The 144,179-nt window shown below is 35.7% G+C and overlaps 4 protein-coding genes and 2 long non-coding RNA genes across 6 annotated transcripts; 5 read left to right on the forward strand and 1 right to left on the reverse strand.

Annotated features, from left to right (window-relative positions):
- Positions 1-2,474: 2,474 nt before the first annotated feature.
- On the forward strand, positions 2,475-47,738 carry LOC137040803 (uncharacterized). Its single transcript, XM_067416573.1, has 12 exons — positions 2,475-2,540; positions 2,592-2,788; positions 3,602-3,716; positions 3,843-3,906; positions 8,457-8,597; positions 12,319-12,564; positions 13,758-14,072; positions 27,891-27,894; positions 46,661-46,910; positions 47,057-47,093; positions 47,204-47,501; positions 47,588-47,738. The coding sequence occupies exons 1-12, from the start codon at positions 2,475-2,477 to the stop codon at positions 47,736-47,738; spliced, it is 1,884 nt and encodes a 627-aa protein (XP_067272674.1).
- LOC137039919 (uncharacterized) lies at positions 28,795-30,056 on the forward strand. The gene is made up of 3 exons (XR_010897782.1): positions 28,795-29,068; positions 29,162-29,269; positions 29,977-30,056. It is a non-coding gene; the product is annotated as an uncharacterized lncRNA (long non-coding RNA).
- Positions 47,739-60,175: 12,437 nt separating the features above from the next.
- On the forward strand, positions 60,176-73,722 carry LOC137040804 (SLAM family member 5-like). Its single transcript, XM_067416574.1, has 5 exons — positions 60,176-61,076; positions 61,240-61,530; positions 73,068-73,382; positions 73,475-73,612; positions 73,712-73,722. The coding sequence occupies exons 1-5, from the start codon at positions 60,839-60,841 to the stop codon at positions 73,720-73,722; spliced, it is 993 nt and encodes a 330-aa protein (XP_067272675.1). The 5' UTR covers positions 60,176-60,838.
- A 2,187-nt stretch (positions 73,723-75,909) lies between these two features.
- On the forward strand, positions 75,910-80,186 carry calr3a (calreticulin 3a). The gene is made up of 9 exons (XM_067415224.1): positions 75,910-76,094; positions 76,665-76,766; positions 76,883-77,086; positions 77,196-77,290; positions 77,852-78,061; positions 78,188-78,301; positions 78,653-78,796; positions 79,464-79,556; positions 79,687-80,186. Exons 1-9 carry the CDS (start codon positions 76,004-76,006, stop codon positions 79,891-79,893), a joined length of 1,260 nt encoding a protein of 419 aa, XP_067271325.1. The 5' UTR covers positions 75,910-76,003; the 3' UTR covers positions 79,894-80,186.
- A 3,530-nt stretch (positions 80,187-83,716) lies between these two features.
- On the forward strand, positions 83,717-96,118 carry rad23ab (RAD23 homolog A, nucleotide excision repair protein b). Its single transcript, XM_067415225.1, has 10 exons — positions 83,717-84,012; positions 85,531-85,612; positions 85,757-85,836; positions 87,110-87,399; positions 87,481-87,527; positions 87,596-87,723; positions 89,358-89,475; positions 91,990-92,147; positions 93,372-93,521; positions 94,682-96,118. The coding sequence occupies exons 1-10, from the start codon at positions 83,944-83,946 to the stop codon at positions 94,793-94,795; spliced, it is 1,236 nt and encodes a 411-aa protein (XP_067271326.1). The 5' UTR covers positions 83,717-83,943; the 3' UTR covers positions 94,796-96,118.
- Positions 96,119-99,793: 3,675 nt separating this feature from the next.
- LOC137039374 (uncharacterized) lies at positions 99,794-100,981 on the reverse strand. The gene is made up of 4 exons (XR_010897626.1): positions 100,879-100,981; positions 100,677-100,764; positions 100,448-100,565; positions 99,794-100,153 (listed from the first exon to the last, which is right to left on the reverse strand). It is a non-coding gene; the product is annotated as an uncharacterized lncRNA (long non-coding RNA).
- Between the last annotated feature and the right edge of the window lie 43,198 nt (positions 100,982-144,179).

The raw sequence follows: 144,179 nt of genomic DNA on the forward strand, positions 1-144,179 counted from the left end.
GCGGTGCTTCTTCCGGAGGTCAGCGAAGGTATCGCTGAAGGAGATAAAATCTGACACCTATGGCGAATTAGGGTCTTATATAGCCTCCTGTATGCAAATATAAGCACCTTTTTCGGCGGGCTTCTGGAACGCCCCCCATTGGTTCGTTCCTCTCAGCCGCCTCACCATAGGTTCCTGCAGTTGCCGCGGCCCGGCCAATCAGAGCGCTCCTCGCGCTGGGCTATGGCCGTGCAGCTCACTGCGCTTTACATAGATACCTTTATTAAAAGTTTTGCTTCACATTCTCGAGAAAAGGAGTTTTTCCCATACGTAATACGAGGAACCTCTCTCGAAAGGGAAACACAACGATGAGTAGTGTTTCACTGCGTTTTTATCACCTACACAGATCAAAGACGAAAGAGTCCATTGGTTAAAATCAACGTGCTCTATCGACACACACACATATACTCACATCGCTGCACTTCACAATAAAACTATTAAATCCCACCCATCCATTCATAAAACACTCTCCAGGACATAGACAACATTCATAGCAACAATATTACTGGATATTATATACTACATTGAACTTCTAAGAACTTTAATACTCTGTATATAACGAGCAAACACTAGCTGCTTACCTCTCCTCAGCACACTCAATGCGGTCTGAGGACGCAGCAGCGCAAGCGAAACATGACGTCATGACGCTTGTACTATAAAACTCTTTCCCAAACAATAATGACAAAGCTCAAAACAAAATTATAACATTTTCTTGAATGAAAATAATATGAAATAAATTAACAAAAACTGACAGGAAGGATTATTAGTGAAAACCAATATTAACATATTGAATACTCATGAATATTAACATCCGTCACATTGGAGAAATCTAGAAATGCACTACAGCTAAAGCCACAAGTCTGACCATGTTATATTTCAGATCTGAAGATGATCAGTCTAAAACTCTGAATTTTATTAAACGTTTTACAAGATCGTTTCATGTGATTTTATTTTGAGATATCTCTAAAATATCAACTGATGTTTATTGCCACGTCTTCTCAGCTTTCATTCACTATTTTGCCTCTATTGTTTAGAGGTGCAAACTGCCCCATTCAGTTTGTCTCCCCGGCACACATTCACACTTCTGCGGACTGGTTATGGCTCTAATTATTTTTCTTTTGTCTGCATTATAATTACCAACGATTCTCTATTCAAACTGTTCTATTCAAACCTCATTTCTAAATCAAACTTCTCACTTTACCCCCACTGAGACTCTATTGAATGCATTTCGTCCAAATAAGCATTTCAGTAGTTTTACATTTAGAAAATGTTCATAAAAATTAAGTATTTACTCAGTGGCAGGTGTATCTAGGGCAAGCTAGCATGTTAGCTTAGCACACCAGCAAAACACCAATTTATACGATTAAAATCATGTTTTATTCAAAACTTGCTTCATATCGCTTTATAATTTATAATTCGAGTGTTTTATATAACAATATGTGATCTCATGTAGCTTGGGGTCAAAAAATCTGACAGAAAATATACAATGCTAAAAGCTATGTGGAATAGCATTGCATTATAAATATCATCTATTATGAAACCACCCAACATGGCATAAAGAACACAGACCAACCATATATTGCCGCGATTGTGTGTTTATTGTCTTAAAACGTGTCTATCTGCATAAAATAGCGATCTGGCGATCTCTGGAAGCTGTTTTGGAAATGTCTGATACTTCCTGAATGTCACATGGTGTGTCTGTTCTTCATCTATGCATATGGGAGTGAATTTTCAGTAGTACAGCTTTCCAGCGCCCTCCGGCTGCCAGAATGAATTGAAAACACAGCATATCACAGTATACTGCGCTCATAATCACACATCCGCGGATTTTGGATAAAGATTGAATAAATAATACTTCTCTGTATAGAAATTTGACTCAAACATGTGAGAATCTGTCAATATTTCTCCATATCATATTCATAACTCCTGGCACATATTAACACATTACGGTCACTATAAGACTTTGAGAATAAAACAGAGGTAAAAAAAATTAAACTTTAGTCTTAGATCTTTTTAATGATGTATAGTTTGTCAAGGTAATTACTTACATCTGATAGTAATTTTGAGCTAATTTAAGCAAAGAGAGCTTCAGCACGTCCTCGTCCTCGTGACGGTTAACAGGTTAAAGGAAATGTTGGATGCCGCTCTGATTGGTTTATTCACGTTACGCCCAAACCACACCTATGAATAATAAAGCTACTTCAGACCAACCCATTTTAGATTTGCGCCGGGCGCAAGAGCCATTAATTTTCTTGTTGTTTTATCAATCCACAATAATAAACAACCAACAGGCCGAGCTATGGGAATAGCGAACAGCGCTGAAAACTTTCCAGGCAGGTTTTTTTGTCTGCACAGACCTCAGGCTCTCCCACTCCACCGCCCCGGTCTTTGAGATCTCCATCCAGAACCGCTTCTTCCCTTCTTTGTGAGTCAGAATGCGATGCTGTGATTATCGGCAGTTCCATCGTTCGGCACGTCCATGCTGCCTCAGGACAGGTAAGGTGTGCAGTCACTGTTTTCCTGGTGCTCGTGTTCTTGTTGTCTCTGCACAGATTCCCGCGATCCTGAATGGTGACGAGAGCGTCGGAGCGATTTGTGCTGAATGCGAAGGTGAACGGCATCAGGATATGGCAGACGGAGGTTCTGAAGACGGACTTCATGAGCCTGATGGAGACGGTAAGCAGAACATCACACGCGACGAGGGTCATCATGTCCGGAGCGCATCCCACATATCGATGAGGACTGAAAGGTTCAGTAGATTATTTGCTCTAAATGAATGGTTAATGTCATGGTGTAACTCAATCTCTTCTGGGAGTGGCCTAGGCTTTTCCGTGCTGATGGCCTACACCCCAGCAGGATCCGAGCGGATCTTCTGTTGGAAAATATCTCCTCTTAGGCTCCGTCCACACGGAGACGTGTTTAGCTACGTATACATTTTGTAGCGTATCAGTGTTTCGTCCACACGGATCCGGCGTTTTGGAAGAATGAATCCGATATTTTCTGAAACCGGGTCCCAGAGTGGATAAATCTGAAAACGACAATCTTGTGTTTTCGTGTGTACAGCCAATCCGAATATTTTGTGAAAAGGTGATATCATCACGCTACGTCCGGCACGGTGAAAGACTAAAGGGATACAGCTATGGGCACTGGGCATGCGCACATTAATAATGCGTCATTTAATTACCATATCTGCATTATTGTAAGGGTAGGTTTAGGGTTGGGTAAGTCTAGGCGTTAATAAAACACATCTGTTAAGTAGCAAATGTATTTATTGTTATTTTATCGTGAGATTTTGCCTCACCTCCTTCCACCGCTATGCCCCTTCTAGCCACAACTCTTCTCCTCCGTTATTAGTGTATTTCTGTGGCAGAATTACAGCGCCACACACTGGCCTGGCATGTTTACTACATCGTTTTGAGTCGGTTTCAGTGATCTCGTTGTTACGAGTACAGAGTCTACGGAGACAAGATGGTGAGTATCAGGTTTATTTGAACAACCAGTTGAGTTTGAAACTTGACGGAGTGAAGATGGGCTGATGATAGTTCGGGTTTGTGTTGCTCAGGGTGCACTGGGAGATCGTAGGAGGTATCGCAGGAGAGGAACGCTGGAGAACACAGAACACACACACGCTGGACACTGGAGATCGCTGGAGACTGGGTAGAAGACACTGGAGATGGGTAAGTAAGATCGAGGGAGTCCTTAAGGTCAGCCGCAGAGGTTAGTACCTTTCTCTAACGAGACCGGACAGTGACTGCGTGGGTGTGTGTGCCTTTTGTGCTCCTGGTGATTGTGGTGGGTTGCAGGTGTGCGTGGTTAATACTCAGGTGAAAGTGTGCGCTGTGTATCTGTGCCGTGGGAGCCTGGCGAGTCTGTGACACTCGTGTGGACGCAAGATCGGATTGGGAAAGCTCTGGCTTCATGTGGACGGGGCCTAAGACGCTACACACTGTATGACTAGTGAGTCAAAGCACAAATGTCTTTGTTCCACCCACATAGTTAGTTGATAGTAATGCGAGTGTAGTGCATTCTAGAGAGACTGTTTCTATTCCCCGATCAGTGAGGTCAAACAATAAATCTCTCATAGGAATAGAAAAGATTACTGTGATTAAAGCTGGGCATGCACTGTGCGATTTCACCAAGGTTACCTACTCACACTGTACGAGTAGATCGCATGCGATGTAAAGCCAAAGCTCACGATTGATGTGCTCTCACTGTGCGGTCCGACCCTCGAGCGCGTCTTGTCTGCTCACACTGTACGGGTGAAAAATGCGCAATAAAACCCCCGTGGCGACGATAGACCATGGTGTATTATAGAGAGGTAAATGCATCAGCTATTGATATCAAGAGGATTTAGAATTTATGTATAAAATTATTATTATTAGAGTAGGCCTACTTTTATTATTAAATTGATATTACATTAATTTGCCCCCTCCCCCAAAAAATTTCATAATGCACAATCGTCACACTACATAAATTAATAGATAGATTACTCCTCACTATTTAAAAACATTTAGCCCGATTAAACAAGGAATTATAGGTCTATAATTATATGTTTATAATGTCAGAACACTGCAATAATGTCCGTCTCAATGAAAAGTAAGAGCAGATTTATTTAAAAATTACTTGTTTAACACCAAATGGGCCTACTTCTATTTTTTTCTCACAATATGGACCAAAATACAAAATATTAAGAAAATAAATTAAGGCAGTAGGCTACGTTATCAGCATGTTGAATTACATTCATCTCTCGTCGTCTGAGAATATGCGCCGAAAGCATGCCAGATTTTACTTTCACTTTCTGTAGTGGGTAATTCACTGGGTTTGAGACTGCGTTTGCGCATTGCGTGATATCCACTGACTCGCGTTCATGAATAAAAATGGGAAAAGGAAGAAAAAAGAAAGAAAAAAAGACAACATGACGTGTCAAGATGGACAACGGTTCCCACTTTCCGTCATAATAAGATTAAGTAGGCCTAGGCTAAATATTAATTAATATTTAAAAAATAAATAAAGATAAAAATAAAATGTGAAAGTAAAACAAGTAAATTAACGATCAACTAGCTAAATGAATAAGATGCACTGATCTATACAACACAAACTGGAGCCACAACAGTTCACTTAATTTCTGCTATTTGATAGCTGCCTACATAATTAAAGATCTCCCTCTTTTCGTTCTTCCTTAATGCTTTTAAAAATTAAATGGTTAAACTTCTGCTTTGGCGCAGGCGCAGTGAGGGGAAATAGGGCAATCAGTTCGTGGCTTAATGTTACTCAGAGAACAGGACACAGAGTTCATTTATTTGAAGTGCTTGTGCTAAATGTTTCACTCTCAGATAGAAGAAAAAATCTCCTATCTCTTGCTTTGGCCAGCGTGTATAGACCTCCAGGGCCCTGTGTTGATTTCCTAAAAGAGTTTGCTGATTTTTTTTCTCAGACCTTTTGGTCACTGTTGATAAAGTATTGATTGTCTGTGATTTTAACATTCCCGTCGATAATACAAACGATGCGTTAGGGGTCGCATTCACAGATTTATTAAACTCCTCAAGCAAAATGCCACTAGACCACTCATTGTTTGAATCATACACTAGATTTAATTATATCGCATGGAACTAATCCTACCGATATAGATATCATACCGCAAAGTGATGTCACTGATCAGTGCCTTGTTACTTGCTCACTGTGTACTGATGATATTTGCCATATCACGCCGTTCAAGCTGGCGGTTATTAAACCTCTCACTGAGAAACCACAACTAGATCCAAATCAATTAGCAAATTACAGACCCATTTCAAATCTTCCATTTCTGTCTAAAATACTAGATAAAGTTGTGTCTGCTCAATTCTACCTGTGAAAAACTTCAGACCTCATCACCGCACAGAAACTGCGCTCGTTAAAACTATAAATGACTTGCTCTCAGCTGCTGACCAAGGCTGTGTCTCTAGTACTAGATTTACTTGATCTTAGTGCTGCGTTCGACATTATAGATCATAAAATACTCTTAGATCAACTACATTTCCTGTGACGCTGCTTTGAAACGATATGCACTGTGAAAAGCGCCATACAAATAAATGTGAATTGAACTGGAGGCCGCTGCCAGTCCGGTAGATGTGTGTGAACGAAAGCACAACGCAACCCGGCCGGGTCTCCTTCTGTTCTTTTTTGCTCGATATGTAATTCAGCCGTTTTTAGACGAACTGTAGAACACACCCCTGCTACCAGCAGGAGCCACTACGGTACGCACAGAAGGTCAATATTCATCATTAACCAAACGCTTTTCACCTGCACAAGATCTCAGACCGATGCACGAAAGCAACCAGACAGTGCAACCGTGCCCTTATTCTAGCTTTAGTCATCGAGTCACAGCTAATACTGTCTTAGCATGTGGTTAACACTTCATCTTTTATAACACGAGATCACACAGTTGATGAAAACGTCATGCGATCCACTCACTGTCTCGGTTAAAACACACGCATGTCTCAGATTTGTTCATCCATTTGAGCTTGATTTTGGTATATTAATAATAAAACGGCTTATGCAAATATATGACTACATATATAAAGCCACAATATCCACTTGGACAACACAGTGTTAAATTATTTATAAAATGCAGTGTTTTTTTCTATTTCCTGAAAAGTAGCGGTTTTGGACAAGCATAGTTTAGTAAGTAAGCTTCTGGGTGTCTTGGGGCCAAAATGTATTTTAGCCATGTCACAATATGGGGTAAATCCAGCGCTGTATGTGTCCGTTATACTGTTGAAAATTACACCAGTGACAGGAAGTCGAGGCGTACTGGAGCTCAAAGTGAGAAACTGACCATGTTCAGAGTGTGAATTAAGAGCTTAAATGAGCTAGAAGGTCACATGCACTAACACTGAATCAATAGGCAGTTATTTTAACTTATTCTAGCGTTTCACTTCACTTTACTACAGAGCAGCTTCACATCAGCACGTCTGTCATTTTATTACTGAACCAGTTTTGAAGAGTTACTCTCTTCATATTTGTGGACTGAAACCGTTGAAGATGTTTCTGCCTGTTTTGCTCTGCTTGTGTTTGTGGCGTCTGGTTGGTGAGTTTGAAAAGTGTTTTTATGGCTTCAGTTGTTTCTGTTCTGGTAACACGTGATAAATGACTGGTTCATTTAGTCAGAGAGGATCAACATTCACTGTTTCAGGCTCCGCACATTCATTAACAGCGTATTCGAGATCAGCGAGCTGTCAGTTTAACAGCGGTGAACATTTCCACATTTACATTAAATATGCCATTCTCATGAATGGAGTTCAGCACTGAAATTACATCAAAGAATTTGCCATTGAGGATAATGAAATTACAGAATTGTCAATATTTTAATCTTCGTGTTCCTATTAATTCCTTTCACATTCACTGTTATCATTAATCCAGTTTCAGCAGAGAAAGTGCTTTCCAAAAGGTCTGGACACTTTGACAATCAAAAAGACAAATGGCGTGAGACTCTTCAGGACTATTATAAAAAGAGATTTCATCCCAATATCCATAAACTTAGAGAGTAAGATAGTAGTTGGATATATTTTATGTAAGATCTTTAAGTGAATTTCTCTTTCCTCATCTGAAATAACAGCCGTGCCTTTCTCCAATGAACTTCCTTCAGAAAGGAATTCCAATAAAACTTTCTCTTTTAATTTAATTTTAATGAAAGACCTGTCTAATATCCTTGTTAGTGCATTTTTTTTATCAAATATATTTTTACCATTTATAAGGAAATTAGTCTTTATTATCTACTTTATAATAAGACCGATGGCTGCTCATCAAATGAACAAGTCCAGAAGGGATAGCTTACTGTAAAAAAATCTTTATATTTTACAGGAAAATTTTACTTAGCCGTAAAAGAATCAGAATAAATGTTTTGTGTTGAATCAAACAGATTATGACAAACGTTATGGTCACACACACCAGTACTGTTATTGTAGCTGACGCTAGTTTCACTTTACTTTACTAAAAACCTGCTCTCACATCAGCACGTCTGTCATTTTATCACTGAACCAGTTTTGAGTTCGTCTTTTCATATTAATAATAATGAATCACAGAGATTTAACATTCATGGTTATTCTCATAAAGAAATAATGAATCTGTGATATTACTGTCAGATCAAGTTTGAGTTCAGGTCTATATTCAGTTATTATGGATAGAATCAATAAAATAAAGTTCATATGAAGCTCAGATACTCAACAGCTTTAGTTTTAGTGTGACATTAAACATTACAGTTCCTTGTTATTTAGTTATTGTTCAATATATAAATCTATTTCTCTTTTCATTCATCATCTTTTGTCTTTGTACCGCAGAATATTTTTCACTTCACATTTAAATGAATAAAAGTATTTTAGTGAAGCTTCATCAAACCAACATCGAGATTTTAAAGCTTTAATCTGTGAAAAACTCTTCAGGTTCTTCAGGAGGGACTCGTGATGAAGAGAAGAGAGTGTCAGTGATGGAGGGAGATTCAGTCACTCTTAACACTCGTCTCACTGAAATAAAGGATGATGAGATTCAGTGGAGGTTCGGATTCACTGTAATCGCTGAAATCAGTAAACTAGGTGTTGAACAACCTCTGATTTTTTAAAGTCGACATTTATGTGATGAAAGTCGACGTCGACTACTTGCTGATGACGTCTTTAATAATCAAATAAGCCTGAACCTCGAGCTGAGACACGAACATGAGTTTTCTTGTGCTCAGTTATGACATACATTATGACATACATATATTTCATTGCATACATTTTAAAAATCTTGCTTATTACTTACAAAGCACTAAATGGTTTAGCTCCCCAATACTTAAGCGAGCTCTTAACACATTATAACACATTATACTCCATCACGTCTACTGCGGTCTCAAAACTCTGGCCAGTTGATAATACCTAGAATATCTAAATCAACTGCAGGCGGTCGATCATTTTCCTATTGAGCTCCTGAACATTTTTAACTTTCATTATTCAAATCAATTGACTGATTGTTAGGCTGCATTAACTAGGTCAGCCGGAACCGGGAACACTTCACATAACACCTGATGTACTCGACACATCATAAAAAGAGTGACATCTACACTAATGTTAGTCTCTCTGTTTATCCCGAGGCTTATCCCGGATCTGGGCCGTGTCCGGATCGGATGGTGGACCTGCGCCTGGACATGACCAACGCGTCCTGGAGTGTCTGCTGAGCCGTGTCAAATGGTGTCTCCTCTGAATTTGCCTCACCGGCACGAAATGCTCAAAAAACCTGACTCCGACGCAATAACTCCGATCTTTCAAGTATTCATACTCTTGTGTGCTCCATCCTAAATAAACCTGTCTCTTCCGTGATACCCTGAAATTTTAAATATTCCGATCTAATATGATTTCTGACCTGTAAGGTTGCCATAATAATAATCATACACGGTGTGTTAATAGGCCAGAGGAGAACTGGCACCCCGACTGAGTGTGGTTTCTCTCAGGTTTATTTTTCTCCATCATGCCCCGGTGGAGTTTCCGTTCCTTTAGTCGCCTTTGGCTTGGCTTGCTCATTTGGGGACACTTAAAATATGATCAACTAAATTAAGTTATTCAACTAAATATACAAATAACATTTATGAATTAGGTTTTATTTAATTCTATAAACTAAAATACTGATCTGCCAAAATTGTCGCTATATGATAAATTAAAATAAGCTGATAACATCACAGTTTTCTCCAGAACGACTGTACAGCCAAATCTAATTTTGTTGCAATATTGTCCTGTTTGACACTGTGAAGCTGATTTGACACAATCGCGATTGTAAAAGCGCTATAAAAAATAAAGTTGATTGATTGATTGATTGATTTACATATGACACAGCGATGCCCATATGGATATTGCTCCGAGTCCTACATGACAGCTTTTGTATTCTTTCTTTTGTCTTTGGTTCGTTATATTTCTCACAGATTTCTGCTTGTTCTGGATCAGCTATAGATAAAGTAGCAAAATAAAGGTGACATGTAAATGAATGCATTAGTGAGAGAGAGATTGAGTGTGAATTAATTCGACCTGCCAGCGTCTCTCTACTAATACTGAAGCTGTGAGTTTTAGTTACTAAGAAATATATGCTATAACTTTTCAGTTTCTAAGCTGTTTTATTGTTAAATCACAGAACAGTGTTGACAATATATTTCTGCGCTACTGAATGTTTCTGTGTAAGGCGCACGCGATCTCTGCATGATATGCGAACTATATGTGTGTTACAATGCAGCATCACATTCGTTTAGAACGGTGATTTACTTACGTGTACAATAAGCGTGCATTCTCCTGATCAATTTTGAGCCCCCAGATGGTATAATCAAACATGTCTTGTGGAGAGCTCTCTGAGTATGTATTTATTTGTAATTTTTAACTGTTGGAAACAAAGCCTGCGTGTCCGGAAATTGCGCCCTCTATAGGCCAGCGACTAGTCGATGTCAAGCTTAAAGCGCTATGGCAGAGCATTAGTCGACTAGTCGGTGCAACCCCTAATCGACACACCATTTTGTTTCTTTTTGTCATTTCATGATATTGTTTAATTCAAATGTTAAACTATTAAATTTAATCAACCATTATAATCTGTTGATCTGTGTCAAACCCTGTTCCTTTTCAGTCGGTCACGTTTGACATTCGTTGGAACTGACGACAAATTGGGGATCGTTTTCAGAGACCAATCTATTTCGAGTGTTTATAAACAGGCTAATGAATACTGGCATGCTGTTCACGCATTTCACACTTCGCCCCACAGCGCGGGTATAAGTAAGGAAGTGGAAGCACTGCGTCTTTGCTTTTCTGCTTCAGAGCTGAAAAATTGCTGTAGTTTCCGGTGTTGTTTCCTACGAAGAGTGTTACTACGAGTCTGCCTTTGGATAAGGGGTTGAATGGCTTTTTTTAAAGTCGACATTTATGTACTGTACTGTACTGTACCTGTACTGTCTGCAAATTTCAGCCCGTGGCTGAACCCTTTATTTCTACGGACGGGAAAAGATGCCCCTAGAAATAGGGTGTCCAGGCATGCTGTGGTCTTCACGGATGCCTTGTTCTGCAAGACCCACTTACGCCGCATTCACACGGGGCGTAGGCGTTAACGCTTGACGGAGTGCGTGGCTGAAGCTTGGTGCTGACGCGATCGTCATAGTGACAACAGCCAATCACATTAACTTGCCGCTTGGACCAAAACACAACACAAAAAAGCGCCTTTTTTGGTTGTATGTGCGAGTGCGATTCCCCGTGTAGTTGTTGTCAGCGCACTGCACAGGTGCACGAAGCTGTTAAGTACATTAAATCCTGAAAAAGCGCCGACAGCGGGAAGAATATCACGTAGTGGTCCAGGAGCTGCGTCTGGATTTTTAACGGTCTATGGTCTGGATGGTTCACGGAGCAGTAATGGACGCAATTGGCTAGTGTCTGCTGTAGGATATTTGCATACGGCGATCTGATTGGATGACGCCTGCGCTGGCACTTGAAAAGTCGAGAATTCTTCAACTTCTGCCGCTTGCAACGCGAGTGAAGCGCCGCGACGGAACCCACAATTCAGTTTGGCAACGGATGATGTCACCCATTCAAAGTAAATGGGAAGCGTTAACGCCTACGCCCCGTGTGAATGCGGCGTTAGTGTGACTATTGGATAATGCTGCGAAAGCGTGCCTGTATCGAGAGATGGAACGCAGCGGAGCCACATCCTTCTGAGGAAGGAGAGTTGGCAGTTGCACATAGGGACTAACTGATAAACAGGAAAGTGTAACATATGGCAGTCTCTAAAGGGGGTTCCAACTTAGTTCTAGGGGAGAAAGAACACCGTCAGAGACGACAGAGCGAGCTGGGGGGCCACGTACAACGGGCATGCAGTTTTGGGTCTGTAGACGGGGCCCCGACTGCATTGGCAAATCAACTGCCTCGAGTTGCTAGGAGTGTGTCTTGCGCTGGGCCACCTCAAAATGCCGCTACATGGCAAGCACGTTCTGGTCCGTACGGACAGTACTGCGACCATTGCGTATATCAACCTTCAGGGTGGTCTACGCTCCGCCACTTGCTGCAACTTACCCACCATCTTCTTCTTTGGAGTCAGATGCATCTGAGGTCACTATACACCCTATTGGCCCAACTGGACCTGGTTCCCCAAACCAACTCTCCTTGTGACAGCCCCTTCCTGGCCTATTCCTCTGAGGAAGGATCTACTTTCTCAGAGACGGGGCACTCTGAGGCACCCGTGTCTAGACCTCTTCAAACTCTGTGGCACCCGTGTCTAGACCTTTTCAAACTCTGTGGCACCCGTGTCCAGACCACTTCAAAGTCCATGAAGACAGTACTCTTGACTGCATTGACTTCCATCAAGAGGGTAGGGGACCTGCAGGCACTTTCAGCGGATCCTGCCTAGAATTCGGGCCGGCCAACTCTCACCTCATCCTGAGACCCCAGCCAGGATATGTGCCCATGATTCCCACCACTCCCTTCAGAGACCAATTGCTGAATCTGCAACTTCCTTTGGAGGAGGCAGACCCAGCCCTGTCTTTGCTCTGTCCTGTTTGTACCTACATGGATAGAACGCAAAGTTTCAGGACCTAAGAACAGCTCTTTTACAGAACAGGTCTGTTACGGAGGCCAGCAGAAGGGAAAGGCTGTCTCCAAGTAGAGGTTGGCCCACTGGATAGTGGATGCTATTGTCTTGGCGTACCAATCCCAAGACGTGCCTTGCCCATTCAGACTGCGAGCACGCTCAACTAGAGGTGTGTTCCTCCAGCCGCTGGCTCAAGGCGACACGCCGACAGACATTTGTAGAGCTGCAGGCTGAGCGACACCTAACATGTTTACTAGATTTTATAGCCTCTGTGTAGCGCGAAGGACCCATTTAAGTTTTGGCTTGCAATGCCACTCCTGCCTCCTGGGCCGGATACGTGCGTTATTTTCTCCAGTTGTGTTCCCCATAAATGGCTTAACCTGTCAAGCTTCTCCTTCACCCCTCGGCAACAGAGGCTGCTTGATGGCAGACCTACACCTGTATGCATGTGGAACGCGTGTGTAAGCTGGGTATCCATATGTAGCAGTTCCTACAGCAACCCCATATGTGTATTCCTCCACTGTATCAGCTACCGTAAATGGCTAGCCCCATGTCTTTCCCTCTCTGACGGTGTTCTTTCCCCCCCTAGAACTAGGTTGAAACCACCTTTAGAGACTGCCATATGTTACACGATCCTGTTTGGTTAGTCCTTATGTGTAACTGCCAACTCTCCTCCCTCAGACGGATGTGGCTCCGCAGCTTTCCATCTCTCGAGACAGGCACGCTGAAAGGGCCAGTGCCTGTGGCGTGTTGTTAGGATCACATCCGTGTTGTTAGGATGTGACTGACTGAAAGGGAACGTCTCGGTTACGTATGTAACCCTTGTTCCCTGAAGGAGGGAATGGAGATGTACATCCCGTCACCAGGTGCTGTGCCTCTGCTGAATGCCCGACTCACTAGTTTGGCTCCTCAGTGGAAAAGCATAGATGCAGTGCTTCCACTTCCTTATTTATACCCGACCTGCGGGTCGGAGCGTGGAATGCATGAACTGCATGCCAAAATTCATTGGCTCGTTTTTAAACACTTAGAGTACATTGTTCTCTGAAAACGATCCTCAATTCGTCTGTCAGTTCTGACATACATCTCCATTCCCTCCTTTAGGGAACGAGGGTTACATACGTAACTGAGACATTTATGTTTGTTCTGTGTGTTTGATGATTCAGTGTCAGTGACGGAGGGAGATTTAGTCACTCTAGGCTCTGATTTCACTGAAATGAAGGATGGTGATCAGATTTGGTGGAGATTTGGAGATAAAGACACTGTAATCGCTCTAATCAACAAACGGCCTGAAAGCTTCACTGTATATGATGATGTTCCTGATGGGAGATTCAGAGACAGACTGAAGCTGGACAATCAAACTGGATCTCTGACCATCACAAACATCACAATCAAACATGCTGGACTTTACCAACTACAGATAAAAAAATACTGGGCGTCTTCTTATATCAGTCTCTCTGTCTACGGTGAGTTAAATATCAGTTTCACATGTTTTATTTATTACAGTGAGATATAAAGATGTATCTTATAATGAATAATAATTTTAAATGATTAATTCCCTTTTTTAAATTAAAAGCAGGTTGCATTAACTCGTACATTAAATAACATCCTCATTTCTCTTTATTCTCTGATGTTTTCCAGCTCGTCTGCCTGTTCCTGTCATCAGCAGTAACTCTTCTCAGTGTTCTTCATCATCATCATCATCATCATATTGTTCATTGGTGTGTTCATCAGCGGTGAATGTGAGTCATGTGACTCTCTCCTGGTACAAAGGAAACAGTTTATTGTCCAACATCAGTGTGTCTGATCTCAGCATCAGTCTCTCTCTACCTCTGGAGGTGGAATATCAGGATAAAAACACCTACAGCTGTGTGCTGAACAATCCCATCAGCCACCAGACTCAACATCTGGACATCACTCAACTCTGTCACACATGTTCAGGTACGGCAGCAACGCTGATATTAGTTGATGTCAGCGCTGATATTAGCGTTTATTGACTGAGCTGATCTCAGTTTGATGTTTTTATTCCTCAGTCCACTGTTGTGGTCCCACTGAAGCTGTGATCCGATTGGTCCTCGCTGCTCTGGTGGGCGTGGCTACTGTCATGATTGTGGTTTATGACATCAGATCCAGAAGAGCTGAACGAGATCAAGCTCATATTCACACATCAGGTACATGATTGATGATGTCATCTCTCACAAACTGATTTTGCATATATTAATATTTGTGAGATTTTTTAATTAATGGCTTCATATTTCCATCTTTTTCAGGAAGTGCTTGAATCTAAAGCAGAACGCTGAACTTTAAAGATTCTTCAAGTGTGTTTTTTTTTCATCATAAATACTGATGATTATTTGAGCTTCTGCTCTCTTTCAGTGTCAGATTTTTTAAATCGTAATTGTAAATCTTTACATTATTATTCGGTCATTCATTTTCTTCTTGTTTTTCTATCCACAATAAAAAAACAAAAACATTTTTAACCTGAGAAAATACTGATTTGGGACTCATTATAATATACTTTGAGATCACAGTGAAATGCATAAACACAACATATCGGTGCTCCATTTCCTCCATCAGGCGATTGATAAAGTCTTTAAATCTCTAGTGTGATTTGTCTCTGTGTCTCATCTGCGGAGCAACAGCTCCTCCTAGTGGCTCTCCCTGAATTGGCATGTTATCAGGAGTTATTTGCTCAGTATCTTCTGTCTCGTTTGCTTTCTCACTTAAAGTCCTCATGAAATCAAATCAATCTTATTTACTTTGTTAGCGCATACTACAGTTCTTAGGGTGAACAATTAATCCGTGCAAGTTAATACACAGAAAAAAATTGTTTGCCGTAGTAATCTTTAATTAAAATCTGAAGTTACTTCCGGTCTGGAAACGGCGTTCCTTCTCAGCTGATGTCAGTTTGACGGCTTGCGTTGTAAAATGCGTAACCACTTCCCTCTACAGTTCGTCTGCTATGAGTGAGAGATGGAGAGGAGGAGCGCTGAGATAAAAACCCTGCTCTCTATTCAGTATTCTGATTCACTTGGAAATACATCACAGCACTGAAGAAAACTCACTCGCTACTTCCGGTTCACTGGGACTTTAAGAATTTCTTCTGTCTAAAATACTAGATAAAGTTGTGTCTGCTCAATTCTACCTGTGAAAAACTTCAGACCTCATCACCGCACAGAAACTGCGCTCGTTAAAACTATAAATGACTTGCTCTCAGCTGCTGACCAAGGCTGTGTCTCTAGTACTAGATTTACTTGATCTTAGTGCTGCGTTCGACATTATAGATCATAAAATACTCTTAGATCAACTACATTTCCTGCGACGCTGCTTTGAAACGATATGCACTGTGAAAAGCGCCATACAAATAAATGTGAATTGAACTGGAGGCCGCTGCCAGTCCGGTAGATGTGTGTGAACGAAAACACAACGCAACCCGGCCGGGTCTCCTTCTGTTCTTTTTTGCTCAATATGTAATTCAGCCGTTTTTAGACGAACTGTAGAACACACCCCTGCTACCAGCAGGAGCCACTACGGTACGCACAGAAGGTCAATATTCATCATTAACCAAACGCTTTTCACCTGCACAAGATCTCAGACCGATGCACGAAAGCAACCAGACAGTGCAACCGTGCCCTTATTCTAGCTTTAGTCATCGAGTCACAGCTAATACTGTCTTAGCATGTGGTTAACACTTCATCTTTTATAACACGAGATCACACAGTTGATGAAAACGTCATGCGATCCACTCACTGTCTCGGTTAAAACACACGCATGTCTCAGATTTGTTCATCCATTTGAGCTTGATTTTGGTACAATAATAATAAAACGGCTTATGCAAATATATGACTACATATATAAAGCCACAATATCCACTTGGACAACACAGTGTTAAATTATTTATAAAATGCAGTGTTTTTTTCTATTTCCTGAAAAGTAGCGGTTTTGGACAAGCATAGTTTAGTAAGTAAGCTTCTGGGTGTCTTGGGGCCAAAATGTATTTTAGCCATGTCACAATATGGGGTAAATCCAGCGCTGTATGTGTCCGTTATACTGTTGAAAATTACACCAGTGACAGGAAGTCGAGGCGTACTGGAGCTCAAAGTGAGAAACTGACCATGTTCAGAGTGTGAATTAAGAGCTTAAATGAGCTCGAAGGTCACATGCACTAACACTGAATCAATAGGCAGTTATTTTAACTTATTCTAGCGTTTCACTTCACTTTACTACAGAGCAGCTTCACATCAGCACGTCTGTCATTTTATTACTGAACCAGTTTTGAAGAGTTACTCTCTTCATATTTGTGGACTGAAACCGTTGAAGATGTTTCTGCCTGTTTTGCTCTGCTTGTGTTTGTGGCGTCTGGTTGGTGAGTTTGAAAAGTGTTTTTATGGCTTCATTTGTTTCTGTTCTGGTAACACGTGATAAATGACTGGTTCATTTAGTCAGAGAGGATCAACATTCACTGTTTCAGGCTCCGCACATTCATTAACAGCGTATTCGAGATCAGCGAGCTGTCAGTTTAACAGTGGTGAACATTTCCACATTTACATTAAATATGCCATTCTCATGAATGGAGTTCAGCACTGAAATTACATCAAAGAATTTGCCATTGAGGATAATGAAATTACAGAATTGTCAATATTTTAATCTTCGTGTTCCTATTAATTCCTTTCACATTCACTGTTATCATTAATCCAGTTTCAGCAGAGAAAGTGCTTTCCAAAAGGTCTGGACACTTTGACAATCAAAAAGACAAATGGCGTGAGACTCTTCAGGACTATTATAAAAAGAGATTTCATCCCAATATCCATAAACTTAGAGAGTAAGATAGTAGTTGGATATATTTTATGTAAGATCTTTAAGTGAATTTCTCTTTCCTCATCTGAAATAACAGCCGTGCCTTTCTCCAATGAACTTCCTTCAGAAAGCAATTCCAATAAAACTTTCTCTTTTTAAATGAAAGACCTGTCAAATATCAATTAGAGCGTTTTTTATCAGATGTTTTTACCATTTTTAAGGAAATTAGTCTTTAGCATCTACTTTAGAATAAGACCGATGGCTGCTCATCAAATGAACAAGTCCAGAAGGGATAGCTTACTGTAAAAAAATCTTTATATTTTACAGGAAAATTTTACTTAGCCGTAAAAGAATCAGAAGAATAAATGTTGTGTGTTGAATCAAGCAGATCACTCAAGTCATTTAAACCATAATCCAACCCTTTCTACTAAAAGATACTCTTGCCTCTAATTGTAATCAATTAGTTATTCCACACTTTCATTCTATGAGGAGAGAAATTATGAACAAATCACAGTTTCCAAGCCAAGAGTGCTTGAAATCCAGATGAAGACACTGAGAAAATTAAGACCATCCACTTTCTTTGATTGTTTCTTCTATTGATTCTTTTAAAGACATTATGCGGAATAAAAAAACAAATCAAATCAGGGTCAGAGTCTTTGTTCTTGGAGAAGTTTCCCTCACAGCAAATTATGCCACTTCCAGGAAATCATGTGATTTAGGACAAAATTGCTCATTTAGAAAAAAGCTTTAAGTGAATTTGAGAAAACATAATTGTGCTATTATTATTATTATTTTATATTATTCTTTAGTTATAATCATTATACATTTTGGATAATGTAGTAAATCTATGCATGAAAGCATGAAATTTGAGGAAGGTTTCATGTAAAATATGCGGTATTGTTACTGTATACTGTAGGAATGACCCAGTAGGCGAAACTGGTTTGTAGTTCTGAATCTGATGCGCTTGGAGAAGCTGTGATCTGATTGGTCGTCTCTGCTCTGGTGGGCGGGGCTGTTGTTGTTCTGGTTTATGACATCAGATCCAGAAGAGCTGGACAGGATTTTTGATGACTGATTTTTAATGTCTTTCTATATTCCTCTTCATCAGAGCTGTATGGAGTCAGCTTGAAAATATAAAATATAAAAATAAAAACAGGTTCAAAACATTGATAAAAATATAATAGTATCGCAATGCTAGTGAAATATGATACACTGGTTTGAGTTTCACAGGATTTCCAGCTTTAAATATTCGTTTAAGACTCACTAACGTAACATTTTTAACTTCTCAACTTCACAGGATACTTTTAAGAAGAACACCATCGAACAGGATCTACAGGAAGTTGAGCTGGAGCTTAAAGGACAACTCCGGTGGATTTTTAAGTTTATCTTGATCGTTATATCTTTGTGAGTTCTGTGTGTAGAAAGAAAAACGAACCGGATTGGTGCTTGCGGCACGGAGTTATTACAGTTAACGCCCAGAGCCCCCTCAGCTAAACGGCAGCTTTAGGGGCATAAACGTAACGGGTGTCTTTGTGCCTCTTAACAGACACAAAATGCAATTAAAACGTCTGTCTAACATGAACAGCTCCCTTACACGACAACGAGATGCGTATAACCACTTAAACTCACCTAAATAGTGTTTTAGACGGCTAGCACTTTTAAGAAATATGCTAAACACAAGCACACTTTTAGTGAAGTTTTAGTGTATTTATACAATATACAGCTCTGGAAAAAATGAAGAGACCACTTAACATGGATTTCTCTTAATGTTTTCTTCATAATACTTATATAATACAATATATTAAATATGTAGCGTATGCATTTATCATTTGAATGTTTTCAAAGTTGACTCTATATATATAAACAAGCATTTGTCAACTATTATTAAGCATTGCAATATGCATACTTATTAATATGTTGTTCACTTTTACTTCTTTAAAGGCTGTTGTCCATTACATGAAACGTTTAACAGGCTACTACTGAAATTCCCACAAGGATTTTAACATCATATTATTAGAAATGCATCATAAGCACCGATCTCTACAGAGAACAGTGATCAGGGCCGGACTGGGACACAATTTCAGGCCGGGAAATCCTACACCCATCCAGGCCAATATGCCCCCAAAATAAAATGTAGAAACACAGACGACCCTATTTTTAGACCTAAATAATTAAAGGCTTGATCTCAAACGGTACCCTCACTTCCCCTTTCCTTTTCTTCATTTTCTTAAATATCTCTGTCTCCATCTGGTTTAGTATAAATCAAAGTATTATATTTAAGACTGTAGCGGCAAAACAAGCTTCAAATTTCCAGTTTTGTCTCTTGTTTCTTGGCCACTGTGAGAGGTGATGATGCAATATTTCGGACGCGTGCAAAGTAGTATGAATTGAACCCAAGAGGCGTGTTGATGTTTCTTAACGATAACTGAGGTTTATTAAGTCAAAATAAAGATGCATTGTAGCATAAAACAAACAAACAACTGCAAGGCCGCTTTCAGGCTTTCTCCATGTGCACGGTCAAAAGACTGTGTGCTCTTGCACCAGCGCCCCCCTCCTGTCAGGGGTGGCCTATCCTCTTAAACATTTACTTCACCTATAGAGGGCACACACTCAAAGAAATAAACAATTAATAATACAACAACAAAATTATATTTAAATAAACAAATTGATAAAAAATTAAATAAACTAGTAACTATGGCTCCTACACCCGGCCCCTAATTGAGGGTTAAAGCATCAATTACAATAAATTAAATGTAAAAGGAGCCAAATGTGTCTATACAAGAAAAATGAATACTCATCTTTATTCAGTTGTCACTTCTATTTTTCAGACCTTATCTTCTGCATCCTCTACTAGCAGGCAAAGTTTGGTAATAGGTCTTTCCAAGAAACCAGTCTTTGTCTTAAGTTTAACAGTTCTTATGAGTCCTTTGGAATCAGGTAGAACTTCGGTTACTCTTCCAATAGGCCACGATCCACGAGGTGCTGAACTGTCCACAACTAGCACAATATCTCCTTTCTGCAGTCCTCTTTTAGCAGTAAACCATCTTTGACGTTCCTGCAGCAATGGTAAGTATTCCTGTGACCACCTCTTCCAAAACAGGTCTGCTAAATATTGTACTTGCCTCCAACGACGTCTGATGTATACATCTGATTTTTGAAACAATCCAGGTGGCAATGTAGGGCTAGACTTTAACAGGAGAATGTGATTTGGTGTAAGAGGTTCCAGATCATGATGGTCATCAGACAATGTGGTAATGGGACGACTATTCAGGATAGCTTCTATCTCACAAAAGAGTGTTTGTAGTTCTTCATCATCCAGGGTGTGTTGTTGTAGAATAGAGCATAATATCTGCCTCACCATTCGAATGAGTCTCTCCCAAACTCCTCCATGATGTGAAGCTGATGGAGGATTGAATGTCCACTGAATTCCCCTTTGGAGCATTGCCTTCTGGATTCTGCTTTGGTTCCATTCTGAAAGTGACTTCCGTAATTCTCTGTTTGCACCCACCAGGTTAGTTCCGTTGTCAGATCGGATATGCAGCACTTGACCTCTTCTGGCTATGAATCGTCTTAGAGCGTCAATGCAGGAATCAGTGTTCAGTGAGTGAGCCATTTCTAGGTGAACCGCTCTGCTTGTCATGCAAGTAAAAATGACTCCATACCTTTTTACTTGACTTCTACCTCTTTTTGTCTCGAAAGGTCCAAAGTAGTCAACGCCAACATTGCTGAAAGGTGGAAGATCAGCTCGTAGTCTTTCCTTTGGTAAATCTGCCATCTTTTGCTCTCCAATCTTTCCTCTTACACGCTTGCACACCACACATTTAGAAAGAACTTTGCGGGCTGCAGAATTGGCATTTATAATCCAATATTTCTTTCTTAAGTGTGAGAGAACATGGTTTCTGCCAGCATGTCCAAGCTGTTCGTGAATATGTTGAAGGATAAGTGTGGAGATGTGAAGATCTTTGGGAAGTATTATTGGTCGCTTTGACTCATCAGGCATTGCAGACTTGTCCAATCTTCCTCCAACTCTCAAAACTCCATCATCCATCACAGGGTCTAGCTTGTACAGGCTGCTGAATCTATTCAAGCGCTTTCCTACAAATGATGCCTTTCCAATTCTTGATATTTCCTCTGAGTACCTTTGTCTCTGGCAAAACTCCACAATGGCCTTTTCTGCTTCCAAAATATCATCCAGGGTAATGGATTGCCCTCCAAGTGATGTCTTGAATGCTTTAATTTCACCACATACCTTGTTTTGGCTCTGAGTGTCCATATTCACACAGGTTGCCTGTATTTCTTTTCTTTTTGCACTGAGCAAGCAAAGGATCTTCTTGAATTTCAAGAACCATGCTACCGCCATCTTCAGCTTTGTCCAACTTGAGAAGTAGTTAAGCAGTTGGCAGGTAGGATTTTCCTTGTCTTTAATGACAGTACTGTACACAATGGTGTTCCTTTTAACTTCAAGATCATCTAGAGAGAGAGACATGGGTCCCATGGACTCTTTAGGCCATTCCTCTTCTTTCTTCCATAGAAAGTCTGGTCCGTGGATCCATTCTTTGCACTTCACCAATGTGCTGGCACTCACCCCTCTTGATGCTAAGTCAGCTGGGTTCTGCTTTGTTCTGATGAATTTCCACTGTGTTACCTCTGTGTTTTCTCTAATAACAGAGATCCTATTAGCTACAAAGGTGTGGAATCTTGCATTCTCATTTGCAACATTTCAGCACTGACTGACTATCAGTCCAAAAGGTTGAGGTTTTCAGATCTATCTCCAATGCCTTCCTTACCATGATGTCCACTCTGACTGCTAGCACTGCTGCTGTAAGTTCTAGACGTGGAATTGTGACTTGCTTAAGTGGGGCCACTCTGGCTTTCCCCAACATGAAAGACACATGTACAGCACACATATCATCGGTTAATCTCAAATAACTCACTATGCCGTAACCTTGTTCACTGGCATCGGAGAAATGATGCAGCTCTGCTCGCTTCAACTTTCCAAACCCAGTTGGTTTTACACAACGTGCCACTCTGAAATCTTGTATATCATCAAGATCCTTTATCCACTTTGTCCACTTATCTACTGCAGCCTGTGGTATTTCCTCATCCCAACCACATTTAATCCTACATAGGTCTTGGAGAAGTAATTTGGCAGGTAGAGTAAAGGGACACAAAAATCCAAGTGGGTCATATATCGAACTCACAAATGATAGTAAGTTTCTTCGGGTGTGGGATCTGCACTTGACAGTGATGTTGAAATTAAACTCATCATTCTCCACGCACCACAACAACCCAAGAGCTCTTTCAGTAGGAAGCTTTTCCCTGTCGAGATCCAGTGTCTTCACATTCAAAGCTCTGTCTTCCTTTGCAATGTGTGCAAGAACAGTACGACTGTTACTCACCCACTTTGTGAGGTGGAATCCTCCTTTTCGACAGAGAGATGTGAGGTCTTTTACCAGCTCTACTGCTTCATGCTCTGTTGGCAGTGACTTCAAGCAATCATCTACATAGAAGTTGTTCTCAACAGTGCTTATTACCTCAGTTCGAAAACAGTCTTTGTTATCTTTGGCTGTTTGCCTTAGAGCAAAGTTAGCACAACTGGGGGATGAGACCGCTCCAAATAGATGTACCAGCATTCGATGTTCCACAGCAGGCATACTGACATCACCACCTGGCCACCAGAGGAATCGCAGGAAGTCAACATCCGATCTTGACACTCTGACCTGGTGGAACATGGCCTTGATATCTGTCATAACTGCTACAGGCTCTTGGCGAAATCTGGTGAGGACATTGAAAAGTGTGCTGGTCAAATCAGGACCCTGAAGAAGTTCTGAGTTGAGGGATTTACCTTGAAAGGTAGCACCACAGTCAAAGACTACTCTTATGGTCTGCTTTTGCGGATGGTATACACCATGATGTGGGATGTACCACAATTTACCATCTGATATTTTCAGCTCTTGTTGCGGCACCACTTCAGCATAGCCCTTATTTATGACTTCTGTTAGAAAATCAGTATAGTCTGCTCTGAATTGTTCATTCCTTTTGAATTTTCTTTCTAAACTTTTAAGTCTCTGTTCTGCCACTTGATAATTGTTAGGCAACGCTGTGTCATGTTTCCTGAAAGGTAGATCAAGAGTGTAATGTCCATCTTTCAACTTGATTGACTCTTCTGCAATCTTGATGAATCTTTTGTCTTCAACAGACATTTCAGCCTTGTCTTCTCTTGATCGCTCATTAAAATCATGGTTGTATTGTTGCATCAATATTTCTTCCAAGTTTGAGACAGAAATTCTGTTAACAACAACATTATCACAGCTACCCCTGTTTGCTGTGCCTTTGCCTTGTAGAGGACCATTAATAACCCATCCTAACAGGGTCTTAACTGCATATGGTCCATCCCCTTGGCTATTAAGGACCTTCCAAGGTTCAATGGCTTTGGGAGAATTGCTTCCAATCAACAACTCCACCTTGGATGGAATCCTAGGAAACTGTACCTGACTCAGGTACGGCCATTTAGACAGCTCTTCCCTTGTGGGAATGTTACAGGTGTCAACGGGCATGCTCTGCTGTGTGTAGACTTCTGGTAATAGAATAAAGTTATTTTCCTCCAATGAAGAGACTTCCAACCCACTGATGACGTACGAGGGCACAGACTTATCCTGGCTCATTGTTCGAAGAAGAATATTGGTCTTTCTTCCAGTAATGTTGAGTTTCCTCATAAGATCCTCTGTGCAGAAGCTTGCAGAGCTGCCAGGATCAAGAAAGGCATACGTGTGCAGTATCTTACTTCCTTTAGAACTTTTAACCTGTACTGGTACAATTGACAATAAACACTCTGTGTAACTCTGAGAGTTTCTGACTCCAGTATGCTTACCATCTTGAAGCGACACCTGTGTACTACTCACAGGTGTTTTCTTCACTTGTTTAGATGATATCAATGGTGTGATGTGTAACACACTTGGATGCTGTTTGTTGCATACGGTGCAGGTTAGCTGTTTTGTGCAGTCTTTACTCACATGTCCTGCTTTGGTTAGGCACCCGAAACAGATTCCATTCTGTCTTATGAAGTTTATCTTTTCCCTGTGTGGCTGCTTTTCAAACTGCAAGCATGACATCAACTCATGTCCATTGTTACAGTAGAGACAACATGATGATGGCTGTGAATCTTTAGAAGCGGTCTGTGGTGAGTTCACATGCACGTTGGTCGCAAAACTGCCTTTGGATTTGGGCTTCACTAAGATTTTAGGCTTTCCTTTACTTGGGCTTGAGTCTTGGATATCCCCAAAAATTGGGTCTGAGACAATGTTAGCTTGTTTTTCAATGAAACTGACAAGATCTACCATCTTTATCTTGTTTCTCCTCTGCTCTTGTAACTCAAATGCCTTCGTGCGCCACCGCTCTCTGAGCTTGTATGGGAGCTTGAGGGCAATATTCCTCATATTGGAGACTGTGTCTAATTCTTCCATGAACTCCAAGTCTTCCATACCATTACAGCAGCTTCTAAGAAACAGTGCAAATGCCTGTAAAGCCTTTGGATCTTCTGATTTTATTGAAGGCCAGGAAAGTGCTTTCTCAATATAAGCACATGAAATCCTAAATGCATTACCAAAGTGTTCTTTCAATAGCTGTTTTGCCTTTTGGTAACCTCTGCTCGGTGACATGTGTTGGCAACTTCTTACGAGCTCCTGTGGTAGCCCCCTTGTGTACTGAATGAGAAAGTGCAGCCTGTCTGCGTTATCATCAGTTTTACTCTCAATGATATGTTCAAAAGAGTGAAGGAATGACCTGTATTGCAGGACATCTCCATTAAAGATTGGCATTTCTCCTCTTGGTAAGGTGGAAAGAAGTTGTTGTTTCACAAGCATGTCAGTCAAGTTGTTTTGTCTTTGAAGAACTGTAGCGAGATCAGGCACTTGTGTGATATTAGATGACATTGAATGAATACCTTGTAGTGGTCTTGCTTGAGTTGTATGAGAGATTTGTGCAGATGATTTCGAATCAGCAATCATAGAGGTGGATTGATGAATTGCATTGCTAATCTGAGGATAGGAATGTCTTGGTGCAGTAGAGAGTTGTGCATGAACAGCAGACTCCTTTGGACGCACCTCTTGTGTGTTTGTTGCACTGGATGGAGTTTTATTCATCACCTCATCACAATACACATTCATAGCATCTTTTGTGACTGCATCTCCATTGGTTTCAGGGTTTTCAGCATTCTTGAGATACTCAATTTTTGCTGTGTTGGCTGCAATTTCAGCTTGAACTTCCCACATCTCCTTCATCTTTCTAAGTTCTTCTTCTTTTGTCTCTATAGCATGTTTTTGCTGCAATGCATCGGCTTTGGCACGTAAAGCTGCCCTCTCTGCCTCTGCACAGATGCGCGCTGAAACTGATGTTGACACACTTGATCTGCTAGATCTGCTAGATCTACTGCTACGCACAGATGCAACAACTGAAGTGTTATCTTCATCAATTAGCTGGTCAGTCACTTTTAGAGCAGAATAAACTTGAGTACTAGTTTGAGAGTCAGGTTCTTGAATAGTAGACATCCACTTCTCAACAGTAGAAACAAACATATCAACTTGGATCATTCTTGGTTCATACCAGGTTTTCAGGTCTTCAACTTTGTCCTCTTCACTTAACACTTGTACATATGATTCTTGAAGAGATTTGAATTCAACAAACATCTCATTGAACTTCATCATGTTTCCCTTTACTTCTTCAAGATATTCAGCAGCAGTCATCAAAGAGTTAATAATATTCATTCGTCTTGTAAGGTGTGCCATCTTGCCTGCTCTGGAGGCTTTCAAACGAGCAGCAACCTCATTCAAGTCCTTTTGAGCTGAGCTTGGTGATTGCTCTAGATCAGACTCATCCATTTTGTCTCAAACATGCAAATCTCCTCTTTCCGAAGACAAACTTTTCAAATTTCCTTTGATTTCACTTTAAAAATCACATTAATTAAAACCTTTGAACTCTTCCATCAAATTAATCATTTCATCCACAGTTTTCAGCAAACTTGAAAGTCTTTCCAATAACATTCAAATTTAACTCAGCATGTTTTTTCCACAAGCACATACCTCTTTGAGAAGTTTCCTTTGTTTGCTGCTTCCAATGCCATGTGGTCTCAAACAGTTCAAACCTCCATTAATGTTCAGTTTTAAGAATCCTCTTCTTCTCAAACCTATTCCATTTTCAAAGCAAGTCTTTTGACATTTTGTAGCGGCAAAACAAGCTTCAAATTTCCAGTTTTGTCTCTTGTTTCTTGGCCACTGTGAGAGGTGATGATGCAATATTTCGGACGCGTGCAAAGTAGTATGAATTGAACCCAAGAGGCGTGTTGATGTTTCTTAACGATAACTGAGGTTTATTAAGTCAAAATAAAGATGCATTGTAGCATAAAACAAACAAACAACTGCAAGGCCGCTTTCAGGCTTTCTCCATGTGCACGGTCAAAAGACTGTGTGCTCTTGCACCAGCGCCCCCCTCCTGTCAGGGGTGGCCTATCCTCTTAAACATTTACTTCACCTATAGAGGGCACACACTCAAAGAAATAAACAATTAATAATACAACAACAAAATTATATTTAAATAAACAAATTGATAAAAAATTAAATAAACTAGTAACTATGGCTCCTACAAAGACCAAATGTTGTTTTTATGTTTTTAAGTTAAAAATTGTTTTATTAAATATCCCAAATTTAGCAACACTATATTTCCTACAATATGTAAAAGCTTTTTCTCTGCCTGGCTGAATCTGATGAGTGATCACTGCACCACAGCGAGTGCTAGGATGATTATCTCCACCTTCTTTTGATTAAAAAAAGGGGGGAAAGTTTTAAGACTCAGACTAATTCCCTGATCAGTGCCTTTCCTACCAAACTAGTTAGCTGATTGAGACGCACCCATAATTGTATAAATAAATGTCCAAATGTATTCAGTAATAAACTATATTTTGACAGTATCTACAGGGGCATAGCACAAGATCCAGGCCAATGCACCATCTCCTGGCCCTCTGCACTGCAGTCCTGATGAGCCCCCATGTTCCCAAAACAAAAAAGCTGTAGATACTATTTACAAAGTGAAATAGCTTCAGTGAAAATAGATTAGATTTACACCATATAAAAGGAGCAGTTCTTTGCAATATGTGTAAATAGTGATAACATGCAATTTATACTTTTTGACAGAAACATAATATTTGCACCTCAGTATTGTTATACATTAACATGATTCACTAATAATACGTGTAAATGATTATATTAATTCAAATTATTAAATGAATGCAGCCTTAATGGGACACCTATCCCTAATTATTTTCACTGACAAATATTGCACATTATGTGGTGCATTTCAGTCTTTAAGTGTTTGTGTTTAGGTTGTACACTTTATTTATTTGTGTGTACTTTTTAGATAATTATTCTCTAATTTTACATTAAAATATGTTGCATGTTAAAATTGTAGACTGGCCCTTTAAGAATTGCGACTGTAAATCATGCGGAAGAGAGTGGAGTCGCAGCTTTTCTTTACTGCATCCGTAATATTTAGGATTTAAGATAATATTTATTATATTTGCTTAATTTATTAACAAATCAAGAATAAAGGAAGATTACTCATGAAGAAGACGGATTATGTGGGTTGTTTTTATTGGACAAGGAGCGAGTTGACTGGAAACTTATGCAATATGCGAACACATTGCTTTTGGAACATTTCTTCATTTTTATTCAAAGTAAATGCCTTTCCGAAGTGATGGGAAAAGCATTGTCCTTTTGTTGTCTGGACTATTGCTCCTCCCTGTTCACAGTACCTATCAATATTACATAATGTGAATATGTGTCTGCTAAATTACTAATGTAACTTTACACTAAATAATATTCATCTCTTTTAGCGATAGTAGGTAGGGGTGCTACCGCTAACGTTCGCTAGCAGTTCAATACTAATTTAACACAGAAAAAAAGAACTGTATTTACAGATAAAACTGACCTTCACTTGAAGCCCTGAACAGGTCAGTAAGTTTGCAACGTTTTGCTGCTTCTTCTTTGAGTGCCTTCTTTTTCTTTTTCTTTGCCCTTTCCCTCTCTGCTTGACCTGCCGCTTTCTCCATCATCGGGTGCTGCCCGCGCGTCTGGCTGAGGCAAGCCGGTCAAGACCAGACTAACAGATTCGGGATTTATTTGTTTTTATTATTAATAATAATTTTATTGAATGCCGAATTCGAAAATTATTACTTTAGTAAAAGCAATAATATAAAATAAGAATTATTAAAAAAATAAAAAAATAAACGCTCACATGTCCGGGCCTGACAGTGATCATAAATTATAAATCTTTAATAAAAACCCGTTTTTTTCTTGTGTTTAAATTCAAACCACACATGATTAAACCTGATTGGTTCCAGAGCCGTTGAACGACTCTGATTGGTTCTCATAATAATGAGCTCTCCTCAGAGATGATCAGATATGCTGTGCGTTTGTGCGTGTTGCTTGAATGCGATAAAACAAATCTAAATTTAAACACGATCGTGTCTCTTCAGAGGACTTGGAGGAAACCATGTGATTCATATGGATTACTGTGGCGATGTTTTTTAGTTGTTGTTGTTTTTTTCAACAAGCTTTTTGAAAGTTTTCTTCAGGCAAGTTGTCTTTCATCGGAGAGTAACGTACAGCTCTCATTATTTTTTTGACTCCAGGTAAGATTTGTATTTACTTAACGTTACTTTTTGTGCCAGTTGTATTTTCTAACACAAAATGTAATTGTAACAGCACTTCTCTTTTGTTTTCAGCTTACGTTAACACTACATTCAATCTGACCATCAGAACCAAGCTTTTCAAATCTACATTTAATCGAAGCAGACACGAAGAGATGAAGATACTGCCCACAGAAGTTACTGGTAAGTTTTAGTTGCTTTTTGCATAAATAGCTCACTGTTCAGTGTTTTCCTAGGCTGCTATGCATTTGCTAGCTAACAGTGATAACAGTTATCATGATACCGACACCAGCTAATGTTAGATATCTGCAACTTCAGCACTGGGTGATCATAATATATAAGGTCCCTTTGTAAAGACTTTGATGAATCTGTTTAAAAGTGATGTGGTGACATTTTTCTGTCTTAAAACAACTATAAAATGCATCGGCAGAAAGCATAATTAAGTCATTTTAACATGTAAGTTACAAGATTACATTAACATTCTTTTTATTTGCAAAATGTAGTTGTTTATTTCTGATTTCCGGAGAAATGTGACTTCATTGTATTGAGGTAAATGATCTTTGAAAAGTTTGAAATAACTGTTATGAACATAAATGTACTTTGTCTTGAGCTGAGAGCTAACTATGGCAACATTAGATTGGCATTGATATTTTTGTGCCTTTTTTATTTTCTAAAATATATTTAATTACAGATAAGTACAAAGATTAAATTGTAAAACGGGATGCTTATGAGTGTTCATCTGAAACTGCTGAGGATGTGAATGGTTTTTATTATATTACCCACCAGGTTCATTGTACTCCGCAGTCTATAATTCTTAAAAATAAAACAAATCATTCATCACCATCTGCTTGTTTTTTGTGAAATATTAATTCATTTGTTTTTCCCTTCAGATCAGCTGCTATAGAAGACAGAGAGCAGAGACAAGCGAAGAAGAGAGTAGTAAGTAAGATTTAATCTCATGATCACCTCTGTTGTAGAGATTTTGAATCAGGCCTAATAGAGACAGAGCGACACGCGTCATAATGTGAAAGCCACGCCCACCGGGGGGGAAACAAACCAACCGTCTCCATTGACTTTCTATTGCGGGAAGCGGCCTCCTTATCGTTTCTGAATTATTACAAAAAACGAACAATGTCTAAAAGCTGATATGTGACAAGGTGTACAGAAAACAAGCTAAAAAACCCAGGAACAAAAAGCCAGAAGATTTTATAAGCTGTTGAGCCAAAAAATGAACGTTTAAAGGGGCGGTGAAATGCTGTTTCATTCATACTGAGCTTTTTACACTGTTAAAGACTTGGATTCCCATCCTAAACATAGACAATGTTTAAAAAACTAAGTTGGACGTTTGATGGAGTATTTCTGTGTCAAAAATACTCCTTCCGGTTTCTCACAAGTTTCGGAGAGTTTTTTTTGAGTATGGGTCGGCTTGACGTCGATAGAGCGGAAGGTCCTTGTATGGGCCGTACGGGCTCTTCTCCCGGTAGGGTGCGCGCGTGACTAGAGCGAGAGAGGAAATGCACGCCCATAAACACTCTCTCAGCTGCAGATCCACTCGTCCGTGAACACTTCTGACGGGTCGCGCTCCACTTTATTTCTATGGGTGACGTCAAGCGACTTCAACGCTTCAGCACAGCATTCTGGGAAGGCAGCGCTGCATTTGACCCGATTTGAACGCAGAAATGACGGGAAGCTTCACAACATCGCTTCAGTTGTGTCGCAAAAGTGGATCTCCACGGTCACTGCTGTCAGGACTTCACCAAATCAACAATGTCACCAAAGAAGTGTGTTTTTGACGGAGCGGTCCCAGCGATAAAGGTTCGGTCCTGCTTTGGAGACAGGCGGTGAGTAAAACTGCTTCAAATGTCTGTGTTGTTGGCTATCGTCGCGTGAGTAAACATCAGTAAACAACACGATCGTGTATAACGTTAGTTCATTTATCAATGGAGCATGCGATCTATGGTGTGTGTTTAAATACATTTGTTTAGCTGACCACTATAGGTGTCAGTTTGTTTATTGTAAAACCACCCAAACATAAACCTAGCGTTCTCACAAAGCGTGCTTCGTCATTCAAATGCGCTAACGGACTCCGTTGTTGTTCTCTGTATAACGTTACACTAGTCTGACGTGCAAAACCGTTTTGCTTGCTACTGCTAAGGTTTAGTCGCATACAATAGTCCATAAACCGAATCATGTCCTCATAAACTGCGAGTAAACACACACAAATGTTGACAGGTCACTAAATACAGTCCACACCACAGAGACGGACGTCCTGCTGCTGCTGCTTCTCCTGTTCAGTTTATTTCAGCCTCCGGATCTGATTCTGGATCATATCTGTATTAGTTGAATCTGATTGATAGCCGTGGTTTATTAGAGGAACGTTTTCTTCTCCACGCTTGAGGACGTCACCGCTTTGTGCGCGCTCGTCATTCTTTAGCTCCGCCCACACGATACGCCTCCAGCTCGTTTTTTTCCGGAAAGACTTGGTACAGCCTATATTTATTTTATAAATATAATAAAACTAAAGACTTTTCGGAGATATGAAGGATGCAATACTACTCTATAGGTGCTCAAGATTGACATGAGATTGACTGAAACTGAGTGTTTCACCGCCCCTTTAAGGACACAAAAGTGGATACAGGCACTTGAGTCAGAGCGCGACTTGTTATATTACACTGAGAACTGCGCCCACTGGAGGGGAAAGTAATCAGCGACAGGAAATATAATATATAAAACTGACATTTGGATATTTGACAACATGTTTACTGCACACGTAGGCATACTGAGACATACTGAGTGTCAGGATCCCAAAATTGACCCATTCTTCCCGCTGAAGCTTCACGTCTTATTGCCTTTATGCACTTTTGTCTCCTTAAACGCTCGTTTTTTGGGATCGACCGCTTATAAAAACTTAGTTCTGTGTTTTTTAGCTTGTTTGCTGCACACCTTGTCACATATCAGCTTTTAGACATTGTTCTGTTTCTTGTTATAAGTAAGAAAAGACTTCACGCAATACAAAGTCAATGGAGAGTGTTGGATTGTTTTCCCCCAGGTGTGGGCGTGGCCTAAATATGCTCTGTCTTTATGGAGTGTGATTCGTTAAAGGGTTATTTCACCCAAACAGGAAAATTTGCTCACTAATTTCTCACCCTTATGTATTTCGACACCCGTAAGAACTTTCTTCATCTTTGTTAAAATGTTCATTTAAATACTAAAACTGTGTTGTTGTTTTTGTGTCCTCAGGGCAACACTGTGCAGTTAGGCCACTTTTGTTCCGGCAATATGAATGAATGAATGCACCAATATTGTGTGTATGTGTATGTGTGTGTGTGTGTGTGTGTGTGTGTGTGTGTGTGTGTGTGTGTGTGTGTGTGTGTGTGTGTGTTTTATATGTTTAAATGAATAGTATACACTGTCCAGGCATAACATTATGGCCACCTTTCTAATATTGTGTTCGTCCACCTTTTGCTAACCCGTCAAGGCATGGACTCCACTAGACCCCTGAAGGTGTGCTGTGGTATCTGGCACCAAGATGTTAGCAGCAGATCCTTTAAGTCATGTAAGTTGCGAGGTGGGGCCTCCATTGATCGGACTTGTTTGTTCAGCACATCCCACAGATGCTTGATTGGTTTCACAGCAGAACATTACCCAAAGCATCACACTGCCTCCACCGGCTTGCCTTCTTCCTATAGTGCATCCTGGGGCCATGTGTTCCCCAGGTAAGCGACGCATACGTACCCTGCCATAAACGTGATGTAAAAGAAAACGTGATTCATCAGACCAGGCCACCTTCTTCCATTGCTCCGTGGTCCAGTTCTGATGCTCACGTGCCACTGTTGGTGCTTTTGGCGGGGTCAGGGGTCAGCATGGGCACCCTGACTGGTCAGCAGCTATGCTGCCCCATATGCAACAAACTGAGTACACATTTTATGATGGCTATATTATAAGGACCCCCAAGCTCCTCATCCTCCCCCCCCCCCCATTATACATGTGATTAACTGGCTTTGAGTCAAATTAGTCATGTGATGTTTTTTCCATTTAATTTAATCGGTTCAAACATCAGTGTGTCTGGTCTGATCTGGCGGGTGGATAAACCGTCTGCTGGATGTTTGTCGTCTCTGTGCGTGTCAGTAGTTTGTGGCTGAAGCGTCTCTTCATTTTATCTTTCTGATAAGAAGCTCATATCTTCCTCTCCACACAACCCTTAGGAAAAAGAAGTATACTTCTTTAATTTTATTAAGTGCATTTAAGTAATGTTCCAGTATATTTTAAGTGTACTTCATGTACTAAGTGTATTAATATTAATGTACTAGTAGTATACTTGTAAGTGCACTATTTCAGTACTGCTTGGGACTAAATTGGCCCACTTTTAGTATATAAAAGTATATGTTTAAGTGTACTATAAGTGTAACAGTAGCAAACTTTAAGTGCACAACCATGTTTCTCATTTGTCCTGAATCTTTACTACAAGTGAACTTATACGTATACTAGTAGTTTATAGGGGTGGGAATCCCCAGAGGCTCCACGATACACTGAGTTTTGAAATGATATTAAAGGGTTAGTTCACCCAAAAAAGAAAACGATCTTATTAATTACTCACCCTCATGTCATTAGACACCCGTAAGACCTTCGTTCATCTTCGGAACACAAAAGAAGATATTTTAGTTGAAAGCTGATGGCTGAGAAAGGCTTCAGATAGGCCTTCATTGACATTCAGTACATTTTTTACTCACTCGACCCATAGAGGCACTAAAAACGTCGTTACAAACTCCATCTCACTGCAGTGACTGTACAGTTATGTTACTAAGCGACGAGAATAGTTTTTGTGCGCAAAAAAAATCTAAATAACTTCTTTATCCACTAAGTATATTATGCCACTCAGTCTTGTGTCAGATCGTTACAGTGTGTCCTGGTGTTCCTGTCTGTCGTGTTCTTCGTGGGGATTGCTTCGCTCCGGTTCCGGTTCCAGCCGGCCGCGTCTGCCCGATTGCCTCCCTGCTTCACAAGCTTCTCAGTGTCCAGCGACGCTTCTATGGACTCTGCTGTTATCAGCCTTGTGACTTTCTGATCTATAATTCTGGTGTCTTGAGAGAATAAACTTTTATCTTATTCGCAACTGGATCCTCTGTTCTTTCTCCTAGCGCATACGACAGTCTTGGTGTATTACCAACAGTAACCTTAGAAACGGTGGTCCCAGCTCTTTTCAGGTCATTGACCAGCTCCTCCCGTGTAGTTCTGGGCTGATTTCTCACCTTTCTTATGATCATTGAGACCCCACGAGGTGAGATCTTACATGGAGCCCCAGTCCGAGGGAGATTGACAGTCATGTTTAGCTTCTTCCATTTTCTAATGATTGCTCCAACAGTGGACCTTTTTTCACCAAGCTGCTTGGCAATTTCCCCGTAGCCCTTTCCAGCCTTGTGGAGGGGTACAATTTTGTCTTCTAGTGTCTTTGGACAGCTCTTTGGTCTGGTCATGTTAGGTGGATTCTTACTGATTGTTTGGGGTGGACAGGTGTCTTTATGCAGCCAACAACCTCAAACAGGTGCATCTAATTTAGGATAATAAATGGAGTGGAGGTGGACATTTTAAAGGCAGGCTAACAGGTCTTTGAGGGTCAGAATTCTAGCTGATAGACAGGTGTTCAAATACTTATTTGCAGCTGTATCATATGAATAAATAGTTTCAAAATCATATATTATGATTTCTGGATTTTTTTATTTAGAGTTTGTCTCACACAGTGGACGTGCACCTACGATGACAATTTCAGACTCTCTGTAGATATCCAAACTTTTACCACCTAATGATCATCGTTGCTGCTCTTCGTTCCAGGCGCTCTCAGCGGATCTCAGACTTGTGTTCGACCGTGCTGCCACGGGTCGCGAGGCGGCCCGCAACATCAAGGCAAGCATTCTGTATCTGAGTACATCATTCAATTCCTGACCTTGGCCGCTGAGAGCAAATGGAACGAGGAGGCGCAGTGGGACCGATTCCTGCATGGGCTGGCTGACCGTGTCCATAAAGAGATCTATGCCTTAGACCTTCCCAAGAGTCTCAATGATCTGATAGACCTGGCACTTCGGGTGGATTCCAGACTGGAGATGTGGGACCGGTGAAGAATCTCTCGAGTCCGTCGACTACTCTCAAGGGGGTCGCACACCGGACGCGGAGCTCGGCGGCGCGCCACGCAGCGTCTCAGGTATCGCACACCAGACGCGCACATTTTAAAAGGCTACGTTTATTATACATTTCCCCAAAATATGTTTAGACTTTATTCAAGCTGTTGAACTCAGAATGTAAAACAAATGTGTCTTGTAGCAAAGGTTGAAATCAGTATACCTTAACGATAATATACTTTTAATATAAAGCCTTGAAATGGCGCTCTGTGGCGCGGCAGGATTTAGAACAACTTCCTGAGTCGCCGCGGACAGGCGCCGAATGCCGCCACCGGTGTGCGTACACTCATTGAAAACAATGTGTTCGAATTTTAAAGACGTGGCGCGCCGCCGAGCTCCGCGTCCGGTGTGCGACCCCCTTCAGAGGGACACGGTCAGCCCATTCAACGATCCCGAGCCCATGCAGGTGAGTCGAGCTCGGCTCGATTGAGGAAATCCTCGTCCGCCACTCTCCTGCCGGAAAGAGTGCAATGGGCAGACCGGTCACACAGTTGTCAAGTCTTCGTGGACTCTGGAGCGGAGGGTAATTTTATGGACCGTTCACTGGCCACTCAATGGCTCAGGACAGATTCTTGGATCTTTCCCTACTGCACATAAAGAACGATTTGACTGCAAATTTATCAAAAAAGAGGCTAGTGGACATCTACACAACTCAGAAATAGCCAGACTACTTCTGCATTAGGTAAGATATACCAGTCCTTGTTTATTGTAAATGTATTTTAACCCTCTGACATGGTGTTGCCTTCAGGAAAATTACCTTTTTGGACCTCACACCGACTCAGGTAAGCGACGCATACGTACCCTGCCATAAACGAGATGTAAAAGAAAACGTGATTCATCAGACCAGGCCACATTCTTCCATTGCTCCGTGGTCCAGTTCTGATGCTCACGTGCCACTGTTGGTGCTTTTGGCGGGGTCAGGGGTCAGCATGCCCCAAATGCAACAAACTGAGTACACATTTTATGATGGCTATATTATAAGGACCCCCAAGCTCCTCATCCTCCCCCCCACGCACACACTATTATACATGTGATTTACTGGATTTTGAGTCAAATTAGTCATGTGATGTTTTTTCCATTTAATTTAATCGGTTCAAACATCAGTGTGTCTGGTCTGATCTGTCGGGTGGATAAACCGTCTGCTGGATGTTTGTCGTCTCTGTGCGTGTCAGTAGTTTGTGGCTGAAGCGTCTCTTCATTTTATCTTTCTGATAAGAAGCTCATATCTTCCTCTCCACACAACCCTTAGGAAAAAAAAGTATACTTCTTTAATTTTATTAAGTGTATTTATGTAATGTTCCAGTATATTTTAAGTGCACTTCATGTAGTAAGTATATTAATATTAATGTACTAGTAGTATACTTGTAAGTGCACTATTTCAGGACTGCTTGGGACTAAATTGGCCCACTTTTAGTATATAAAAGTATATGTTTAAGTGTACTATAAGTGTAACAGTAGCAAACTTTAAGTGCACAACCATGTTTCTCATTTGTCCTGAATCTTTACTACAAGTGAACTTATACGTATACTAGTAGTTTATAGGGGTGGGGATCCCCAGAGGCTCCACAATACACTGAGTTTTGAAATGATATTAAAGGGGACGTATTATGCCACTTTTCACAAGATGCTTGCAGTTCCAGCCTGAAGATGAAGGCAGGAGCGGAGCCCCTAGTTTTCATTCAGGGCCAGAATTCATTTGAAAACGTAAGATCAGCAAAAGCGTGTTGATTTCCGTGATGTTAAAGGAGACGGATGTGTGAGTGGAAACTTACTGAGGTTAGGGGAGGATTCACACACAACCAGATAAATATCACAGTTCAGTGTTTCAGATCAATCTGAGGGTTTGCAGCCATTTTAAGAGGCGCTATCGTGGGCTTTTCAGTGCACCGATGAAGAAAATGTTCCTCAAATTACTTTTGCTCTGTTTGTGGCGTCTGGTTGGTGAGTTTTAAATGTGTTTTTATGGCTTCAGTTGCTTCTGTTCTGTATCATGTGATAAATTACTGGTTAAATGAGTTGGAGAAGATTAACATTCACTGTTAGTGTCAGCAACGGTGGCTGTAGTGAAGCGCACGACTCAGGAAATAACTCAAAGAACCGTCTTTAATCTAATAATCCACACAACACACAGGAGAATCATGAGGAGAAACACAACCACGTAACGTAGACGATACCGGACGATGAACTGAACAGAACTCAGGTTTAAATAACAGGGAGATCATGGGAAGAACAGAAACAGGTCTGGGATTAATGAACTAATGATAGACAGGGTTCGTACAGGTGCTGGAAATCCTGGAAAACGCTTGATTTTTAATGTGGTGTTTTCAAGGTTTGGAAAGTGCTTGTATTTTGGATAAAGTCCATAAACCTTCCTGAAATGATAATAGCTTGTGTAGGGAAGATGTAATGTTCTCTCCCTGCCATTGGGGGGAGCTGACTGTTGTGTTTCTTTGAGGGAGTTGCCCCTTCCTTACCCCCACAGTCTTATTTCCTTTATGAGAAGGTAAGGAAGGCTATCACGGTTGTTCCATAATAACTGATCATTTCTCTAATTATATTAGCCATCCATATTATTATAAAAATATACTGATGTTAACAAATTTACTAAAGCATATGTTAGATTATTTTTGATAAACTGTTTTGCATTTCTGATATTATTGCACATTTACTATGTTCCATGTGGCTGACTATACTTTTGGTACTTTATGTTGTGTTTAAGGTTTATTTGTGTGTTTTCTGGTTTTATTGTTCCTGTTTTGAATACATCTAGCTTTTTTTTTTTTGTCTGTCACATGTTATAGTTTATCTTTTCTGAGCAAGGAGTTTACTATCGAGTTAGCTGTGGTTTTCCATCATGGATTATTGTGTGTTGTCATTTTGAAGTTGATTTGAAATGACAATAATGATATAATTAATCATTATTTTTGCGCGAGCGGTTTGATTATTTATCTATCCAGCAAAACTCTCCTGTGCATTCAATGATGTCCCCAAAGCTCGACTGCGCATGCGTATATGACGTCATCGAATTGTGAATGAAAGCACCGCGCATGCGCGTCCAGAACGCGTTAGATCTGATCCAGTACGTCATCGTGATACAGGCTGCAGCGAGGGGAGGAGTGAAGAGTGCAGACAAGCCGGACAGTTCAGGTGTGTGTGTGTGTGTGTGTGTGTGTGTGTGTGTGTGTGTGTGTGTGTGTGTGTGTGTGTGTGTGTGTGTGTGTGTGTGTGTGTGTGTGTGTGTGTGTGTGTGTGTGATTACAGTTCTCTCTTCTCGTAGTGGATCAGACACCTGCGAGATCAGGTGTGTGTGTGTGTGTGTGTGTGTGTGAGATTACAGTTCTCTCTTCTCGTAGTGGATCAGACACCTGCGAGATCAGGTGTGTGTGTGTGTGTGTGAGATTACAGTTCTCTCTTCTCGTAGTGGGTCAGACACCTGCAAGATCAGGTGTGTGTGTGTGTGTGTGTGTGTGTGTGTGTGTGTGTGTGTGTGTGTGTGTGTGTGTGTGTGTGTGTGTGTGAGATTACAGTTCTCTCTTCTCGTAGTGGATCAGACACCTGCGAGATCACGTGTGTGTGTGTGAGATCAGGTGTGTGTGTGTGCGAGATCGGGTGCGGATATGTGTGTGTGTGAGATTACAGTTCTCTCTTCTCGTAGTGGATCAGACACCTGCGAGATCAGGTGTGTGTGTGTGTGTGTGAGATTACAGTTCTCTCTTCTCGTAGTGGATCAGACACCTGCGAGATCAGGTGTGTGTGTGTGTGTGTGTGAGATTACAGTTCTCTCTTCTCGTAGTGGATCAGACACCTGCGAGATCAGGTGTGTGTGTGTGTGAGTGTGTGTGTGTGTGTGAGATTACAGTTCTCTCTTCTCGTAGTGGATCAGACACCTGTGAGATCAGGTGTGTGTGTGTGTGTGTGTGTGTGTGTGTGTGTGTGTGTGTGTGTGTGTGTGTGTGTGTGTGTGTGCGAGATTACAGTTCTCTCTTCTCGTAGTGGATCAGACACCTGCGAGATCACGTGTGTGTGTGTGTGTGTGAGAGAGATTACAGTTCTCTCTTCTCGTAGTGGATCAGACACCTGCGAGATCACGTGTGTGTGTGTGTGTGTGTGTGTGTGTGTGTGTGAGATTACAGTTCTCTCTTCTCGTAGTGGATTAGACACCTGCGAGATCAGGTGTGTGTGTGTGTGTGTGTGTGTGTGTGTGCGAGATTACAGTTCTCTCTTCTCGTAGTGGATCAGACACCTGCAAGATCACGTGTGTGTGTGTGTGTGAGAGAGATTACAGTTCTCTCTTCTCGTAGTGGATCAGACACCTGCAAGATCAGGTGTGTGTGTGTGTGTGTGTGTGAGTGAGATTACAGTTCTCTCTTCTCGTAGTGGATCAGACACCTGCAAGATCAGGTGTGTGTGTGTGTGTGTGTGTGAGTGAGATTACAGTTCTCACTCTCGTAGTGGATCAGACACCTGCAAGATCAGGTGTGTGTGTGTGTGTGTGTGTGTACTTGTCTAGCTATCTAACAGGTGACCTTGGCGTCGTTACACACTCACCAACAGGGGACCTCTGAGCCAAGAGGGGACACTTTTCAAGTCCCCTGTTGGTCATGCTTTAAATCATGTGAAAATGAAGTAAAACACTAAAGAAATGCTCTGGTGATTTTTTTTTTAAATGTTTGACCAAGTGACGACCTACAGGTGTGTGTGTTTAAATCATGTTAAAATCAAGAAAAAACACTCTGGTGAATTTTTAAAAATTTTGACCAAGAGGGGACCTAAGAGTGTGTGAGTGTTTAAGGCCATGCTCAGCAGCTCCCCTGTAGGCTGGAGCAGGAACTGTAATAGCCCTTAAACACACGTCGTTCACACACACACACACACACACACACACACACACACACACTCCTCTATTGTTTGAATGGCCTGCTGTCCTCTGACTCTAGAGCTGCTGTTTAACAGGCTGCTTACTAAAGGAACAAACATTATATAGATTATATCTCTTTACTAAATACCCTGACTAGTTTCAAACTTTGCATTACTTTAAAATTAAATACTACAGGATCCAAGAAAAAACGATTAAAAAATCTAAACAACCAGGATGTAATTAGAAATACATCTGCCATCAAAATGTGTGTGTCTTCAGTTTCTACAAATAAATATAGTAAATACCATCCATCAGGGCCGTGGACAGACCGTAAAACTTTATTCAATTATTAAGGGATCTCATTCAATGCTTTTGTAAATATTTTTTGTTTCTGTATTTATATATATAACATTTTAATGACAGTAGCCTATATTTATTGAAAAATAATGCATTATTTTATTTATCAAACAGAAAAGGTACGGTAAATGGGACAAACTTTGCATCTAAAGTTCTTTTAAACAAGTGTTAACATACACATTATTAAAAACATTTTATTTTAGCCAAGTATTTGTAAAAATAATGTGTGACTTTTGGCCCATATAAAAGGCCCATCTTACCACCTTATACATTTATGAGCTTTTTAAACTAACCACTTTTGATTTATTTATGATTTACAAAATGACTCAGGTCCCCTGTTAGATAGTAAATCACGACGCCTGTGTGTTTACTGTGACATTTCTTATCATCACAAACACACTGCAAAGATTTAGAGTTTTTACAGAAATAACTGAGTTTAAAGGGTTAAATCAAGCAGAAATAGCTCTCTAATGTATTAATTGCAGGTCATTATTGAATAGTGATTACGTTACACACACACTGACTCAGGTCCCCTGTTAGATAGTAAATCACGACGCCTGTGTGTTTGCTGTGACATTTCTTGCTGTAATAAACACACTGCAAAGATTTAGGGCTCTATTTTAACGATCTGAAACGCAAGTGTCAAAGCGTGAAGCGCAGGTAACTTTGTGGACGGGTCTCGGCGCTGTTGCTCTTTTCCCGGCGGGATAAATGACTCTTGCGCCCGGCGCAAATCTAAAATGGGTAGGTCTGAAGTAGCTTCATTATTCATAGGTGTGGTTTGGGCGTAACGTGAATAAACCAATCAGAGCGGCATCCAACATTCCCTTTAAAAGCAGCTGCGCAAGCTCCATTATGGGTCGCTATTATTATGGCGTATTTACCAGACGCACGCCAGGAGCGGTTCACAGCCGAGGAGACGGATGTTCTTGTAAGAGCAGTGAAAGACAGAGGAGTTGTGTTGTATGGGGATGGGGAGAAACCCTCCCAAAATAGCGTCGGTTAAACAGTTTTTCAGTCGAATTTGTTTTTTTTTTTCTCCTGGTTCTTGACGGACAAACCAGTTTGTCAGATGTCCTTATATGCAGATATGTCTTGCCACTATTGGGCAAACAGGTCTGATCCTTAATTACTACAATTAGCCTGAATATTTTTTTCACATCTTCGTGGCACATCACAATGATTTCCGTCATCTCATGTGTTAATATTTTTTTAGTGTAATAATTTATGATTTGCAAAAAATAACTGTTGCATCTGTAGATTACATGAGCAAAGTGTATGCGCGTTGTGCACGCTATACATTATGGTCAAGTATGCGCCTTTAAAATAGCATAATGAACAACGCGCAACGCCCCGCTGACTTTAGACTGGTTTTTTCTGGTCAGTGGCGCAATTGTTTAATGGAAGAGCAGAATAGCTCCAGGGATTGTTTGCGCCGGAACACGCCTCCTTTTTTGCGCTGAACCGCCCAGGGAGCGCTAGTTCATTCACTAGTTTAGCGACGTGCTTCTGTGGAGGGAAAAGCGCGCTTTGCGCGGGTGTAAAATAGGAATGACACATGCGGCGGTGTACAAAGTCAATTGCGCTGGGTGCAAGATAGGGCCCTTAGAGTTTTTACAGAAATACCTGAGTTTAAAGGGTTAAATCAAGCAGAAATAGCTCTCTAATGTATTAAATGCAGGTCATTATTGAATAGTGATTACGTTACACACACACACTGACTCAGGTCCCCTGTTAGATAGTAAATCACGACGCCTGTGTGTTTCTCTCCTCAACCCCCCACTCACAATTTACATTTCAATAAGGGAAGACTTGAAAAACCAGTTTGTGAACCACAGGCCAATAGAGCTCAAACTACCAATGTGGCAGAACCCTTCTCAGATAAACTAGAGAAGATGCTGGGATTTGCCCTGCCAAATTAAACTAAATTACAGTTTTTACAATCGCTAGGCCACATTTCTCAATACTTTGGTCATTTTCAAAACTTATTCTCCAAACCAACTTTCTGCCTCACAGCAGTTATTTCACATTCAAAATCCACAAAAACCAACAAAACACTTCATTCATGTCTCAAATCAAGTGCCAATGATCCACAGTTTAGCTTGCACAGACTGAAGTTGTGATCACTCTGTGAAGAGTTTTGAATAAGTGACCAACATTTGTTTGACAAATTTGAGAGTGCCAGAGACTTTAACTAAGGAGAATATTCTGAGCACAGTGTGTGATGTTATTGAGATCTTTTATGAAACTTTTTAGAGTTGACAAAAGTAAGAGCTCCAGAGTATCGAGCTGAAGAGAAAAGTCTGAGCACAGCATGCGATACTGTTGAGATCCCTTCTGAAACTTTAGCGGAGACACATTTGAGCAATCCAGTCTCTCTAGCCAAGGAGACAAATCAGAGCACAGTGTGTGATGTTGTTGAGATCTCTTATGAAACTTTAGTGGAGATAAACATGAGAGAATGTCATTTTTTGTCTCAGGATAAACATGTGAGAAGCAGGAGACTTAGCCTTATGTCTCAATTTGATGTTCACTTGATCTCATTTCTGTCTAGAAGAAAGATGTGAGTTGAGAAGGAGATCTCAGGTTTGATTTTCCTTTCCTCTAGGTTGGCCTTTGGTTCACAAACTGGGTTTTCAAGTCTTCCCTTATTTATTATTATTAAAATGTAAATTGTGTGTGTGTGTGTGTGTGTGTGGAGGGGGGGGGGGATCTGTGTTTGTGGGCCCAGTTTACAGCAGTTAGTTCACCTACAAATGAAAATTAGCCCATTATTTACTCACCCTCAAGTCATCCCAAGTGTATATGATATTCTTTGTTCAAATGAATAAAATCTGAATTATTTAAAGTTATATTTAAAAAGTCCTGGCTCTTCCCAGCTTTATAATGCCAGTGCCTTGTCGGTCGATAAAAGTGCATCTAACCATCATATAACTGATCCACACAGCTCCAGGGGGTTAATAAAGGCCTTCTGAAGCGGTGCATTTGTGTAATAAAAATATCTATATTTAAAAATGTATAGACTAAAATACTAGCTTTCGGTTTTCAGTGTCACACGAATCACATTGCGCTTAAAGGACAACTCCGGTGAGAAATGACCCTAGGGGTAATTAACAGATGGTCAGCGAGTCGATCGTTCTCTGGGATGCGGTTTCATGAAAATCAAATGTAAAGAGTTTAATCTCTAAACACAGATTAGCTTATAATGTTTGTCTATGGGGCATGGAATAAGTGAAATTAAATCGCTATACCGCTAACAAGGCTCAAAATAGCCTCACACTAACACGGCAGCATAATGAGGGTCCCTACATGCAAACCGCAGCACTGAGAACTTTGTATGTGTAATAATGTAAACAGTTTAATAAGAAGATACTTTATAAAGACAGTCCATTACGCGTTTACAGACGGCGGCCATCTTGGAAAACAGTCTCGATGTCTCGAGCCACGAACGCTGTGCTAAGTGAGCTGGTCGATAGGAATTAAGTTTGTGAAATCTAATTACGTGGTCATTTTTATTTATTTATTTATTTATTTTTTCAGTTTTCTTCCTGAAACAACAGACCATATGAGATTCCAAAGTCACAGTTCATCACTTAGCACAGCGTTCGTCGGTCAAATCTGTTTTTAGAGATAAAACTCTTTACACTTGATTTCCATGAAAACGCCTCCCACAGAACGATCTACTCAGTAACCATCTTCACCCATGAATCCTTGACGTATGTGCACTGACAAACACAGAAGAGAGAAGATAGAGCTAAACAAAACTTAGTGTCAGGGGTTACTCTTTTCATAATAACACCAAAACACAATTTATTTCAATAAACATAGTTAATTTAGTCTATAAAGTTTAAAATATGCACATTGTTCTTACACAAACGTGCCACTTTGCTTCAGAAGGCTCTTCATTACTCACGTGCTACAAACATCTGAAGCAAGCGCCCCAAAAGCTGTATCTCTGACAGTCCACGAATGCTAAACTGAGCTCTCTTTCAGGACTTTTTGCTCTTAAGTGGACAAATTAATACAAAATTATTTTAACATACACTTTAAGAAAAAGTAACTTTAAAAATGATTAACTAATAAAAAATAATAATAATATATATATATATATATATATATATTAGGGCCGGGATTTTTTTATTTTTTTACAGTGAGGACAATACAGTGATATATTACAACTACTGAGAGACCGTCCTGAAAAGCACTGTTTATTTCATGTGGATCATATCTTTTGTATTTATTTGTGCTTTCACCTGTAATGTGTTTGGGCTGGTGGTTTAGATGTGCTCTTGATATTGGAATAGAGAATAGTGTGTGTGTTGAGTTTGCCGCTCAACCCCCCAGCAGTAATTTACATTTCAATGCATGAAGACTCTCACAGGTGAGAAACAGAACCTCACTACTGTTACCTGTGTCCTAGACCAAATTAAATTAAATTACATGATGAAATGAAATTACAATCGCTAGGACACATTTCCCAATCTTTAGGAGAACTGAGTGAGGAGTTTATAAATTTGCTAACCAGCTTTCAGCTTCACAGCAGTTAATTTAAGTTAACTCATTCTTCCAGAGCACTGGCAGCACAGGTTTACATCCAACACTAACATCAGGAACATTATACAATTAAAATGTCTTTACAAAACTAGAATGACACTCTCTGCTGCTCATAATTCACTGCATGCTTACATTCCAGTACAACATTATTCCTCAGTTTCCTCTTTTGAATGGATGGTAATGGTCTGACACTGGTGTTGGTGTTCAGTTTCATCAAAGTTGCTTTGATAGTGTTTGATTTTTTTAGCAGGATAAATTGCATTACAGTATTACTGTATACATGTTGTAAATTGCTGTCTCATTCAGTTTTGTATTATGTTATTGTTTTGTCCATAAGTTTAACACTTTTGAAAACAGCATGTAAGGATGTGCGGATTGGCCTGTAGAACAAAGTTTTGATTGTGTTTGTGTCAAAGTGAGAAAAGATTTCAGGTAAATTGAAAGATGTTGCCATTGAATGCATTTGTGCTAAAGCAATGTTAATCCACAGTTTCACGAGTTTGTGTGCCCAGAGAACAATTTCTGCTTGTCCAGTCCTTGATTTATTTTATTTTTGTAATTGGTGCAAGAAATCAAATCTCACTCTTAAAATCTCAAGAACAAAGGATTTCGGGGGGGATTTTAGAGAGCAGAAACTATATTTGATTCTGTTGGATAGGTAGACATTGCTCAGGTCCCCTCTTGGTAATATAGACGTGTATGTGTGTGTGTGTGTGTGTGTGTGTGTGAGAGATCAGGTGTGTGTGTGTGTGTGTGTCAAAGGTTTTGTTATTTATTTCCTTTCGAAAGGCCTGTTTATCAAGCATTTTTACTTTAATTACACACGTTTTTATATATTTTTATTAATATGACAACAATCACATAACCCTCAGAAAGATCGCACTGTCCGAGAGTTTGGGAATATTCACACATAATTTATACACATTAAAACATCAGATCAGAGTTTTAAAATCAAATATTTAAAAAAACAACCTTACATCACGGTTGTTTAAACCAATGAGCATTAAGCTGTGTCGTCAGCGAGTCGTTTCCCATCATGCTTTTTGTCAGCGCAGTCGGTGGAGAGCAACTGAACAAGCATCACTGAACCGCAGCGTGTGATTGGCTGTTCACTGCTGATGACAGAGCGTGTGATTGGCTGTTCACTGCTGATGTCAGAGCGTGTGATTGGCTGTACACTGCTGATGTCAGAGCGTGTGATTGGCTGTTCTCTGCTGATGTCAGAGCGTGTGATTGGCTGTTCACTGCTGATGTCAGAGCGTGTGATTGGCTGTTCACTGCTGATGTCAGAGCGTGTGATTGGCTGTTCTCTGCTGATGTCAGAGCGTGTGATTGGCTGTTCACTGCTGATGTCAGAGCGTGTGATTGGCTGTACACTGCTGATGTCAGAGCGTGTGATTGGCTGTTCACTGCTGATGTCAGAGCGTGTGATTGGCTGTTCTCTGCTGATGACAGAGCGTGTGATTGGCTGTTCTCTGCTGATGTCAGAGCGTGTGATTGGCTGTTCACTGCTTTTCATATTAATAATAACAATAATTAATGTGTTTTATGGCTTCAGTCGCTTCTGTAATAAATGACTGGTTAAAATTAAAACATTTCTTCAGGAGGGTATCGTGTGATGAGAGTGAACAGAGGAGATTCAGTCACTCTAGAGTCTGGTCTCACTGAAGTGAAGGATGGTGATCGGATTCGGTGGAGGTTTGGATATAAAGGAAAAAAATTCACTGTAATCGCTGCAATCAATGTAACGGCCGACAGCTTCACTGTATATGATGATGTTCTTGATGGGAGATTCAGAGACAGACTGAAGCTGGACAATCAAACTGGATCTCTGACCATCACAAACATCACAATCAAACATACTGGACTTTATCAACTACAGATCAACTACTGGCCTTCTTATATCATTCTCTCTGTCTACGGTGAGTTAAATATCAGTTTCACGTGTTTTATTTATTACAGTGAGATCTACAGAAGTGTCTTATCATGAATAATTAGTTTAAATGACTAATTCTCTTACTGTTTTACATTAACAGCAGGTTTATATTGAACTTTCTGTTAAATAGTTTTAAATGTTCTACTTTTGATCATCTTGGTTCCTCTCGATGTTTCTTCCTCGTCTTCTTGAATATCTTCATTCATCCTCATTTCTCTTTATTCTCTGATGTTTTCCAGCTCGTCTGCCTGTTCCTGTCATCAGCAGTAACTCTTCTCAGTGTTCTTCATCATCATCATCATCATATTGTTCATTGGTGTGTTCATCAGCGGTGAATGTGAGTCATGTGACTCTCTCCTGGTACAAAGGAAACAGTTTATTGTCCAACATCAGTGTGTCTGATCTCAGCATCAGTCTCTCTCTACCTCTGGAGGTGGAATATCAGGATAAAAACACCTACAGCTGTGTGCTGAACAATCCCATCAGCCACCAGACTCAACATCTGGACATCACTCAACTCTGTCACACATGTTCAGGTACGGCAGCAACGCTGATATTAGTTGATGTCAGCGCTGATATTAGCGTTTATTGACTGAGCTGATCTCAGTTTGATGTTTTTATTCCTCAGTCCACTGTTGTGGTCCCACTGAAGCTGTGATCCGATTGGTCCTCGCTGCTCTGGTGGGCGTGGCTACTGTCATGATTGTGGTTTATGACATCAGATCCAGAAGAGCTGAACGAGATCAAGCTCATATTCACACATCAGGTACATGATTGATGATGTCATCTCTCACAAACTGATTTTGCATATATTAATATTGGTTTAGATTTATTAATTTATGGCTTCATATGTTCATCTTTTTCAGGAAGTGCTTGAATCTAAAGCAGAACGCTGAACTTTAAAGATTCTTCAAGTGTGTTTTTGTCATCATAAATACTGATGATTATTTGAGCTCCTGTAAAATATTATCACCATTTTATTTCTATTTTTTAAAATTCTCTTTACAACTGTCTTAACTATCCTTTTATTTTTAATTCTTACACATGGTATTCTTTTTTCTTATGTAAAGCACTTTGAATTGGCATTGTGTATGAAATGTGCTATATAAATAATCTTCTGCTCTCTTTCAGTGTCAGATTTTTAAAATATTATTTGTAAATGTTTAACATTATTACTAGCTCATTCATTTTCTAGTTGTTTTTCTATCTACAATAATAGACAAACAACATTTTTAACCTGAGAAAATACTGATTTGGGACTCATTATAATATACTTTGAGATCACAGTGAAATACATAAACTCAACATATCGGTGCTCCATTTCCTCCATCAGGCGATTGATAAAGTCTTTAAATCTCTAGTGTGATTTGTCTCTGTGTCTCATCTGCGGAGCAACAGCTCCTCCTAGTGGCTCTCCCTGAACTGGCATGAAGTTGATTTATTTCACTAATTCCATTCAAAAAATGAAACTTGTATATTATATTCATTCGTTACACACAGACTGATATATTTCAAATGTTTAATTTTGATTATTATAACTGACAACTAAGGAAAATTAGAATATTACTTAAGACCAATACAAAGAAAGATTTTTTAGAAATTTGCCCAACTGAAAAGTATGAACATGAAAAGTATGAGCACTCAATACTCAGTTGTGTCTCCTTTATCCTGAATTACTGCAGCGATGCGGCGTGGCGTGGAGTCGGTCAGTCTGTGGCTCGGCTCAGGTGTTATGAGAGCCCAGGCTGCTCTGACAGTGGCCTTCAGCTCTTCTGCATTGTTGGGTCTGGCATATCTCATCTTCCTCTTCACAATACCCCAGAGATTTATTAAGGTCAGGCGAGTTTGCTGGCCAATTAAGAACAGGGATACAATGTTCCTCAAACCAGGTACTGGTTGCTTTGGCACTGATCGCAGGTGCCAAGTCCTGTTGGAAAATGAAATCTGCATCAGAACACACAATGGACCAACACCAGCAGATGCCATGGCACCCCAAACCATCACTGACTGTGGAAACTTTACACTGGACCTCAAGCAAAGTGGATTGTGTGCCTCTCCTCTCTTCCTCCAGACTCTGGGATGATGATTTTACTATTTACTATTACTATTTAATCAGAGAACATAACTTTGGACCACTCAGCAGTTATTTTTGTCTTTAGCCCAGATGATACGCTTCTGACGCTTATTCCTTTACGCTTCAGCTTTGCATTAACCCCATGGAACCATCAGCTTGAGTGATATACAGATTTAAGACACTTAGTAGTGTCTTCTGGACAGTGGTAACATGTAAACGTGCGTTGAATCCTGGACATCTACTGTTGCTTGGCTATGAGGATGAATGTCTCTCGGCAGTGAGGTCCATAACAACTAGAACTTAAATCCTTGGTAATCTGAAAGAAAAAAGAGAAGAAACAGCAGCCAGAAGTTGAACAGTAATTTTTTGATACTTACAATGGGGGAGTTTTAGGCTGGATGCCAGCCGAACCTAGCCCCGCCCACAACATTTTTAGGTCGAGCATTTCGGTTTGGCCTTGCTCCATAGAGGAGTAATTATCCCCGAACAGAAACTGTTCAGACCAATGAAATCATCAGGGCGGGCTTTAGACGATGATGTACAGATGATCAACAGTAACGTAATCATGCACGTCATCAAAGGGGCTTGGATTATATTTTATTGAATCCAAAAACGGAGAGCTTTTTTGTATATGCATTCACCTTCACAATGGCCCTCATTTATCAAAAGTGCGTACACCAAATTTCCAGCGTACACCCAAACCCACGGTGACTTTGAGATTTATCAATATGGACGTTGGCGTACGGCACGCTCAAATCCTCCGCCAGCTCAGGAGGTGGTGTACGCACGTTTGAGTTAGTGGGGAAATGCGCAGAAAAACAATTCCTAACACCACAAAAAACCACAAAACCACAAGACAAGATATGCTATATGACCCACTGTTAAAAACCACAACAACAACATTCAGTGTTTATTTTTGTGCAACATGAACGTCAATGTTTAATTTGTGTGACTTTACCAAAGCGTTATGATTTGTAGGCATATGTATTCCTCCAGTCGCGAGCCTGTGAGCTTTACCTGACGCTTCAGGCCCGCCTGGCCCGGCAGCTGCGCACGGACTGGGACTAAAATAATTCAGACTGACAAAATAATAAAAACGACATTCTTCTTCTAAATAACAAACGTCATTAAGAATAATAATCATAATAATAATAATAAGAATCTTACAAATTGTCATGTAATTATTAATGTGAATGAATGGTACTCCACATCACATCATCATCACTATTGTACACCCCAATACATGTGCCGTGATACGAAATTAAATGCTAATTGTTTCAAAACGTGCTGTAAAATAATGCATTGTGATGGTTATTTATCATCCAAAGAGCTATTTAAACTGCTGGAGTGCGCTTCTCAACCTCCACATTATTAAGAGTAGCCTACTCGTAATTCGGGTCCATATTTTGTTTTTGTAGGTGCCTTTAATTCCACTCTTTAAACTCCCAAATAAAACAATTTCGGGTTTTTTTCCCACTTACCTGGTGATGGTCTCGATGGGCGCGTCTCAATCACCTCACTAGTTCAGTAGTCAGGGCACTGAGTCAGCCCATTGACTTATGTCCTAATCAGTGCCCTGACTAGTGGACTAGTGAGATGATTGAGCGCGCCCGATCTCCACGTCGGAGAAGTTTCGCTTCTTTGCCGTCTTCTGTTTGTCCATGGCGTAAAATGAGGGCGTGGAGGAGGCGGAGACTTGAATATATAGGGGCGTGTTATTCTAATGACGATCGTTTTCAGCCGCGGCATTTATCAAGGGCAGGTATTGCGTACACCTGGATTGTAGAGGTGCGCACAGCTTCATAAATCAGGCGGTGAGAGGACTGTAAGCATAATCTTACGCCAACATATACACCAGTTTCTACGCAAGATTGATAAATGATGGCCTTTTTCTCTCAGAAATGATGATCATGTTGAGTAAGTACTCTGTGTATCATTAAATTATTTTATTTTTTTACAACACCGGCAAAGATCGTGTATTCCAGCCTGATTTCAGCGTGCGTGCAGACAGGGTTGCCAAGTTTTTACAACAAAACCCGCCAACTACTAGCCCTAAACAATAGCTTCTCGGGGGGGGGTTCTCCGGGGGAAAAATGGCATTTGGGGGTAAAATGTGTGTTCTTTTGGCAAGGTTGCTGCTAAAATTCGCACTAATGGGTCTATATCACATAATAGTCTCTCCAACCCGCGGACATAGAAAACAACCCACGGGGGAAAAACGCGGACTTGGCAACACAGTTCAGTTGAGCCCTGTCTGTTGACATTTGACAACGCTTCGTTGCTCTGATTGGTTGTAGGTCTGTCCAATTGATGTCTTTTCTGGTTCGGTTGAAACACGCCTCATAATCATAGCCCAATGGAGCAGTTTCAGACTCATATTCTAACTAGACTTGAGTATGACCACGTCAGGCTAGGGAAGGGTGGGTTGCGAGCAGTTTAAGCGTCCTTTCCGAGCAGAAATGCCACATATATATGTCCGCGGTCATATAGGAGAAGGGTAGTGATTGGACGATTTGACAGATGACCGAGTCAGCTTGCCTACATGGCCTGACTGAACTTCACTGCGCTTGATTGTAGAGTTAAACTATGAGGATTGTTGTGTAAGCTCATCATACTTGTACATTCAGGATACATTGATCCAGGCCTCGACATTTCTCAGTTTCTTCAGAAGAAAACACCAAGTTAACTTTCAAAAAGAGCTGTTTTACTCAGATTTGCCAAAACACCAAAGTCTGCGATCAATAAACAGAGATCTTGTTATAAACGTGAGTATTTCTCATCAAATTTTCCAAACACCTCATCTCTCTGGTAAGCAAAGGCAGATTTCTCTAATTTTGTTTATAATGCAGGCAAACATTATAAATGTTCTTGACTGGTTTCGGGGTCATGGATGTTGCAATGGTTTCTTCTTTGTGTTATCTGCACAGAAATGTGGTTTGATCTGTTGGGTGGATAAACAGCTTCTGCTGGAGGTTTGTGGAGCGTTTAGGTAAACTCCTGCACATGCGCTTTAAGAGTGCACGCTTTCACTGCGTGATTATGATGCAGTTTGAATTCCCCCAATGAAAGATATGACGATAACATCTGGATGACTTTTCATATCTTTTATACTTATGTCGTAAGAGTGCTGTTTTTCTGAACATCAGCAAGATTGCAAATGTGATATCGATTTTATGCAACAGTTCAACATAACATTTTTTACATTAGGTTACATTTTAAACACAATATTGCCTGTTTTTAGTCAATCAGACTGTTACCAATCAAATGAAATCAGCATCAAGAGATCCATGTTTGTGTGGCACAGAAGCTCTGTCTAAAGTGATATTTAGACACATTAGACTGTTTAATGCAGCTCATAATGCTGTATTAATTTTGTTAATTAATACAGCATTTTGTTAATTGTTTGTTAAATTAGACACGTAATCAGTAGAATTGGTTGCTTGGTCCCGTTTAGCTCCACATAGGCCAATGTTATTTATATTACATCATGCGCAAATCGTTGGGCGGGGCTACATAATTAGGCGTTCTTCGTCTTCCGTTTTGCTTTTCTCTGGCAACACAGGGAGGCAAATTCGCAGATCCCTCATTAATGAGCCAGCTGTAAATAAATGCTTTTATTTTACTATCAAGAACGTTTTCAGATCCTTTCCTCTTTTCAGAAACTTACAGGATATCCTTATGTTACCATGACTCACGGGAAAGTTGATTTCTCAATTCATGACCCCTTTAACAAAATAAAAAAAAACTCGAAACAATATTTGCCAATATTGCACAGCTTTAGTCAGAGGTCAGTAATGAATGACTAGCCTGACAAGCCAGACCCACATCAAGATGTTTGGTCTGGAAACTCACCATTGACAGCTCAATCTGAGGGGCGGATTAATGGTTGTCTTTCAAACTCCCTCTGCACGCGATAGGATAGCGCTACAACCAACCAGAAAAATGAAGGTGAAACAGATCTTATTGATAGATTAAACATTCGCCGTATCCGGTCGGCTAAACTCTGAACACATCTTCTCTTTTTAAGAATGACTTCAGTGCCGTTCTTTGATCTTTTCTCAGAGAAAAGCTTAACTCCAAGTCTTCCAGAGTCGCGGTCAAAGCTGAAAGACCGCCGTTCGCCAGCCTCTGTGTTTACTAGAAGCACGCAAACCCAACTCGGCTGTCATCATTATGGCCCTGCCCACCGACTCTATACACGATGTGATTGGCCCGGCAAGAGTTTGGCGTTTACAGCTCAGAAGTGTATTGAGAGTTGCTAGACGACACTCGCGGCAGATTAGATTTGCTTGATTGACAGCTCTCAGCACTAAATAACACTCCAGTAGATCCAGATATCTAATCCAGTATTTCACTCTTCTGATATTAGTTTTCATTCTGGGGCAGAATTCATTTGAAAACGTAAGATCAGCAAAAGCGTGTTGATTTCCGTGATGTTAAAGGAGACGGATGTGTGAGTGGAAACTTACTGAGGTTAGGGGAGGATTCACACACAACCAGATAAATATCACAGTTCAGTGTTTCAGATCAATCTGAGGGTTAGCAGCCATTTTAAGAGTCGCTATCGTGGGCTTTTCAGTGCACCGATGAAGAAAATGTTCCTCAAATTACTTTTGCTCTGTTTGTGGCGTCTGGTTGGTGAGTTTTAAATGTGTTTTTATGGCTTCAGTTGCTTCTGTTCTGTATCATGTGATAAATTACTGATAATATGAGTTGAAGATTAACATTCACTGTTAGTGTCAGCAACGGTGGCTGTAGTGAAGCGCACGACTCAGGAAATAACTCAAAGAACCGTCTTTAATCTAATAATCCACACAACACACAGGAGAATCATGAGGAGAAACACAACCACGTAACGTAGACGATACCGGACGATGAACTGAACAGAACTCAGGTTTAAATAACAGGGAGATCATGGGAAGAACAGAAACAGGTCTGGGATTAATGAACTAATGATAGACAGGGTTCGTACAGGTGCTGGAAATCCTGGAAAACGCTTGATTTTTAATGTGGTGTTTTCAAGGTTTGGAAAGTGCTTCTATTTTGGATAAAGTCCATAAACCTTCCTGAAATTATAATAGCTTGCTTTCATAATTTGTATATGACAATAGTTAACTTTTTAAATAAAATAAGTCAGAAAGGCCTAATTGCTTTTGGCCTTTCTCATAAAAAGCTCATTCTGCTCGAGCCTCTCTTGCCGCTCTAATTCTGTGCGAGTGACGCAAATGATGAACAGACGACCTACCGGAAGGTCATCGCTTTAATGATTGTTGGCTTGGAAAAAGATAAGAACACAAAAATGATGGTTGAAACGAGGACCAAAGTCTGCAAAAAGGACATTCGTCTTTTCACCATGAGGGAGTCGGCGCTTTCGAGCCACGTAAAAGGTAAGCTGTGGGGAATTTTCATCACACTTTAAGTTTGTTTAAGCTAGCTTACAAATGATAGTCAGCTTTTGGGAGGGATGTAAAATAAGTTTATTTAGCCGACAGCCAATGAAGAGAGTAAATGTCACTGAATGTTGATGAACTGAACCTGGAGTTATTCAGCCGCTCATGAACAGATAAAGCTCATGCCTGAACACTAGGAATCACACATGAACTGTGCAGTTGCTGTTCTGTCTCCGTGAGCTCCACCGCACACGATAGCTTTATTGGTTTTGTTCTGCGCTCGTACACAGAGAGTTTGTGTCTGTTTCTTCCTGCCTCTGTCTGTTACTGCAGTCCATGATTCGTTCATTTCCATATCAAACCCTAAACCTTTAACTGTTATAGAGTATAGTAATAGATGTAGAGACAGTGAACGCAGTGTGACCTTCAGCACTACATTACCCAGAATCCTCCCTGCTCCACCACCTGCAGGCATTCTTCTATCACCCCAGCACCAGATATATGTTCTTCTGTTTCATTCTCTGTTTGTTTGTCTATGTAGGCTATGGTTGAGCTTCTTCATTTGCCTGTATATGGATTTACTAAAGACAGTTTATCGTCATCTTCCTCGTTGTGCGTGATTGACAGCCAGCTGTGACATGATGATGGATTATTATATCCGTTTAAAAGAGCATCTTAAGTAGGAAGAGACTCGTGAAGGACACCAGCTGGACAGACACAGAATTACACCTAAACTTCACAGTTAGGATCCTTGATGTAGATTGGCTGCTTCTACGCTTATGTTTAATATATTATTTCATTAGTATTTAACTTCATATAAAGCATATTTAAAAAATAAAAATTAGGAACGTAACATAATTTAAAGAAAACTACCTCATATGTAGCTGACACAGGCAAAGGTTATAAAATAAAGAAAGAAATACCCAGAGGTAACATTGTCCTCTTCATAACCCTCCTCTTATTCATCAGTCTCAACTGTCTGAACCCCAGATGTCGTTCTTTATACATAAAAATTAGTTACATTTATATAGCTTTTGATAACATATTCCTTCTGTTTTGGGTGTTAATATTTAGGGAAGAAGCATGAAGATCTGATGAGAAGACTTCTGCATTGGGGGATTATTTTCAGCACAAGTGATGCATCAAGAAGCACAGCTACATGCTGCAGCCAATGGAGGAGCCATCAAATCATTAGTTAGCTCTAATCCAACACTTAAAGCTGAAATATGCTGGGTGACAAAAAGCTGTAACCAGCCTCTATTCCTATAAATCATGTTATCAGAGTCTGTGTCAGTGATGTTATGTAGTTTTTGATTTAGCTTTCCTGTTGTGTTCTAGCTTTTGCTGTTAGGTTGTTTTTGGTTCAGTTCTCCTCCATGTCCTGCCTGTTTGTTTCTAAGGTTACTAATAGTTTGATTGAATCGTCACAGGTGTTTCACATCAGTTCGATGTTGCGTTAAGTTAGGTTATTAAGTTTGTGTGGTTCCTAAGTTGCATGTAAATAAATACTAAAATGCTTGCGTTCAGATCCTTCATTCTTCCTTCATTGGGACTGCATTTTATAATGAGGGGCGGCAGTGGCTCAGTGGTTCATGTAGATTGTCTACAAACCAGAAGGTTGGTGGTTCGATCCCCGGTTCCATCTGACCAAGTGTCGAGGTGTCCTTGAGCAAGACACCTAACCCCAGCTGCTCCCGACGAGCTGGATGGCGCCTTACATGGCTGACATCGCCGTCGGTGTATGAATGGGTGAATGTGAGGCGATATGTAAAGCGCTTTGGATGGCCATAGGGTCTGTTGAAAGCGCTATATAAATGCAGTCCAGTCCTTCATTGCAACCAACCGTAGCAGAAGAACGGATCATAGCATGGATCTATCAGCAGTGAAGATTCTCCTCCTCTCTGAGGGGAAAATGTTTCTCGAGGCTCACACACAAAGATCCTGAATCTGTTCCAGTGAGAGAAGTTCCAGAGTCTGTTCCAGTGAGAGAAGAGCCAGAGTCTGTTCCAGTGAGAGAAGAGCCAGAGTCTGTTCCAGTGAGAGAAGAGCCAGAGTCTGTTCCAGTGAGAGAAGAGCCAGAGTCTGTTCCAGTGAGAGAAGTTCCAGAGTCTGTTCCAGTGAGAGAAGAGCCAGAGTCTGTTACAGTGAGTGAAGTTCCAGAGTCTGTTCCAGTGAGAGAAGAGCCAGAGTCTGTTCCAGTGAGATAAGAGCCAGAGTCTGTTCCAGTGAGAGAAGATCCAAAATCTGTTCCAGTGAGAAAAGTTCCCCAATCTGTTCCAGTGAGAGAAGTTCCAGAGTCTATTAGAAGTTCCAGAGTCTGTTCCAGTGAAAGAAGATCCTGAGTCTGTTCCAGTGAGAGAAGTTCCCCAGTCTGTTACAGTGAGAGAAGATCCAGAGTCTGTTCCAGTGAGAGAAGATCTTGATTATGTTATTGTAAAAGAAGATCCAGAGTCTGTTCCAGTGAGAGAAGAGCCAGAGTCTGTTCCAGTGAGAGAAGAGCCAGAGTCTGTTCCAGTGAGAGAAGATCCAAAATCTGTTCCAGTGAGAGAAGTTCCAGAGTCTATTAGAAGTTCCAGAGTCTGTTTCAGTGAAAGAGGATCCTGAGTCTGTTCCAGTGAGAGAAGATCCAGAGTCTGTTCCAGTGAGAGAAGATCCTGATTATGTTCCTGTAAAAGAAGATCCAGAGTTTGTTCCACTGAGAGAAGTTCCAGAGTCTGTTCCAGTGAGAGAAGAGCCAGAGTCTGTTCCAGTGAGAGAAGAGCCAGAGTCTGTTCCAGTGAGAGAAGATCCAAAATCTGTTCCAGTGAGAAAAGTTCCCCAGTCTGTTCCAGTGAGAGAAGTTCCAGAGTCTATTAGAAGTTCCAGAGTCTGTTTCAGTAAAAGAAGATCCTGAGTCTGTTCCAGTGAGAGAAGATCCAGAGTCTGTTCCAGTGAGAGAAGATCCTGATTATGTTCCTGTAAAAGAAGATCCAGAGTTTGTTCCACTGAGAGAAGTTCCAGAGTCTGTTCCAGTGAGAGAAGATCCAAAATCTGTTCCAGTGAGAAAAGTTCCCCAGTCTGTTCCAGTGAGAGAAGTTCCAGAGTCTATTAGAAGTTCCAGAGTCTGTTCCTGTGAAAGAAGATCCAGAGTCTGTTCCAGTGAGAGAAGTTCCAGAGTCTGTTCCAGTGAAAGAAGATCAAAAGTCTGTTACAGTGAGAGAAGATCCTGAGTCTGTTCCTGTGAAAGAAGATCCAGAGTCTGTTCCAGTGAGAGAAGTTCCAGAGTCTGTTCCAGTGAAAGAAGATCAAAAGTCTGTTACAGTGAGAGAAGATCCTGAGTCTGTTCCAGTGAGAGAAGATCCTGAGTCTGTTCCAGTGAGAGAAGAGCCAGAGTCTGTTCCAGTGAGAGAAGAGCCAGAGTCTGTTCCAGTGAGAGAAGATCCTGATTATGTTCCTGTAAAAGAAGATCCAGAGTTTGTTCCACTGAGAGAAGTTCCAGAGTCTGTTCCAGTGAGAGAAGAGCCAGAGTCTGTTCCAGTGAGAGAAGAGCCAGAGTCTGTTCCAGTGAGAGAAGATCCAAAATCTGTTCCAGTGAGAAAAGTTCCCCAGTCTGTTCCAGTGAGAGAAGTTCCAGAGTCTATTAGAAGTTCCAGAGTCTGTTTCAGTAAAAGAAGATCCTGAGTCTGTTCCAGTGAGAGAAGATCCAGAGTCTGTTCCAGTGAGAGAAGATCCTGATTATGTTCCTGTAAAAGAAGATCCAGAGTTTGTTCCACTGAGAGAAGAGCCAGAGTCTGTTCCAGTGAGAGAAGATCCAAAATCTGTTCCAGTGAGAAAAGTTCCCCAGTCTGTTCCAGTGAGAGAAGTTCCAGAGTCTATTAGAAGTTCCAGAGTCTGTTCCTGTGAAAGAAGATCCAGAGTCTGTTCCAGTGAGAGAAGTTCCAGAGTCTGTTCCAGTGAAAGAAGATCAAAAGTCTGTTACAGTGAGAGAAGATCCTGAGTCTGTTCCAGTGAAAGAAGATCCTGAGTCTGTTCCAGTGAGAGATGATCCTGAGTCTATTCCAGTGAGAGAAGAACCAGAGTCTGTTCCAGTGAGTGAAGTTCCAGAGTCTGTTCCAGTGAGAGAAGAGCCAGAGTCTGTTCCAGTGTGAGATCCTGAGTCTGTTCCAGCGAGAGAAGATCCTGAGTCTGTTCCAGTGAAAGAAGATCCTGAGTCTGTTCCAGTGAGAGATGATCCTGAGTCTATTCCAGTGAGAGAAGAGCCAGAGTCTGTTCCAGTGAGTGAAGTTCCAGAGTCTGTTCCAGTGAGAGAAGAGCCAGAGTCTGTTCCAGTGTGAGATCCTGAGTCTGTTCCAGTGAGAGAAGATCCTGAGTCTGTTCCAGTGAGACAAGTTCCCGAGTCTGTTCCACTGAGAGAAGAGCCAGAGTCTGTTCCAGTGTGAGATCCTGAGTCTGTTCCAGTGAGAGAAGATCCAGAGTCTGTTCCAGTGAGAGAAGAGCCAGAGTCTGTTCCTGTGAAAGAAGATCCAGAGTCTGTTCCAGTGAGAGAAGTTCCACAGTCTGTTCCAGTGAGAGAAGATCCTGAGTCTGTTACAGTGAGAGAAGATCCTGAGTCTGTTACAGTGAGAGAAGATCCCGAGTCTGTTACAGTGAGAGAAGATCCTGAGTCTGTTCCTGTGAGAGAAGATCCTGAGTCTGTTCCTGTGAGAGAAGAGCCAGAGTCTGTTCCAGTGAGAGAAGAGCCAGAGTCTGTTCCAGTGTGAGATCCTGAGTCTGTTCCAGTGAGAGAAGATCCAGAGTCTGTTCCAGTGAGAGAAGAGCCAGAGTCTGTGCCTGTGAAAGAAGATCCAGAGTCTGTTCCAGTGAGAGAAGATCCTGAGTCTGTTCCAGTGAGACAATTTCCCGAGTCTGTTCCAGTGAGAGAAGTTCCTAAATCTGTTCCAGTGTGAGAAGTTCCCGAGTCCGTTCAAGTAAAAGAGAAGGTCCCAGGTCCATTCCAGTGAGTCCATTCCATAGTTCCAGAGTTCTGTGTAAATGAATATTAATACTGCTTACTGCACGATATATCCCTTTAGCATGAATATCATGATGTGCGCATTCGCAATAGTCACAATATTCACTTGCTTTATGTTGTTATTTTTTGTTTATTTTGTTGCTTGTTTGCTTTTTTTATTTGATTTTGCAGGGTTTTTTCATGGTATATCTAGTGTTAGTCAGATTAGTTGTTTGCATCTTGAAATAAATATTTGTTCTGTATCACTCTGTGGTGTGTTTCCTTTTCCTGTTTAGAAATTAACTGAGCCTTTAAATCACATTTGTAAAGCTTTATGATGCATAAATAGTCCTTACTTTAGATAAGCACACAAACAAAGTGAATACTAATAAACTAACAACTACTTTTATAACTTCCTGAACTAATCATGAATTATAGTCGGAATACATAATAATAAAGCATTTGTTTACACACTGAGTAACTATCACTACATGTCTAAATAATATGTATTAAATAATTTATTAATCATTTATTTACAATCACAACTCCTAAATAACTGGTTTGTAAATAATGTAATACTTGATTTAGAAATTATAAATTGGTCATTAATAAAGTACGAAAATACAATTATCAAAAGCACATTATAGATATGCTTATAAATCAAGAACAAAGCCTTTACAGCTGTATTTATAAACTGCTTGTGTCTATTAATGCTTTATAAATGAAGAATCGACTATTTATTAATGTTAAACTAATGATTCATAGCGTGAGTTATTACAAAGTGTTACTACAAAATCCTCTAGCCACAGAAAAGCACCGGTATATCCATATATAATTAAATATAGTCAACAGTCATTTCATTGAATAAGGTTTCCTCAACAGAGTAATGGTCAAAGTTTTGACTCATCGTGCATTGTGCTTTGTGAGCTCTCTGATCATCGTTTGGGTTCTGGTTGTAGCCTCTCCGTGAGCTTCGGTGGAGACAGATACAAGATGTTATAAGATATTACAAGACATATCCTTAAAGTTGTCCTCTTCATATCGAATAACAGTGCTGATATTCTCTGTCCCTATTGGGTCTCTGGTTTCTTCAACTTTGACTGCATAAAATGCATCTCCTACTTCTCTGGTTATTTCTTCTGTATCTAAAGTGCTCATTATTTCAGTTACCTGATTCTGAATTTTCTGGTTAGTGTGAGATGCATTACAGGGAATTATTATTATTTTTTTTAGTTCTCTTTTCATACATCATCTTTTGTACTGCAGAATATTATTCACTTCACATTAAAATGTATACAAGTATTTTAGTGAAGCTTCATCAAACCAACATCAAGAGATTTTAAAGCTTTAATCTGTGAAAAACTCTTCAGGTTCTTCGGATTATGAAGTGAAGAGCGTGAAAAGAGGAGATTCAGTCACTCTAGACTCTGATTTCACTAAAATGAAGGATGATGATGAGATTCAGTGGAGGTTTAGAAACACTGTAATCGCTGCAATCAATAAACGGGCCGACAGCTTCACTGTATATGATGATGTTCTTGAAGGGAGATTCAGAGACAGACTGAAGCTGGACAATCAAACTGGATCTCTGACCATCACAAACATCACAATCAAACATGCTGGAGAATATGAATTTGAGACCAACACTAAGAGGGTCATTTTTTTTCTTACTGTCAATGGTGGGTTAAAAACATTTACACCTGTTTTTTAATGACAAAATTAGAATTAATTCATACACAATTTTGTTTCTTTTTGTTGTTTTATGATAATGTTTATTTCAAATGTTGAACTATTTAATTTAATAAACCATTATAATCTGTTGATCTGTTTTGAATGATTCAGTGTCAGTGATGGAGGGAGATTCAGTCACTGTAGACCCTGGTCTCACTGAAGTGAAGGATGATGATCAGACTGAGTGGAGGTTTGAAGGCACTTTAATCGCTGAAATCAATGTAACGGCCGACAGCTTCACTGTATATGATGATGTTCTTGATGGGAGATTCAGAGACAGACTGAAGCTGGAAAAACAAACTGGATCTCTGACCATCACAAACATCACAATCAAACATACTGGACTTTATCAACTACAGATCAACAATTACTGGCCTTTTTATGTCCATCTCTCTGTCTACGGTGAGCTAAATATCAGTTTCACATGTTTTATTTATTACAGTGAGATCTACAAAAGTATCTTATCATGAATAATTAGATAAAATGACTAATTCCCTTACTGTTTTACATTAAAGAGTTAGTTCACCCAAAAATGAAAATGTGATGTTTATCTGCTTACCCCCAGTGTATCCAACATGTAGGTGTCTTTGTTTCTTCAGTAGACCAGAAATGAATATTTTAACTCCAACAGTTGCTGTGTGCCAGTCATAATGCATGTGAATGGGAAACAACTATATATATATATATATATATATATATATATATATATATATATATATATATATATATATATATATATATATATATATATATATATATACAAAAGTCTTCTAGTTCTTTAAGATTTCTGGGCCAACACAGTCTCACCCCTACTCGTCAAATGTTGCCGAACGGTCAAGGGACCCTGACGTCAGCTGTTGACGCACAGGGTACCCCTAAATCGCCATTTTTCGACGTACTGGGTAATCCACTGATTTCAATGAGAAACCTAGGACGTCATAAACAGACGTGTTGGGCATGTGAATGTTATCGTTATGATGGAATATATTGGGTTATAATTTTTACATTATGACATGTTGGAGTGTGATTCTCAATTTAATCAGCCAGCACAATTGTATTTACATTTATTTACGCTATGATACACGTTTGAAACAGCAGTCAAACCCCACCCCACCCTAAACCTACCCATTTGCGTATTATATGATATAAAACACAGACTGTAACAGACAACAGGCACACTTTATTGAAAAAGTCCAACTATTCCGAGGCCAAACGATTGAATTGTGTGAAGAAAAGACCCAAAAGCAATCACCGTCTCTATCCGCGCCGCGCGCCGCGCGCCGCGCGCGCCCCGGCGTCACACTGAAGACGCCACAGGTAGACCCCTCGGCGTCACGCGATGGACGAACTGGGAACCCAATTGCTTTCAGTGGGAAACCTTTGGCGTCAACATTAGACGGCAATTCTATCGGTATGAAATCGCGCTGAAGAAGTCTCATTCAGAACACATCGCGATGTTTGGCATCAGATCACGTGTGCCACATGTTGGTGAGTAGTCATACATATTATGTCCTAATATTTGATATAAAATATTTTCTGTTTGTCGTTCTCGATCATGTTCAGTCACTGCATTGTATCTGTCATCATCTCCACTGAGGCTTTGCATTTCTTTGCTTTCTAAATAAACACACCTTGCTAATAGGGTGATTAAACACTGTCACGTGACGTGCTATAGACCTTTAAACATTTGTTAATATTTAATAATAATTACTAGTGTAGTTCCAACGTGGCATTTGTAGTAGAAGCACAATAAAAAAAAAAAATAAATAAATTAAAAAAAACACTTGTCATGCATTTACCACAGTATTGGTAGTTTTAATGTGATATTTGTTGTAAATAAACAGTAACCACAACAATTGCCATGCTTTAAATGCATTTTAATGTAAAAACCAAATATTGTTATTTAAATAGTATAGTATATCCAGAGCTGTATTTGTATATGAAGAGTTCAGATGCAAAAGCCTCAAAAAGCCACTTCGGTCACATGACATCAGATATTCAATTATTTTTTCTTAATCAGATCAGTTGCACTGTTTATAACGTCCCGTTTGCATGTAAATAATTTATGTGATCACAAAATCAAGTGAGTTATCTACATTTTCAAACAAATTCTTATGATATAGCTTGCTATTACATACTTTTAACTGTCTTAATTTATATGTTTTAAAAACAATAGTATTTGCACAGAGTAAATGATACTTTCTTGTTTTACAGAAGAGAAGAAAGACCAGACCTTATATCGAAGCAAGCTAAGAAAATAAGTCCTTTGTTTAGGGTGAGGAAGCAAGATGGACATCTTGTGCCCGAAGAAGACAGAAAAGTGCGCAAGTCCATTGGTATGTCTTGTATTGAAGCAATGCTGTAATATGTAGTACAAAATTTGATGTTGATCTCTCAAAGGACTATTCATTTCAACAGTGATCATTCTTTCTACTCTGATAAAATACGTACCATTATTCATGTCTAAATATTTTAATAACTCCTAAATAAGCAAATGAGGTTCTGTATCTTGGATTTATTTAAAATGGTAAATATTTGTTTTCCCTTTTTGATACAATTATTATTACATTTTTGGCCTTCAGTTCTTAAAAACTGCACCGTCTTTTTGTCTTAGATAAAAGTAGACAAGTGTGGGAAAAAGCATTTAGTTGTTATAAACTCCATGTATTTCTCCATTGTTTTGTAGACCATGGATGGTTCTGGGTAGCTTTAGAAGATAATGAGTTGGGACATATTAGGAATCAAATAGTAAATGTTCTTTGAAATATCTTCTTCTTCTTAGTTCTTTCTAAAAGATCTACTGTTTAAAAGGTTGCTGTTGATATGGGTAAATTAGTTTTTGTTCAGTACTTGGCTAATATTATGGGCTGAAATATTATACATAATGCTTCAATGTGTATATTATTTTATGTACTGACTGCTGCTTTGTAAATTTAAATCAGGAATTGGCATTTCTGCCCATTTTGAGGTGGAGAGTTTACTGAAGAACATAGGTTAACCTGACTGTACATTAAACTTAATCTGAATTGTGTTTGTTGTTTTACTTTTAGACCAGGACTGGAGAACGCCGGATTATACGACTTCTTCCTCTGGTTGAGAAAAGGCGACACAACATCAGTGATCACATCATCTGTACATTGATTATACTGTAGGGTACAAGTGGGCGAACTGTTTAGAAGAAGAAGAACATGAACATGATAGAGGGAAGAGACAGAAACCAGTCTAGTTGTAATAATGAATCATTATTTTCCAACACTATATCAAATCTGTTTTCTGTATCATAGTTGACTGGATGGGATTATGTGGCACTCATTTGTGTGGCTTCAGCAGCTGTGAATGGATTAATATGATGTTAATGTGTTTTTTAAAACCCATTTTTATTTATCTTGAATCTAATTTGACTTTATTCTACTTTATCAACTGTATACTGTATCCTCCAATAAAGTGTTGAGTGATAAAGTATGGTGAGTATTGTGTATGGTGTTTGGTACAGTAAATACACATTCAACAAGTTTATTTAGGTTATCTAATTAATTACCAAGAATATTTTTACTTGAGAAGTAAACATTTTTTATCTGGTTATATTATATTTGGTACAATGGTCCAAAAAGTTGTATATACCTGCATGCTGTGACAAGTATGTCAGTTTTCAGTGAAATAAAGGGAAGGATTACAAACACTTCAAGCTTAACTGAAGATGATCCATGTTGATCATTCTGGTACATCTACTTCTGCAATAAAAATTAAAGCATGCACATTTTCGATGCCAGGTACGTGAAGAGGGTGTAGATGAAATTGTGACAATGTCTCTTGTTATTTTACTTAATGGTGCATGGTCCTATATTTAATAGTAATAATGAAGTGTAAATAATATAAATAGTTTTTGTTTACTCTGGAAAGTGGATAATGGCAAGTTGTTGCAGGTTCATCCATTATATTTATTAGTGTTTATCCATAAAATAAAATAAAACTTAATAATTATTATTTTACAACATTTCTTTTAAATATTTCTGTATTTCATCAGATGGTCTTACAATATCAAAACCTATACACAAGCATGACGTTAGAATAGAAAAGACAAAATACTCTGATATTTAAATGTGACTCAAAGTTTGTTGTCCGTGATGAGGAGAATAGATCTGTGTATGTTGTACTGCCCTTACACCTCCAGGGACCCAGAAGTGGCCCCTTGAAGAGCAAAAAAAAAGCATATTTCAAATGGCTTTAACTCAAAGTCTGGTTAGCGTATCACAGAGAAAATTGGCAGGACAACTGCATATGCAATGTTTACTAAATAATGTTGGCCACAGTTTTCAGACATATATGGAAAGCTGCCATAAAGGTTTTTTTAAAAGTGCTCACAGTAAAATATACAATTTCAGCTTGGCCCTCATATATGTCATATAGGTTTACACAATGAACATATTTTAATATCCAGTTGTCCATTAAATATGTTATTTACTTAACATTTATTGTTTCATTATGAAACCTTTTAAACTACATTACCCATATATCTGTCATTGTATCAATGCAATGGGAAACATGGCGCTGTAGTTCATAGAAGTGTGCAGAAATGCTTAGGGTTAGGGTTGGGTTCTCAGTAAAGGAGTCATTTCTCAGAACATAGCGACACTTTATAGTTAGCTTAACGTATTACTGACGTAATAACACCAAAACATACTTTGTAACATGAAACGCCGTTTTATATGAGTTAAAACAGATAGTCCAATCACAGCGCGTTCTGCGATAAAGTCACAGCCAATGACAACCCAGCTGAACAGAGGCGTCACACTTACTTGTCCATTTATGGTAAATTATATCACATCTCATCCGGTTCAACTGAAGGGGTAGATTCCTTAATGAATTAATATTTAGGCTAAATATTATATTTATTATAATAAATATTAAATATTATTTATTCTAAATATAGGCTAAATATTTATTTATTCTAATTAAATAATAAAACTCACATTTTAAAATGAAAGTCTTCTTTGTGTGGTTAAACTGATGCATAATAAATATATTTGAAAGAGAAACCTTTTTCTATGCAATGGTCTACAAGCATAAACTTCTTTAAGCCATCCTTTACAATCTGAACTCGTGAAATACTCGCAAATATAACAAAAGCACAATGAATGCACACAATTTTGTAAGCATATTCCAATATTTAATGTCAAACAGTTTAAATACAAATGTAGTGCCCATATATATATATATATATATATATATATATATATATATATATATATATATATATATATATATATATATATATATATATGCAAAAAAATAACATTTTACATTCTAAACTTTAATACTATATATTTGCGATTATTGTTCACTTTTATTGTAACTAAATTAAATGCCAATTAAAATAGTTGATGATTATTGTAAATGTTAACCATTTTCAGTAAGAAAATACTTCTATAAAGTACATTCATGTTACAGTTACATTAACAAGGTAGTGATATAATGATAGGTAGTGAAATAATGATAGAGGTAGTTATGGTGGACATGTACTTTAGTGACCATTGTAATAAAAGTTTTAATGAATAATTATTGATTTCAAAAGGTATTAACTCTCACTATCTTCATTTGTTCAAACAAACAACAAATGCAGAAATATACATTGGACTATAGCATCATGAAGTCAATGCATGACTAGAACTAGTGGATGGCAATAGATATGTCCTTCACTAAATCTCCTGATGATAAAGGCATAGGCAGACATCAAGAACAGTTTATGAATATTGGTTCTGCATATATCAAAGAGATCATAAGACTCTACAGACTCCACGTGAAGACTTTGAGACAGTGTGACAGAGCAAAGGGTGCACTTCACTGGAGATGTCCTATGCATGCCCAAACAACAACACCCAAAAACACTTATGAAGTGGACACCACCAGGAGGACGCACGAGACAGGGAAAACCAAGGAAGATATGAGACAGATGTTTCACGAAGACCTCAATGCCGGTGTTCCATGAGAAGATGTGAAAACGTGGCCACAGATCGAATATGTTGGAGGACACATGTTGCCCAATGTGCCCAGGACAGGACATGATGATGATGTTGTCAGTTTATACATAACTGTAGGATTTATTTCTGTAAAAAACGATGCATAATTAAATGTTAAATACATTCATGTAATAAGTTCACAGATATGTGTGCATTCCCATTATTAAAAGTATATAATAGCAAGCTATATCATATGAATTTGTTTGAAAATGTAGATAACGCACTTGATTTTGTGATCACATACATTATTTACATGCAAACGGGACGTTAATAATAATAAAAAATAATTGAATATCTGATGTCATGTGACCGAAGTGGCTTTTTGAGGCTTTTGCATCTGAACTCTTCATATACAAATACAGCTCTGGATATACTATACTATTTAAATAACAATATTTGGTTTTTACATTAAAATGCATTTAAAGCATGGCAATTGTTGTGGTTACTGTTTATTTACAACAAATATCACATTAAAACTACCAATACTGTGGTAAATGCATGACAAGTGTTTTTTTTTATTTTTTTATTTTTTTTTATTTTTTATTGTGCTTCTACTACAAATGCCACGTTGGAACTACACTAGTAATTATTATTAAATATTAACAAATGTTTAAAGGTCTATAGCACGTCACGTGACAGTGTTTAATCACCCTATTAGCAAGGTGTGTTTATTTAGAAAGCAAAGAAATGCAAAGCCTCAGTGGAGATGATGACAGATACAATGCAGTGACTGAACATGATCGAGAACGACAAACAGAAAATATTTTATATCAAATATTAGGACATAATATGTATGACTACTCACCAACATGTGGCACACGTGATCTGATGCCAAACATCGCGATGTGTTCTGAATGAGACTTCTTCAGCGCGATTTCATACCGATAGAATTGCCGTCTAATGTTGACGCCAAAGGTTTCCCACTGAAAGCAATTGGGTTCCCAGTTCGTCCATCGCGTGACGCCGAGGGGTCTACCTGTGGCGTCTTCAGTGTGACGCCGGGGCGCGGCGGATAGAGACGGTGATTGCTTTTGGGTCTTTTCTTCACACAATTCAATCGTTTGGCCTCGGAATAGTTGGACTTTTTCAATAAAGTGTGCCTGTTGTCTGTTACAGTCTGTGTTTTATATCATATAATACGCAAATGGGTAGGTTTAGGGTGGGGTGGGGTTTGACTGCTGTTTCAAACGTGTATCATAGCGTAAATAAATGTAAATACAATTGTGCTGGCTGATTAAATTGAGAATCACACTCCAACATGTCATAATGTAAAAATTATAACCCAATATATTCCATCATAACGATAACATTCACATGCCCAACACGTCTGTTTATGACGTCCTAGGTTTCTCATTGAAATCAGTGGATTACCCAGTACGTCGAAAAATGGCGATTTAGGGGTACCCTGTGCGTCAACAGCTGACGTCAGGGTCCCTTGACCGTTCGGCAAGATTTGACGAGTAGGGGTGAGACTGTGTTGTCTGGGCTGTCATGTCACGCACTGCTCTTTTAAGGTCTATCCATAGATTTTCAATTATGTTGAGGTCAGGAGATTGTGAAGGCCATGGCAAAACCTTTAGTTTATGCCTCTTGATGTAATCCACAGTGGATTTAGAGGTGTGTTTATGATTATAATCCATTTGTAGAAGCCATCCTCTCTTTAACTTCAGCTTTTTCACTGATGGCACCAAGTTAGCATCAAAAATGTGCTGACATTTTATTGAATCCATTTTTCCTTCTACTCTTGAAATGTTCCCTGTGCCACTGGCTGCGATACAACCCTAAAACATGATCGATCCACCCCCTTGCTTAACAGTTGGACAGAAGTTCTTATCATTAAATTCTGTGCCTTTTCTTCTCCAAACATACCTTTGCTCATTCCGGCCAAAATGTTCTATTTTAACCTCATCGGTCCACAGAACTTGTTTTTTCAAAATGCATCAGGCTTGTGTATATGTTCATTTGCAAACTTCAAACGCTGATTTTTGTCTCGAGGACGTAGAAGAGGCTTTCTTCTGATGACTCTTCCATGAAGACCATATTTGTACAAGTATCTCTTTAGTGTACCACAACTCCAGTGTCTGCCAGATCTTTCTGGAGGGATTGTGCAGTCAAACGTGGGTTTTGACTTGCTTTTCTCACAATCCTGTGAGCCGTTCTGTCTGATATTTTTCTTGGTCTTCCAGATCTTGCTTTAACTTCCACTGTTCCTGATGACTGCCATTTCTTAATTACATTCTGAACAGAGGATATTGGCATCTGAAAACGCTTTGCTATCTTTTTATAGCCCTCTCCTGCTTTGTAAGCGTCAACTATTTTCAGCTTGAGTTTTCTAGACAACTGCTTAGAAGAACCCATGGTGCTGATTGTTGGGGCAAGGTCAGAAGAGTCTGGGCATTTAAAACCTTTGAGATTGACATCACCTGGTCTATCCAGACGATGATTGAGAACAATCCATGGCACTGTCAGGTCTTAGCTTGCCAAAGGGGGCAGTACAAGGTATTAACTCTGCAGGGTGCCCAAACTTTTGCAGACACCATTTTTTTTGTTTTCTGTTATTTTGAAAGTGTAAATGATGGAAATAAAATCTAACTTTTTTTCATATATATTATAAGAATGTCTAATCTGTCATTTGATGCCTTTTGGAGATTTTTCCATCTTTTCTTGGCTTCTTTATGCACACTATTACACATTTTTTACTTGGGGTGCCCAAACTTTCAACTGTGTTTCTCACAGAAACCGATCGGTTTGTGTCTTAAGACATCAATGTGTCGTCAGGAGCAGTAGGATTTTGTGCATGTTGTCCAAGCATGTTTGTTTGTTTGTTTTGCTCATAGAATTGTTAACCATTTGCATTATTGTATGACTGGCACACAGCAACGGTTGAGTTAAAAATCTTCATTTGTGTTCTCCTGAAGAAACAAACACACCTACATGTTGGATGCCCTGGGGGTCAGCAGATAAACATCTCATTTTCATTGTTGGGTGAACTAACCCTTTAACAGCAGGCTGGCCCCACTTTATATTAGGTGGCCTTAAGTACAATGTACTTACACCAAAAGATAAGTACAATGTACTTACTGTGTTCAAATTGTATTTGCAACGCACTTTTGCTGATATTGAGGTGGGAAATGGGTAGAGTTAGGGACAGGTGTGGTGATATGGGTCAGTTTAAGGGTAGAGTTAGGGACAGGTGTGGTGATATGGGTCAGTTTAAGGGTAGAGTTAGGGACAGGTGTGGTGGTGTGGGTCAGTTTAAGGGTAAAGTTAGGGACATGTGTGGTGATATGAGTCAGTTTAAGGGTAGAGTTAGGGACAGGTGTGGTGACATGGGTCAGTTTAAGGGTAGAGTTAGGGTCAGGTGTGGTGGTGTGGGTCAGTTTAAGGGTAGAGTTAGGGACAGGTGTGGTGGTGTGGGTCAGTTTAAGGGTAGAGTTAGGGACAGGTGTGGTGGTGTGGGTCAGTTTAAGGGTAGAGTTAGGGACAGGTGTGGTGGTGTGGGTCAGTTTAAGGGTAAAGGTAGGGACAGGTGTGATGGTGTGGGTCAGTTTAAGGGTAGAGTTAGGGACAGGTGTGGTGGTGTGGGTCAGTTTAAGGGTAGAGTTAGGGACAGGTGTGGTGGTGTGGGTCAGTTTAAGGGTAGAGTTAGGGTCAGGTGTGGTGGTGTGGGTCAGTTTAAGGGTAGAGTTAGGGACAGGTGTGGTGGTGTGGGTCAGTTTAAGAGTAAAGTTAGGGACAGGTGTGGTGGTGTGGGTCAGTTTAAGGGTAGAGTTAGGGACAGGTGTGGTGGTGTGGGTCAGTTTAAGGGTAAAGTTAGGGACAGGTGTGGTGGTGTGGGTCAGTTTAAGGGTAGAGTTAGGGACAGGTGTGGTGGTGTGGGTCAGTTTAAAGGTAGAGTTAGGGACAGGTGTGGTGGTGTGGGTCATTTTAAGAGTAGAGTTAGGGACAGGTGTGGTGGTGTGGGTCGTTTTAAGAGTAGAGTTAGGGACAGGTGTGGTGGTGTGGGTCAGTTTAAGGGTTGAGTTAGGGTCAGGTGTGGTGGTGTGGGTCAGTTTAAGGGTAGAGTTAGGGACAGGTGTGGTGGTGTGGGTCAGTTTAAGGGTAGAGTTAGGGACAGGTGTGGTGGTGGGGGTCAGTTTAAGGGTAGAGTTAGGGACAGATGTGGTGGTGTGGGTCAGTTTAAGGGTAGAGTTAGGGACAGGTGTGGTGGAGTGGGTCAGTTTAAGGGTAGAGTTAGGGACGTGTGGTGGAGTGGGTCAGTTTAAGGGTAGAGTTAGGGTCAGGTGTGGTGGTGTGGTTCAGTTTAAGGGTAGAGTTAGGGACAGGTGTGGTGGTGTGGGTCAGTTTAAGGGTAGAGTTAGGGACAGGTGTGGTGATATGGGTCAGTTTAAAGGCAGAGTTAGGGCAGGTGTGGTGGTGTGGGTCAGTTTAAGGGTAGAGTTAGGGTCAGGTGTGGTGATATGGGTCAGTTTAAGGGTAGAGTCAGGGACAGGTGTGGTGGTGTGGGTCAGTTTAAGGGTAGAGTTAGGGACAGGTGTGGTGGTGTGGGTCAGTTTAAGGGTAGAGTTAGGGACAGGTGTGGTGGTGTGGGTCAGTTTGAGGGTAGAGTCAGGGACAGGTGTGGTGGTGTGGGTCAGTTTAAGGGTAGAGTTAGGGACAGGTGTGGTGGTGAGGGTCAGTTTGAGGGTAGAGTTAGGGACAGGTGTGGTGGTGTGGGTCAGTTTGAGGGTAGAGTCAGGGACAGGTGTGGTGGTGTGGGTCAGTTTAAGGGTAGAGTTAGGGACAGGTGTGGTGGTGTGGGTCAGTTTGAGGGTAGAGTTAGGGACAGGTGTGGTGGTGTGGGTCAGTTTAAGGGTAGAGTTAGGGTCAGGTGTGGGTCAGTTTAAGGGTAGAGTTTGGGACAGGTGTGGTGGTGTGGGTCAGTTTAAGGGTAGAGTTAGGGTCAGGTGTGGGTCAGTTTAAGGGTAAAGTTAGGGACAGGTGTGGTGGTGTGGGTCAGTTTAAGGGTAGAGTTAGGGACAGGTGTGGTGGTGTGGGTCAGTTTAAGGGTAGAGTTAGGGACAGGTGTGGTGGTGTGGGTCAGTTTAAGGGTAGAGTTAGGGTCAGGTGTGGTGGTGTGGGTCAGTTTAAGGGTAAAGTTAGGGACAGGTGTGGTGGTGTGGGTCAGTTTAAGGGTAGAGTTAGGGACAGGTGTGGTGGTGTGGGTCAGTTTAAGGGTAAAGTTAGGGTCAGGTGTGGTGGTGTGGGTCAGCTTAAGGGTAGAGTTAGGGTCAGGTGTGGTGGTGTGGGTCAGTTTAAGGGTAGAGTTAGGGACAGGTGTGGTGGTGTGGGTCAGTTTAAGGGTAGAGTTAGGGACAGGTGTGGTTGTGTGGGTCAGTTTAAGGGTAGAGTTAGGGACAGGTGTGGTGGTGTGGGTCAGTTTGAGGGTAGAGTTAGGGACAAGTGTGGTGGTGTGGGTCAGTTTGAGGGTAGAGTTAGGGACAAGTGTGGTGGTGTGGGTCAGTTTAAGGGTAGAGTTAGGGACAAGTGTGGTGGTGTGGGTCAGTTTTAGGGTAGAGTTAGGGACAGGTGTGGTGGTGTGGGTCAGTTTAAGGGTAGGGTTAGGGACAGGTGTGGTGGTGTGGGTCAGTTTAAGGGTAGAGTTAGGGACAGGTGTGGTGGTGTGGGTCAGTTTAAGGGTAGAGTTAGGGTCAGGTGTGGTGGTGTGGGTCAGTTTAAGGGTAGCGTTAGGGTCAGGTGTGGTGGTGTGGGTCAGTTTAAGGGTAGAGTTAGGGACAGGTGTGGTGATATGGGTCAGTTTAAGGGTAGAGTTAGGGACACGTGTGGTGGTGTGGGTCAGTTTAAGGGTAGAGTTAGGGACAGGTGAATATCTTGAATATCTTCATTCATCCTCATTTCTCTTTATTCTCTGATGTTTTCCAGCTCGTCTGCCTGTTCCTGTCATCAGCCGTAACTCTTCTCAGTGTTCTTCATCATCATCATCATCATCATCATCATCATCATCATATTGTTCATTGGTGTGTTCATCAGCGGTGAATGTGAGTCATGTGACTCTCTCCTGGTACAAAGGAAACAGTTTATTGTCCAGCATCAGTGTGTCTGATCTCAGCATCAGTCTCTCTCTACCTCTGGAGGTGGAATATCAGGATAAAAACACCTACAGCTGTGTGCTGAACAATCCCATCAGCCACCAGACTCAACATCTGGACATCACTCAACTCTGTCACACATGTTCAGGTACGGCAGCAACGCTGATATTAGTTGATGTCAGCGCTGATATTAGCGTTTATTGACTGAGCTGATCTCAGTTTGATGTTTTTATTCCTCAGTCCACTGTTGTGGTCCCACTGAAGCTGTGATCCGATTGGTCCTTGCTGCTCTGGTGGGCGTGGCTACTGTCATGATTGTGGTTTATGACATCAGATCCAGAAGAGCTGAACGAGATCAAGCTCATATTCACACATCAGGTACATGATTGATGATGTCATCTCTCACAAACTGATTTTGCATATATTAATATTTGTGAGATTTATTAATTTATGGCGTCATATTTTCATCTTTTTCAGGAAGTGCTTGACTCTAAAGCAGAACGCTGAACGTTAAAGATTCTTCAAGTGTGTTTTTGTCATAATAAATACTGATGATTGGTCACTTTATTGGTTATATTTTACTGCTCCGGCTGCCTAATGTATTTTATTTGTCAATTAAGTTTTCTCACTCTGAGGCAAAAAGAGTCTCTGCATGTTTTATTCCTGGAGGAATACAAACGTTATGTACATTTTAACACAGCTTTATTTGTAGATTTTACAGTCACTTCTTATATTCGAAAACATTAAAAAAACAATAATAATAATATTACCAATTTATGTAAACAGCAAACGTGAATGAAACATTTTTTTCTGTTTTTAAATTGTAGCCTGTAACTTCCTGACGCCTCGGAGCTTAATAGATCAGTGTATCGATTCATGATTCGTATCGTGTGTCAAACCGACAAACTTAATGATTCTTGATGGTGACTTTGGTGATCGGAACCACTGAACCGATACACTGACTCATAATGGTTCAAAACTTCAGGAAGCTGTTTTGAAATAGGCCATCACTATATAAGTCGTTATTATAGGTGTTGTTTTTTTGCACACAAAAACTATTCTCGTCGCTTCATAAAATGATTGTAGAATAGTTAGATGAACTTTGTAGCATGTTACGTTCTTTACAGACTGTGTACATGCAGCATTCTTGTTTATTTTCGTGACAAGAATCTAACGATACTTTAAAAAAAATTATTGATGCTTAAAACAATACACAAGTTATAACAAATAACAACAACAAAAAACAACAACTGGGGGAATAATATAATATCAGACGAGATAGGGTGTGCTCAGGGTGGTATGGCCATAAACGAAAGCCACAGCCAAATTTGGGATATTCAAACATTTTTTTCCAGACATTTTTTTTTAAACATATTGATAAATTATGAGAATTACATAACAATGAAAAGAATTGCAAACAGATAATGTTTTATGGGTTTTTTGTTCTCAAATCATTTAATTGAAAGAGAAAACAAATGTATGAATGTGGAATATAGCGAGTAACAAGATCAGATTAATTACAAAAAAGATTGTAGATTGATCATAATCAACAAAGCCGATTACCACATCCTTCAAATACAACACACATACTTTATAAATGTATTCCTAATAAATCTTGCCAAAACATTTTGGTAAAGGGACAATGCCAAAAGAGATGAGCTACAGTGTAACAGAAAGAGCAACTGGAGGGAATATCCTTTTTGATATTTTTTAGGTAGGGACTTGCATGGTAACACTTATGAATAATTTAAAAATAAATCTCTTACTTTATTGGAAGATGTGGAAGCATCCACACTTTTTCCCAACAGATATTACCAACTACATTATTCCCATAAGCGCTCACAGGTAATGTAACAACATCCTGCTGAAATAGTGAACGGACTGATCTATTATTATTTTTATAGTTCACAACTTTCCTTTGGAAGAGACGTTAAACCGAGGTCCTGTCTCTCTGTGGTCATTCAAATCCCAGGATGTCCTTTGATAAAGAGTAACCCCGGCCAAATTTGCCCATTGGCCCCTGTCCATCAGGGCCTCTTAATCATCCCCCTCTCCTGATTGGCTGCTTCACTCTGTCTCCTCTCCATCAATCAGCTGGTGTATGGTGGGCATTCTGGCACAATATATAAGCTCTATATAAATGTAACTAATTATTATTGAAAATTCTTTGGGAGAAACAGAAAATGATCTAAAAATTCCTTATATGAAACAATACTTTTTATTTTTTCAATTGAACAAATAATCATGTACAGCATGACAACAACAGAACATTTTTGTATTACAAAATACAGATCAGGTCCTTGAAAGTACAGCAGAAAAACATCAGAAAAAAACATCATATTAAAGTAAACAACAACAAAAAAAAAAACATTAAAGGTTTTTGGGTTTTGTTTGTAGATCATATTCTTCTATAAAGGAACATATATTTATTGTATTTTTCTTTTTCATAACTTTGAACGCTTTTGTATAAGAGTTAAACTCATTATGAAATGAAAATAATCTTAGTTTCACCTTTAATAACTTGCATCTGTGTAAAAAAAACATTTTCCTAGCATGTTCTTCCGCGGTCACGTCACGTACTTCGCAGAAGCCCCGCCCACATCGCTGACTCTTCACTCGTGGTCTTCTCTGATTGGCTGCGCTCCGGCCAATGAGTCTCAGCCATCTGTGCAGGAACCACCGAGCCATATTTCCCTGAGCATTAGCTCGAGCAGCAGTCATTATTATATCAGGATCTTCGTCTAATATAGATCCCTTATCAGTGCGGAGATGCGGGTCGCTGCTGCAGTATGCGTTTTATCTGCACTGGCTTTCACTCTACACGCAGATGTGTATTTTAAAGAACAATTTCTGGATGGAGGTAACGTTAAATGTCTCTTCTTTGACCGTGCATGACATCAGACACACTCGCTATTTCACTGAGGCAAAAGTGCTTGAAATAATGGCAGAATCATTTCCTTTTAATACTGTTTACTTTCACACAAAGTCAGTTGTATCATGCCAGCAGTGTCAATTTAATTTACTGTATTTGCACACTCAACTGTGTTATACAACTTACCTGTCATGAGGAGACTGAATGAATTGTCAAAATGATTAGCCTCTTATGAATCAAATTGTAATGTTTTGGTTTCAGTTCACTTTTCAGACTTATTAACATGTTCATATCGTCTTAAAAGCACATTGTATGACACTAGAGTTACTTCTCTGATGTTTTAACTTTCAATTATTTACATAAATTAAATGCACCCATATTATTTCCAGCCTAGAAATATTGTTTTATAGCCAATTAAAAATAACCAATAGGACTACTATTGTGTGTGTGTGTGTGTGTGTGTATAATTAATAAAAACAGTAATATTGAGTACTGTTCAATAATATATGTTGAGCATTTCTTGCTAATTACGCAAATGGATAAACATTGTCTCTCCAGATGGTTGGAAAAGCCGATGGATTGAATCCAAACACAAATCCGACTACGGCCAGTGGAAACTGACCTCAGGGAAATTCTACGGTGATGCTGAGCTTGATAAAGGTTAGAGGTCACGTCTTCTTTCACCGGAGTTTGATCACTTATGCACATGACGTCATTCGAAAAAAAGAAGCAAATAGTTAATGTGAGATGAGACAATGTTTTTTTTCCCCTTCAAGGTTTGCAGACGAGTCAAGATGCCCGGTTTTACGCTCTATCCAGTCGCTTTGACTCGTTTAGTAATGAGGGTAAACCGGTAGTGATCCAGTTCACGGTGAAACACGAGCAGAAGATCGACTGCGGCGGTGGGTACGTGAAAATCTTCCCCGCCGACCTGGACCAGACCGATATGAACGGCGATTCGCAGTACTACATCATGTTTGGTAAGTCGTGGTTGGTGTAGGTGACTAACAATTAAGTAGCAAAACACTGATGCTGTGTACTTTCACTTTCACTATCTTTGTGCCATTTTCACTTTGTTATTCCTCATAGGACCTGATATCTGTGGCTACAGCACCAAGAAAGTTCACGTAATTTTCAACTACAAAGGCCAAAACCACCTCATCAAGAAGGACATAAAATGCAAAGTATGTTTTAAGACAACAAACGTTTTGAATATGGACCTAATGTTGGTTTAATTTTAAAGGGTTAGTTCACCCAAAATTGGAAATGATCCCATAATTTCAACTCTGAAAGTCAAAGCCATAATTCTAACCAAGATGTATTCCAAATTTAAAGTTATCACTAAAATTGAGGTTTTGTTAAGGCACAGTAACAAAAATAGCGATCTGGGAGAAAAGAGAAATCAACACACATTTGTCACGATATCACTATCAGTTGCAAAATATGGAACGTAAGTCTCAGATCTTTCCAAAAAACGTTTTTAAAGATTTTGATTATAAAATAGCGCAGTATGATATGAAACAGGACTCTGCCCACCAGTGGCAGGAGCCTGTCAAATGGTTTTCATTGTAGCACAATGTCAGGTTTTCACTGGATGACTATTTAAGCTTTACAATGATTCCTAATTGATTCGTGGTAGGGAAAAAGGCAATACAAAAGTGTGCCAAATGACAGTTAACTGGTTAAAATGTTTCAAAATGATGACGTAGCAGTTATAATTCAGTTCATCTGCTTCCGCCCACTAGGACGATGAACTCACTCACCTCTACACGCTGATCCTGCGGCCAGACCAGACGTACGAAGTGAAAATCGACAACGAGAAGGTGGAGTCAGGCTCCCTGGAGGAAGACTGGGACTTCCTTCCTCCCAAAAAGATCAAGGATCCAGAGGCCAAGAAGCCTGAGGACTGGGACGACCGGGCAAAAATTGACGATCCTGAAGACACAAAACCTGAGGCATGTTTCCAAACGAATGGAGCATGTTAACCACGTAGCCTGCAAAGCTATAGTGTAATATTTCAAATAGTTGTTCTTAGTCATGAATCAAATGGTACATTTAAACTTTACATCCATTTGGTTTAGGACTGGGACAAACCTGAGAACATTCCCGACCCTGATGCCAAGAAACCAGACGATTGGGATGAAGACATGGATGGAGAATGGGAACCTGCGATGATCCCGAACCCTGATTTTAAGGTACAAAACTACAGTCCTCACGTAGAAGATCCCTAAGCTTAACCAAACAAGCCATAAAGTGGTTGAATTAGTCAAGTTTCATTATTTTTAGACTGGTTTTTAGACCAGTTAAAACCACTTTAGACTTGGCTTTCCTGCAGAGTAGGAAGCCAACAGAAGGTTCAATGTTTAATCCCATGTAGGTTTGACATTTTTAGGAGTTTTTGAGAGGTTGATGCTCTTGATGAACATCTCACGAGCTGTTTATGCAATTACTCTATTTTGTTAAAGCTAACTTGAATATCTCTTGAGTGGTCATAATTAACAGGATCCAGTTTTTTTCAACCTTCTAACTAAGATTTGTTTATGTAGGGTGAGTGGAAAGCAAAACAGATCGACAACCCCAACTACAAAGGCACCTGGATTCACCCTGAAATCGACAACCCCGAGTACACGGCAGACGACGCCATTTACAAATTCGACAACATCGGCATTCTGGGACTGGATCTTTGGCAGGTACGGTTTATATTGGTGTGCTGTTGAATCAACGTCGTAATTGAAGTTTGGTTGTAGGTTCTAAACCGATTAGATTAGCTTTTCGCTTGTGACATTTGACAACTTTTTAAAAAAAGTTTAATTGAATGTTGCAATCAAAATGGCTGAATTTTATGGTCGTGATTCTCAATTTTGTGGATTTCTTATTTATTTTTATAATTAGGATACCACATTTACCATATTAGGCATGATGTTAGAGGTACAATATCATACTAGTGTTATTTTAGTATCATTGATATATTGCTATAGTTTTTTAAATACCTTTTTGTTTGTTTTTTGTTTTTTTTTTGCAAAAAAGTGTCTTAACAAATTGTGACCCACAACTATAAAACAAAATATCATTGTTTGGCATTTTATTTTTCGAAAATCCGAGAAAAACAAAGCAATTTAAAACCAATCTCTTATGTTCTGATTTATGTATATTTTGTAATGCTAACATGTCAAGAACTTTATATAGTACTACTTTTTCGTGATAATTTTGCTAATTATGCAGGATCCCAAAAGCGTGCAGGTATCACATGGAGTTATTTTTCATCCATAAATGTATGTGATTAAATGCTGAATAATGGTATTGATTTTTGTAATGTGTTTAGCCAAAATCAGTTTAATTAGTTGACCTTTCTTACAGGTGAAATCTGGAACCATCTTTGATAACTTTCTGATCACCGATGATGTTGAGGAGGCTGAGAAATTTGGTACAGAAACATGGGGCGCAACTAAGGTAATAAAGTAGTATTATTGAAGAAAATGCATTTATAAATGTAATCCAATTTTCGATTTGTGTCCAAAGCAATGTCATTTAGCCATAAATTGTGATTTTGCCTCTTACCGCCATTGTTTTTACCTATCAGGGGCCAGAAAAGAAAATGAAGGACCAGCAGGAAGAGGAAGAACGGAAAAAGCGTGAAGATGAGGAAAAGAGCAAGAAGGATGATAAAGAGGAAGATGATGAGGACGAAGAAGAGGACGAGCCAGAGGAGGAAGAACACACAGAAGAACCTCCTGAGGAGGAGGAAGAGGAGGGTGAGGACGATACACTCACTAAAGATGAGTTGTGAACAAGGCTCTCTTCCTGAATGAGCAGATCTGATGCGTTTCTGTTGTCTTTTTCTTTGTTTGTGGTGTGAATTCCTGCCCCGCCCCTTCTAGTCACATGTCGCATCCCTAAACTCAGATTTCTTTTGGTTTTGCTGCTAGAAGCCCCACCCCAACATGTTCATAGTATGAACTGTTAAACTTAAGATTAATAGATGTTTGGGTTTTCTGTTCAGTCTCGAGTCTTGCAAGGGGAAAATTCTAATGTATCATTCTTTGGATTTGCACTTTTTTAAATAAATGATTTATTTTTAAATGCTTGTCTGGATCATTTTTATTTTCCAAGGACTTCCCTAGGAAGTCATTTAAATTATTTCTCCAAAAAAACTTCACTTAGAAAAAAAGTAAAACATATAAATATAAACGGGAGGTTATTCAGTGTTTCAGAATTTACATTTACTTTTTTATTGTCGAGTATTTAAGTAAATGTACAACTTTCCTGACATCATAATGACGACAGTCACAGTCCCATATAAAATTGACTTTATTTTGATCGTCATACTTTTGTCTTTTATCCCATAATTAAGACTTTGTATGTCATGATTGACTTGTCTTTAAGTGCCTTTTGTATCTTATCATGACTTGATTTTTTTATTTTATTTTTTACTTTCTAATCTTAGTGTCGTCATTAATTTTGTGTGGTGGAAATGTGGGCTCATTTTGAAAAAAACAAACTCTCTTGAATTATATTAAACAATGTGTACACATGAAAATATACTATATTATAGTAAAATTACTCTTGTAAATACTATAGCGTTTTTGACCATACTGTAGTAAATTGTAATAGTTACTACTAGCCTGACAAGCCAGACCCACATCAAGATGTTTGGTCTGGAAACTCACCATTGACAGCTAAATCCGAGGGGCGGATTAACGGTTGTCTTTCAAACTCCCTCTGCACGCGATAGGATAGCGCTACAACCAACCAGTGCAACGAAGGTGAAGCAGAGCTTGTTGATAGATTAAACATTCGCCGTATCCGGTCGGCAAAACTCAGAACACATCTTCCCTTTTTAAGAATGACTTCAGTGCCGTTCTTTTCTCAGAGGAAAGCTCAACTCCAGTCTCCAGAGTTGCGGTCAAAGCTGATTCGAAAGACCGCCGTTCACCAGTTTGTGTTTACTAGAATCACGCAAACGCAACTCGGCCGTCGTCATTATGGCCCCGCACACCGACTCTATACACGATGTGATTGGCCCGGCAAGAGTTTGGCGATCACAGCTCAGGAGGGTAGAGAAAGTAGCTAGACTACACTTGCAGGCAGATTAGATTTGCTGCCGCTAGGGTGCGTCTAGATTTCTAGGCTAAGTTACTGCCACTTAAAGGTGGGATAGGTAGGAATGATCTAAAACACTTTTGTCCAAATTTGTTCAATTTAAAAAAAAATTGTCTTTGTCAATACATAATTAAAATGTAAGTACTCTGATAAGAGAGTATAAAAATCAAGTGACTCTAGACTGTTTAATTTGCAATAAACACCGCTCATTATTTTCGTTCGGGACGAAACAAATGATTGGCTTGGGCGACTGTCACTCTCTCTCGCTACCATGGCAACCACTGCTTTCGCTACAGGTTCTGCCCACACATGCGCGCACCCCTAGTAAGAGCAAAAGCATTCAAAAAGCACGGTGCCGGGTTTTGCAGTCAGCGAAGACAAACAATGCAAAAAAAGGAAGACAGTAGGCCTACATGTAAAGGCTATGCACAAAAAGTCTTTGGATAAACAAAGAAATCAAACGTGAGTAAATATGGGCGTGGCTTTCCAACGATGTCGAGAACTGAGGGACCTAAAGAGGCTGAAAAACGACTCATTGCTGCTGTATTTCTGCTGGACAGGTAATCTTTCTTTTTGATTATACATTTTTTCAGTTTATGTTTTCATGAAGCATGTATCACTAGCACATGTAGCTGCCTAATATAGCATAACATTACTTAGCATAAAGTTACAACGTTATACACTTAGCCATTAGTAGAGATGATAAATACTCAATATGCTTAGTTCAAGTTGATCGCTGTCGTGTTGAATTGCGCAAAACTTAACTTTAGATAACAAAATGCCTGTGTAAAAGCTAGTACACCACATCCAGGAACTTTTTTTTAGAACTAAGTTAGCTTTAGCTACTGCTAATCAACAATGCTTTCATCATGGAAACTCTTACATGCAAAACACAATATATGTTATGAATCTTACACAATGCTACCCGTTTTTAGCTTAGCCTTATAATTATAACTAGCTTGTTACCGAATTAAACAAAAAAATATTTTTAACTTTACCAGTATATGTTTTCTAGCTTGATAGTGAGTACTAAAATACATCTTATTTGTTTATATTCATACTGATAAAGTTAGATGTTTTATTACATGTGATTCTGACATGATGTCACTACATGCACTCCGCTCCTCTCAGGTCAATAAAGCATCTTCCAGCTGATTGGTTGGTGAGGCGCGCTCATGTATTTTGGGGGCGTGGCTTTGGAAAGAGTCCAGAAGGAGTGAATGGAAATAATGAGCTGTCTTTAAATCAGTCGTGAGAGGTCTACAAACACTCAAATTTTATACTTTCTTTTTTAGTGTACTTAAATTTTAATTATGTATTGATATATAAAGAACGTTTAAACAAATTTGGAAAGAAAGTTTTTTAAACAATTCTTACCTACCCTACCTTTAAGTTATACTACATCATACTGTAGTATTAACTACAATCAATTGTTAAGCTATAGAAAGAAACTGAGGTATACTACAATTTACTGTGGTAATTTACTAGTATGGTTCAAAATCACTAGTTTATTATAGTACAATTACACTAGTAAATACTATAGTAAAGATAAACAGTACTAAATTGAAGTATTATATAGTATTTACTACACTTTACGTCAACTTACTGTAGTATATTTACTATAGTTCAAAAACACTAGTATATTATTGTAAAATGACCCTAGTAAATACTAGTTTTTAACCATAATGTATTAAATATACTACAGCAAATTGTAGTATATTATAGTATTTACTACGCTTTACGTCAATAGTATCAAAAACACTAGTAATTTTACAATATACTATAGTATTTTTTCATGTGGGTATACTTGAGTGAATAAAGTCAAGATTTTTTTTGAAAAGTCCGTTTTTCAAAACAGATTAATATTATATTTAATAATTTAAAAAAAATGGGTGTGCTTTTCTCGCCGTCTCCAACGTCCCTGTTTGTCACCAGTTGTGGACAAAGTACACAACTTCATTACTTGAGTAAAAGTAAAAATACAACTGGTCAAATAATACTCTGTTACAAGTGAAAGTTGTTAAAACAGATTTTTACTTAAGTAAAAGTACAGAAGTATTAGTTTTTAAAGGTACTTAAGTATCAAAAGTAAATTTCCTTTTTTATGTCAACGTATTATTTTATTATTGTTGTATGCCATCGTGGTTTAAGCCAGTCAGTGATGCTCCATCTGACATACTAACTTAAACTAATTTAAAATAATTGTATTAAGTGTGGGTTAGGGTGATTAGTGGTTATGAATCAAGAGTGATTCCTGAAAGGCTTTCTGCAAAAACCCAAACACCTTTTAAAGAAGAAATAAAAAATCATCCACTAACTTTCAAAGCTACAACAGAAACTACTTTGACTTCGAGGACCTTGATATAAATGTAGTGGAGTAAAAAAGTATGATATTTGTCTTTCAAATGTAGTGAAGTACAGATACTCAAAAAGTGTACAGTACTTAAGTAAATGTACTTAGTTACTGTCCAACTCTGTTTGTCACTGACCTCGTGAAGAAGACAGTTCTGAGGAAAGCTCTACCTTTGTTGGGGGGTTTATTCAGGTATTTTCTAAATGATGAAAGACTCTTTGGGGTCACTGTACGTCCACGTGTCTTGTCCTATTCAGCAAGTAGATGGCGTCTTCCCGTACCACAGCCCTCATCCCTGCCGAAGATAGCTGAGTCACATCTCCACACGCGCTCATTCAGGACACTTCCGAGGCTGTATTTCGCGGGGTCTCGCGCTCGAACACAATGCTGACGATCACTCTGAAGACGCTCCAGCAGCAGACGTTTAAAGTGGAGATAGACGAGGAGCTGACGGTGAGTGTGTGTGTCTGTGGCCGTGTAAACACGCCTGTCCGCGGGCATGACTCGCTGGGAAACGCCGCGGCCTCCGTCGGCTGATACGCGTGGGACGCGCGCGCGGACAGTCCCTGTCATCGTAGAATAATACACGATAATAGGTGACGTCACAGAGCCGCACAATCTAACGGTTATTAATGTGAAAAATAACGGTCGCGCTGTTGACTTCAACGGTCTGTTTACACTCTCGCCTATGGCAAGCAGTTTTTACACCTATTCGTTTTACAACCAATTTTATGTTACTTGTTTTAATCAGTCCAATGCTTATTATATTATGTATTTCATTGGTAATGGTAACTATTTATTAGATACTAAAACTCTAACATAACACTAATGTGTATGTTAGGCTATTTGTACTTGTTCCACTTACTCCCACTATAGTGACAATTTAATTGTTACACAAATAATTTTTTCCCCATTGGGCTCACTGTTAATTATACCTCTTGTTTTACTATTAAATAAAATACGTATTTGTATGTATTATGCCAGTAGTAACCACCAGTATCTATTCCAGCTTTACTAGTCCTTATTTATCAAATACTATTTATTTATTCAATAAACACTATTATATATCCTCACTATGAGTAACAGTTGTTTTTGTCAGATACTAGTATTTATTTAAAACACTATTATATATCCTAACTATGAGTAACAATTGTTTTTTGTGTGTTTTTAATGTTGTTGTTGTTTTAGCCATAATAACTAAGAATGGAGCTATTTATACTTTATATTCAATAACTAGAAATAACAAAATAAGTGTCCAATTGATAATATAGCCATATGGATGCTAGTTTGATTTTAACTATTAAAACAGCTTGCCATGGTTCTTGTTTTCCTACAATGACTATGTGTATTGATTAGGTGTATAGAATAGATTGAACTGCATTATGATATAAAATAATATTTAAAACATATGCAGTCAGATCATTTAAATGGCTAATGTTTATAATTGTTCTACTTTGCAATGAGTATTTGAATTAATTTATGGTGAACATAATCAGCTAATGAACACAATTTCTGACTGTGTTTGAGCAAAGCAGATAAGATGAAATGGTTCATAATCAGCATGACCCAATATAGCCTTATAGTGCCCATATAGTCTTATGATCGTATGAATCCATTACATTGGTTCAAGTTAAGATAGTTTGGGAAGCACATGATCATTCATTGCCTGCTTTCACAATCATACAGTTCATGAGTCATATTTTGTCCTTTAAAGCACAATATTAAATTGTATTGAAAGATATTATATCATCCCCAGAGTGCAATATTTTCATATCACAGTAAAAGTAACAACTTTAAAATGCATATTTGGATTTCAATATGTCCCAGAGTATTTAGACTATATTATCAACATATATATATATATATATATATATATATATATATATATATATATATATATATATATATATATATATATATATATATATATATTATAATGTATCTGATGAAATTATGTCCTTGTAAATACAGGTAAAGGCTCTTAAAGAAAAGATAGAGGAAGAAAAGGGGCAAGATGCTTTTCCCGCTGTCGGTCAAAAACTAATCTATGCAGGTCTGTGTCTTAATTTATATTAATTGTGGCATTGCAAGCCTAAATATTAAATATAACATATTTGGTTTCCCATGAATATTCTTGTTTATTTGGTTCCCTTTTATAAGATGCTCTTTGATTTATGGTTTTCTCTATAAAATGCAGGCAAAATTTTGAATGATGATATACCTCTAAAAGAATACAAAATAGATGAGAAGAACTTTGTCGTGGTGATGGTTACAAAGGTAAGGCTGTTTTATTTATCGCAATTCTCATTGCATTCATCATCAGGTTATTTTCAACACGTTTACATGCTTCACTTTCATTAAAAACCTGATCAGAATTATTCCTTTAAAGGGTTACTTCAGCGATTTAGCATATGGCTTTGTATCAGTAGAAACCCAGGAGTATATTCGAATTATTGTATGTATGTAATTATCGAATTATGTATTTTATTTCTGGAAAAATTCCCCAAATGACGCAAATATCATCATTTTGCGTCATCTGAGGATTTTTTGGCCAGAGGCTAAAGACTACAACCAGCAGGGGAGCTATTTCCACATGTTTAACCATGGGGGGTGGGATCGAACTCATTCATGTAAACGGAGCGGTGCGGAGCAAAGTGAGTGTTTCAACTTCTCAAAGTAATTCCTATGAAAGTTAAGCTTCCAAAGGCATGAAGTGAAAACGTTCCAGACTGAACATGCACTGAGAACGACTGCCGCGCCCGCGCTTACCTCAGCTTTCCTGATTAATGTAATCTGACTCCTGACTCTCGCTCGGCTCACTGACATTATATTGAACACACACCTTCAGTTTTTAATTGTAGTGTCTGCTCTCTAAATGAACTGATTTTATGAAAATGAACGCGGTGGGAAAGTGATCCAGTAATCCAGTAGCGGTGGCTTTGGGAGTGGGCAGCGAAGCAATGCATTCTGGGAAATGTTGTCTTTCATCCCCATGAGACATGTGGATGAAAGTCTTTTCTCAGTCTAGAAGGCACCAAGTTCAAAAATAATTTCACATTTCTACTACATTAATGACCCAGTTGAAATACAACGCTTAATGCTAAATCACTAAAGTAACCCTTTAACCACATATTTTGTTCCTTTTGGCGTTTGGGATATTGCATATAAAACGCCAGATGGAAATGTCAAGATATGCTGAAAATCTTTAAAAATGTATGGAAATATAATTTTGTGTCTGTGCACAAACCAGATGTGAAATGACACGTTTTTGTCTTAAGTTAACTTTTAGAAACAAAAAGTTAGAAATGTTTAGACGTCACGCCTGGAACAACAACATGTATTATTACTTTGTTATTGTTATTAATATTATTACTTTAAGTACTTTGCGCAAGTTTCTCAGGAAATGGCGATCTCTTGAACACATGGGATGGAAACTTCATTCGCAGATGTTTTATGTCGTATTCCAATGTTTCGTAAAAGTTAAATTTTGCAACTTTGAACGGAAACATAGCTAGTAGTTCTCTGTGCAGTCCTGTTTCTTTTTCTACAGGCCAAATCTGCAACACCGCCACAAGCTCCAGCTCCCGTTAGCTCGTCCCTCGCCGAAACTCCCACCCATCTGCCCACGACTCCTGCTGCCTCCACAGTGCCTGTATCAACCCCTGCTCCCGCTCCTGTAGAACCAGCAGAGCCGCCCGAGCTGCCCGTCACAGCGCCCCCTGCTGCCCCGGAGCCTGCCGTGGAAACACCTGAGCCAGTTAGCGAGACTTCTGCTCCAATCTCAGAAGAGGAGAATCAGGCAGCCCAAGAAGAGCAGGCCATCGCCCAATCAGAGGCCAGGTATGGCCACGCCCACAAAAAACGTCTTCTTTTTACATTGCTGAAAGAGTGAAAATTCCTGAATTTGTCTGTTTTTTGTAGCATTATAGATGAGTTGGGTCTTTTAGAAGCCGCTGCATCCATACTAGGTATGTTGGGCTGTTATTTTGTTATAAAGGAGACAAGAAAGTGAGACTAACATCGTTGTTTTTTTTAGTTACGGGTCAAGCGTATGAGAATTTGGTGACGGAAATCATGTCAATGGGTTATGAGAGGGAACAGGTTATCGCCGCCTTACGAGCAAGCTTCAACAACCCAGACAGAGCCGTGGAGTACCTGCTTATGGTAAGAGTTACTAATGTTTTATTTCCAGAAAAATGCTTTAAAAATAGCTTGCTTTGCTTAAAAGCCACATGAAATTACATTTTAAACCAGCTTTATTCTGTAATGTGACATTTATGAGTGAAAAAGGATATTCTGCAAGAAAATAAATGCAACTTTTCAATAGCAGGTCTATTGGGTTAGTAAAGTAGCTTATTTAATAGATTGTTTGGATAATTACTTTATCTTAATACATCCATGCAAACAATTTAGATCACTTAACAACTTTGTGTATGTGTGTGTATATAAGTAATGATAATTATGATGATTAATACTTAAATATATTATATTAAATAGATAAATTATTTAAATGATTTAAAATGTATTTAAATGCGTATTAAATTATTAATATTAACATAAACTCAACCAAAAAAATAGATAATACAAGTGAATTAGTACATTTGCACCCATTTAGAATAAGATCACCATAAACACATGCAAATAATGAATGGCATGAATAACAAAAGTAGTAATGATATTATTATGATTAATAGGCAAGGCACGTTTATTTATATAGCACATTTCATACACAATGACAATTCAAAGTGCTTTTCCAAAGAAATTAATTAAAATAGTAATAACATATGCATGAGAAATAAGAGTACCTATTGTAGTATTCTTATACTAAAATTAATTGTAATAGTAATTAGATAAATTATTTCAAATTATTTGGAAAAATATTAAGGATCTCTTGCGAACCCAAAAAGTAACCAAATATGTTTAATTTTATTCTTTTGTGATTGTTATTAATACACCACTATGGCAGGTAGAGATGCATCCATGTTAGATGTAATATGTAATAATCATTGGTGAAACAATCATGTATTTAAAGGGTTAGTTCACCCAAAAATGAAAATTCTGTCTTTAATTACTTACCCTAATGTCGCATTAATTCCTCCGTTCATCTTCACACACAGATGAAGATATTAGTGTTGAAATCCGATGGCTCAGAAAGGCCTTCATTGACACCAATGTCATTTCCTCTCTCAAGACCCATAAAGGCACTAAAGACGTCGCTACAAAGCCCATCTCACTACAGCGGCTCTACAATCATTTATGAAGCGGCGAGAAGAGTTTTTGTGCGCAGTAAAAAACTAAATAACGACTTATATACTGCTGGGCCGATTTCAAAACAAAGCTTCGAAACTGTTGTGAATCAGTGAATCCATTCATGATTCCAATGTCACGTGATTTCAGCAGTTTCATGACTCGACCATCACTATATAAGTCGTTATTTAGGTTTTTTGCGCACAACTTTTCTCGTGTCTTCATAAATGATTGTAGAGCCGCTGTAGTGAGATGGGCTTTGTAACGACGTCTTTAGTGCCTTTATGGGTCTTGAGAGAGGAAATGACATTGGTGTCAATGAAGGCCTTTCTGAGCCATCAGATTTCAACACTAATATCTTCATCTGTGTGTGAAGATGAGCGGAGGTCTGACGGCTGTCCAACCACATTAGGGTCGTTCTAAAATTAATACAATTGCAAACTATAATTGCTTTAAACATTAAAAAGTAATTTTGGGATCAAGACATTTGATGTAGCACCTTGTTTATAAAACTAAACAAATTCACGAGTTGCTATTGTCTGTTCCTCAAGGGTATTCCTACAGAACCCGAGCAGCCGCCACAGGAAGTAGTTCGGCCCACTGCAGTGCCCAACCCCACCCCTCCCGCACCACAGCGACCTCAGCCTCCGCCCGCCGCAACAGTAGCCGGTGAGTGGCCATTTGTTCAGGACTCATGGAAATATAATCAGGACTTTGGTTTGCCCTGCAGCTGCCGCCTTTTTGCTAATTCGTTACAATGTTATTTCGGTAGCACAGCTGTTGGAAGAGTCTTGACTATTTCCAGTCATGGATGTCACTTGGATGTTCTGGTGTTTTTTAAAATCAGGCTGATAAGGAATATCTTATTTGTAAGGACAGCACACAATAATCAACATTTCTGTAAATGTGCCAGTGTTAGCCAGCTGGCTAATTTTCAACTGCAGTGCTTTGGCAAGATGTATTAGAAACAATTAAAATGACAAATAAAATAAATGTACAAGACATCCCAATGAACGTCAAAAAAAGAGAAGAAAAGCCATGCAGAACATCAAAAAACAACATATATAGGACAACACAAATAGGAAATAAACATAATTGTTTTATTGTGTTGCACATCTGATTTTTAAACAGTTTGAAACACTGGTTAAACTATTTACTTCTTCCTGAAATTTGGTGACGTGTTCTCATTTAGGGTCTTGAATGTGTGTGCAAAATTTTGAGACGTAGATGTGTTTTGGAAAGGCTGTACACATTTTGGTGACTGTGATTGCCTTGGACCCCATTGTTTTCCATGCAATACGCCAAAAGTTAACACTTTGAAAAAAGAAGCATGGTAAAAAATAGAAAACCTCTATTATAGACTAAAATATGAAATATGTGAAACTTTTAATAAAGTTAAAAGTTTTGGTGGTTAGTTTTCTGAATGGCTCTCAATCGCTAGTTGCAGCACTGAAAATAAGTATAAGCAAGCATAACAAAAAGTCAAAGTCCATTTACAAGAAGTGCAAAAAGCGATAAATACTATTTACACTAAGTACAAATAATGTTAGATACTATTAATGCTTGTAGTTATTTACAAATATGTGGGTTGAGCCCCAACACAAACAGAAGAATTTTGTTCTTTAGTATCTGACAAACGTTTTAGTAGCAATTTAGTAGAAATTAAGTAACGATAACCCTGGCTACAGTAAAGTTTTTATTTTTTACATAGTGCTGATTTTTGCCGAATTTTAACGCAGACATGTACCCTTTTTATCAACATATACGGCATTAATAATAAGTAAACGTCGCAGTGTAAACACCCATTGATGTTATTTTTACTTCCCCGTTTGGAGGCACATAAATTACACAGTGTTACAGTACACCGGAAACCCAAATAAGTTGGCAGAACTGTAGGCAATTAGTTAAATCAATTTAAAGTTAAGAAATTCAAAACTTATGTAAGCACAACTAGCAGAATTTTATTTTTTACTTGTTGTTGTTGTAATTTTAATTGTTCTTAACTGGAAATATACTAAGTAAGCTAACTCAAAACTCATGTAATATCAACTTAAATATTTTAGCAGTGCAAACTTGGCTAGCTTTAACCAGCTAGTTGAATAAATTCTAACTTACTAGTGGTAGCAATGTTTTAATAGCATAGCATAGCAATTGTTGAATGAGTACTGCATTCAACATGTATCTTAATTCAAATTAAGCTCATGCTCCACTTGCTCACCATGACGTTGTGTTGGTGATAAGTTTCATATCTAAATATTAAACACTTGTAAAAAAAAAAAAAAAAAAACTTTTTTACTAACTTACTCACTCTCCATTTCGAGTGCCATTGCAAGCATGCTGGGAAAAGAAGTGCCAGCCCAGTTTCAGTAAAATTAAAAAAAAAAAAAAAAAAAAAAAGTTCATAAAACTCAAAACAATTGAGATTACGTAAAACGTGTGTTTTGTGAGAAAAAAAAAAAACAAAGTTCTAAATACTCATAAAACATAAGTTGATTGAACTAATTTGCTGAATTTAAGTTTATCCTACTCAAACCCATGGGCGTCGGAACCATTGTGTGTGGGTGGGACAAGACCCGCCCACTTTTTACGACCAATGATATTGGACCCACTCACTTTTATCGTCTCTAATTCAGCACATGTCTGTTTACCCCTAACCGAGAAACACTTATTATTAAACACGTTATACGCTTTATTTCCACTTTTCTAATATTTTCTAAATTTTTCATGAAAATAAATGCCTTTCCGATCTGTTATGTGATGGGAAAAGAGAGTAGAGCGAGTTCGGCAAAAGGCAGATTCGAACTTCTGAACGATTTGTGTCAAAACTTGATGACATGCATCTCTAACCCCTACACTTTAGCCACGGTTAATAACTCTGTGATTTCTGTACGTTTGTCTGGCCCAATCAATCGTTTAGTTAATGATGGTATATTTGTATTTAATGTAAATATGGCATCTAACATTACTCTGAGAGAGGACCCACCCACTTTTTATTTGCTTCTGGCGCCCATGCATCAACCAATTATTTTTGAGCATTAGGTTTTACAGTGTACAAAACTAGAGAATGCGTTGTTGTTGTTTTTTCTCTTTTTTTGTTGTTGTTTTTTTCCCACTTTTCCTTGATTTTGGTCCACCGTGGTCTCGGGCCAGACTCCTGTACTGCCCTTTCTATACTGTGAGCAGGTGCGGAGTCCGGAGCCGTGCAGGTTTCGGCAAACCCGCTGGAGTTCCTGAGGAACCAGCCACAGTTCCAGCAGATGCGGCAGATCATCCAGCAGAACCCGGCGCTCCTTCCAGCACTGCTGCAGCAGCTGGGCCGAGACAACCCGCAACTCCTGCAGGTGGGCGGAGCTTAGCGGAGACCCCAGCCAATAGAGTGCAGCGGTCACGATCAGTGTTGTGTGTGCAATTTACACTGTGGAACGAAATGTCAACTTATGTTTGCCACATACCTCATAAACTGAAAACCCCATAGGAAAATCTCAAAGGGAATCAGTGACTTCCGAGTTTTGATGTCACAAACACTTTTAAAGCGGCATTATTTCCAGAAGTATTTTTTTTTTCTTGATTTTTCCCATGGGGTTTTCAAAAAAAGTCTTCGTTGAAGAGTTTTAAGTCATGAACTTAGCCATTACAAACTTTATTTTGAAGCAAAAAAAGTATTTGAAAATCGTACAAAAAGACTGTAAGAGAAAAAACTACAATCCCATGAAGCATTGCAATTTATATTAAATGGAAAATAAATTAAGTTGTTGATTATGCCTACTTAACTATATATTTTACATTTATGGTACATATATGGCGGTTCTTCAGTTGCAGAGTGGGCGGAGCTAAAAAGCCCTTTTGGCGCAAATTGCTGGCTGCGACTCTTGAATTTTTTGTACAGCATCATGGGTAATGTAGTTTTTGACCACTAAATCATGATTATAATGCCCTCTGGTGCTCTTTGTAAATGTTTTTTTTTTTTCTGTTTAAATTTGGGTGACTTGTGGCACTTGCTATGTGAACACAAAATAAAAACAGACATGTTTCAAAAAAGTTAAATGATCCTTAAAAAAAGAAGAAGAAAAAATTACCACCATAAAATTAAATGAAACTACAAATAATTTTTAGGGGAACAGTCTACAAAAATGTATGGATTCATTAATTGTATTATATTGTAAAAATTGTGGAAACATTGCATAAATACCAGTACTATAAAATTCCCTCAAATATCTACACCAATAGCCTCATGGGCAACGCACAAACATATTGCGCAGTTACACTTTGGCCATCCCGAGTTTGAGGAAAATATTAATAACAAAAATATTAAATAAAAATAGACTTTGCAATTATTTAAACAAAATACATTGATTTTACTGAAAAAGTTAACTTTGAAGTATACAAGTGTGACCCAGAGGGAGCACAAGGTGTAAGGTTAAAAATGAGTTATTGCTAAAAATGATTTTTTTGAATCCAGAACCAGACTTTTGCGGTCTATTAGACGTAATAGATATTTTCCTCTAAATTAGCATTTACATCAGTTATTACATCCAAATTAGCATTTGTCATATGTGTGCTTGCAGCAAATCACGCAGCATCAGGAGCGGTTCGTGCAGATGTTGAACGAGCCGCACGCAGGCGAGGCCGGAGCCACTGGAGCCGCCGAGGCCCCCACCGCCCCACCGCCAAACTACATCCAGGTCACGCCGCAGGAGAAGGAAGCCATCGAGAGGGTGCGCTAACAATCACTTAGCTTGAAGATATAATATCATTCTGCTGTACTAGTGACATCCATTAGGAAAATATCACATTCATTTTGACTAGTTAAACATTTGGTTGGCTAGTGTAACAAATAAAGGTATATACACCCCAATCAGGCATCATTACATATTCATTACATAACATATTCCTAATATTGTGTTGGTCCCCTTTTGCTAACCCGTCGAGGCATGGACTCCACTAGACCTCTGAAGGTGTGCTGTGGTATCTGACACCAAGATGTTAGCAGCAGATCCTTTAAGTCCTGTAAGTTGTGAGGTGGGGCCTCCATGGATCTGACTTGTTTGTTCAGCACATCCCACAGATGCTCGATTGGATTGAGATCTGGAGAATTTGGAGGCCAAGTCATTGCCTCAAACTGGTTGTTGTGCTCCTCAAACCATTCCTGAAGCATTTGTGCTTTGTGTCAGGAGCATTATCCTGCTGGAAGAGCCACAGCCACCAGAATACCGTTTCCATGAAAGGCTGAACATGGTCTCAGCAATGCTTAGGTAGGTGGAGCGTGTCAAAGTAACATCCACATGGATGGAGGACCCAAGGTTTCCCAGCAGAACATTGGCCAAAGCATCACACTGCCTCCAGAACCAGCATTAACTTCTGGAGCAGTTTGAGCTCCAGTAGCTCATCTGTTTGATCGGACCCCACGGGCCAGCCTTCGCTCCCCACGTGCATCAATGAGCCTTGGCCGCCCATGACCCTGTGGCCGGTTCTCCACCTTTCCTTCCTTGGAGCACTTTTGATAGATACTGACCACTGCAGACCGGGAACAGCCCACAAGAGCTGCAGTTTTGGAGATGCTCTGACCCAGTCGTCTAGCCGTCACAATTTGGCCCTTGTCAAACTCGCTCAAATCCTTACGCTTGCCCATTTTTCCTTCAACTTTGAGGACAAAATGTTAACTTGCTGCCTAATATATCCCACCCAATAACAGGTGAAGTGAATAACATTGATTATCTCTTCATCAGGGCACCTTCAAATTATGTCTGATAGGTGTATATATATATATATATATATATATATATATATATATATATATATATATATATATATATATATATATATATATATATATATATATATATGCAGAATCTTAAAACTGTTTTATGCTTTGTAGTTAAAAGCCCTGGGGTTTCCTGAGGGACTCGTCATCCAAGCCTACTTCGCCTGCGAGAAGAACGAGAACCTCGCCGCGAACTTCCTGCTTCAGCAGAACTTTGACGATGAGTGAACATTACCGACGATACATGGAGGACGACGGGGAGAATGCAAGCGTGCGTTGTGTGTGAATGTGTGCGTTGAAGCGAATAGGAAGTTGACTGATCATCCATGATGTTTGTCATGGAGTTTAAACTGAAGCCATGATGTGATATATCAGCACAGCGTTTTATTTTGATAGATATAGCCGATCCTCCACGGTGAGGTGTCTGTTGTCTGTCTGGTTTCTGCTGCTATCACTGCTGTGCGTCGAGTGAGTTAAAAACCCTGCCAACTCTCTCTCAAGCTTTATTTCCGCCACCAAATCGCAGTTTTTTAATCGCAGTATTAATAATGAGGCTATTAAGCCAGGGTGGATGCCGAATTTAGTTTGTGGTTGAGGGATAGACGAACATTTATTCAACCCATTTTGTTGAGTTTCTCCACTGGAAGACGTATTTTTGAATCTGTCCTCGCAGTCAAATTAAATTTGGCATCTACTCTAACTTAAGCCATTTTAAATAATTGTAATGTTTAATTTTCTGTCCAGCGTTCGTGCAGTGGATGCCACCGAACTACTTTGCCGTTCTTCTACGTGAATATTAGAATAAGCCCACTGTATTGGGGTGTTGGTGTTTTTAATCCCATGTTCAAAAAACAGCATTGATGGTTGAGCATTGATCCAATCGGCTAGTTAACTAGATTTTACTTCTGATATGTTTACAGTCTAAAGTTCCCACTTAAAACCAGTTCGGTATGCAGTAGAAACTCTTGCAGTGGTTTTGAACGGAGCCCGAAATGCTGCAACAATCGTAGGTATTTTATGTAGTGAAGCAACTGAATGTGATCGAGTGTCTCAGCGCGTCTCTAAAACCTCATGAAAATATGCATACATGTAATTTAAATATTTGTACATATTTGAGTGAAGGAGGAAAAAAGGAGTGTTGTCTTGGTCTCTGTTGTACACTTAAGACAGTGCCAAACGAATTAGAAACTGAAAATGGATGAAATTACAGTGCAGTGCTTTAAGTGGATGCAGAATGCATATATTTTTATATAAATGATGTGTCCTGCTCCTATGGGTTTGCTTTGTATCGAGTTTAAAGTGCCGGAAGGCTGTTATTTTTATTGAGTTAGTTGAAAAAATCGATTGGTGTTCCAACAGGTACAGACAAGACACGGCGTCCTGTTTACACTATGTGATGCAGTTCTGAGTTTTAATTTCAGCATTTTATATTCTTTTTTGTGAAGAAAGTAAACATGGAAGCTTGGTCTTAAGCACAAAATGGTTTGCTGAGTGGTTTATGAATGTATTGTTTTAGTGGCGTGTGAAATAAATTGCTTTTAAAAACCTTAATTGGAGTTTCCAACTGGATACTGCTTATTTATATCCACTAATCAAACTCCCCTTATCTCAAACCCTTAAACATTGTATTATAATATTTTGGTTGATACTTTGGCATAGAGCGATTCCTATAAAGTGTTTATACTTCAAAGAATACTATGGTATTACTGTGAAACACTGATAACCCCATTTTACAAAAAAGTCCACCAGACAGTCAATGTTTTGTACATCTATATCATATGTTCTTGACACCATCTATCGGCTGGGTTTATAGCTTGCTCGTTAGTATAGTGGTAAGTATCCTTGCCTGTAGGGTTCGATTTTGTCACTGTCGAGGAGTGATATTAATTTTCGTCTTCAAAAGCAAAATGTAATTTTTACCGGGTATGGAACATCACAGAATTATACTTGTGATTTGTAAGAGTGTACACACTCTTTACACAGTTCTTGCAGTTACACTTGAAGTTAAATGTATAAACTTTGAATTGCATGATTCTTGTATTCAAACATTGCAATGCAATCGAACAAATAAATGCTAGGATGTGTCCGAAATGTAGGGTACAATTGTGCAGTTGTTAAAATGACTGTTTTTTAAGAGTCAGTTGACACTATAGAAGTTGTTAGTCTTACAAAATGGTGACATGATCTTATCACAAAATGCTAAATGTTTAAAACCCTCCATGCAGTGTATTTCCTACTGGCATTGATTCATCTCTTGCGCCACTCAAATGAGTTAAAACTGTACAGCTGTCCAACATCCACCCTTCGTGGTTTGTTGCAGTATTGACTAAAGTCTTAGCCTAGAAATCTAGACGCACTTTAGCGGCAGCAAATTTAATCTGCCCGCAAGTGTCGTCTAGCAACTCTCAATAGCCTTCTGAGCTGTATTCGCCTAACTCTTGCCGGACCAATCACATCGTGTATAGAGTCAGTGGGCGGGGCCATGATGACGACAGCCGAGTTGCGTTTACGTGCTTCTAGTAAACACAGAAACTGGCGAACGGCGGTCTTTCGAATCAGCTTTGACCGCGATTCTGGAAGACTTGGAGTTTTCTCTGAGAAAAGAACAAAGAGCGGCACTGAAGTCATTCTTAAGAAGGGAAGATGTGTTCGGAGTTTAGCCGACCGGATACGGCGAATGTTTAATCTATCAGCTCTGCTTCACCTTCGTTGCTCTGGTTGGTTGTAGCGCTATCCTATCGCGTGCAGAGGGAGTTTGAAAGACAACCGTTTATCCCGCCCCTCGGATTGAGCTCTCAATGGAGAGTTTCCGGACCAAACATCTTGATGTGGGTCTGGCTTGTCAGGCTACTAAAGTCTTGCATAAATACAATAAACATAATTTACTGTATTTAAACACAATAAACATAATTTTTAGACCTTTTTAATGTCATCAACAGACCTTCAACTCAAGCAGTAGTGCGGTCAGTGTTTAGTGTTCACCAGCAGCGCAGCTGGGAGAGTAATGGCCTTTTTATTCCCGGTCACTTCATTCATTTTCTCTGACTGCCCAGATCTATCTGATTGTGAAAAGACCAGAAGTATCTGGTTGTTTAAACTACATATGAAAATTTTACTCCTGGCAAATTGTTAAAAAATAAACTTGTGTTAGCATGTTTGTTGTAGTCAGATATGATGGTGCCACTGAAACACGCAAATGAGTAAAGCAAGCCAACACGCAAATAACCCGCAAGGAAAACTGAAAGTAAGTCTAAAGCCCTATTCGGACGGGATTAGATTAACATGGGGACGTGGGGGTAAAGTCATTTTACCTCAGGACGTCTGTAATATTAATGGCCAATTCGCACGGGATAAGACATCTCAGTAAAACTAGCAGAAGTGGGAGGAGTAACTCGCTTTACGCACCTCCTTGACGTCGTGCGTATGACGTTCCCGTTATAACGTGAGCAAACACACAACCTGAGCGCCAGTCTGTCTCCAATATATATATATGTGTTTTAATAAACAGTTAGGTCCAGTCTAACGATTCTGACTGGATTATGTTGGTAATAGACACTTTCCTAGAGCTAAAATTTGTTATGCCTTTAATAAGTGCTTTTGATCTTCTTTTTGCTTTAAATGATATGCGGAAAATACTGGACATTTGCCACAGATTTGTCCCACCACCTACAACGCAACCGACTGCTTCAAGCGCCTCCAAGGTCGCAAAATGCGCTTTTTTTAAAACTTTTAAACAGGAAAAGATGGGAAAATTTTATCATACATTTTTACAGCAGGTCTATTCGAACGGGATTAGTATTACCCGAGGTCATTTTTCCAGACCTTTTTACTGAAGGTACAAGTCTCTTACCTAAAGTCTAGGCTTTAAGCCCTATTCGGACTGGATTAGTTTAACATGGGGAGATGGGGGTAAAGTAATTATTACCAGAGGTTCTCTGTGATTTTAGTCCCGTCCGAATGTGCCATCTCGGTAATCATTACGGACAATGTCAGGAAAATGTCCTGTATTTTCCGCAAATCATTTAAAGCAAAAAGAAGATCAAAAGCACGACACATTTTAGCTCAAGGAAAATGTCTATTACCAACATAATCCAATCAGAATCGTTAGACTGGACCTAACTGTTTATTAAAACACACATATACAGTCTTGTTCAAAATAATAGCAGTACAATGTGACTAACCAGAATAATCAAGGTTTTTCGTATTTTTTTTATTGCTACGTGGCAAACACTGCATGAAAAAAGGTGTATCCGGACCCGTATACTCCTGTATACACTGCTGAAATTCGGAAGAATCCGGGAGTATACTGGCCGGATAGGTCAAATTCCATGGATCTGTATATATCCGTATACATCCGGAATGATACCAAATCGGATGTATGTTGTGGCCGTATACTTCCATGCTACAGCCATTTGTTGCCATGGCAAGTAATCCCATCAGGTTTTTTCAGGAGACATTTTCACACCTCTGAGCAGCTTTGCCTCCCATCCCCTTATTGGCCCTTTAACTCAAACTGGATTGGTTGTTCTTTTAAAACCACTCCCAAAACCCAAACTGCTATTGGAGGACAGGGCACATTGAAAACCCAGTAAAGTGATTTTATTGGTTACTTTTAAAACTTAGCCCACCCAAGGCCTTATAGCTTAGTGATTTGATTGGTTATAGGTCAGCTATGCAGATACTGCTCATACACCATAAACCCCACCCCCCTCTCCCCCAAAAGGAAAAATACACACAAAAAACAATTTAGGAAAATATGGAATATTTATTAAGGTACATAAAACATTATCAAGAGCATTTTAAACAAGCAAAAGAATAGAATGGAGAAACAAAAACAAGTGAACAAAATGTATTTAAAAGGGATGAAAATGTAAAGAACAAAAAATACAAAAATAAAGGCATTTAAAAGGAACAAATAAATAATATAACTATATAAAATAAACATAAGTTAAAATGAAAGGGTAAAAAAGGCATGAAAAATAAAATTAACACAACATACTTAAAAGTTGGCGATATAAAGAAATAAATACACAGTGTATCTAAAATGTAACATTATAAAATGAGACAATGCAAAAATTTAAACACAAAATTAGAACCAGAATGTTATAAAAAAAAAAGGTTATATAATATACATAGATGTTCTAAGTAAACAATAAAAATAAGTGAAAAAAAAAAAAACTCCCAAAGAGTATTGTAAACATATTATAAAATGAATGGGGGAAAAAAAAGTGAGCAAATTCTATTTAAAGGACGGCGATGTAAAGGAATAAAAGAAAAAAATGCATATAATATATGTTCTAAGTAAACAATATATATAAGTGGAAACATTTCCAAAGAGCATTGTAAAAATACATTATAATGATGCACTGGTGATGTGACGTGTAGCATGGGTCAGCCTCTAGTCTGGTTCGTAGCACTTGGCAGAGCGCAGACAACCGTGGTTCTGTTTGGTGGAGACCTCACCATCCACACTGGCCTTCCATCAACAACATCATCATCTTTATCAGACATCTGCTCTATTGTTGCGGTCTCTCACAGGTCTCTTTCTGCGTTAGCTTGTACAACCCTGGACCTGGTCTCCAGCAACTGCAAAACATGACAGTAATTTAACCACTAAAACACAGACTGTGTTTACATGTGCAACAATAATGCAACTATGTATTCTAAGAGTAAGGTCTTAATCGCAGGAAGGTGCTCACATGACAAGCAGAACTCTTCACTCCAGTTTACATGCAATTTGCATTATTCACTAATGAGTATGGTTATGTCACACTCAGATTTGATCAAAGTTTTGGGTTTAATGTATAAGTTTAATTACAATATTGACAAAATCATATCTCCTAAAGAGAAAATAAATGCTTAACAAGTTTCTTAACTTACCCTTCACTTTCTTTGACGGTTCTTTGCCATGTTCTTCATAGTGTGTCTTTTTTGGGGCGTTTTCAGGCTGAGCTAAAGACTACTTCCTCCGTGGTGTCTCAATATGTCTTGCAACCTGCTAAATAAATCATGAATAATTGTAATACCAATAAAAGTAAGCAAAACAAAGCACACATGGTAAATATTAATATAAAATGACTTTAAAAAATAATACAATCTTTAAGATTACCTTTTACACATTCAGGGTCAACATCTGTAAAAGTTGTCCTTAATTCTTCAAAGGAAAATGGTCAAAGCGAGGTTGTGTGATGACTATTCTGGGGGGAAAAGTTGCAGTTATAATTAATGAAATTCAGTTTTTGCATTTCAAATCCACATGACGTTAGAAGTAGGTTAACCTAACATTTACAGTATACAATAAGCAGTCTTACCCAGTTTGTGGATCGTATTTGTGCAGGCTGTTCTCTGAATTGGGTTTCACACAAAGGCACCTTACAGATTCCTGTAAAGTTTGAAATTAAAATGCGTTTAAACGGATTCACAATCTGCAAGAACCACAATATTTTTAAGTTTGAATAAGATGGCAATCAAAGTAAAAGTAAAACACATAACGTTATCAGGCTAACGTTAATTGTAAGCCAACTTTGGTTTACAGGCACATTATATAACAATAACTGAACTTACCTCACGTTACATGCCCTTTTAAATCTTTTCACAGTGTTGTTAGGCTCTTCCTATAAGTTAGTCCGTGCTGCTTATACTTTTGCTCGAGAGAATAAAGACGATGGAGAGCCTCTTGGAGAAGATCAGCCCGTTCATGCTGTGCAGATATTAAAGTAGTAAGCTGACGAGATATAGCATTCTGGCAGGAGATCAGCTGCTTCATCAAGGCATTCACAGTAACTGGGCTTGAGCTTGAGGCTGCTTGTCCTCCTTTGTTCAGTGGAGTAGAAAAACTAAGGTTCCTTTTACTCTCCATATTAAATCTGTCGAAAATGATCGATTCCAAATCTCAACCAAACACCACAAAAAAACAACTATCCGTTCTCTGTACTTCCGGAAACAATGCGGAGGTTTCAACTTTCGCGCGCATGAAACAATACACTACTATTGGGTGCGCCTCCGTCCCCACCTGTATTGTGAGTGGTTGATTTCAAACCTCAAACGCCCCCTCTTTGGCGCGTGTTGTTTGCTTGCTAATCCCCACTCAAACCACGCCCTCGGTATGACGCGTCGCAGGTGTATCTTTAATTTGGTGAAAAAATATAATGCCGGACATAATTATCTATCAACATGGAAGGACAACCACCTGTTGATAATAATACGAGAAAGAGAGCTCGGCGGTTTTGCGACCACTGCAACGAGAATGTTTCACATGCATATTTTTCTCTTTACAAAAAAAAGTTGTTTTTTCACAATGGAGCGATTACAGCTGAGACAAATCACAACACAGCTGGAAGTGAGTGCATGTGATGAACTTCATCCAGCCGAAATGAGACCTGTGGACTGGGATGATGCTGGTATTCATTTTGGTAAGTTACTGAACATTTTTTTTAATGTAAAACCAAATGACAAGTAAAATAAGATAGTGATCATCAGCAGTTGGTTTATATATTTACTGATGTCGTGCAACATTACACTGATATTTATGATCTGCTTTGGTTAGAGTTGAAACAATAGTGATTTGCTTGTTTTTTCCAGTATAGGCATAAGTCTTGTTAATACATTGTAACTTTTATTTATTACAAATTTGGTCATAGCTGTATTTGCTGAACATTTAAATCATGATGGGCCATTCATAACAATAACTAAAGTTATTTGGATAAACTATTACGAATGGCCCATTAACATTTCTATGGCCCATCATGACCTGTACACATGCTGTACTGTAAAGTGCATGATATGTGATTCTAAGGGATTTTAGTAAAAAGCTGATAACTTTAAGATAATGCTAGACAAATGCATAGCTCCAGCCAGTAATCAATTGGTGTTGTGATGTTTCACTGTTTAAACTAAATCTTTGTATTTAGCTTATGTAAATTTGTGTGTAGCTAAAATCGTTGTATTGTTCTTTTATTGTTACAGAGGACATTGGAGACCAAGAGCAAGTTGATTTCTGCATATTTGAAGAAACCAAGCATTTACATGAGAACCACGATTCGGCAGATCTTCTTGATTTATCCATCACTGAAGGCAAGGCTCCTTACATTTAAATTGATGCACACAGACAGATGTGTATTGTTACACTTCTATTAATTTTTTCTAAAAAAAAACTCTAACAAATGTCTTTTTTTTGAAGAAGACCGCAATGAGCTGCTCAGGCTTTCCTTGGAGCTCAGTGAAACGTCTTCAGATGATGACAGTGACCATGAAGAGCAACACGTCTTTACAGATGGTCAGCACAGTGAACATTTGGATTTTAAAGATGACAAACCTGAAGAAGATAATGACAATAGAGACAGCTCTGATTTATTACTACTAAAGCTATTAGCAATAATGCTTTTAACCTGGCAAGCATTGTTCAACATTTCAGACAATGCCATCACTGCCCTGCTGCTATGCCTCAGACAAATGATGGCTCATTGGAAATATTCTCAGTGTTGATTGGTGTCTCCTGGGTTTGCCACTGTGGCCTTTGGCTTACTCAGTTGGGGACACTAAATTTATGATCAACGTTATTCAACTAAATATACAAATAAAATAAATTAATTAGGTCTTATTTAATTCTATAAACTATAATATTGATCTGCCAACATTGTTGACCCTACAGCCAACTAAAATTTTGTTGCAATACCAGTACGACAACTTCACTGAATATGCTGTCTGTCCAAAAAGATGATAAGCTTCAATGGCAAGGAATATCTGTACCCCAAACTAACCTATTGTTACTAGAAAGTAACTCAGTCATTAGAGACCTTGGTAAAAAAAGACCTGGGTTTTTTAAAAAGAGAGGCGTGGAGAGAAATACAAATTCTTGGACGAACCAGTCCTCGACCCAAATGCAGAGCTGCGTGCTGGAGTCATTAAGAGATTTCTTATAATCAGTGTTAAAAACTAACACACGTCCTATACGCCATGTTGTCGCAAAGGTTTCGTGGTTGCACCCTCATCCAGACAGATGTTTCTTTGGGAACCCTGTGGAGGTGTGGGACACAGACTGATTGTGCAGGAGCGTTCCTACCTGTGGAACGTATTGCAGGGAGATGTGTACTAAGTACATACATTGTGCAGTTAAGTCAAACAAAAGAAAAGGTATCAGTCATGATTCCCATTCGCACAATGTTTGAGATTTAGCCCCATGCGATTTCCAACGACCTTCTTTTTATTCCTTTAATTTTATTTTGAGCATATCTGTTTTTTTTTTTTTTTTGTGTTTTTAAAGCCATGTTTTCATTATTTCATATTAATGTACATTCCTTTTTATTAAATGTTATTAACTGCATTTTGTAAAACTTCACAATAAATGTGGGTTGTTCTAAAATGGTTGGTTAATTTTCCTTTATTTGTTCCATTCAATTCCTTAATTTAAAGTTTTTGTGACTATATCTTCGGGGTGTTTATTTTGTAGTGTTTTTATAAAAACTTTGATTAAGAGTCATAATTCTCAATCCTGAAGTCCTCCCCTGCCACCCCTCCCTCTGAGAACAGCCAACACCTAGTGTCATTAACATATGAAAGGCCTTCTTCACACCTAACAGTCACCAGTCCTAGCACCCAGCAGTGTTTCAGCTGTATATTTCCGTGAAATGTCACGGATGCCTGTATATGTCCGCATATGTGAGGTTTCCGGGTGTATCTTGAAATATACTGTTCCGTGTTACTCTGATCCGCTTTTTCCCACATACGTCCGGTAAACCTCAAATTACACAGGAGTTTACCATGCCCGGATAATCCCGTATTCCAGGGTTTTCATGCAGTGAAACAAGTTACCAGTAGGTTCAGTAGATTCTCAGAAAACAAATGAGACCCAGCATTCATGATATGCACGCTCTTAAGGCTGTGCAATTGGCCAATTAGTTGAATTAGTTGAAAGGGGTGTGTTCAAAAAAATAGCAGTGTGGCATTCAATCACTGAGGTCATCAATTTTGTGAAGAAACAGGTGTGAATCAGGTGGCCCCTATTTAAGGATGAAGCCAATTTGCCAAAGAACACATCAACTGGTCTAAAGAGAAATGGAGGAACATTTTGTGGACTGATGAGAGTAAAATTGTTCTTTTTGGGTCCAAGGGCCACAGGCAGTTTGTGAGACGACCCCCAAACTCTGAATTCAAGCCACAGTACACAGTGAACACAGTGAAGCATGGAGGTGCAAGCATCATGATATGGGCATGTTTCTCCTACTATGGTGTTGGGCCTATTTATCGCATACCAGGGATCATGGATCAGTTTGCATATGTTAAAATACTTGAAGAGGTCATGTTGCCCTATGCTGAAGAGGACATGCCCTTGAAACGGTTGTTTCAACAAGACAATGACCCAAAACACACTAGTAAACGGGCAAAGTCTTGGTTCCAAACCAACAAAATTAATGTTATGGAGTGGCTAGCCCAATCTCCAGACCTTAATCCAATTGAGAACTTGTGGGGTGATATCAAAAATGCTGTTTCTGAAGCAAAACCAAGAAATGTGAATGAATTGTGGAATGTTGTTAAAGAATCATGGAGTGGAATAACAGCTGAGAGGTGCCACAAGTTGGTTGACTCCATGCCACACAGATGTCAAGCAGTTTAAAAAAACTGTGGTCATACAACTAAATATTAGTTTAGTGATTCACAGGATTGCTAAATCCCAGAAAAAAAAATGTTTGTACAAAATAGTTTTGAGTTTGTACATTCAAAGGTAGACACTGCTATTTTTTTGAACACACCCCTTTCAACTAATTGCCCAATTGCACAGCCTTAAGAGCGTGCATATCATGAATGCTGGGTCTCATTTGTTTTCTGACAATCTACTGAACCTACTGGTAACTTGTTTGCCACGTAGCAATAAAAAATATACTAAAAACCTTGATTATTCTGGTTAGTCACATTGTACTGCTATTATTTTGAACAAGACTGTATATTGGAGACGGAGTTCAGACTGGCGCTCAGGTTGTGTGTTTGCTCACGTTATAACGGTAACGTCATACGCACATGACGTCAAGGAGGTGCGTAAAGCGAGTTACTCCTCCCACTTCTGCTAGTTTTACTGAGATGTCTTATCCCCTGCGAATTGGCCATTAATATTACAGACGTCCTGAGGTAAAATGACTTTACCCCCATGTCCCCATGTTAATCTAATCCCATCCGAATAGGGCTTTAGATGCTCAAAAACACAATATTTTTTATTAAAGCTAATGAGAATAAATGATCTTGGCAGTGCTTAGCTCGCTCTTTCTCATTTTGCTGTCTTTGATCTTGAAATGAGCTCCATGTAGCTCAAATCTTTTACTTTATTTTGTTGATGTGAACTCTGTTAAATGTGCATATAGTGCGAGAATGGAACGGATTTATATTCATTTCGCTAGTTCATACTTACATCAAATTAAATAGAGTAAAGATTTGGTGTGCTGTCCGGGGGAGGGCTCCGGGCTCGGAATTTGGCCCGAACCCAGAGTACGAAATGTTGTTAATAAAAACTTCACTTAGAGGAGAGGTATAGCTAAATGAATATAAGGTAGGAAAACCTGCATGTTTTTATTTTTATTTTTTATTTGTTTAGATTGCGTAGCTGTTTCGTATCGCTACTTTAGTACATTTATTTCATAATCACATTAAGTCAAAATGGACAAAAATTGTAAATTATCCCATAACGTAAAAATGTACAAAAATTCAAAATTAAGATAGTGTATACTATTGCATAAAAGTGGAATTATTAAATTATCACATAACGTAAAAATGTACAAAAGTTAATTTATTTAATTATCACATAACGTAAAAATGTACAAAAGTGAATTTATTCAGTTATCACAACGTAAAAATGTACAAAAATTCAAAATTACGACAGTGTATACTTTTACATAAAAGTGGAATTATTCAATTATCACATAACGTAAAATTATACAAAAATTCAAAATTATGACAGTGTATCCTATTACATAAAAGTGGAATTAATCAATTATCACATAACGTAAAAAAGTACAAAAATTATAAATTATGACAGTGTACACTTGTTACGGAATTGTGTAATTGCGTTTATTTATATATTTATGTTTATGCTTTTGTCGTTGTTATTAGTTTGCTTTGTTTTTGTGTTATGTAGGACTTCCAGTTGCGGTAAGGTCCCCCCTCTTCCTGTGAGGATTGGACCGTAGTAATTGATGAGGGTTTAAAACCATCCCTTCTGCTTCCAGTCGGAGAGTTGTTGCGAGATTTCGGGCCGGTCGCACTTCTCCTGTCTCCTCTCCAGCCGTCAGACCGCCATTATGGATTCTTTCGATTTTGTTAATTAAGTTTATGTTTATTTCTTGCTTGTTTTGGATAATGGATGTTTTGTAGGGTTGACCTGCCCTTTTATTTTTGCAATTTCGTTCGCTCTGTTTTGTTAGTGTAGTTTAGGGTAATTTGTTGGATTTTGATTTGTTACCTCGAGGGAAGTTCGTTTGAATTTTTATTTGTTACTCATTTTTGTTTGTTATTTTGTTATATTTTATATTATACATCCATTTTATAAATGTTAGTTCAATTTACCAACTTATGTCATTTGACTTCACTTTAATAAATGTTTATTCCTTTTTTCCTTGAATTCTGGCTTTATTGGATTAGGTAATGTTTCTTTTTTTCTCTCTTTTTTTTGGTCTGACGACTGGGTCGGGGAGTCATATTTTTTTTTTTTTTTTTTTTTGCGGTCTAACCCTAGATGGATCGTAATAATACTATTACATAAAAGTGGAATTATTAAATTATCCCAAGAAGTCAAAACGGACAAAAATTCTAACTTACGACAGTGTATATGATTACATACAAGTGGAAATTATTCAATTATCACATAAAATCAAAATGGACAAAAAATCTAAATTAGGCCAGGGTATACTATTACATAAAAGTGGAATTATTCAATTATCACATGAAAGACACACACACACACGCACTCAGTCACTGTCCGGTCTTGTTTGTATAAGGTACTTACCCTTCTGCTTACTTCAAGGACTCCTTCGATGATCTCCAGGGAAAGCTTCCTAGTCTTCAGCATCTTCCTGTGTCCAGTATGTTTCATGTCTCCACTGCCCACTACCTGATCTCCACGACCGCCATCTGCAAGTATACAAACAGTGTCAACCCGGAAAACCTTCTACGACAAACCTGCACATCAGCCAAGTCACTCACCTGCACATCTGTTCACTCTGCTGGTTCTCACAATAAACCTGTTTGCATTACCTTCTGTCTCCGTAGCTTCTGTACCGTAACAATACTATTAGATAAAAGTGGAAATGATTAATTTATCACAAAAAAAATCTAAAATTCACAATTACTACAGTGTATACTATTACATACAAGTGGAATTATTCAATTATCAAAAACAAGTCAAAATGGACAAAAATTCACTATTACGACTGGACAAAAATTCACAATTACGTCAGTGTATACAATTACATAAAAGTGAATTTATTCAATTATCATACAAATCAAAATGGACAAAAATTCAGAATTACAACAGTGTATACTATTACATAAATGTTGAATTATGTAAAAGTGAAATTATTCAATTATCACATACAAATCAAAATGGACAAAACTTCATGATTAATACAGTGTATACTATTACATAAGAGTGGGAATTATTCAATTATCCCATGAAGTCAAAATGAACAAAAATTCAAAATTACTACAGTGTATACTATTACGTAAAAGTGACATTATTCAATTATCACAAAGTCAAAATGAACAAAAAAATTGAATTGCAACAGTGTATACTATTACATAAAATTGACATTATTCAGTTATCACATACAAATCAAAATGGACAAAAATTCACGATTACTACAGTGTATACTAATACGTAAAAGTGAAATTATTCAATTATGACATGAAGTCAAAATTAACAAAAATTCAAAATTACGACAGTGTATACTATTACGTAAAAGTGACATTTTTCAATTATCTCAAAAACATCTAAATGGACAAAAATAAACAAATACTACAGTGTATACTATTACGTAAAAGGGAAATTATTCAATTATCACATAAAGTCAAAATGGACAAAAATTCAAAATTACGACAGTGTATACTATTACGTAAAAGTGACATTTTTCAATTATCTCAAAAAAACATCTAAATGGACAAAAATGCACAATTACTACAGTGTATACTATTACATAAGAGTGTGAATTATTCAATTATCACATGAAGTCAAAAATGAACAAAAATTCAAAATTACGATGGTGTATACCATTACGTAAAAGTGACATTTTTCAATTATCTCAAAAACATCTAAATGGACAAAAATAAACAAATACTACAGTGTATACTATTACGTAAAAGTGACATTTTTCAATTATCTCAAAAACATCTAAATGGACAAAAATGCACAATTACTACAGTGTATACTATTAAGTAAAAGTGAAATTATTCAATTATCACATGAAGTCAAAATGGACAAAAATTCAAAATTACGACAGTGTATACTATTACGTAAAAGTGACATTTTTCAATTATCTCAAAAACATCTAAATGGACAAAAATTCAAAATTACGACAGTGTATACTAATACGTAAAAGTGAAATTATTCAATTATCAGATGAAGTCAACATGTACAAAAATTAAAAATTACGACAGTGTATACTATTACGTAAAAGTTACATTTTTCAATTATCTCAAAAACATCCAAATGGACAAAAATAAACAAATACTACAGTGTATACTATTACGTAAAAGGGAAATTATTCAATTATCACATGAAGTCAAAATGGACAAAAATTCAAAATTACGACAGTGTATACTATTACGTAAAAGTGACATTTTTCAATTATCTCAAAAAAACATCTAAATGGACAAAAATAAACAAATACTACAGTGTATACTATTACGTAAAAGGGAAATTATTCAATTATCACATGAAGTAAAAAATGAACAAAAAATTCAAAATTACGACAGTGTATACTATTACGTAAAAGTGACATTTTTCAATTATCTCAAAAACATCTAAATGGACAAAAATGCACAATTACTACAGTGTATACTATTACGTAAAAGTGAAATTATTCAATTATGACATGAAGTCAAAATTAACAAAAATTAAAAATTACGACGGTGTATACTATTACGTAAAATTGCAATTTTTCAATTTTCTCAAAAACATCTAAATGGACAAAAATGCACAATTACTACAGTGTATACTATTACATAAGAGTGTGAATTATTCAATTATCACATGAAGTCAAAAATGAACAAAAATTCAAAATTACGACAGTGTATACCATAACGTAAAAGTGACATTTTTCAATTATCTCAAAAACATCTAAATGGACAAAAATAAACAAATACTACAGTGTATACTATTACGTAAAAGGGAAATTATTCAATTATCACATGAAGTAAAAAATGAACAAAAAATTCTAAATTACGACAGTGTATACTATTACGTAAAAGTGGCATTTTTCAATTATCTCAAAAACATCTAAATGGACAAAAATAAACAAATACTACAGTGTATACTATTACGTAAAAGTGAAATTATTCAATTATCACATGAAGTCAAAAAGGACAAAAATTCAAAATTAAGACAGTGTATACTATTACGTAAAAGTGACATTTTTCAATTATCTCAAAAAAACATCTAAATGGACAAAAATGCACAATTACTACAGTGTATACTATTACGTAAAAGTGTGAATTATTCAATTATCACATGAAGTCAAAATGGACAAAAATTCAAAATTACGACAGTGTATACTATTACGTAAAAGTGACATTTTTCAATTATCTCAAAAACATCCAAATGGACAAAAATAAACAAATACTACAGTGTATACTATTACGTAAAAGGGAAATTATTCAATTATCACATGAAGTCAAAATGGACAAAAATTCAAAATTACGACAGTGTATACTATTACGTAAAAGTGACATTTTTCAATTATCTCAAAAAAACATCTAAATGGACAAAAATAAACAAATACTACAGTGTATACTATTACGTAAAAGGGAAATTATTCAATTATCACATGAAGTAAAAAATGAACAAAAAATTCAAAATTACGACAGTGTATACTATTACGTAAAAGTGACATTTTTCAATTATCTCAAAAACATCTAAATGGACAAAAATGCACAATTACTACAGTGTATACTATTACGTAAAAGTGAAATTATTCAATTATGACATGAAGTCAAAATTAACAAAAATTAAAAATTACGACAGTGTATACTATTACGTAAAATTGCAATTTTTCAATTTTCTCAAAAACATCTAAATGGACAAAAATGCACAATTACTACAGTGTATACTATTACATAAGAGTGTGAATTATTCAATTATCACATGAAGTCAAAAATGAACAAAAAATTCTAAATTACGACAGTGTATACTATTACGTAAAAGTGGCATTTTTCAATTATCTCAAAAACATCTAAATGGACAAAAATAAACAAATACTACAGTGTATACTATTACGTAAAAGTGAAATTATTCAATTATCACATGAAGTCAAAAAGGACAAAAATTCAAAATTAAGACAGTGTATACTATTACGTAAAAGTGACATTTTTCAATTATCTCAAAAAAACATCTAAATGGACAAAAATGCACAATTACTACAGTGTATACTATTACATAAGAGTGTGAATTATTCAATTATCACATGAAGTCAAAAATGAACAAAAATTCAAAATTACGACAGTGTATACTATTACGTAAAATTGACATTTTTCAATTATCTCAAAAACATCTAAATGGACAAAAATGCACAATTACTACAGTGTATACTATTACGTAAAAGTGTGAATTATTCAATTATCACATGAAGTCAAAATGGACAAAAATTCAAAATTACGACAGTGTATACTATTACGTAAAAGTGACATTTTTCAATTATCTCAAAAACATCTAAATGGATGAAAATGCACAATTACTACAGTGTATACTATTACGTAAAAGTGTGAATTATTCAATTATCACATGAAGTCAAAATGGACAAAAATTCAAAATTACGACAGTGTATACTATTACGTAAAAGTGACATTTTTCAATTATCTCAAAAACATCTAAATGGACAAAAATGCACAATTACTACAGTGTATACTATTAAGTAAAAGTGAAATTATTCAATTATCACATGAAGTCAAAATGGACAAAAATTCAAAATTACGACAGTGTATACTATTACGTAAAAGTGACATTTTTCAATTATCTCAAAAACATCTAAATGGACAAAAATGCACAATTACTACAGTGTATACTATTACAAAAAATTGAAATTATTCAATTATCACATGAAGTCAAAATGGACAAAAATTCAAAATTACGACAGTGTATACTATTACGTAAAAGTGACATTTTTCAATTATCTCAAAAACATCTAAATGGACAAAAATGCACAATTACTACAGTGTATACTATTACATAAGAGTGTGAATTATTCAATTATCACATGAAGTCAAAATGGACCTAAATTCAAAATTACAACAGTGTATACTATTACGTAAAAGTGACATTTTTCAATTATCTCAAAAACATCTAAATGGAAAAAAATGCACAATTACTACAGTGTATACTATTACATAAAAGCGAAATTATTCAATTATCACATGAAGTCAAAATGAACAAAAAATTCTAAATTACGACAGTGTATACTATTACGTAAAAGTGGCATTTTTCAATTATCTCAAAAACATCTAAATGGACAAAAATAAACAAATACTACAGTGTATACTATTACGTAAAAGTGAAATTATTCAATTATCAAATGAAGTCAAAATGGACAAAAATTCAAAATTACGACAGTGTATACTATTACGTAAAAGTGACATTTTTCAATTATCTCAAAAAAACATCTAAATGGACAAAAATGCACAATTACTACAGTGTATACTATTACATAAGAGTGTGAATTATTCAATTATCACATGAAGTCAAAAATGAACAAAAATTCAAAATTACAACAGTGTATACTATTACGTAAAAGTGACATTTTTCAATTATCTCAAAAAAACATCTAAATGGACAAAAATGCACAATTACTACAGTGTATACTATTACATAAGAGTGTGAATTATTCAATTATCACATGAAGTCAAAAATGAACAAAAATTCAAAATTACGACAGTGTATACTATTACGTAAAAGTGACATTTTTCAATTATCTCAAAAACATCTAAATGGACAAAAATGCACAATTACTACAGTGTATACTATTACGTAAAAGTGTTAATTATTCAATTATCACATGAAGTCAAAATGGACAAAAATTCAAAATTACGACAGTGTATACTATTACGTAAAAGTGACATTTTTCAATTATCTCAAAAACATCTAAATGGACAAAAATGCACAATTACTACAGTGTATACTATTAAGTAAAAGTGAAATTATTCAATTATCACATGAAGTCAAAATGGACAAAAATTCAAAATTACGACAGTGTATACTATTACGTAAAAGTGACATTTTTCAATTATCTCAAAAACATCTAAATGGACAAAAATGCACAATTACTACAGTGTATACTATTACATAAGAGTGTGAATTATTCAATTATCACATGAAGTCAAAATGGACAAAAATTCAAAATTACGACAGTGTATACTATTACGTAAAAGTGACATTTTTCAATTATCTCAAAAACATCTAAATGGAAAAAATGCACAATTACTACAGTGTATACTATTACATAAAAGTGAAATTATTCAATTATCACATGAAGTCAAAATGGACAAAAATTCAAAATTACGACAGTGTATACTATTACGTAAAAGTGACATTTTTCAATTATCTCAAAAACATCTAAATGGACAAAAATGAACAATTACTACAGTGTATACTATTACATAAGAGTGTGAATTATTCAATTATCACATGAAGTCAAAAATTAACAAAAATTCAAAATTACGACAGTGTATACTATTACGTAAAAGTGACATTTTTCAATTATCTCAAAAACATCTAAATGGACAAAAATGCACAATTACTACAGTGTATACTATTAAGTAAAAGTGAAATTATTCAATTATCACATGAAGTCAAAATGGACAAAAATTCAAAATTACAACAGTGTATACTATTACGTAAAAGTGACATTTTTCAATTATCTCAAAAACATCTAAATGGACAAAAATGCACAATTACTACAGTGTATACTATTACGTAAAAGTGAAATTATTCAATTATCAGATGAAGTCAACATGTACAAAAATTAAAAATTACGACAGTGTATACTATTACGTAAAAGTGACATTTTTCAATTATCTCAAAAACATCTAAATGGACAAAAATGCACAACAACTACAGTGTATACTATTACCTAAAAGTGAAATTATTCAATTATCACATAAAGTCAAAATGGACAAAAATTCAAAATTACGACAGTGTATACTATTACGTAAAAGTGACATTTTTCAATTATCTCAAAAAAACATCTAAATGGACAAAAATGCACAATTACTACAGTGTATACTATTACATAAGAGTGTGAATTATTCAATTATCACATGAAGTCAAAAATGAACAAAAATTCAAAATTACGACAGTGTATACTATTACGTAAAAGTGACATTTTTCAATTATCTCAAAAACATCTAAATGGACAAAAATGCACAATTACTACAGTGTATACTATTACGTAAAAGTGTTAATTATTCAATTATCACATGAAGTCAAAATGGACAAAAATTCAAAATTACGACAGTGTATACTATTACGTAAAAGTGACATTTTTCAATTATCTCAAAAACATCTAAATGGACAAAAATGCACAATTACTACAGTGTATACTATTAAGTAAAAGTGAAATTATTCAATTATCACATGAAGTCAAAATGGACAAAAATTCAAAATTACGACAGTGTATACTATTACGTAAAAGTGACATTTTTCAATTATCTCAAAAACATCTAAATGGACAAAAATGCACAATTACTACAGTGTATACTATTACATAAGAGTGTGAATTATTCAATTATCACATGAAGTCAAAATGGACAAAAATTCAAAATTACGACAGTGTATACTATTACGTAAAAGTGACATTTTTCAATTATCTCAAAAACATCTAAATGGAAAAAATGCACAATTACTACAGTGTATACTATTACATAAAAGTGAAATTATTCAATTATCACATGAAGTCAAAATGGACAAAAATTCAAAATTACGACAGTGTATACTATTACGTAAAAGTGACATTTTTCAATTATCTCAAAAACATCTAAATGGACAAAAATGAACAATTACTACAGTGTATACTATTACATAAGAGTGTGAATTATTCAATTATCACATGAAGTCAAAAATTAACAAAAATTCAAAATTACGACAGTGTATACTATTACGTAAAAGTGACATTTTTCAATTATCTCAAAAACATCTAAATGGACAAAAATGCACAATTACTACAGTGTATACTATTAAGTAAAAGTGAAATTATTCAATTATCACATGAAGTCAAAATGGACAAAAATTCAAAATTACAACAGTGTATACTATTACGTAAAAGTGACATTTTTCAATTATCTCAAAAACATCTAAATGGACAAAAATGCACAATTACTACAGTGTATACTATTACGTAAAAGTGAAATTATTCAATTATCAGATGAAGTCAACATGTACAAAAATTAAAAATTACGACAGTGTATACTATTACGTAAAAGTGACATTTTTCAATTATCTCAAAAACATCTAAATGGACAAAAATGCACAACAACTACAGTGTATACTATTACCTAAAAGTGAAATTATTCAATTATGACATGAAGTCAAAATGAACAAAAATTAAAAATTACGACAGTGTATACTATTACGTAAAGGTGACATTTTTCAATTATCTCAAAAACATCTAAATGGACAAAAATGCACAGTTACTACAGTGTATACTATTACATAAGAGTGTGAATTATTCAATTATCACATGAAGTCAAAATTAACAAAAATTAAAAATTACGACAGTGTATACTATTACGTAAAATTGACATTTTTCAATTATCTCAAAAACATCTAAATGGACAAAAATGCACAATTACTACAGTGTATACTATTACGTAAAAGTGTGAATTATTCAATTATCACATGAAGTCAAAATGGACAAAAATTCAAAATTACGACAGTGTATACTATTACGTAAAAGTGACATTTTTCAATTATCTCAAAAACATCTAAATGGATGAAAATGCACAATTACTACAGTGTATACTATTACGTAAAAGTGTGAATTATTCAATTATCACATGAAGTCAAAATGGACAAAAATTCAAAATTACGACAGTGTATACTATTACGTAAAAGTGACATTTTTCAATTATCTCAAAAACATCTAAATGGACAAAAATGCACAATTACTACAGTGTATACTATTAAGTAAAAGTGAAATTATTCAATTATCACATGAAGTCAAAATGGACAAAAATTCAAAATTACGACAGTGTATACTATTACGTAAAAGTGACATTTTTCAATTATCTCAAAAACATCTAAATGGACAAAAATGCACAATTACTACAGTGTATACTATTACAAAAAATTGAAATTATTCAATTATCACATGAAGTCAAAATGGACAAAAATTCAAAATTACGACAGTGTATACTATTACGTAAAAGTGACATTTTTCAATTATCTCAAAAACATCTAAATGGACAAAAATGCACAATTACTACAGTGTATACTATTACATAAGAGTGTGAATTATTCAATTATCACATGAAGTCAAAATGGACCTAAATTCAAAATTACAACAGTGTATACTATTACGTAAAAGTGACATTTTTCAATTATCTCAAAAACATCTAAATGGAAAAAAATGCACAATTACTACAGTGTATACTATTACATAAAAGCGAAATTATTCAATTATCACATGAAGTCAAAATGAACAAAAAATTCTAAATTACGACAGTGTATACTATTACGTAAAAGTGGCATTTTTCAATTATCTCAAAACCATCTAAATGGACAAAAATAAACAAATACTACAGTGTATACTATTACGTAAAAGTGAAATTATTCAATTATCAAATGAAGTCAAAATGGACAAAAATTCAAAATTACGACAGTGTATACTATTACGTAAAAGTGACATTTTTCAATTATCTCAAAAAAACATCTAAATGGACAAAAATGCACAATTACTACAGTGTATACTATTACATAAGAGTGTGAATTATTCAATTATCACATGAAGTCAAAAATGAACAAAAATTCAAAATTACAACAGTGTATACTATTACGTAAAAGTGACATTTTTCAATTATCTCAAAAAAACATCTAAATGGACAAAAATGCACAATTACTACAGTGTATACTATTACATAAGAGTGTGAATTATTCAATTATCACATGAAGTCAAAAATGAACAAAAATTCAAAATTACGACAGTGTATACTATTACGTAAAAGTGACATTTTTCAATTATCTCAAAAACATCTAAATGGACAAAAATGCACAATTACTACAGTGTATACTATTACGTAAAAGTGTTAATTATTCAATTATCACATGAAGTCAAAATGGACAAAAATTCAAAATTACGACAGTGTATACTATTACGTAAAAGTGACATTTTTCAATTATCTCAAAAACATCTAAATGGACAAAAATGCACAATTACTACAGTGTATACTATTAAGTAAAAGTGAAATTATTCAATTATCACATGAAGTCAAAATGGACAAAAATTCAAAATTACGACAGTGTATACTATTACGTAAAAGTGACATTTTTCAATTATCTCAAAAACATCTAAATGGACAAAAATGCACAATTACTACAGTGTATACTATTACATAAGAGTGTGAATTATTCAATTATCACATGAAGTCAAAATGGACAAAAATTCAAAATTACGACAGTGTATACTATTACGTAAAAGTGACATTTTTCAATTATCTCAAAAACATCTAAATGGAAAAAATGCACAATTACTACAGTGTATACTATTACATAAAAGTGAAATTATTCAATTATCACATGAAGTCAAAATGGACAAAAATTCAAAATTACGACAGTGTATACTATTACGTAAAAGTGACATTTTTCAATTATCTCAAAAACATCTAAATGGACAAAAATGAACAATTACTACAGTGTATACTATTACATAAGAGTGTGAATTATTCAATTATCACATGAAGTCAAAAATTAACAAAAATTCAAAATTACGACAGTGTATACTATTACGTAAAAGTGACATTTTTCAATTATCTCAAAAACATCTAAATGGACAAAAATGCACAATTACTACAGTGTATACTATTAAGTAAAAGTGAAATTATTCAATTATCACATGAAGTCAAAATGGACAAAAATTCAAAATTACAACAGTGTATACTATTACGTAAAAGTGACATTTTTCAATTATCTCAAAAACATCTAAATGGACAAAAATGCACAATTACTACAGTGTATACTATTACGTAAAAGTGAAATTATTCAATTATCAGATGAAGTCAACATGTACAAAAATTAAAAATTACGACAGTGTATACTATTACGTAAAAGTGACATTTTTCAATTATCTCAAAAACATCTAAATGGACAAAAATGCACAACAACTACAGTGTATACTATTACCTAAAAGTGAAATTATTCAATTATCACATAAAGTCAAAATGGACAAAAATTCAAAATTACGACAGTGTATACTATTACGTAAAAGTGACATTTTTCAATTATCTCAAAAAAACATCTAAATGGACAAAAATGCACAATTACTACAGTGTATACTATTACATAAGAGTGTGAATTATTCAATTATCACATGAAGTCAAAAATGAACAAAAATTCAAAATTACGACAGTGTATACTATTACGTAAAAGTGACATTTTTCAATTATCTCAAAAACATCTAAATGGACAAAAATGCACAATTACTACAGTGTATACTATTACGTAAAAGTGTTAATTATTCAATTATCACATGAAGTCAAAATGGACAAAAATTCAAAATTACGACAGTGTATACTATTACGTAAAAGTGACATTTTTCAATTATCTCAAAAACATCTAAATGGACAAAAATGCACAATTACTACAGTGTATACTATTAAGTAAAAGTGAAATTATTCAATTATCACATGAAGTCAAAATGGACAAAAATTCAAAATTACGACAGTGTATACTATTACGTAAAAGTGACATTTTTCAATTATCTCAAAAACATCTAAATGGACAAAAATGCACAATTACTACAGTGTATACTATTACATAAGAGTGTGAATTATTCAATTATCACATGAAGTCAAAATGGACAAAAATTCAAAATTACGACAGTGTATACTATTACGTAAAAGTGACATTTTTCAATTATCTCAAAAACATCTAAATGGAAAAAATGCACAATTACTACAGTGTATACTATTACATAAAAGTGAAATTATTCAATTATCACATGAAGTCAAAATGGACAAAAATTCAAAATTACGACAGTGTATACTATTACGTAAAAGTGACATTTTTCAATTATCTCAAAAACATCTAAATGGACAAAAATGAACAATTACTACAGTGTATACTATTACATAAGAGTGTGAATTATTCAATTATCACATGAAGTCAAAAATTAACAAAAATTCAAAATTACGACAGTGTATACTATTACGTAAAAGTGACATTTTTCAATTATCTCAAAAACATCTAAATGGACAAAAATGCACAATTACTACAGTGTATACTATTAAGTAAAAGTGAAATTATTCAATTATCACATGAAGTCAAAATGGACAAAAATTCAAAATTACAACAGTGTATACTATTACGTAAAAGTGACATTTTTCAATTATCTCAAAAACATCTAAATGGACAAAAATGCACAATTACTACAGTGTATACTATTACGTAAAAGTGAAATTATTCAATTATCAGATGAAGTCAACATGTACAAAAATTAAAAATTACGACAGTGTATACTATTACGTAAAAGTGACATTTTTCAATTATCTCAAAAACATCTAAATGGACAAAAATGCACAACAACTACAGTGTATACTATTACCTAAAAGTGAAATTATTCAATTATGACATGAAGTCAAAATGAACAAAAATTAAAAATTACGACAGTGTATACTATTACGTAAAGGTGACATTTTTCAATTATCTCAAAAACATCTAAATGGACAAAAATGCACAGTTACTACAGTGTATACTATTACATAAGAGTGTGAATTATTCAATTATCACATGAAGTCAAAAATGAACAAAAATTCAAAATTACGACAGTGTATACCATTACGTAAAAGTGACATTTTTCAATTATCTCAAAAACATCTAAATGGACAAAAATAAACAAATACTACAGTGTATACTATTACATAAAAGGGAAATTATTCAATTATCACATGAAGTAAAAAATGAACAAAAAATTCTAAATTACGACAGTGTATACTATTACGTAAAAGTGGCATTTTTCAATTATCTCAAAAACATCTAAATGGACAAAAATAAACAAATACTACAGTGTATACTATTACGTAAAAGGGAAATTATTCAATTATCACATGAAGTCAAAATGGACAAAAATTCAAAATTACGACAGTGTATACTATTACGTAAAAGTGACATTTTTCAATTATCTCAAAAAAACATCTAAATGGACAAAAATGCACAATTACTACAGTGTATACTATTACATAAGAGTGTGAATTATTCAATTATCACATGAAGTCAAAAATGAACAAAAATTCAAAATTACGACAGTGTATACTATTACGTAAAAGTGACATTTTTCAATTATCTCAAAAACATCTAAATGGACAAAAATGCACAATTACTACAGTGTATACTATTACGTAAAAGTGTGAATTATTCAATTATCACATGAAGTCAAAATGGACAAAAATTCAAAATTACGACAGTGTATACTATTACGTAAAAGTGACATTTTTCAATTATCTCAAAAACATCTAAATGGACAAAAATGCACAATTACTACAGTGTATACTATTAAGTAAAAGTGAAATTATTCAATTATCACATGAAGTCAAAATGGACAAAAATTCAAAATTACGACAGTGTATACTATTACGTAAAAGTGACATTTTTCAATTATCTCAAAAACATTTAAATGGACAAAAATGCACAATTACTACAGTGTATACTATTAAGTAAAAGTGAAATTATTCAATTATCACATGAAGTAAAAATGGACAAAAATTCAAAATTACGACAGTGTATACTATTACGTAAAAGTGACATTTTTCAATTATCTCAAAAACATCTAAATGGACAAAAATTCAAAATTACGACAGTGTATACTAATACCTAAAAGTGAAATTATTCAATTATCAGATGAAGTCAACATGTACAAAAATTAAAAATTACGACAGTGTATACTATTACGTAAAAGTGACATTTTTCAATTATCTCAAAAACATCTAAATGGACAAAAATGCACAATTACTACAGTGTATACTATTACGTAAAAGTGAAATTATTCAATTATCACATGAAGTCAAAATGGACAAAAATTCAAAATTACGACAGTGTATACTATTACGTAAAAGTGACATTTTTCAATTATCTCAAAAAAAACATCTAAATGGACAAAAATGCACAATTACTACAGTGTATACTATTACATAAGAGTGTGAATTATTCAATTATCACATGAAGTCAAAAATGAACAAAAATTCAAAATTACGACAGTGTATACTATTACGTAAAAGTGACATTTTTCAATTATCTCAAAAACATCTAAATGGACAAAAATGCACAATTACTACAGTGTATACTATTACGTAAAAGTGTGAATTATTCAATTATCACATGAAGTCAAAATGGACAAAAATTCAAAATTACGACAGTGTATACTATTACGTAAAAGTGACATTTTTCAATTATCTCAAAAACATCTAAATGGACAAAAATGCACAATTACTACAGTGTATACTATTACGTAAAAGTGAAATTATTCAATTATCACATGAAGTCAAAATGGACAAAAATTCAAAATTACGACAGTGTATACTATTACGTAAAAGTGACATTTTTCAATTATCTCAAAAACATCTAAATGGACAAAAATGCACAATTACTACAGTGTATACTATTAAGTAAAAGTGAAATTATTCAATTATCACATGAAGTCAAAATGGACAAAAATTCAAAATTACGACAGTGTATACTATTACGTAAAAGTGACATTTTTCAATTATCTCAAAAACATCTAAATGGACAAAAATTCAAAATTACGACAGTGTATACTAATACGTAAAAGTGAAATTATTCAATTATCAGATGAAGTCAACATGTACAAAAATTAAAAATTACGACAGTGTATACTATTACGTAAAAGTGACATTTTTCAATTATCTCAAAAACATCTAAATGGACAAAAATAAACAAATACTACAGTGTATACTATTACGTAAAAGGGAAATTATTCAATTATCACATGAAGTCAAAATGGACAAAAATTCAAAATTACGACAGTGTATACTATTACGTAAAAGTGACATTTTTCAATTATCTCAAAAAAACATCTAAATGGACAAAAATGCACAATTACTACAGTGTATACTATTACGTAAAAGTGAAATTATTCAATTATCACATGAAGTCAAAATGGACAAAAATTCAAAATTACGACAGTGTATACTATTAGGTAAAAGTGACATTTTTCAATTATCTCAAAAAAACATCTAAATGGACAAAAATGCACAATTACTACAGTGTATACTATTACATAAGAGTGTGAATTTTTTCAATTATCACATGAAGTCAAAAATGAACAAAAATTCAAAATTACGACAGTGTATACTATTACGTAAAAGTGACTTTTCAATTATCTCAAAAACATCTAAATGGACAAAAATGCACAATTACTACAGTGTATACTATTACGTAAAAGTGTGAATTATTCAATTATCACATGAAGTCAAAATGGACAAAAATTCAAAATTACGACAGTGTATACTATTACGTAAAAGTGACATTTTTCAGTTATCTCAAAAACATCTAAATGGACAAAAATGCACAATTACTACAGTGTATACTATTACATAAAAGTGAAATTATTCAATTATCACATGAAGTCAAAATGGACAAAAATTCAAAATTACGACAGTGTATACTATTACGTAAAAGTGACATTTTTCAATTATCTCAAAAACATCTAAATGGACAAAAATAAACAAATACTACAGTGTATACTATTACGTAAAAGGGAAATTATTCAATTATCACATGAAGTAAAAAATGAACAAAAAATTCAAAATTACGACAGTGTATACTATTACGTAAAAGTGACATTTTTCAATTATCTCAAAAACATCTAAATGGACAAAAATGCAAAATTACTACAGTGTATACTATTAAGTAAAAGTGAAATTATTCAATTATCACATGAAGTCAAAATGGACAAAAATTCAAAATTATGACAGTGTATACTATTACGTAAAAGTGACATTTTTCAATTATCTCAAAAAAACATCTAAATGGACAAAAATGCACAATTACTACAGTGTATACTATTACATAAGAGTGTGAATTATTCAATTATCACATGAAGTCAAAAATGAACAAAAATTTCAAAATTACGACAGTGTATACTATTACGTAAAAGTGACATTTTTCAATTATCTCAAAAACATCTAAATGGACAAAAATGCACAATTACTACAGTGTATACTATTACGTAAAAGTGAAATTATTCAATTATCACATGAAGTCAAAATGGAAAAAAATTCAAAATTACGACAGTGTATACTATTACGTAAAAGTGACATTTTTCAATTATCTCAAAAACATCTAAATGGACAAAAATAAACAAATACTACAGTGTATACTATTACGTAAAATGGTGAATTATTCAATTATCACATGAAGTCAAAATGGACAAAAATTCAAAATTACGACAGTGTATACTATTACGTAAAAGTGACATTTTTCAATTATCTCAAAAACATCTAAATGGACAAAAATGCACAATTACTACAGTGTATACTATTACGTAAAAGTGTGAATTATTCAATTATAACATGAAGTCAAAATGGACAAAAATTCAAAATTACGACAGTGTATACTATTACGTAAAAGTGACATTTTTTAATTATCTCAAAAACATCTAAATGGACAAAAATGCACAATTACTACAGTGTATACTATTACATAAAAGTGAAATTATTCAATTATCACATGAAGTCAAAATGGACAAAAATTCAAAATTACGACAGTGTATACTATTACGTAAAAGTGACATTTTTCAATTATCTCAAAAACATCTAAATGGACAAAAATTCACAATTACTACAGTGTATACTATTACGTAAAAGTGAAATTATTCAATTATCACATGAAGTAAAAAATGAACAAAAAATTCAAAATTACAACAGTGTATACTATTACGTAAAAGTGACATTTTTCAATTATCTCAAAAACATCTAAATGGACAAAAATGCACAATTACTACAGTGTATACTATTACGTAAAAGTGAAATTATTCAATTATGACATGAAGTCAAAATTAACAAAAATTAAAAATTACGACAGTGTATACTATTACGTAAAATTGCAATTTTTCAATTTTCTCAAAAACATCTAAATGGACAAAAATTCACAATTACTACAGTGTATACTATTACATAAGAGTGTGAATTATTCAATTATCACATGAAGTCAAAAATAAACAAAAATTTAAAATTACGACAGTGTATACCATTACGTAAAAGTGACATTTTTCAATTATCTCAAAAACATCTAAATGGACAAAAATAAACAAATACTACAGTATATACTATTACGTAAAAGTGAAATTATTCAATTATCACATGAAGTCAAAATGGACAAAAATTCAAAATTACGACAGTGTATACTATTACGTAAAAGTGACATTTTTCAATTATCTCAAAAACATCTAAATGGACAAAAATGCACAATTACTACAGTGTATACTATTACGTAAAAGGGAAATTATTCAATTATCACATGAAGTCAAAATGGACAAAAATTCAAAATTACGACAGTGTATACTATTACGTAAAAGTGACATTTTTCAATTATCTCAAAAACATCTAAATGGACAAAAATGCACAATTACTACAGTGTATACTATTACATAAGTTTGTGAATTATTCAATTATCACATGAAGTCAAAAATGAACAAAAATTCAAAATTACGACAGTGTATACTATTACGTAAAAGTGACATTTTTCAATTATCTCAAAAACATCTAAATGGCCAAAAATGCACAATTACTACAGTGTATAATATTACGTAAAAGTGAAATTATTCAATTATGACATGAAGTCAAAATTAACAAAAATTCAAAATTACGACAGTGTATACTATTACGTAAAATTGACATTTTTCAATTATCTCAAAAACATCTAAATGGACAAAAATGCACAATTACTACAGTGTATACTATTACGTAAAAGTGAAATTATTCAATTATCACATGAAGTCAAAATGAACAAAAATTAAAAATTACGACAGTGTATACTATTACGTAAAATTGCAATTTTTCAGTTTTCTCAAAAACATCTAAATGGACAAAAATGCACAATTACTACAGTGTATACTATTACATAAGAGTGTGAATTATTCAATTATCACATGAAGTCAAAAATGAACAAAAATTCAAAATTACGACAGTGTATACCATTACGTAAAAGTGACATTTTTCAATTGTCTCAAAAACATCTAAATGGACAAAAATAAACAAATACTACAGTGTATACTATTACGTAAAAGGGAAATTATTCAATTATCACATGAAGTAAAAAATGAACAAAAATTTCAAAATTACGACAGTGTATACTATTACGTAAAAGTGACATTTTTCAATTATCTCAAAAACATCTAAATGGACAAAAATGCACAATTACTACAGTGTATACTATTAAGTAAAAGTGAAATTATTCAATTATCACATGAAGTCAAAATGGACAAAAATTTAAAATTACGACAGTGTATACTATTACGTAAAAGTGACATTTTTCAATTATCTCAAAAACATCTAAATGGACAAAAATGCACAATTACTACAGTGTATACTATTAAGTAAAAGTGAAATTATTCAATTATCACATGAAGTCAAAATGGACAAAAATTCAAAATTACGACAGTGTATACTATTACGTAAAAGTGACATTTTTCAATTATCTCAAAAACATCTAAATGGACAAAAATGCACAATTACTACAGTGTATACTATTACATAAGAGTGTGAATTATTCAATTATCACATGAAGTCAAAATGGACCTAAATTCAAAATTACAACAGTGTATACTATTACGTAAAAGTGACATTTTTCAATTATCTCAAAAACATCTAAATGGAAAAAAATGCACAATTACTACAGTGTATACTATTACATAAAAGCGAAATTATTCAATTATCACATGAAGTCAAAATGAACAAAAAATTCTAAATTACGACAGTGTATACTATTACGTAAAAGTGGCATTTTTCAATTATCTCAAAAACATCTAAATGGACAAAAATAAACAAATACAACAGTGTATACTATTACGTAAAAGTGAAATTATTCAATTATCAAATGAAGTCAAAATGGACAAAAATTCAAAATTACGACAGTGTATACTATTACGTAAAAGTGACATTTTTCAATTATCTCAAAAAAACATCTAAATGGACAAAAATGCACAATTACTACAGTGTATACTATTACATAAGAGTGTGAATTATTCAATTATCACATGAAGTCAAAAATGAACAAAAATTCAAAATTACAACAGTGTATACTATTACGTAAAAGTGACATTTTTCAATTATCTCAAAAAAACATCTAAATGGACAAAAATGCACAATTACTACAGTGTATACTATTACATAAGAGTGTGAATTATTCAATTATCACATGAAGTCAAAAATGAACAAAAATTCAAAATTACGACAGTGTATACTATTACGTAAAAGTGACATTTTTCAATTATCTCAAAAACATCTAAATGGACAAAAATGCACAATTACTACAGTGTATACTATTACGTAAAAGTGTTAATTATTCAATTATCACATGAAGTCAAAATGGACAAAAATTCAAAATTACGACAGTGTATACTATTACGTAAAAGTGACATTTTTCAATTATCTCAAAAACATCTAAATGGACAAAAATGCACAATTACTACAGTGTATACTATTAAGTAAAAGTGAAATTATTCAATTATCACATGAAGTCAAAATGGACAAAAATTCAAAATTACGACAGTGTATTCTATTACGTAAAAGTGACATTTTTCAATTATCTCAAAAACATCTAAATGGACAAAAATGCACAATTACTACAGTGTATACTATTACATAAGAGTGTGAATTATTCAATTATCACATGAAGTCAAAATGGACAAAAATTCAAAATTACGACAGTGTATACTATTACGTAAAAGTGACATTTTTCAATTATCTCAAAAACATCTAAATGGAAAAAATGCACAATTACTACAGTGTATACTATTACATAAAAGTGAAATTATTCAATTATCACATGAAGTCAAAATGGACAAAAATTCAAAATTACGACAGTGTATACTATTACGTAAAAGTGACATTTTTCAATTATCTCAAAAACATCTAAATGGACAAAAATGAACAATTACTACAGTGTATACTATTACATAAGAGTGTGAATTATTCAATTATCACATGAAGTCAAAAATTAACAAAAATTCAAAATTACGACAGTGTATACTATTACGTAAAAGTGACATTTTTCAATTATCTCAAAAACATCTAAATGGACAAAAATGCACAATTACTACAGTGTATACTATTAAGTAAAAGTGAAATTATTCAATTATCACATGAAGTCAAAATGGACAAAAATTCAAAATTACAACAGTGTATACTATTACGTAAAAGTGACATTTTTCAATTATCTCAAAAACATCTAAATGGACAAAAATGCACAATTACTACAGTGTATACTATTACGTAAAAGTGAAATTATTCAATTATCAGATGAAGTCAACATGTACAAAAATTAAAAATTACGACAGTGTATACTATTACGTAAAAGTGACATTTTTCAATTATCTCAAAAACATCTAAATGGACAAAAATGCACAACAACTACAGTGTATACTATTACCTAAAAGTGAAATTATTCAATTATCACATAAAGTCAAAATGGACAAAAATTCAAAATTACGACAGTGTATACTATTACGTAAAAGTGACATTTTTCAATTATCTCAAAAAAACATCTAAATGGACAAAAATGCACAATTACTACAGTGTATACTATTACATAAGAGTGTGAATTATTCAATTATCACATGAAGTCAAAAATGAACAAAAATTCAAAATTACGACAGTGTATACTATTACGTAAAAGTGACATTTTTCAATTATCTCAAAAACATCTAAATGGACAAAAATGCACAATTACTACAGTGTATACTATTACGTAAAAGTGTTAATTATTCAATTATCACATGAAGTCAAAATGGACAAAAATTCAAAATTACGACAGTGTATACTATTACGTAAAAGTGACATTTTTCAATTATCTCAAAAACATCTAAATGGACAAAAATGCACAATTACTACAGTGTATACTATTAAGTAAAAGTGAAATTATTCAATTATCACATGAAGTCAAAATGGACAAAAATTCAAAATTACGACAGTGTATACTATTACGTAAAAGTGACATTTTTCAATTATCTCAAAAACATCTAAATGGACAAAAATGCACAATTACTACAGTGTATACTATTACATAAGAGTGTGAATTATTCAATTATCACATGAAGTCAAAATGGACAAAAATTCAAAATTACGACAGTGTATACTATTACGTAAAAGTGACATTTTTCAATTATCTCAAAAACATCTAAATGGAAAAAATGCACAATTACTACAGTGTATACTATTACATAAAAGTGAAATTATTCAATTATCACATGAAGTCAAAATGGACAAAAATTCAAAATTACGACAGTGTATACTATTACGTAAAAGTGACATTTTTCAATTATCTCAAAAACATCTAAATGGACAAAAATGAACAATTACTACAGTGTATACTATTACATAAGAGTGTGAATTATTCAATTATCACATGAAGTCAAAAATTAACAAAAATTCAAAATTACGACAGTGTATACTATTACGTAAAAGTGACATTTTTCAATTATCTCAAAAACATCTAAATGGACAAAAATGCACAATTACTACAGTGTATACTATTAAGTAAAAGTGAAATTATTCAATTATCACATGAAGTCAAAATGGACAAAAATTCAAAATTACAACAGTGTATACTATTACGTAAAAGTGACATTTTTCAATTATCTCAAAAACATCTAAATGGACAAAAATGCACAATTACTACAGTGTATACTATTACGTAAAAGTGAAATTATTCAATTATCAGATGAAGTCAACATGTACAAAAATTAAAAATTACGACAGTGTATACTATTACGTAAAAGTGACATTTTTCAATTATCTCAAAAACATCTAAATGGACAAAAATGCACAACAACTACAGTGTATACTATTACCTAAAAGTGAAATTATTCAATTATGACATGAAGTCAAAATGAACAAAAATTAAAAATTACGACAGTGTATACTATTACGTAAAGGTGACATTTTTCAATTATCTCAAAAACATCTAAATGGACAAAAATGCACAGTTACTACAGTGTATACTATTACATAAGAGTGTGAATTATTCAATTATCACATGAAGTCAAAAATGAACAAAAATTCAAAATTACGACAGTGTATACCATTACGTAAAAGTGACATTTTTCAATTATCTCAAAAACATCTAAATGGACAAAAATAAACAAATACTACAGTGTATACTATTACATAAAAGGGAAATTATTCAATTATCACATGAAGTAAAAAATGAACAAAAAATTCTAAATTACGACAGTGTATACTATTACGTAAAAGTGGCATTTTTCAATTATCTCAAAAACATCTAAATGGACAAAAATAAACAAATACTACAGTGTATACTATTACGTAAAAGGGAAATTATTCAATTATCACATGAAGTCAAAATGGACAAAAATTCAAAATTACGACAGTGTATACTATTACGTAAAAGTGACATTTTTCAATTATCTCAAAAAAACATCTAAATGGACAAAAATGCACAATTACTACAGTGTATACTATTACATAAGAGTGTGAATTATTCAATTATCACATGAAGTCAAAAATGAACAAAAATTCAAAATTACGACAGTGTATACTATTACGTAAAAGTGACATTTTTCAATTATCTCAAAAACATCTAAATGGACAAAAATGCACAATTACTACAGTGTATACTATTACGTAAAAGTGTGAATTATTCAATTATCACATGAAGTCAAAATGGACAAAAATTCAAAATTACGACAGTGTATACTATTACGTAAAAGTGACATTTTTCAATTATCTCAAAAACATCTAAATGGACAAAAATGCACAATTACTACAGTGTATACTATTAAGTAAAAGTGAAATTATTCAATTATCACATGAAGTCAAAATGGACAAAAATTCAAAATTACGACAGTGTATACTATTACGTAAAAGTGACATTTTTCAATTATCTCAAAAACATTTAAATGGACAAAAATGCACAATTACTACAGTGTATACTATTAAGTAAAAGTGAAATTATTCAATTATCACATGAAGTAAAAATGGACAAAAATTCAAAATTACGACAGTGTATACTATTACGTAAAAGTGACATTTTTCAATTATCTCAAAAACATCTAAATGGACAAAAATTCAAAATTACGACAGTGTATACTAATACCTAAAAGTGAAATTATTCAATTATCAGATGAAGTCAACATGTACAAAAATTAAAAATTACGACAGTGTATACTTTTACGTAAAAGTGACATTTTTCAATTATCTCAAAAACATCTAAATGGACAAAAATGCACAATTACTACAGTGTATACTATTACGTAAAAGTGAAATTATTCAATTATCACATGAAGTCAAAATGGACAAAAATTCAAAATTACGACAGTGTATACTATTACGTAAAAGTGACATTTTTCAATTATCTCAAAAAAAACATCTAAATGGACAAAAATGCACAATTACTACAGTGTATACTATTACATAAGAGTGTGAATTATTCAATTATCACATGAAGTCAAAAATGAACAAAAATTCAAAATTACGACAGTGTATACTATTACGTAAAAGTGACATTTTTCAATTATCTCAAAAACATCTAAATGGACAAAAATGCACAATTACTACAGTGTATACTATTACGTAAAAGTGTGAATTATTCAATTATCACATGAAGTCAAAATGGACAAAAATTCAAAATTACGACAGTGTATACTATTATGTAAAAGTGACATTTTTCAATTATCTCAAAAACATCTAAATGGACAAAAATGCACAATTACTACAGTGTATACTATTACGTAAAAGTGAAATTATTCAATTATCACATGAAGTCAAAATGGACAAAAATTCAAAATTACGACAGTGTATACTATTACGTAAAAGTGACATTTTTCAATTATCTCAAAAACATCTAAATGGACAAAAATGCACAATTACTACAGTGTATACTATTAAGTAAAAGTGAAATTATTCAATTATCACATGAAGTCAAAATGGACAAAAATTCAAAATTACGACAGTGTATACTATTACGTAAAAGTGACATTTTTCAATTATCTCAAAAACATCTAAATGGACAAAAATTCAAAATTACGACAGTGTATACTAATACGTAAAAGTGAAATTATTCAATTATCAGATGAAGTCAACATGTACAAAAATTAAAAATTACGACAGTGTATACTATTACGTAAAAGTGACATTTTTCAATTATCTCAAAAACATCTAAATGGACAAAAATAAACAAATACTACAGTGTATACTATTACGTAAAAGGGAAATTATTCAATTATCACATGAAGTCAAAATGGACAAAAATTCAAAATTACGACAGTGTATACTATTACGTAAAAGTGACATTTTTCAATTATCTCAAAAAAACATCTAAATGGACAAAAATGCACAATTACTACAGTGTATACTATTACGTAAAAGTGAAATTATTCAATTATCACATGAAGTCAAAATGGACAAAAATTCAAAATTACGACAGTGTATACTATTACGTAAAAGTGACATTTTTCAATTATCTCAAAAAAACATCTAAATGGACAAAAATGCACAATTACTACAGTGTATACTATTACGTAAAAGTGTGAATTATTCAATTATCACATGAAGTCAAAATGGACAAAAATTCAAAATTACGACAGTGTATACTATTACGTAAAAGTGACATTTTTCAGTTATCTCAAAAACATCTAAATGGACAAAAATGCACAATTACTACAGTGTATACTATTACATAAAAGTGAAATTATTCAATTATCACATGAAGTCAAAATGGACAAAAATTCAAAATTACGACAGTGTATACTATTACGTAAAAGTGACATTTTTCAATTATCTCAAAAACATCTAAATGGACAAAAATAAACAAATACTACAGTGTATACTATTACGTAAAAGGGAAATTATTCAATTATCACATGAAGTAAAAAATGAACAAAAAATTCAAAATTACGACAGTGTATACTATTACGTAAAAGTGACATTTTTCAATTATCTCAAAAACATCTAAATGGACAAAAATGCAAAATTACTACAGTGTGTACTATTAAGTAAAAGTGAAATTATTCAATTATCACATGAAGTCAAAATGGACAAAAATTCAAAATTATGACAGTGTATACTATTACGTAAAAGTGACATTTTTCAATTATCTCAAAAAAACATCTAAATGGACAAAAATGCACAATTACTACAGTGTATACTATTACATAAGAGTGTGAATTATTCAATTATCACATGAAGTCAAAAATGAACAAAAATTTCAAAATTACGACAGTGTATACTATTACGTAAAAGTGACATTTTTCAATTATCTCAAAAACATCTAAATGGACAAAAATGCACAATTACTACAGTGTATACTATTACGTAAAAGTGAAATTATTCAATTATCACATGAAGTCAAAATGGAAAAAAATTCAAAATTACGACAGTGTATACTATTACGTAAAAGTGACATTTTTCAATTATCTCAAAAACATCTAAATGGACAAAAATAAACAAATACTACAGTGTATACTATTACGTAAAATGGTGAATTATTCAATTATCACATGAAGTCAAAATGGACAAAAATTCAAAATTACGACAGTGTATACTATTACGTAAAAGTGACATTTTTCAATTATCTCAAAAACATCTAAATGGACAAAAATGCACAATTACTACAGTGTATACTATTACGTAAAAGTGTGAATTATTCAATTATCACATGAAGTCAAAATGGACAAAAATTCAAAATTACGACAGTGTATACTATTACGTAAAAGTGACATTTTTCAATTATCTCAAAAACATCTAAATGGACAAAAATGCACAATTACTACAGTGTATACTATTACGTAAAAGTGTGAATTATTCAATTATCACATGAAGTCAAAATGGACAAAAATTCAAAATTACGACAGTGTATACTATTACGTAAAAGTGACATTTTTTAATTATCTCAAAAACATCTAAATGGACAAAAATGCACAATTACTACAGTGTATACTATTACATAAAAGTGAAATTATTCAATTATCACATGAAGTCAAAATGGACAAAAATTCAAAATTACGACAGTGTATACTATTACGTAAAAGTGACATTTTTCAATTATCTCAAAAACATCTAAATGGACAAAAATTCACAATTACTACAGTGTATACTATTACGTAAAAGTGAAATTATTCAATTATCACATGAAGTAAAAAATGAACAAAAAATTCAAAATTACGACAGTGTATACTATTACGTAAAAGTGACATTTTTCAATTATCTCAAAAACATCTAAATGGACAAAAATGCACAATTACTACAGTGTATACTATTACGTAAAAGTGAAATTATTCAATTATGACATGAAGTCAAAATTAACAAAAATTAAAAATTACGACAGTGTATACTATTACGTAAAATTGCAATTTTTCAATTTTCTCAAAAACATCTAAATGGACAAAAATTCACAATTACTACAGTGTATACTATTACATAAGAGTGTGAATTATTAAATTATCACATGAAGTCAAAAATAAACAAAAATTTAAAATTACGACAGTGTATACCATTACGTAAAAGTGACATTTTTCAATTATCTCAAAAACATCTAAATGGACAAAAATAAACAAATACTACAGTATATACTATTACGTAAAAGTGAAATTATTCAATTATCACATGAAGTCAAAATGGACAAAAATTCAAAATTACGACAGTGTATACTATTACGTAAAAGTGACATTTTTCAATTATCTCAAAAACATCTAAATGGACAAAAATGCACAATTACTACAGTGTATACTATTACGTAAAAGGGAAATTATTCAATTATCACATGAAGTCAAAATGGACAAAAATTCAAAATTACGACAGTGTATACTATTACGTAAAAGTGACATTTTTCAATTATCTCAAAAACATCTAAATGGACAAAAATGCACAATTACTACAGTGTATACTATTACATAAGTTTGTGAATTATTCAATTATCACATGAAGTCAAAAATGAACAAAAATTCAAAATTACGACAGTGTATACTATTACGTAAAAGTGACATTTTTCAATTATCTCAAAAACATCTAAATGGCCAAAAATGCACAATTACTACAGTGTATAATATTACGTAAAAGTGAAATTATTCAATTATGACATGAAGTCAAAATTAACAAAAATTCAAAATTACGACAGTGTATACTATTACGTAAAATTGACATTTTTCAATTATCTCAAAAACATCTAAATGGACAAAAATGCACAATTACTACAGTGTATACTATTACGTAAAAGTGAAATTATTCAATTATCACATGAAGTCAAAATGAACAAAAATTAAAAATTACGACAGTGTATACTATTACGTAAAATTGCAATTTTTCAGTTTTCTCAAAAACATCTAAATGGACAAAAATGCACAATTACTACAGTGTATACTATTACATAAGAGTGTGAATTATTCAATTATCACATGAAGTCAAAAATGAACAAAAATTCAAAATTACGACAGTGTATACTATTACGTAAAAGTGACTTTTCAATTATCTCAAAAACATCTAAATGGACAAAAATGCACAATTACTACAGTGTATACTATTACGTAAAAGTGTGAATTATTCAATTATCACATGAAGTCAAAATGGACAAAAATTCAAAATTACGACAGTGTATACTATTACGTAAAAGTGACATTTTTCAGTTATCTCAAAAACATCTAAATGGACAAAAATGCACAATTACTACAGTGTATACTATTACATAAAAGTGAAATTATTCAATTATCACATGAAGTCAAAATGGACAAAAATTCAAAATTACGACAGTGTATACTATTACGTAAAAGTGACATTTTTCAATTATCTCAAAAACATCTAAATGGACAAAAATAAACAAATACTACAGTGTATACTATTACGTAAAAGGGAAATTATTCAATTATCACATGAAGTAAAAAATGAACAAAAAATTCAAAATTACGACAGTGTATACTATTACGTAAAAGTGACATTTTTCAATTATCTCAAAAACATCTAAATGGACAAAAATGCAAAATTACTACAGTGTATACTATTAAGTAAAAGTGAAATTATTCAATTATCACATGAAGTCAAAATGGACAAAAATTCAAAATTATGACAGTGTATACTATTACGTAAAAGTGACATTTTTCAATTATCTCAAAAAAACATCTAAATGGACAAAAATGCACAATTACTACAGTGTATACTATTACATAAGAGTGTGAATTATTCAATTATCACATGAAGTCAAAAATGAACAAAAATTTCAAAATTACGACAGTGTATACTATTACGTAAAAGTGACATTTTTCAATTATCTCAAAAACATCTAAATGGACAAAAATGCACAATTACTACAGTGTATACTATTACGTAAAAGTGAAATTATTCAATTATCACATGAAGTCAAAATGGAAAAAAATTCAAAATTACGACAGTGTATACTATTACGTAAAAGTGACATTTTTCAATTATCTCAAAAACATCTAAATGGACAAAAATAAACAAATACTACAGTGTATACTATTACGTAAAATGGTGAATTATTCAATTATCACATGAAGTCAAAATGGACAAAAATTCAAAATTACGACAGTGTATACTATTACGTAAAAGTGACATTTTTCAATTATCTCAAAAACATCTAAATGGACAAAAATGCACAATTACTACAGTGTATACTATTACGTAAAAGTGTGAATTATTCAATTATAACATGAAGTCAAAATGGACAAAAATTCAAAATTACGACAGTGTATACTATTACGTAAAAGTGACATTTTTTAATTATCTCAAAAACATCTAAATGGACAAAAATGCACAATTACTACAGTGTATACTATTACATAAAAGTGAAATTATTCAATTATCACATGAAGTCAAAATGGACAAAAATTCAAAATTACGACAGTGTATACTATTACGTAAAAGTGACATTTTTCAATTATCTCAAAAACATCTAAATGGACAAAAATTCACAATTACTACAGTGTATACTATTACGTAAAAGTGAAATTATTCAATTATCACATGAAGTAAAAAATGAACAAAAAATTCAAAATTACAACAGTGTATACTATTACGTAAAAGTGACATTTTTCAATTATCTCAAAAACATCTAAATGGACAAAAATGCACAATTACTACAGTGTATACTATTACGTAAAAGTGAAATTATTCAATTATGACATGAAGTCAAAATTAACAAAAATTAAAAATTACGACAGTGTATACTATTACGTAAAATTGCAATTTTTCAATTTTCTCAAAAACATCTAAATGGACAAAAATTCACAATTACTACAGTGTATACTATTACATAAGAGTGTGAATTATTCAATTATCACATGAAGTCAAAAATAAACAAAAATTTAAAATTACGACAGTGTATACCATTACGTAAAAGTGACATTTTTCAATTATCTCAAAAACATCTAAATGGACAAAAATAAACAAATACTACAGTATATACTATTACGTAAAAGTGAAATTATTCAATTATCACATGAAGTCAAAATGGACAAAAATTCAAAATTACGACAGTGTATACTATTACGTAAAAGTGACATTTTTCAATTATCTCAAAAACATCTAAATGGACAAAAATGCACAATTACTACAGTGTATACTATTACGTAAAAGGGAAATTATTCAATTATCACATGAAGTCAAAATGGACAAAAATTCAAAATTACGACAGTGTATACTATTACGTAAAAGTGACATTTTTCAATTATCTCAAAAACATCTAAATGGACAAAAATGCACAATTACTACAGTGTATACTATTACATAAGTTTGTGAATTATTCAATTATCACATGAAGTCAAAAATGAACAAAAATTCAAAATTACGACAGTGTATACTATTACGTAAAAGTGACATTTTTCAATTATCTCAAAAACATCTAAATGGCCAAAAATGCACAATTACTACAGTGTATAATATTACGTAAAAGTGAAATTATTCAATTATGACATGAAGTCAAAATTAACAAAAATTCAAAATTACGACAGTGTATACTATTACGTAAAATTGACATTTTTCAATTATCTCAAAAACATCTAAATGGACAAAAATGCACAATTACTACAGTGTATACTATTACGTAAAAGTGAAATTATTCAATTATCACATGAAGTCAAAATGAACAAAAATTAAAAATTACGACAGTGTATACTATTACGTAAAATTGCAATTTTTCAGTTTTCTCAAAAACATCTAAATGGACAAAAATGCACAATTACTACAGTGTATACTATTACATAAGAGTGTGAATTATTCAATTATCACATGAAGTCAAAAATGAACAAAAATTCAAAATTACGACAGTGTATACCATTACGTAAAAGTGACATTTTTCAATTGTCTCAAAAACATCTAAATGGACAAAAATAAACAAATACTACAGTGTATACTATTACGTAAAAGGGAAATTATTCAATTATCACATGAAGTAAAAAATGAACAAAAATTTCAAAATTACGACAGTGTATACTATTACGTAAAAGTGACATTTTTCAATTATCTCAAAAACATCTAAATGGACAAAAATGCACAATTACTACAGTGTATACTATTAAGTAAAAGTGAAATTATTCAATTATCACATGAAGTCAAAATGGACAAAAATTCAAAATTACGACAGTGTATACTATTACGTAAAAGTGACATTTTTCAATTATCTCAAAAACATCTAAATGGACAAAAATGCACAATTACTACAGTGTATACTATTAAGTAAAAGTGAAATTATTCAATTATCACATGAAGTCAAAATGGACAAAAATTCAAAATTACGACAGTGTATACTATTACGTAAAAGTGACATTTTTCAATTATCTCAAAAACATCTAAATGGACAAAAATGCACAATTACTACAGTGTATACTATTACATAAGAGTGTGAATTATTCAATTATCACATGAAGTCAAAATGGACCTAAATTCAAAATTACAACAGTGTATACTATTACGTAAAAGTGACATTTTTCAATTATCTCAAAAACATCTAAATGGAAAAAAATGCACAATTACTACAGTGTATACTATTACATAAAAGCGAAATTATTCAATTATCACATGAAGTCAAAATGAACAAAAAATTCTAAATTACGACAGTGTATACTATTACGTAAAAGTGGCATTTTTCAATTATCTCAAAAACATCTAAATGGACAAAAATAAACAAATACTACAGTGTATACTATTACGTAAAAGTGAAATTATTCAATTATCAAATGAAGTCAAAATGGACAAAAATTCAAAATTACGACAGTGTATACTATTACGTAAAAGTGACATTTTTCAATTATCTCAAAAAAACATCTAAATGGACAAAAATGCACAATTACTACAGTGTATACTATTACATAAGAGTGTGAATTATTCAATTATCACATGAAGTCAAAAATGAACAAAAATTCAAAATTACAACAGTGTATACTATTACGTAAAAGTGACATTTTTCAATTATCTCAAAAAAACATCTAAATGGACAAAAATGCACAATTACTACAGTGTATACTATTACATAAGAGTGTGAATTATTCAATTATCACATGAAGTCAAAAATGAACAAAAATTCAAAATTACGACAGTGTATACTATTACGTAAAAGTGACATTTTTCAATTATCTCAAAAACATCTAAATGGACAAAAATGCACAATTACTACAGTGTATACTATTACGTAAAAGTGTTAATTATTCAATTATCACATGAAGTCAAAATGGACAAAAATTCAAAATTACGACAGTGTATACTATTACGTAAAAGTGACATTTTTCAATTATCTCAAAAACATCTAAATGGACAAAAATGCACAATTACTACAGTGTATACTATTAAGTAAAAGTGAAATTATTCAATTATCACATGAAGTCAAAATGGACAAAAATTCAAAATTACGACAGTGTATTCTATTACGTAAAAGTGACATTTTTCAATTATCTCAAAAACATCTAAATGGACAAAAATGCACAATTACTACAGTGTATACTATTACATAAGAGTGTGAATTATTCAATTATCACATGAAGTCAAAATGGACAAAAATTCAAAATTACGACAGTGTATACTATTACGTAAAAGTGACATTTTTCAATTATCTCAAAAACATCTAAATGGAAAAAATGCACAATTACTACAGTGTATACTATTACATAAAAGTGAAATTATTCAATTATCACATGAAGTCAAAATGGACAAAAATTCAAAATTACGACAGTGTATACTATTACGTAAAAGTGACATTTTTCAATTATCTCAAAAACATCTAAATGGACAAAAATGAACAATTACTACAGTGTATACTATTACATAAGAGTGTGAATTATTCAATTATCACATGAAGTCAAAAATTAACAAAAATTCAAAATTACGACAGTGTATACTATTACGTAAAAGTGACATTTTTCAATTATCTCAAAAACATCTAAATGGACAAAAATGCACAATTACTACAGTGTATACTATTAAGTAAAAGTGAAATTATTCAATTATCACATGAAGTCAAAATGGACAAAAATTCAAAATTACAACAGTGTATACTATTACGTAAAAGTGACATTTTTCAATTATCTCAAAAACATCTAAATGGACAAAAATGCACAATTACTACAGTGTATACTATTACGTAAAAGTGAAATTATTCAATTATCACATAAAGTCAAAATGGACAAAAATTCAAAATTACGACAGTGTATACTATTACGTAAAAGTGACATTTTTCAATTATCTCAAAAAAACATCTAAATGGACAAAAATGCACAATTACTACAGTGTATACTATTACATAAGAGTGTGAATTATTCAATTATCACATGAAGTCAAAAATGAACAAAAATTCAAAATTACGACAGTGTATACTATTACGTAAAAGTGACATTTTTCAATTATCTCAAAAACATCTATATGGACAAAAATGCACAATTACTACAGTGTATACTATTACGTAAAAGTGTTAATTATTCAATTATCACATGAAGTCAAAATGGACAAAAATTCAAAATTACGACAGTGTATACTATTACGTAAAAGTGACATTTTTCAATTATCTCAAAAACATCTAAATGGACAAAAATGCACAATTACTACAGTGTATACTATTAAGTAAAAGTGAAATTATTCAATTATCACATGAAGTCAAAATGGACAAAAATTCAAAATTACGACAGTGTATACTATTACGTAAAAGTGACATTTTTCAATTATCTCAAAAACATCTAAATGGACAAAAATGCACAATTACTACAGTGTATACTATTACATAAGAGTGTGAATTATTCAATTATCACATGAAGTCAAAATGGACAAAAATTCAAAATTACGACAGTGTATACTATTACGTAAAAGTGACATTTTTCAATTATCTCAAAAACATCTAAATGGAAAAAATGCACAATTACTACAGTGTATACTATTACATAAAAGTGAAATTATTCAATTATCACATGAAGTCAAAATGGACAAAAATTCAAAATTACGACAGTGTATACTATTACGTAAAAGTGACATTTTTCAATTATCTCAAAAACATCTAAATGGACAAAAATGAACAATTACTACAGTGTATACTATTACATAAGAGTGTGAATTATTCAATTATCACATGAAGTCAAAAATTAACAAAAATTCAAAATTACGACAGTGTATACTATTACGTAAAAGTGACATTTTTCAATTATCTCAAAAACATCTAAATGGACAAAAATGCACAATTACTACAGTGTATACTATTAAGTAAAAGTGAAATTATTCAATTATCACATGAAGTCAAAATGGACAAAAATCCAAAATTACAACAGTGTATACTATTACGTAAAAGTGACATTTTTCAATTATCTCAAAAACATCTAAATGGACAAAAATGCACAATTACTACAGTGTATACTATTACGTAAAAGTGAAATTATTCAATTATCAGATGAAGTCAACATGTACAAAAATTAAAAATTACGACAGTGTATACTATTACGTAAAAGTGACATTTTTCAATTATCTCAAAAACATCTAAATGGACAAAAATGCACAACAACTACAGTGTATACTATTACCTAAAAGTGAAATTATTCAATTATGACATGAAGTCAAAATGAACAAAAATTAAAAATTACGACAGTGTATACTATTACGTAAAGGTGACATTTTTCAATTATCTCAAAAACATCTAAATGGACAAAAATGCACAGTTACTACAGTGTATACTATTACATAAGAGTGTGAATTATTCAATTATCACATGAAGTCAAAAATGAACAAAAATTCAAAATTACGACAGTGTATACCATTACGTAAAAGTGACATTTTTCAATTATCTCAAAAACATCTAAATGGACAAAAATAAACAAATACTACAGTGTATACTATTACATAAAAGGGAAATTATTCAATTATCACATGAAGTAAAAAATGAACAAAAAATTCTAAATTACGACAGTGTATACTATTACGTAAAAGTGGCATTTTTCAATTATCTCAAAAACATCTAAATGGACAAAAATAAACAAATACTACAGTGTATACTATTACGTAAAAGTGTGAATTATTCAATTATCACATGAAGTCAAAATGGACAAAAATTCAAAATTACGACAGTGTATACTATTATGTAAAAGTGACATTTTTCAATTATCTCAAAAACATCTAAATGGACAAAAATGCACAATTACTACAGTGTATACTATTACGTAAAAGTGAAATTATTCAATTATCACATGAAGTCAAAATGGACAAAAATTCAAAATTACGACAGTGTATACTATTACGTAAAAGTGACATTTTTCAATTATCTCAAAAACATCTAAATGGACAAAAATGCACAATTACTACAGTGTATACTATTAAGTAAAAGTGAAATTATTCAATTATCACATGAAGTCAAAATGGACAAAAATTCAAAATTACGACAGTGTATACTATTACGTAAAAGTGACATTTTTCAATTATCTCAAAAACATCTAAATGGACAAAAATTCAAAATTACGACAGTGTATACTAATACGTAAAAGTGAAATTATTCAATTATCAGATGAAGTCAACATGTACAAAAATTAAAAATTACGACAGTGTATACTATTACGTAAAAGTGACATTTTTCAATTATCTCAAAAACATCTAAATGGACAAAAATAAACAAATACTACAGTGTATACTATTACGTAAAAGGGAAATTATTCAATTATCACATGAAGTCAAAATGGACAAAAATTCAAAATTACGACAGTGTATACTATTACGTAAAAGTGACATTTTTCAATTATCTCAAAAAAACATCTAAATGGACAAAAATGCACAATTACTACAGTGTATACTATTACGTAAAAGTGAAATTATTCAATTATCACATGAAGTCAAAATGGACAAAAATTCAAAATTACGACAGTGTATACTATTACGTAAAAGTGACATTTTTCAATTATCTCAAAAAAACATCTAAATGGACAAAAATGCACAATTACTACAGTGTATACTATTACATAAGAGTGTGAATTTTTTCAATTATCACATGAAGTCAAAAATGAACAAAAATTCAAAATTACGACAGTGTATACTATTACGTAAAAGTGACTTTTCAATTATCTCAAAAACATCTAAATGGACAAAAATGCACAATTACTACAGTGTATACTATTACGTAAAAGTGTGAATTATTCAATTATCACATGAAGTCAAAATGGACAAAAATTCAAAATTACGACAGTGTATACTATTACGTAAAAGTGACATTTTTCAGTTATCTCAAAAACATCTAAATGGACAAAAATGCACAATTACTACAGTGTATACTATTACATAAAAGTGAAATTATTCAATTATCACATGAAGTCAAAATGGACAAAAATTCAAAATTACGACAGTGTATACTATTACGTAAAAGTGACATTTTTCAATTATCTCAAAAACATCTAAATGGACAAAAATAAACAAATACTACAGTGTATACTATTACGTAAAAGGGAAATTATTCAATTATCACATGAAGTAAAAAATGAACAAAAAATTCAAAATTACGACAGTGTATACTATTACGTAAAAGTGACATTTTTCAATTATCTCAAAAACATCTAAATGGACAAAAATGCAAAATTACTACAGTGTATACTATTAAGTAAAAGTGAAATTATTCAATTATCACATGAAGTCAAAATGGACAAAAATTCAAAATTATGACAGTGTATACTATTACGTAAAAGTGACATTTTTCAATTATCTCAAAAAAACATCTAAATGGACAAAAATGCACAATTACTACAGTGTATACTATTACATAAGAGTGTGAATTATTCAATTATCACATGAAGTCAAAAATGAACAAAAATTTCAAAATTACGACAGTGTATACTATTACGTAAAAGTGACATTTTTCAATTATCTCAAAAACATCTAAATGGACAAAAATGCACAATTACTACAGTGTATACTATTACGTAAAAGTGAAATTATTCAATTATCACATGAAGTCAAAATGGAAAAAAATTCAAAATTACGACAGTGTATACTATTACGTAAAAGTGACATTTTTCAATTATCTCAAAAACATCTAAATGGACAAAAATAAACAAATACTACAGTGTATACTATTACGTAAAATGGTGAATTATTCAATTATCACATGAAGTCAAAATGGACAAAAATTCAAAATTACGACAGTGTATACTATTACGTAAAAGTGACATTTTTCAATTATCTCAAAAACATCTAAATGGACAAAAATGCACAATTACTACAGTGTATACTATTACGTAAAAGTGTGAATTATTCAATTATCACATGAAGTCAAAATGGACAAAAATTCAAAATTACGACAGTGTATACTATTACGTAAAAGTGACATTTTTCAATTATCTCAAAAACATCTAAATGGACAAAAATGCACAATTACTACAGTGTATACTATTACGTAAAAGTGTGAATTATTCAATTATCACATGAAGTCAAAATGGACAAAAATTCAAAATTACGACAGTGTATACTATTACGTAAAAGTGACATTTTTTAATTATCTCAAAAACATCTAAATGGA

This window comes from Pseudorasbora parva, chromosome 14, assembly GCF_024679245.1.
Source record: "Pseudorasbora parva isolate DD20220531a chromosome 14, ASM2467924v1, whole genome shotgun sequence".
NCBI classification, from domain to species: domain Eukaryota; kingdom Metazoa; phylum Chordata; class Actinopteri; order Cypriniformes; family Gobionidae; genus Pseudorasbora; species Pseudorasbora parva.

Bases quoted from the DNA above. Each gene is read 5' to 3' on its own strand.
- LOC137040803 (XM_067416573.1), top strand. From the start codon at position 2,475: ATGCGATGCTGTGATTATCGGCAGTTCCATCGTTCGGCACGTCCATGC. The intron at 12,565-13,757 runs GTACCTACATGG...TTGATGATTCAG, and splicing joins GTCTTTGCTCTGTCCTGTTT to TGTCAGTGACGGAGGGAGAT. The intron at 47,094-47,203 runs GTTTTAAATGTT...GATGTTTTCCAG, and splicing joins ATTGAACTTTCTGTTAAATA to CTCGTCTGCCTGTTCCTGTC.
- calr3a (XM_067415224.1), top strand. From the start codon at position 76,004: ATGCGGGTCGCTGCTGCAGTATGCGTTTTATCTGCACTGGCTTTCACT. The intron at 78,302-78,652 runs GTACAAAACTAC...TTGTTTATGTAG, and splicing joins TCCCGAACCCTGATTTTAAG to GGTGAGTGGAAAGCAAAACA. The intron at 78,797-79,463 runs GTACGGTTTATA...CCTTTCTTACAG, and splicing joins TGGGACTGGATCTTTGGCAG to GTGAAATCTGGAACCATCTT.
- LOC137040804 (XM_067416574.1), top strand. From the start codon at position 60,839: ATGAAGGATGATGATGAGATTCAGTGGAGGTTTAGAAACACTGTAATC. The intron at 61,077-61,239 runs GTGGGTTAAAAA...TGAATGATTCAG, and splicing joins TTTTTTTCTTACTGTCAATG to TGTCAGTGATGGAGGGAGAT. The intron at 61,531-73,067 runs GTGAGCTAAATA...GATGTTTTCCAG, and splicing joins TGTCCATCTCTCTGTCTACG to CTCGTCTGCCTGTTCCTGTC.
- rad23ab (XM_067415225.1), top strand. From the start codon at position 83,944: ATGCTGACGATCACTCTGAAGACGCTCCAGCAGCAGACGTTTAAAGTG. The intron at 87,400-87,480 runs GTATGGCCACGC...TGTTTTTTGTAG, and splicing joins ATCGCCCAATCAGAGGCCAG to CATTATAGATGAGTTGGGTC. The intron at 92,148-93,371 runs GTGGGCGGAGCT...GTGTGCTTGCAG, and splicing joins ACAACCCGCAACTCCTGCAG to CAAATCACGCAGCATCAGGA.